Below are 144179 nucleotides of genomic sequence, written 5' to 3'. Positions count from 1 at the left end.
CTAATGAGCTGCTTTTCTATTTATAGCGTCTTCACCTTAAAAGTTATCCCTCAAATATCAGCAATTATTTCTAAAATGGAAAAGGATAGCTACTTCTGCACAAAACAAAACAAAAACTACACTGGCCCCAAAAAACATTGACAATAGTAATATTCACCATATGAAAACAATTAGTGCAAATGAGAAGTTTATCTAATGCCTGGCATAGTAGCACATATCTGTAATCCCAGCATTCTGGAGGCTGAGGTAGGAGGATCCCAAGTTCAAGGCCATCCTAGACTCCCTAGTCACTTGTAGTCAGAGTTTGCAATGGAATACATTTAATACAGGACCCATAATTTACAGATTTACTTTATAATATTCACACAAAAAGTAAAATGCAGAGAAGTGCAAAAGATCTGTCCACATGCTAGAGACCTGAAGAATCCACCCAAAGGCCTGGATCCCACAGCAATGTCCTGCACAATCCAGCTGAATGCCTAGAGCCCAAGGCAATGTCTCTTGCAGGTCCGTATGAAGGATCTGCCCCTGGAAGGCCCAAGGGCCAGTGGTGGAGGCCAGAAAGTCTGTTCCCATGGGGTGAAGGGTCTGTGGCACCAGGCTGAGGGATCTGCATGGAGCAGGAAGCAATGCTGGAGGCTAAGATCAGAGCTCCCCCGATGAGAACAGCAGTCATTCCCAGCAACAGAAAGGACTCACATCAGGAAAACCAGCAGGCAAGCTTCTAGAAAATCAACAGCATACAATCTTCCCCTCCAGTTCTCCTTTTATGCCGTTGGCAACAATCCTCACGTGGGCCTTCCACACCCAGAGCCACTCTGACTCGGTTCAGCTGAGTGTTCCAAGCTGACCATTCGTTAGTCCACCGAAGTGAGTTCAAGGCCACCCCGAGGTACATAGCGAGACCCTGTCTCAAAAAAACCCAAAACCCCCACGGCCTGAGCTCCCACGGCCTGCGTGGCTGAAGGGTTCATGGAGTAAAAAACCATGGTGAAAGATTTAAAAAGTCAAACAGAGGACAGTAACGTTTATAAAGCTGAAGCCAGGTGGAGTCCCTTTGTTCTGATGAGACAAAAGGCTCAGCACCTTTATTTATAGTGTAGATAAGGAAAGTGAAAGGGGAGGCCTGATTGGAACAGGAAGCTCAGCCCTCGTCTGCTGGAGACAGTGCTTGAAGCTTCTCTGGCAGACGGGTGGGAAGGAAGACAGACCTCTCTAGGCCAGTCCTTGCTCCACCAGGGCCTCTTGTTACCTGTTCTCCTCCCGTGGGGCCCTGCCTGGTCCGCAGGAGGAAGCATGTGGGCCATGTGGGCCCTGCCTCATCCGCAGGAGGAGGCAAGTTAGGTCTGGCTATAGTGATCTACAGGAAATCGCTCCCAGCACAAAACAAACAAACAAAAACAAACCCAAAAGAAGCTTATCTGTTGTTAATAGTTGCCCCACTCTTCTCAGCTGAAGACCTTAGTTAAAGAAACAGTAACCGAGTAGAAATAAAAATGAAAATGTAGATGAAATCCAATTTTAAAGCATTCTGACTTAATGGTTGCAGCGAGAAAGATTTGGGCTACGAGCCCAAGGATCCTTGGTATCAGTTTCCAGTCTCCGATTCAGCTTTGTATCCTCGAGACTCAGTTTTGCCAGGATGCTTATAAGAAATCACAAGGAAACTAATGAATACATCAAAATCGTCATGTATTCAATTTTTAACTTAAATCTGCATCAGTGCATGTGTTACAGATGAATACATGTACAGATGTGCATGCCTGGATGTGCTGACTTATCATATACTGGGACCTCAGGAGGAGAGGGCTGAGGTAATGACATTCTTGCATGTTATCACTAGGGTGCCAGGGGACCCCGCTGTTCTGTTTATAGAAAAATTCATGCATCTGATACAGGGGAAATAGACGTAATTCAAAAACCTACTAGTTGTTCAATGCACTGAGTTCGTGTTTCCCAAAATCAAAGAATGAATTCTGAGTAACAGCGGAGGGTAAGAATAGGGAATTTTGAGGGAGAGAGAGCTCCTGAGACAGGAGGGGACCCAGATTCCACTTACAGGGGAGGTTTTATAGAGCAAAGTCAAGGAGTGGGTACAAAACTATAATCAACTAATAGGATTACAGGATTATAGTTGCTTAGGTAATATTGATCCAATGGGGAACCAAGTCATGTAGCAAGTGTACGTGGATGACATCATTAGCCTTGATCCATAATCCATAGTTTTAGTCTTTTCTTTGTCTTAGTAGTTTTAGTCTTAGTCTAGTGGGTAGGAAAAGATGGCCCGCCATTAATGAGATAATGGTTATTCGTGGATTTTAAAAGGGTGGAACTCAAACTCTTGTTTATCCCTCACAGGTGTGTGGGTCTTTCATCTTTATCTTGAGGCCTGACGTGCAATGGATGCGCCTCCAGCCACAGCTGTGATGTGTTCTCATCCTTTGCACTGACTCTGAGCCCCCAGCCCTGTCTGCCTGCTTACATTATTTCTACCTAACGTAGCTGTCTATATCACATCCATCCATTCCATGTCTTCACCACACCCACTCCCATCCCCTACACCCACAGACAATTTAGCATAGTTAATATGTTCCTTCTTGTTTGAATGTGCTATGGAAACGGCAGTACCTTATGTACTTGTATTTGTGTGTATATGAACAGCATTGCATCATACATCACTGAGTACCACGTTTTAAAGATCTACTCTTGCTTTCCGGGGTGCATTTCACTCCTTGCCTCCAGCCTGGCCACCCAAGGTGCTTCTAACTCCCAGCGCCATAAACACTGCTTCAGTGAGCTCCCTCTTGTGTGATCTCCAAGACCAATCTAATGCATGCAAACTTGTATCTCATTATGCTTTTGAAATATTGTTTAAAAACTCAGTCTTTGCCTCTAAGTTACACATAAACTAGTCTATATTTTTATCTAACTGTATAGCATTACAATTCACAAGTAGGTCTTCAAATGATCTGGTTTCCATAGGTGATGTTGGATATAGGTTATGCTTTATTTTCTTCTATATAACAAGCCAACTTTCCCAATATCTCCTAAATAATCTGTTCCTTCCTCTCTCTCTGTTCAGGTGGAATCTGCACCCTCAGAGAAACAAGAACTTGTGCAGACTCACCTGGTGCCAGAGACTACTGTGAGATGTGTCAAAGCCTGGGTGTCTGAGGGTGTCAGAGGGCACTTGAGGACACAACTCTGTCATTTAGTGCAGGTGCACAACAGACTTTGTTACAAAAATAATGAATCTGCATGGAGGACCACGCAGGTACCACAGGGCTATGGAAGGCTGAGTGGCTGTTTTGTCTAACTGTGTCTCAGAAAAGCTGATAAGGACACACACCTCTTGAGCTCTCATGCTCTGATGCAGGAAATTAAAGTTGGTTCCTGCTGTGGACTGTCTGCTGCATGCTCATTCTTTTCAGTGGGAACCTCTCCTGACCAGGCCTCCCTTCAGCCCACCAGTCCTGATACCTAGGAATCCCTGCTACCTTTCTAGTATCTCTTTACCTGGCAAGTCAAATGAAGAGTCAGAGATTTCCTTAATAAGTATGAAGTCAAGATAAATCTTTTTTGAATTTATTTTCTAACTTTTATTTATTTTATTATTTTATTTATTATTTATTTTTTTAACTTTTATTTTCTAACTTGAAGTCATTGTTTAAAAATCACTACATCTGTTTAGCTAAATGGTAAAAATGAAGACCAGCCCATGAAAGCAAAATATATTAGAGAGGATTGTAGGATGAAAGTGAGACTGAAGAAGGAAAGCACTTTTTTTTTTTTTGGTACCAGGGATTGAACTCAGGTCCTTGTGCTTGGGCAGCAGCCATCAAAACCACTGAGCTAAAAAAAACCCAAAAAAACCCAAAAACACTGAGCTAAATCCCCGGCCCAAGGAAAGCACTTTAAATCTTGCTTTCAGGGTGACTCTACAATAGAGTGACTGGCTGGGCCCCTGGTAAACCTGTATACTGAATCATCAAAATTTATTTTGTTTTTCTTTAAAACAGAATCTCACTATGTAGTCCAGGCTGGCCTTGAACTCATGGTGATCCTCCTGCCTCAGCCTCCTGAGTGCTGGGATTACAGGTATGTGCCAACACCCAGTTTGAGCTGTCAAAACTTTAAACTAGGGGCTAGTGATTTAGCTCAGTGCTGCCACCGCCTGCTTGGCAAGTGCAAGGACCGGAGTTCAATCCCCGGTACCGAAAAACAAAAACGAAAAAAACTTTGAGCTAAATAGCTTGATTTAGCACAATAAAGCACTGTGTTAAATATAAACTATTATATATCCATGTCTCATAAAATATAAGGCCATATAGCCATTAATGTATTTGTGGTAATCTACAATTTAAACACACTTGTCACAATAAATGTTCGGTACAATACTAAGCGCCAGTGAGGAAGCAGAATACTCCAATGACCCCTCTCACCCGGCCCTGGTAAGGCACACTGCTTGCTCACCCTGATGGAGTGAAGGGCAGGGTGACGCCTGGCTCCAGACTCATCTGGACCAGGCAGTGAGGGTTGGCATGGCCTGACCGGAAGGAGGCGCTCTGGAGACTCGGCAGCACAGAGCTGCCTCTGTGGACTTTGAGAGAAAGGGAAACACTTGCAAGAAACGGTTGTTCTGCCAACCAGGGTACCAGGGACAGCGAGGTTCCCCAGCCTGTGTGTCGGGCCGCCGCACACAGACTCAGGACCTGGACAATGGTCCCAAAAGTGGCTCTAGGGTACTCAGCACACATGACGAGAGAGCTCGTCAGTCACATGGCCCAGGCAGGTCTGCGTCTTCCACGGTGCCAGAATTGTGGAATGACAATAAATCTTGAGCCACGCCGATTTCTTCAGCTTTGTCAGGCCGACTACTCCAAGTTCACTTGGGAGCTAGTGAGCTGGGCTGGCACGGGTTCTTTTTTTTTGTTTTTTGTTTTGGTTTTTTTTGGTACTGGGGATCGAACTCGGGACCTTGTGCTTGCAAGGCAGGCGGGGAACCGCTGAGCTAAATCCCAGCAAGCACGGGTTCTTTTATTCCAAGCTTAATTACTCAATCACACATCACACTTCACACCGCAATGCATGGGTTACAGAAAGGGTCCTCACTGGCTGCAGGACTGGAAGAGGAAGAGCTGAAAACCAAGGTGCAGCATCTACAGCGATGGGGGAGTCGGCACAGGTGGGCGGGGGTGAGATCTCAGGCCACACAAGGCTTCTCCCGGAGTCCCGGGCCTGCTGAGGGTGCAGAGTTAGTTCAAAGCTGGGGTCCAGATGGCAGGCAGTTCAAGTGGGCTGCATCAAGGAGGGAGACAGAGCTGAGCAGAAGCTGAGGACAGAGCCGGAGTTTGTGGCCCATCGACTTCGTGATGTGTTCACCAGGGGGCCTGGTGAGAGGCCAATCAGGGTGGGGCTGCTGCACCCCAGTGTTGGGCACCCCTCCTTTAATAAGGTCCAGGTGCAGGGTGGCACTGTCTGTCCCATAAGCTCCTGGGCTTGCTTTTCCCTGATACAACTTAGCTATATCATATGTCCATGTGCCCCTGATTTAATCTGATTCATTTACAGGTGGCAATTGTTATTAGCAAGATTAATTTATTTATTAGTTTACACTTTAAGATTGTGCTATGAAGCAGGGAGTTTGTTGTTGTTGTTTTTTCCCCCAGCATGTTTGGTGTGGCCAGCATCTGGTGGTTATCTCTTTATATAGGCTAGTCACCAAGTCATTCTGCCTCAGCGTTTGCACTCAAAATGCAGCAAACCGCTGCTTCGTAAAATGGAGTCACTCGGGGTAAATCACAGGCTGGAAGCATCTATTCCTGCTGTTCTGTACAACATGGGATAACTCACAGCTGGCACAGCCTGATGTACAATACACACCATGGTTAATTAATGAGGAATGGGCATGTGTAGTAGGAGCCAGAACTCCAAAATAGGGCCCAGCAAAGGCAAAGCAAAGTCTCACTCCTTGGACCTCTGGCATAATTAAGCTGAAAACTTCAAACTCAGGACTAAGATGTCTGAGCAGAAATGGGACCTAGGCTCAGGAACAGGGGCTGTGACTAGGCCAGGCCACCTCATGGGCCCAGGAAGCTGCAACTCCCCAGGAGAGCACTGACCACATCCCAGGTCTGTGTCAGAGAGGAAGTGTGGACATCTCAGGAGCCGTGGTGCACACCCACACATGCGTGCGCACACACACACACACACATGCGTGCATGAGTACCTGCTCCTTGCAAGCCTTTATACACAAGTGTGACTGGGTATCCCAGGCAGTGTTAAGTGCGTTTGATTCCAGCCCTGGGTAGGTCAGGGAACTGGAGTGAACATAGGCTCTGAATGTAATTAACAATCCAAAATCCCAATGGCAAGCACGATAGTTATTTCTTACTCATATTACAGACGAATATGAACCAGCTGGATTGGCTGGGGAGGAAGTGAGTAGAAACCTCTACTCCACGCAGTCATTTGTGGACCTGAGAGTCAATATCTTCCCTCTGGTGGCTCCAGGATCTTTTTAAAATTTGTTTTATTGTTATTTTGCAGTACATAATAATTACCTTCCTTGTGTGCAGTTGGTGCATGCACAAAACACATCTGGATTGTTTTCATCCCCTTCTCCATTTTTTGGCCCCCTTCCCTTTTGTAAAAGACTCATCTCTCTATTTCCTACTATCTTTTATTTTGCGCTTCTTTTTTAATATTTTGGGTTTCTCATATAAGAGAAACTGTGTAGTATTTAAGCTGCATGTCTGATTTATAGTAATGCCTCAGTTCATGAATGCTTCTGTTCATGAACAATGCGGTTGGTAAGCAGTAGCATTCAGCAACATTTTGCTTTTGTTCACGAACTCCACATAGGGTGACAAGCAGGACCGCAGCCATCTTCCCTGCACAAATATGAACGAGGCTATAGTCCCCAGAATCATGGGGCGAATAAAGTTCATGAACAGAGGTACCACTGTACTTCACTTAACATTATGGTGTCAAAGTGCATCCATTTTCCTACAGAGGACACAAGTTTATCCTTCTTTATAGCAGAGTGGTACTCCATTGTGTGTAAACACCACATTTTCTTTATCCGTTCATCCATAGGCTGCTTCCAAGATTTAGCTCTCTATTATGAGTTCTGCTGTTAGAAAATGGGTATGCATAGAGCACTGTAATATGATGTCTTTAACTCTTTCCAAGAAGATACTAGAAAGGGATTAACTGAGTGAATAAAACAGAATTTCTATTTTTAGCTTTTGAGGATCCAGGATCTTCTCAGGCCTTGGAGTCCTGCTGCTCACTCTGCATCTAGTTGAAGGAATAAAGAGAGAGTGAGGGAAGATCCCAGTGACAGTGTTTTGTGAGCTAGACCTAGAGATAGGCACCTCGCTTCTGCTTGCTTTCTATTGGCAAGTGTATCACTCACTTTCCTGTCACTCAGACAAAATACCTGACATCCTCAGCTTAAAGGAGGAGAGGTTTATTTTGGCTCATGGTTTCAGAGGGTTCAGTCCATGGTCACCTGGCTCCAAGGCAGGAATGTCGTGGGGGAAGGGCCTGGCAAGGGAAAGCTGCTCACCTCATGGCGGCCAGGAAACAGAGAGTGAACAGGAACAAGAGTCAGGGATATGCTGTCTATAAGGACACCCCCAGACTCCACCTTCACCACCAGGCCCCACTCCTAACAGTGCCTTCAGCAATGGAATCATGGATGAATCCACTGATGGGTACAGTGCCCCCATGATCCAGTCACCTTCCAAAAGGGCCACCTCCAAACCCATGAGACTTTGGGGGACTTTTATGTCTAAACCATAAGAGAGAGCAACCAGTGAATGTTTTGCACAAGTATCCTAAAGAAGAGGATACTCATACAAATGTAGATGAAATAGGCAGCCATTCTGCCAGGAGAAAAAAAAGCAGAGGTAGTAGGAGAATATTATCTTTCTTTCTTCTTTTTTTTTTGGTATGGGGGATCAAACTTGGGACCTTCCACTTGCAAGGCAGGTGGCAGAACCACTGAGCTAAATCCCCAGCCCAGTAGGAGAATAAAATGAGGTTTACAGGCACCAGGTGAAAAGACTTTCCCTTGTTAAAAGTTAATTTACTTATGGGGAAAGATAAACTGTAATCCCATATTTATTTATTGATTGATTTACTGCTTCATTCATTTAATAATAAAAAGTTTATTTAGAATTGGCTGTATTGAGTGTATCATGAATTTGATTTTAACAAGTCATGATGCTGTGATTTATGATAAGATACACGTATATTTGCGATTCATCCTTGTTTTTCGGGCATAAGGCCTTAACAGCCCTGGGGTCTGCAGAGTGGGAAGTGTCTTGTATGCTAAGGACAGGACTGGTGGCTGAGGCCCTCTAGGTAGCTTTTGGGTGATGCTTGTTACTGGAAAGACCAAAGCATGAATAGAGGGTTTGGACTTTGAGCCCTACCTCCCAGCCTCCGAGAAGGGAGTGGGGCTGAAGGTTGGTTTAATCAATTGTGTCTATGTAATAAAGCTTCTATTTTTTTTTTTTTTTTTTTTTGGTACTGGGGATCTAACTTGGGTCCTTGTGCTTTTGAGAAAGGCAGCGTAGCCACTGAGCTAAATCCCTGGCCTTCCTTCTTCTTTTTTTTTTTTTTTTAATACCTAGGACCTTTGCACTGAGCTACAACACCAGACCTTTGTATTTTTTTTTTATTTTGAGGCAGATCTCGCTAAGTTGCCCAGGCTGGGCTTGAACTTGTGATCTTCCTGCATCAGCCTCCCAGAGGCCTGGGATTACAGGCATGCACCACCATGCCAGGTTCATTTTCACTTTTTTTTGGTACTGGGGATCAAACTTGGGACCCTGCGCTTTTGAGGCAGGCAGTGGAACCACTGAGCTAAATCCCCAGGCCCTCATTTCCACTTTTGAAATCCTGTGGAGTCTAGAGCCTGAGTCAGTAGACTGGGTCTTGTGACTGTTCCAGACAGGCAGGCAGTGGTTTTGTTCCACATCACACTCAGGGACCCAGGAGGCCCCTCAAGTTGGAGCAGGAAGAGAAGAAGGTCTAGAGAACCAGCTCTGTTATTTTTCTCTGCCTACACTTGGAAGCAACACATCAATTCCCTCACAGCTGCTGACCGGAGCCAGAACATGCCCAGCCCACTGGAGGTCTGGCGGCTCATGGGAGAAATCGGGGCACGTGCATGTTGCTGTCTGCTCATCAGACAGTACTTCGTTGACTTTTAATAATGAAGGTGGAGAACAGCAAAGAGAAAAACTCAGAATCTGGCCTGAACCTGGGTGACTGCCTCGACTTTCATTTGCCTCAGTTACTTCTTGTTGGGGGATTTTGGGAGGGAGTAGAACATGAGATCAACCTGAAATGGGCCAAACCCTTTGGCATTTGTTCTTTTGGTTTTGTTTTGTACTCAGGACCTCGAGCTTGCCAGGTAGGTGCTGTGCTGCTAAGCTGCAATCCTGGCCTTGGCATTTGGATTAGATAAAAATGTACTGAATTATAAGTTCAGAGTGTATTATGCAATTTCACTGCAAGTTTTTCCTATGACTGTGTGATAAGTTTTAAAATGAAAACAAAAATGACTTTTTATTTTGTGTGTCTATAAATCTTTCAATACACTGTTTAAGGGTAAGCAGTTGGAAAAGTGCAAGCAGCAACAGCTCCTTCATAATAAGGTGAAGCAGTGTTAGCAGCGCTTGGTGTTAGTAGCTCCAGTCAGCCTGGGGTCCTTTTGCTCAGTCTGAGATAGAAATCAAGAGGAGGTGCGCAATTCCATCCTGGTCCGAGCCTAGGGAAGACAGTGCAAGGGTAAGGGGCCCTGAACCTGCTCGCCAAGGGATGGAGGAGTGGAGCAAAGGCCCACAGGCAACTGACTCTGCAGGCTGTTGTGCACGACGCAGGTCTTGTGCACACACACCCTTCGCTCTAGGCTCTGGGACAGTGCATGGCACAGGGGTCTGCTCCTGGCTGCTGGGTCTGTTTGCACTCCGCTCTTGGAGATGTGCACTGTGGCACCCCAGGAGGGTCACATAGAGGTCAGAGCTGGGCATTCCGTGGATGCAGAGGCTCAGGAAAGCTCCTTCGCAAGGCTTGAAGGAAGCAGGTGGCATAAGTAGGGCTCTCTTAAGATCCATATCTTTCAAAAACCTGTTTCTCAGCAAAGATGGAAAGGATGGTTGGGAAATTAAGAGTTTTCTTATTCTATCTCAGTAATATATTATGAAAAAATATTCCAAAACTGTGTATATGACAGTGCTAGAAGGGTGAAGAAATTAGGAGGAGGCTGGGTGATTAATAAACAGATTATCTGCCATTAAAATCTCCTCTTACCAGTTTTGTGATTAATTCCTTGGGCATTTTTAGATGCATCTACAGTACTTTCTTTATTCCAAACATGGATCAAAATTTGCCTCTTAATCTTATTTTGAAAACAGGCCAGGCATGGTGGCACAGGCCTATAATTTCAGCTCTCAGGAGGCTGAGGCAAGAGTATCCCTGTGAGTTTGAGGCCAGCCTGGGCTACACAGTGAGTTCAACCAGCCTGAACTACAGAGAGAGACTGTCAAAAACAAAAAGAAGGAAAGACAACAGTAGAACAGTCCCTTGGCTCTCACCACTGCCAGCCAGTGAGTTTAGAATTTGATAATCTCATTTAATCCTAATTCCAGTGCAGCTTTGGCCCTGCTAAATTCCCATTTTACAGATAAGAAAAGGGAATTACTGCAAATTAGATAGTCTAGCTGGGATTTGAAGCCAGGCTGACATCTTATTTTCATAATCCTCTCCTGAAAGAAGCATTCTTGCTGCAGGCCCTTGGGGATTCCCCTTTTAAATCCCCCAACCACCAAAGGGAGCTAGGATGGGGCTCTCCTAACAAGCTGTGACAGGAAATCAGCGTGACAGGTCTTTCTGCTTCCTGTTACCAACTTTCCAAGAGGTGGCTCCATCTGTACTTCCACTAACAAAAAAAAAGTGTACTTGGAAGACACTGTGCCAATCACAGACAAAACAATCTCCGTTTCTTTTTAATAACATAATTGTCCCATTAGGCCTGATGTTTACAGTAAGAAGTTCAATTTGGTTGTCCTGTCAGTTTTTTTTTTCTTGAGAGATCCAGTTGTGTAATTCCAAATGACCTAACCACACAACTGATGCATTCAGTGCGACATTCAGACTGAGCATTATCAGATGGAAACATTCATTACAAATACTTACTTCTAACATGATAGGCAGAGACTTTCAGAAGATTTTAATTGTTTTGTTTTTGAGGGGTTTTTTTTTGCACTGGAAATAGATTTATAGTTTTTGCATCTTTTTTTTCTCATTGAAACTTAAAAATGTACAGGGACAGGAGAAGACAGACCGACAGGCACCCAGACAGCAAGCTGTGTGTGTGGACGACTCTACCTGAGCAGTGCTGGCAGGCAGGTGTGCAGGCAGTCAGGGGCCGGGTCTGGATGCCTGGCGTCACCTGTTTGGAGGACAAGAAGATTAAGCACACGCTCTCCCGTGGCAGCTGGAGGTTTCCGATCTCCAGCACCCAGGAGCAAGCTGTAGCTATCAGGGCCTCTTGCTTTCCCTTCTATTTAGCTGTTCTGGGCTGAGGTGGGACAATCTTGGGAACAGAGCCTTACGCTGTGGGGTCCATGCCAGCTCCCAGCAGTTGTGTGAGTTGGACTGCTGGACCCCCTGGAGAGACTCCCACACAACGGGAGCCGGAAGTGTTGAGAGAGGTGTGAGCATAAGGACAAGGCATTTTCCCTGTGTATGTTCTGTGCTTTTCTCCCTACGCCTCCCTTTCTCTTCCTACGCCAGCCCTGTCTTGCACAGTAAGGAAAACTGCAGGTGTGTGTGCACAGCCCACCTTGTACACCCATGCTCTGTTCACTAAACCCCACTCTGGCCAAAATGTCCCCTTTTTGCCAAGCGTGGTGGCACACATCTGTAATCCCAGCACTCGGCAGGCTGAGGCAGGAAGATTGCTGCCAGTTTGAGGCCAGCCTGGGCTACCAGCGAGATTCTGACTCAAAAACCCATAACCAACAAACAACCCCCTCCCCAGGTCCCTTTGTAACTGCCCTCCAGGTGGAAGCGTGGGCCAGAAAGCCTGGCTGGTTTTGGGGAGGCGGGAGCTCAACAGAGTCTGGGGCAGGGTCCAGAGCAGCTGTGGGCTGTCTGGGGTGGTTACAACATCTGGGGTCCCGGGTAAGGGGGGCGCCATCTAGAGCAAGGTCTGTAACCTTTTGTTTTTTCTTGGGTTTCCACAAGACAAGAGGAATTGTCTTGGGCCACAAAGTACATCATAGAGTTCATAAGTAACAAAATATAAGTAACAAAACTTCCTTAATTTTTAATGTTTTAACTTATTCAATTATTCCACAAGCTAACACAAGCCCAAGTTTAATAATAACTAAGAGAATGTACATAAATAGCTATAAATGCCTTTCTTCGCAGGCACACACATGCGTGGGCAGGTTGAGATACTATTATCAATAGTGATATGGGGGAATAGATGTAATTCCCCAACCTAGTAGATGTCAGATATACTGAGTTCGTGTTCCCCGTGGAAGAATGAATTCTAAGGAACAATGGAGCTTAAGAGTAGGAAAATTTACTGTGGCATAGGAATGTGGAAAAAGAGTAGCTCCAGAGAGACAGGAGGGGTACTGAATGGGTTGCCAAGGAGCCCACTTCTCAAGGAAGTTTTATAGAGCAAAGTCACGAGGGGTGGGTACAGCGTGGGTAAAAACTATAATCAACCAATAAGATTACAACTATAGTCGCTTAGGTAATACTGATCCAATAGTAACAAGCGTATATGGATGAGGTCATCAACCTTGGTGGATAATCTGTGGCCTCAGTCTTAGTGGGTGGAGGAGTTTGGCCCGCACCGATGAGATAATGGTCTATCTATAGGAGAAACCCCACAAGGGAGGCACCAATAATCTCCAGCTTTTGTTCACCCCTTGGGGAAGTATGCAGATCTGGCCACTGTGCCTTTAGTCTTCAGATGTGCTCTCCTCCTCTGGATTGAGCAGCCCTGTCTGACTGCCTACAGTATTTCTACCTGACTTAGCTGCCTACATCATTAGCGCTGTATTTCACTCCCAAGTCGCACAAGCCCGCGTGACATGTGACCACATGGGTTTTCAGTTTGCCTGTGCGTAGCTGGAACAGGACAGGAGGTGGAGTCAGCACAGCCCACACCCACCTACCCAGTCGGCCCAAGGTCCGTACACCCGAGTCCCGAGAAGTACAGCTAGAGACCACACAGCAGTTCCACAAGGTTGCTGTCCAGGGCCTCAGAGTCTGGGGGCTGCAGGCTGGACATGTCTGGTCTAGAAGAATGGGGTGTGGGCTTTGGGTGCAGCCTCTTCTTCCCATAAAGAGAAGGAGCAGAGCAGGGTGGGAGCCATCTCCCACGTCCACAGGTGGCCTGGCCTCATGGGAGGCGACTCCTCTCCTCCTCAGCTGAACTTGGAGCCTAGCAGTCTCATGGCCGATCCCACTGCTTCCTGGTAGGGGGCACGCTGGCGGTCAACCAGTGCCCGGGACCTGCTGCTCTGTGGGACCAGGGCACTGTTCCTATTTCTCTTGAGATGTGGGGAGATGCTCCCCAAATAGCCTCTTCCCCAATACTAGTCCCTACTTCTCCAAAGGCTGGCGTCTCTCATCACCTGGGCCAACCCAGCAGCATCACCTCGAGACCACAGGGAAGGCTGGTGCCGGTGTCAGGCTGGCCACACCCTCTACCAGGCAACTCTTAATTCCACCCCACAACATTAAAGCTACTAACCATTCCCCGGGGCACAGCTGGCTGCTTTTCCTGGATGGGTGAGGCAAAGACACCTCCAGCAACCTGAGCCAGACATCGATCGGCATCTCAGGTGGTTGTCCTGCCAGGTGTCTGCACACTGTCGCATCATTTCTTTCCAGCAGTTGGACTGGAGAAAAGAAACTGAAGCTCAGGAAGATCAAGCAACTGCTTAAGGCCATAAACGAAGGGGCAAGTCAGGAACTCATTCCCAGAGCTGTCTCATTCCAAGCAAGGCCTCTGCTTTTTCCATGTCTTACACTAGCACACGGCACCTCTGAGCTTGAAAGAAGCTGAAAACGTTGGGGACAGCTGGCCAATGTGTATTATCTTGTATAGCTGTGCCATCCTTGGTGTCTTTGAGATTCCAGGGTGCAAGGGCCACAGCAAGAGAGGAACTGCAGCTGATAACAGCAGTATTTGTACCGCGTGGTCCTGTTTGCATGGTCACCATCAATCAGCACACGCACGTCATTTGCTTGACTTGCAGACCGCACGCGGGGCAGTCCTGCAGGTGAACCCCCTCACTGTTTACTATTGCTTTCATTCCAAAAGGCCATAGAGGTGCTCATCAAAAAAGCCAGCAACTGCCAAAAAGAGAATTAGGTTAGATAATGTCACCTGGAAATAAATTAGAATTTGTTGTGAAATGTTTGGGCAGTTCTCATTTGCTGTCCCTGTTTGTTTCCTTATTTCTGTTATCCTGCTGGAGACAGAACAAGGGGCAGAGAGATTCCCTCGGCCTGATTTGCTTGATGGTGTATGTCACTCATAGTGAGTTTTAGGACTGTACACCTGTCTTGTAGCTCAGAGGTGGAGGGCCTGGGTTCCACCCTCCGTACACACACACACACACACACACACACACACACACACACACACGGTGAATGATGTGTTGCTTCCTGGTGAGGTGGTATGTGATTGTAATTCCAGCATTCCGGAGGCTGAGGCAGGAGAATTGCCATGAGTTTGAGGCCAGTCTGGGCTACATAGAAAGATCTTGTCTCAAAAAAATAAATACATTAAATTAAATAGAAAAACTGAGGTAGGATAGAGGAAATAAAAACCAGCCAGAAAGGACACAAGGAAATCAAGATTTTAAAAATTGTACTTTGGCCAGGGATGGTGGCACATGCCTATAATCTCTGCTCTCAGCAGGCTGAGGCAGGAGGATTGCCATGAGTTTGAGACCAGCCTGGGCTGCATAGTGAGTTCAAGGCCAGTCTGAAGTATACAGTGAAACCCTGTTTCAAAAAAAAAAAAGTACTTTTAAGAAGCAATGAAGCTTCAAGACACAAGCCCAGTTTATTTTTTCTCTTTCTCTTCTCCCAGAGCCTAGTAAAGCTGGGCAGTGCCCTTTAACCCAGATGGGTTTGCCCACCTGCTCCTCAGCACCGCGAACGGCCTACCTGTTGGCTTCCCCATCTGGACGACCGCTGTCTCAGCTCTGGTGAGCCATGCTCTCCCGCTCACTGGACAAGACTAAGATTAGATCCGAGAGAGCCTGGGCTACAGAGCCCTCTGCCCGCGTGCAGTCACCCAGCAGCTGAGCACTGGACACAGTCGTTCTTCCTCATCTAAAACTTCAGTGTTCAGATTTCATTCCGCTTTGGCACTTCGTGATAAGCATGTGGTTTTGGTTTGGCCACTTGTCCCTAAAGGTTCTCCATCCCTGCTTTAGAGCATTAAGTTCCACAGATTTCTACCTGAAAACCCTTGAGAGGTTCCAGTTCCCAGCTGGAGCTGTCTCCTTGCTCTCAGGGGGTCCTGCTTCTCTCTGAAAACCCTGCTCTGCCTCTTCCTTGCATGCTCTGAAAAGTCTTTTTCTGTGAGGAGAGTCAACTAACCCACAGACTTATTCTACAAAAAGAGTGGGTTAAGTTCCTTATTTCAGCCTTGGGGACCCTCATACCCAACCTAGTGACAAAAGTAAAAAAAAAAGAATTTTTTTAAGACTGTGTCTCACTGGGCTTGAATTCATTCACTATGCAGCCTAGGCTGGCTTCGAATTTGTGGGGATCCCCCTGCCTCAGCCTCCCCAGTGCAGGGATCACAGGCGTTCGGCACCACGCTTCATATACATACTGCAAAATTGTTGAGCCCTGCAACACAAAATATATTTTCCCATTTTTTAATGCTAGAACAAGGACACTACTAAATCTAGATCTTAGTTGTCCCCCATGTGCTTTACGGAGACAATGGGCCAAGCAGGACAGGGCAAGGGAAGAGGCCAGAAAGGCTGCAGCTTCAGGTGAAGGACAGCCCTGCTGCAGGTGCTTGGACCCAGCCCTGAGAGGAGCAGAGCTTGCGATTCCCACTCTGCAGTAGCTCAGGGCGGGCCGGTTCTGGGTTTCTGGGAAACCAGCAAAGCAGCTTCGTTGGAAGCAAAACAAACAGAAGATGGACCCCAGTGAGGTAAGATAGGAAAAATAAAGACAGAGAGAAAGGAGGCAAGGAAACGCATAATAAAAATTGTACTTTTTAAGTAGACAGAACTTCAGAACACAATCAAGTTTACCCGAGGTGGCCCATCACTGTACTCACTAGGTGTGTGCTTGTTTCTTTTCTCCTGACCCCACCCTGCCCAAAGCCTTGGAAGAGACTATAAGTCCATGAATTAACTTAGTGATAGAGTCAAAAAAGGTTTGCAGCCAAAACATCCTAGATCTCTCATCTTCTAAAAATACAATGGACTGGGCCTGTGCCTTTCTCCTATAAAATGAGCCTTTGTTGGCTGGGCATAGTGGCGCACACCCATGGTCCCAGTGCTCAGGAGCCTGAGGCAGGAGGAGCCCTGGGAGTTCGAGGCCAGCCTGGGCTACACAGTGAGACCCTGTCTCAAAAACAAAACAAAAAACAAAACTTGCAGGCAGCTGATCACTAAACAGGCCACAGCCACTGGCTGGGAAGACAAACCACTCATCAGACTCAGATCAAGCTTCCACCTTGCCAAGCTTACGCCATGGCTGCGTAGATGCAGTTCACAGGCGTGAAACAAGTCTGCTCAACTGCTAGCAGATGCTCTGTGATTAAAGCCTGTTGCCTGCTGAGGGGAGAAACAGACACCCTCTGGATACGCTTTCTCAGATTCTTATGCTTGGAGAAAATAAGGACAGATGAAGCCACGTACGTACACAGCAAATCCAAGAGCCATCTTCTCCATGCCAGCTGATAAGGGTGCAGGGCCGGGGACAGTGTGATAAGCACCATGCAGGCCAGTGTGGATGCTGCAGTAGCTCCCGGTCAACAGTGCAGTCACCGTGTCTCAGAGGGTCGAAGTGCATGAAGTGGAAGATGTGCCACTGTTACTTCACATCAAGAAAGTAAAAAATTATACCAGTTAAAACTGCAATCCCATCCGTTGTAAGACTAATTTTTTTTTGAGGCAGAGTCTCACTATGTAGCCCAGGCTGGTCTTGAATTCACGGTGATCCTTCTACCTCAGCCTCCTGAGAAAGACATTAATTTAATTTTATTTATTTTTTCTTTTTTTTTTTTAATTTTGTTTTGTTTTTAGTTCTTTTATGGTACATTTTAGGTATACAATATGTTTACATTTATCATTGGGTGTTTGTACCTAAACATGACGTATCTCGGTTCTTATTTTCTCCCCATTCCCTGTGCGCCCTTTACCCCCTCCGCCCTTCCCTATTTACATAGACTTTGTTTCCATTTTTTTCTTTTCTCATAGTTTTTCCTTTCCCTCCTTCCCTTTCCCCTTCCCCTCCCTTCACCCCTTCGTCTTTGGACCTTTTCCTATTTCAAATTATCAATTATTCATTTTAATCATTTTAACCCTTGTTTACACTATCAGTTTCTCACACTAGAGAAACTTCGGTATTTACACATGTGTGTCCTATTTATTTCACTTAAGAGTATGGCCTCGATATGCATCCATTTAGCTATAAATGACTCTAGGTTTTCATTCTTTATGGCTGAGTAGTACTCCATTTTATATTAAAAAAACCACATTTTCTTCATCCAGTCTCCAGTTCATGGGCACTTGGGCTGCTTCCAAGCTTTAGCTATTACAAACTGTGCCGCAATGAACGTGGGTGCACATATATCACTGTGGTACGATTCTTTTAATTCTTTGGGGAAGATACCAAGCAGGGGAATAGCAGAGAATAGGGTCAAATGGGACCTCTAGTCCTAGTTTTTTGAGGTATATGTCCAAAACTACTATACAGATTCAATGCAATGCCAATTGAAATTCCAACAATATACTTCACAGAACTAGAGAAAACAATCCAAAAATTCATTTGGAACCATAAGAGACCTAGAATAGCTAAAGCAATTCTAAGCAACAGAGACATGGCTGGTGGTATCACAATCCCCAACTTGAAACTATACTACAAAGCTACTGTGATAAAATCAGCATGGTACTGGCAAAGGAACAGACCTGAGGACCAGTGGAATAGATTAGAAGATCCAGAAACAACTCCAGATATGCTGAGCCACCTCATCTTTGACAAAGAAGCCAACCACCATCATTGGAGGAAAGATAGTCTACTTAATAAATGGTATTGGAAAAACTGGATTTCAACCTGCCAAAGATTAAAAGTAGACCCATACCTATCACCATGCACTAAACAAAGATCAAAGTGGATTAAAGATATAAATATTAAGACAGAAACACTAAACTTGCTAGAAGATAAGTTAGGTAGAACTCTTGAAGACATTGGCATAGGAAAAGACTTTATGAACAAATCCTCAGTAGCACGGGAACTAGCACAAGGAATCAACAACTGGGATCTCATCTTATTAAAAAGCTTCTGCACTGCAAGAGAAACCACCAACAGAGCTAACAGACAACCTACAATATGGGAAAAAACTTTTAGCAGCTGTACCTCAGACAAAGGACTACTATCTAGAATATATAAAGAATTGAAAAAAATCAGACCCCCCCAAATTCAAAGACCCAATTCAAAAATGGGCATCTGAAATGAACAGACATTTCTCAGACAAAGAAGTAAAAGCAGCAAGCAAATATATGAAAAAATGTTCAACATCAGTCGTCATTTGAGAGATGCAGATGCAAACAACTCTGAGATTCCACCTCACCCCAGAAAGAATGGCTGCTATCGTGAAATCAACCAATAACAAATGCTGGCGGGGGTGTGGGGAGACAGAAACCCTTCTCCATTGCTGGTGGGAGTGCAGACTGGTGCAACCACTGTGGAAGTCAGTATGGAGATACCTCAAAGACATTAATTTTAAAAAGATATCAATAATACATTTTACTTTAGAATTGATAAAATAGGCTAGAGGAAACTTCTTCTGCGTTTATTGTTTTTCAGTGTATGCTTGTGATACATAGTACAGATATTCCTTGTTTAATGACCTACTTGTTTAATGACCTTTGGACTTACGACTTGTCTTTTTTGGTGCAGTCCTGTACATCTTGTTTATAGAGCCTCAATGTCTTTTTTTGTACAGTACACCTTATTCATACAGCGCCATAATTTTTGCTGATTGCACTGTACAGTGAGTCCTGAAGTTTTATGTTCTGTTATACACTACAGTGCTGCATGTAAGACTTGTGCACATAAAAGTAAAGTCACCAAGTCAGTTTCCTTTGCCCTTTTCTTTGTTCTGAATGTCATAAGGTACGTACTGTGTACACTTCCTCGTTTAGCGACTGATTCACTTAATGACCTGGACCCAGAAGCGGGACGGCCTGTGATTATATTTCTCTTGGGGAACTGGTGCACGCAAGCGCACACACACACACACACACACACACACACACACACACACACGTTAGTCATTCTCTTACTTCTCCATCCACTCCTCTCCTCGCGTCTCCCCAGCCCCAGAGGTTTTGGAGGAAGATGGAAGTGTACCCAGGATTCCTTTCCTACAGTTCTGTGTTGTCAGTGTGTGCGCTTCCCAAGAGAAGAGGAAAAGTGACGAATAACAAGGAGGACTTCGGGTTCTCTCTCTTACTATACTGCGTTTTTGGGGGGTTTTTTTGGTACCAGCGATCGAACTCAGGACCTTGGGCTTTCAAGGCAGGCACAGGAGTCACTGAGCTAAATCCCCGGCCCTCTCTCTTACTAGTTTAATCATGTGCTGCTTCCTCCAGGCACATCTGTTTTGTGGTGCTCATCTGTTATGCCAACTCTCTGGGAAGCTGAGGCAGGAGGATTGAAAGTTTGAGGCCAACCTGGTCAACTCAGCAACTTAGCAAGAACTTGTCTCGATATAAAAATTTAAAGGGCTAAGGATGTAGCTCAGTGAGAAGATCCTGGATTCAAATCCCAGCACCCCACCACACACAGAGAAAAAACAAAACAAACCAGTTCAATCAGGTAATGAGGCCAATAAGAGTATTTGAAATAGTGGCTAATATTTATCAGATGCTCAGTATGGATATGGCCCTGGGCTAACTCTTCGTAGCCAGTACTGCTTTAATTCTTTCTGACCCCACTGAGAAAAGGTTGCTTGTTTGTTTTGAGGTGTTGGGGATGTAACCCAGGCCCTTGCACACATTAGGTGTGCTCTCTTCCACTGAGCTACCCCCCCAGCAATGGTTTTAACACTCCCATGTTCCTGATGATTAAATTGAGATTTAAAGATTGTGAGCAAGGTGCTGAAGTCACACACCTGCTAAGAATTGGGGTTGACATGGGACAGCAGGTGCATGCATCTCTCAAGGTTGTTTTTGGCCACCATGCTAATAAGAAATATGCTAAGACCCAATTTCCTGCAAAGGATTAAAATAATTAAGACATTTCATTCCAGTCAGCATTTATCAGTAACGTTTCTTCTGAGGGAGATTTCAGAAAGCAAAATATGGTTATGCAGGCTAAAGAGAAGACTGAGTGACCTGTTGTAAACTATGACGATATTCCTGAAGTGACTATGGCATAACTAGTCTTTGCAAATTATACTGCTGGATAATGGATTTTAAATTGCATGTTTAAGTAGACTAAGAATGCTATAGTTAGTGGGTTATATTTAAGACACCACAGAATAGATAAGGTGCACAATTAAAGAGTGTGTTTCTTCCAAACCCTTAATTTGTGTTAGAATATTCAATTACCAACCTCGATGTGCAGGCATGAATTTTGATTCAGTAGCAATGAAGTCTGGCCTGGAAGTTTGCAGACTCTGAATTATTTATCAGAAGGTATTACTTAGCTCTCCTTTGACACAACTGTTTATGTTGGCAGACAATTGGGGGTTATCTGAATTTAGAAGAGTTTGGTTAATCCTTGATTAGCCCTGGGTAATGAGTAGGATTCTAAGATAAAGATGTCAGGTGGTCAAGGTCTTAGTCTGATCACCCTGTAAGCTGCACAACCCAGTCTCAAGTGTTTTCTGAGTCATTTGTAGGAAAATGGATGCACTTTGAGACCATACTGTTAAGTGAAGTAAATCAGGTGCACAAACTTCAATATTGCATGGTTTCTCTTACTGAGAAACCCAAACTATAAATACATTAAAGAGCAAAATAAAAGATAGATGATAGGAAACAGGGAGCTATATCTTTTGCAAAAGGAAAGGAACCAAGACATGGAAGGAGAGGGTGTTGAAGGCAGACTGAAAAAGGTTTACGATGTGTTATGTACACACACCAACTCCCCACGAGGAATGTAATCACTGGTGTGCTGCACACATGGACCACCATAATTAAAAAAAAATTCACTCTTAAAAGATACTGCAGACCCAAGCTGGGGCTGTAGCTCTATGGTAGACAGCCTGCCTGGCATGTATAAGACCCTCTGTTCAGTCCCCAGTGCCACAATAATAAATAAATAAATAAAAATATTGAGGCTTGCAAATAACGTTTGCTTATGCAGATTGTAATTATCATTATTTACATTTTAGGAATTAAAATGCAGGCTGGGCGTGGTGGCTCACACCTGTGATCCCAGCGCTCTCGGAGGCCGATGCAGGATCACAAAATTGAGCTCAGCCTGGACAATTTAGCAAGAACTTGTTCCAAACTAAAAATAAAAAGGGACTGAGGATGTAGCTCAGTGGGAAGGTCCTGGGTTCAACTCCAAGTACTAGGGGAAAAGAAAGTTTGTTTCAAGAAAAGTTTGTGGGTTTTTTTTGTGAAATATACGTAGCATATCTTTTTATCATTTTAACCATTTTAGAGTGTATTGCTCAGTCGTGTTAAGTACACCACACCATTGTTGACCCTTACAACACTCCATCTCTAGATTTGTTTTCTTATTTTGAAGCAGGGTCTCCCTGCTGGGCTTACAAGCAAGCACTGCCATTCCCTGCTTCCCTTTCAGTTCCTCAGGACCTTGTTAGCAATTCCCTAACTCTCTCTAGCTCCTGACTAGATTCTTGCATTCTAATTTAGTTTGTTTCCTAAACTCCCTTTTACACATTTCATTGTATTGTTTTATCCTCTTTTAATAATTTTTTAAATAAATTGTTACTTTAACATGCTAACGCAAAGAGCTTGTGGATATTTCTATTTGTTGTTTTTCTTTTTTTTTTTTAAGAGCTGTAATAAACAAATTTCTTTTATAAACAAAATTTTAACTGAAAAGCCACAGTAGATGGAAAAGAAGAAAGGATATTACTTGGTAAAATCCAGTGACATCTACAATAGTTTTACAGCACATTTAAGCATTCTAGGGTTTTATATCTTCACCTGCCTTCCATTTCTCAGTTGCTCCTTATAAAATTGACTATTGTGAATATAGGTTTAACCTCAAGTATAGTCCTGAATTTGAGTTCCAGAAAAAGCACAACACTCCAAATTTCTTTCAATATTATAGCCTTAATTTTTTAAAAAGGTTTGTTTAGAAGACAATGCCCAACTAAATGGGAGAAAATGTAATTATATATATGTAATTACATGTAATTTAATATACTATTATATAATTATATAATTACATAATTACTATTATGTAATTATATATACTATTCACTGTATGGAAGTGTTTTTTTGTATGATATCTAGAATGCACTTGCTCCATCCATCCCCTCAATATACAATGATTTATACCAACACTACCAAAAGTAAGAGGACTACACAAGGGGCACACAATTACAATTCTGCTAGTCTTAAAGGCAGTAAAGAGAAAATATATCAGATAGTACATGCACATCTTACATAATTTCCATGGAATTTCCAATGGCTTCTATGCAATGTGCCTCTTTTCCATAACTGTATTACCAACTACCAAGAAAGGAAAGAAGAGTTTAAAAGTAATGGTACTGAATTGAATTGTTTGAAGCCCGTGCCCCACAAATGGGGAGAAGTGCATTTAGTTCAGCAGCAGTAGAGCACAGCGTGAAGATAATGTGCTTAGACACACATATTCCAGACTGAAAGATGTGCAAGTCAAGTCAAGATATAAAACCAGAGTACACGGCTAAGTAATCTTGAAATGTACATATATTGCAGTTTTCAAAGAAAGACATTCATTTCATTATACAAGGATAGGGAGGAAAAATCCTTAAAGTTACCTATTGTAGTTTATGATATAATAAATACATATATATAGCATTGTATATACATATACAGAATGTGTTTATGTATAATTTGCCAAATTTGTTAGTTTTTGTGGATTTGCAACTTTCAGAAATGAAAAAAAAATCCTTTTTACTACAAATTTCTATTCTCCCAAACTTAAGAAAACATATTTATACTAGGAAAGGTTTCAATACCCTATCCCTATCCAAAGACTTACCTCAGATTTTGCTCCACAACTTATCAGAGATGTAAAATTAAAGAAATTTTAGAGTTTTCACTATATATTGACATTTTGCCAGTTGTTTCAATAAGAAAATATCTTATATTTAAATCAGCAGATGCAAATTCTTTGACAGAGGATATATACTCTAGTTGTGACTAATTAAAACAGAGCAAATCAAAACAAAAAAAAAATCCAGTGATTTACTCTGACTGTAAACAACATATAAAATTTAAATCTCAAATTTCAAAATAAGTTAAAGAAACATTCTACCTTCAATTGGTAAGGGGAAAATGTTTATGAAAAGTTGCAACAAATTCATTTGCCATTATTTTTTCCAAGAGAAGTGTATATCTAACTATATGACCTCTGTCCTGTAAATTTAATAAATTCATAATTTGTTGGCAATTTTTTAAGCAAACTGGCCTATCAGATTACACAACAGAAAAACATCCATCAAATTCAACAAAGAAAACTTATGTAAGCCTTTTTTACAGAAATTCTAAAAATCTAAATGGCTATGATTCCTCTATTAGCAGAAACACATAATGCAGTCTTTGTAAATCTGCCATATATATCAATATCTACATAAATAGATACAGATACAGATGTGAAACATGAACAGCAGTCTGATCCTGAACAGTGTGTAGGATAAGCAGGTCTGTATCAGACCATGGCATGATACGGACCCTGCATCTTTAAGAACTGAATGATAAAAGAAGGTCCCCCAGCGACAGTCTGAGGAGGTAGGTGACTGAGTGGACACTTCTCAGTACTCACAATTGAAAGCTTGCTGCAGAGATCTAGCTGAAAGGGAAGGCAGTGCAGGTTGGGCTTGTCATTCAAATACAGTTCTAGATTCTCCAGTGTACCAGTGTCCTCAGGAGATAAGCCAGCAGATTTTCTCTGAGCCCCAGGTGTGTGAGATTGGTGAGGTGACCAATGCCTCTGGGAAGCATGGTCAACTGGTTATTTGTCAAGACTAATTTCTGCAAATCCTTACGATAAGCAATTTCATTTGGCAAGGATTCCAATTTGTTCTCCTCTAGATCCAACTCTCTTAATTCCCTAAGGTTCCCAAGACCATGGGGAAGTTTCTTTAGACGATTGTTTGATAATATTAGAACCTCAAGGGAAACTAGACCAGATACATCCTCAGGGATCTTTGTGAGCTGATTAGTAGCTGAATTCAATTCCACCATACTGCTCCAAGTTCCAAAATCCAAAGGAAGTGATGTTAACTGATTGTCCTTCGTAATCAGCTTACTTAATACTTTTGCTCTGGAGAAAATTCCAATGGGATTTTATTGATTCGATTGTGTTCTATGTTGAGGGAATAGATGGTAGAAAACTGAGATGGACCACTGACTGGATATAACTGGAAGCAATTTCTAGCTAAGGTCAAATTATTCAGTTTTACAAGACTGGGTAAAAGACTCTGGTAAAGTAGAAATGTTATTGTTTTTTAAATTTAATTCTTCAAGTGCACTGCATTTTGCTAATGATCTGGGTATTGCTGACAGTCTATTATATCTCAGTCCAAGACGACTTAAACTGGACAAGTTTCCTATGGTATCAGGGAGGTCCAGCAGTTCACTGTGCTGCAGGTCCAGGTTGGTAATCTGTGTGCAGTTGCCAGTCTCCTTTGGGAGGTGTTCAAGTTGATTGTGAGCTACAGCCAGTGTAATGAGGTTACATAACTCACCAATTTTAGCAGTTGTTGTTTGATTTTGTTCTCTTGAATGCTAAGCATGCTGAGTTTTGACTTTTTTGATGTCCTTTTCCACAGTAGTTACACGATTAAAGTGAAGGTAGAGAGTGGTGAGAGAATCTAGCCCATATACCACTGAAGGAATTTCTCTCAGTTTATTATGCCGTAAATCAAGCATCTGAAGCTTCCTCAAGTTATCAAGAGAGTCAGGCAAACTGGTAAGTGAATTTTCACTTAGAGCCAGTGTCCTGAGATTTACTAAACAGCCCACCTCTGCTGGGAGGGAATGTAATTTGTTACTGTACAAATAAAGTTTTGTTAACTGAGTCAACTCTTTGATCGATGATGGCAATATGTGTATAGATCTCTTGGATAAGTCCAAACACATTGAATTTTTTTCCCGGCATTTGCTGAGCTCCTTAGTTCTATATTACTGTATTTTTTCTTATTTCCAGGTTTGATTGTGTTGTCAACTGAATAAGCAACCCCTGGGTGGGCAGGACTGGAATCCTTCTTTCCATCTGTGGCATCTCTCCCTTTGGTTTTAGGTTCTTTTTCTTTGCTTTCTTTTCCAAAACCTCCAGAGGCTTTTGCCTCCTTTTCTCTTTCCTTGGCTGATAGTACTTTGAGATCGTTCTCTTTGGAGTCTTTTTCTTTTCCTAAACTAGTACTCACAGTGATTCAAAAGTGCCTAAAAAAAACTACATGAAGTCCCTTTATTTTGTTTGCCAGCAATCCAAATTCAAAGATGAAGAGACAATGATCCTGCACAATCAAAAACGTGTTGACTTGAAGACGCAATCAGCACAGAGTAACATCCATCTGTTATATGTTGCATCTAAAAGCACTATGCCCATTTCTGATAACTCATTCCAAGTGGTAAAAGGGTGCTGGTCAATCAATGATTCATTAGAATTCCTAGGTGGACAACAGTTTAGGGCTCTAAAACTCCCTCTCCTTTGCAGAAGTTGCATTTGGCACTGCAGAGGGGTGAGAATAGTCTCCGCGGCCCGCCCCAGGTGGAGCCTGTTGCCTACTGGAGCTGCAGTGTGAGGTGAGTGTCCCTAGGGCGCCACGTGGTGGGCTCTATTCGTTGTTTTTCTATGCTTCTTTCCTGACTGCTAGATTTATTTGCTAAATTTACTTCATAGTTGCTATATGGTTCCTTTTTTTTTTTTTTATCTTGTGGTATTAGGGATTGAATTCAGGGCCTTCACACTGAGATTTATCCCCAATCCTTTATTTTTTATTTTGAAACAGAGTCTTGCTATGTTGCTAAGTGGCCCAGGCTGGACTAGAACTTGCAGTCCTCCTGCCTCACCCAGGGTGTTGGGATTCCAGGTGTGCAGCACCACCCTCGGCTTGCTATGTGCTTCCTTTATCTTGTTCATGCTTATACTTTTCATGCACTTTCTTTTCATTTTGTACATGTATTACATGGGCAACGGGGCCAGGAACACAGCTCAGGGGTTGAGCGCTTACCCAGCATGATCAAGGCTCTGTCCCCAACACTGCAAAACAAACAAAAACTAAGGGCAATCTGGGAGGCTGAGGCAAGAAGACCACAAAATGAAGCCAAAGCTCGGCAACTTAGTGACTTGCTCTATCTCAAAATCAAACATTAAAAAGGCTGGTGGTGTAGCTCAGTGCCAGTCCCAATCCCCAAGAAACTTTCAAACAAACAAGCAAAAAGGGCATTGACAACTGTTCTCCAGATGTGTTTTATTCTGATGGAGTTATGGATGTAACTGCTCACGTGACAAGTGTTTGTCTCTTTCTATAGCCCCACTTTGAGGACTAATAAAGGAACAGATTTATTCCAGGTTGTGAAATGAGAAACAAATGAATCATGTGTTCTTATTATAGAATCTCAGTAATTGTTCCATAATGAACTATCTCTTTGCTGGACTGTGGCCGTTCTTAATTTTAGAAGTCTTCCTGCAAATGCGAATCATGCCAGACCGAAGATGGTCACGTTTTTATCAAAAGACTCAACAATTCAGGGCAACTTTATTGTGTATAACTAACATTCATTATGAAACTTTTTATTTTATATTTTTTAATTTAAATTTAAATTTTTTTTAGTTTTTTGAGACAGAGTCTTGCTATGTAATTCAGGCTGGCCTTGAATTCATTATCTATCCCAGGCTGGCCTTGAACTCATGGGCAATCCTCCTGGCTCAGCCTCCTGAGTGCTGGGATTACAGGCATGTGACACCACACCCTGCTTATTTTATTTTTTAAATTGCAAAAAATCATATATCCTCCAGATTATAGGGAAAATAAATATACCACTTGATCTTGCTATCCTTACTGCTACTAAGAAGACCTGGGTGGTGGACCTAGGGTCCTGGGAGAGATCCACAATGTAGTTTGTCTGTGTGAAAGTTCTGCCCAACCGAGACCCCTAAAATTACACAGTGAATATTGAAAATAATAAGATCACTTTGAGATGGAATAGAAACAGTTTGGCAGAAGCAGGAGCAGTAGGAGCAGAGTTAAAGAGCACCCAAGTCTCCTTAAGGACCAGGGCTGGAGCTGGGATTGAGAGCTTGATTGCCGACAACACAATTTACTGTTTTGGGCGCTACAGGTTTCCAGTTCTGGAGCTGTGTGTTACTCTCCTTAAGCCATGTTATTATCTCCCAATAAACTGCCATTAGCAATGGTAGCTTGAAAGAGTCCAGTTTACAAAGCCGTTGAGCTTGTTTCTGTTTTGCACTAGTATGGATGAATAAATTCATGCTCATAGCTTCAGTCTTCTATTGAACTATTTCCATAGCATAGATTCCTGGAAGTCATCTTCATAGCTTCAGGAAATAAGCATTTCTCATCAAGTATGTTGCCATATTACTTTCTAAAAGGGCTGTAACAATTTATCAGCAAGATTTTTTTTTTTTGGATTGAGCTTGGGTCCTTGGCACTTGTGACGCAGGCGGCAGAACCACTGAGCTAAATCCCCGGCCCTATCAGCAAGATTTCTAAATTTCACTTTTTGTTAGCCTACGTTTGTGGTCCATAGTGGTCACATGCATCAGGAGAGTTGCTGCATGCACATGACGCATCTTCATTCTTTTTACTCCCCTCCTCCTTTCATCTCCTGGTATCAGCAAGATTTGAGTACAGTTACTGTAATCTTATGTGTTTATTTTCCCCCTAATTTTATCAGTATTCAACTGTATCCTGAAAGCTTTCTTAGCCTGTATTTTTTGATTCAGATATTTTCGAGACAATCTTGATCTTCATGTAAACCCCAAAGTCCTCATGAGTGGAGTCGCAGACGCAACTCCACAGCAGTAAGTCTGGAGTCGGCAATGTGGGAATCTTGGATTGCATTTCTCCTGTTAGTGCCTGAAACAAAGACCTGGTTATGCATGAACCACGGTGTGAGGCGAGCCAGCTTCTGCCTGCCTAGACACGACTTCGCGGCGCTTCGTTGGAAGACCACAACATACTGCGCTGATATCAACCTGCGGATTGGCTTTGACTTTTTCCTTTCTGTCCTAACAGGAGTCCTCAGTATGAAATGATCGCAGAGATTTGGTCCTCAGACCCATTTTCCACTTGAGCCCATCTAAAAAACACCAACCTAAGGGCTGGGGATTTAGCTTAGAGGTTCTGCTGCCTGCCCTGCAAATGCAAGAACCTGAGTTCAATCCCCGGAACCAACAAACAAACAAACAAAACACCAACCTAATGCTTTTGGGTGCTTCCACCATGGTGCAACTGTGGCTTTAGGCAAGTGCCTGGATTTCACTGTAACCTGAAGTTACCTGCTCTGAATGAGGGGAATGCTTCACCTTTCGGTTCTAATGGCCAAGACCCTTCCCCAGTAGGGAAAGACAGACAGACAGGAAACATAGTTTACGTTTCTCTTGGATCCTTTCTCTGGTTTCATAGGGTTATCTGTACAGAAGCAGAAAAAGGTCATGTGGAAGGATCCCATTAAGTGGTGAAAGAGTAGAGTCCTTTTCTGCCCCACTCCACATGGAAATCCTGGACTAAAGGATAATAATGAGGATGATAATGATTTAAGGAATATATACCCAAAGTCAAAAGCAAGGGGGAAACGTTCTAAAGAAACCTACGGTTATAGGCACGGTGGTGAGCTCCTGGAATCCCAACTCCTCAAGAGGCTGAGGCAGATCACAAGTTCAAGGCCAGCCTGAGCAATTTAGTGAGACCCTGTCTCAACATAAACTGAAGAGGGCTGGGGCACTGCTCAGTGGTGAGCACTTGTCTAGCATGTGAGGCTGGGGAACAAGAAACCTACAGTCATAAAAAGGAGTCGAAGCACCGGGGATTTAGCTCAGTGGCACCGTGCCTGCCTTGCAAGTGCAAGGTCCTGAGTTCAATCCCTGGTACCAGAAAAAAAAATCCGCCAGTAGAATGATATCCAAAACCTGATTAGCTATCATTAAGGACAAAGGCCTTTTCATAGTTACAAATACTGAGAGTTTATTATCTATAGATAACTGAAAGAATACCGAAGAACTACTTCAGTATGAAAGAAAATGAATCCAGAGGAATGAACACAGAAATGTTGTACTTGGGGGGAAATCATACCTGAAATTTAAAAGAACAGAAATTTTTATTTTGTCTTGGGAAATAACGTTTCTACTCAATATTAACTATGACACGAGAGACAAATTATTGTCTCTGAAACTGTTCCCATTAGACACTGAGGTTATCACTGTCATAAAGTGTATGGAAACCATCAGGCTGTCTTAATGGAACGCCCAAACTTGTATCACAAGAATCGTAAACTTTTCAAAATGAAAATTACACATTCACATGTCATAATTAAGCCTATATTTAGGGGTTGAGTAAAAAAGAAGGCTCAGCTTTTCATTTATAATTGACCGTTTGAAATTCCAGTAAGTGTTAATGTTTTGAGGGAGACAGAATTCCCAGTACTACTCGAGAATAAATGACTTCAATCTCTAAACATCCTAAACTTAGACTGAGGTGAGCTGTTCGATTACCTTTGACTTTTCGTAACCTTTCAGCTTCTTTCTTGAATTAAAGGGTTGGAAAAAGATTACAATACTTATTACTGCAAACCAGTATTTCTGCAGTTATAACAGGCAGCACTGCACATCTGAGGCTGACCTCAACCTTTAAACACCTTATCATTTGATATATCATTTTCAACATGTCATTTTCTGCTTATCTCTGCCAGTAGTGTTTTTCTTTGTGTGAAGTCAGGTGAGTTATTTAGGTTAAAACAATCGCTCAGATGAATTTTAGCCCCTTCATATTAAATCCTGAGTACTTATTCGAATAATCTAGTACATTTTAGTTAATTTAAGAAGCTTTCCAACCCGTTTGCTGCTGTGTTTTTAGCCAGGAGATTTGGCAGGATGTTAATGAGGATTTGTGAGGCGGGGTCCCCACCCTGGTGAATCAGGAGACTCGGGAACCTAATTGGGCCAGTTCCCAGGTCCCCACAGACAGATCTGGGCGGATAGCCAAGGAGATCACATTTTACGGTGATATGTGTGTCATCAAAGCAGCACCGAGGGCCTCTGCAGTTAGTGCCAGTCCTTTACTGTCCACAGCAAGGTTGTTCGCTAGTGTGAATTAGTTCAGCAGACTTAGGCTGCAAATTGGAGTCAGCCTGTTACTCAGCAGGCTGTGTTCTGCCTTTCTCACCATCTGCTAGTGTGTCCTTTTGATATAGGGGGAAGAGGTGCGGGTCCCAAACCTATTAGATATCTGAAATGTGAGTTCATGTTCTCTAAAATCGAAGAATGAATTCTAGGAACAATGGAGGTTAAGAGTAGGAAAAATTTATTGGGAGGGAGAAAGCTTCTGCCTAAGACAGAGAGAGGCGGACCAGAAAGTGGTTGCCCACCCACCCCACTTTTCAAGGATGTTTTATACAGCAAAGCCATGTGCTGAGGCGGGTACAAAGTGGGACAAAACTATAAGACCCAATGGAAATTTACAAGGTGGGCATGAGGTGGGGCAAAACCACGATCAACCAATAAGATTTCAAGTACAGTCACCCCAGTAATATTGATTAAATGGGGGTAAAATGGGGGAGCAAGTCACGTAGCAAGCGTACAAGGATTTTCAGGGATATTTCCTGGAAAGGCTGGGTTAAGACCTTGGACCCCCACCCAGGTGATTGATACCTGTTTAGAATCTCAGTCATTGCTATTCAATCTACATGAGTATGCTAATTTCTCTCCTTTTACAATGCTGGCCTTCAGTGAATGTGTCTTCACTGTCCTCCATGTTGGCTCCTCATGGAATGGCCCTGTCTAACTGCCTATAAGATATCTAATTGGGCGGGGGATTTAGCTCAGTGGTGCCACCGCCTGCCTCACAAGCGCAAGGCCCTGAGTTCAATCCCCAGTACCAAAAAAAAAAAAAGATATCTAATTAACTTACCTAACTACAATACTTTGGGATACAGACTTTAACACTGCCTACCCAAGAACAATTAGAAAGACAACATTGGTGCGAAATATCATAGGATCCAGGCTAAATGAGTCTTCCTATTGTCATCTTTTTTGGCTAAAGTCTGCATTTTTGACATTATAAACTGCTTTTCCTATGACTTCTATGATATAACATCATCCCGGTTTTCTCTTTTTCAATTATTAAACGAACAAAAAACCAAGGAAGACATTTGTGTGGTCTACTAGTGGGGAAGGACTTCTCAAATCAGATGCACCAAATGCGAGCCCTGAGGTGAAAATGAGGGCCGTGCGCGGGTGCTTCGATACCCAGCTCCAGAGAGGCCCTTTACAGACCGGCTCCATCGGGTGTGTACAGCCAGACCGAGGCCCTGGGTGTCACCTTATAAGCAGCTTTCAATCCCATCATCATTTGCATTCCACGTGTCTTCTAAACTGTTATTGTGGAGCCTTTGTGAAAAGCCTTGCTGAAATGAAGATTTACTACGTCCATCTTCGATATTCCCTTGACCAACTTACTGATCTAGTTATCCTACCAAACAGAAACCGGGTTACAGTTTGTCCGAGTTTGTTCTTAGTGAATTCACGTCAGCTACATGATCACTCCATGTTCTTTTGTTGTTGTTTTGGGAGTTTTTTGTTTGTATTTTGAGACAGGGTTTCACTTTGTAGTCCAGCTTCCCCAGTAATGGGGAGACTTGTACCACCATGCCTGGCTTCACTACATGGCTTTTAAATGTTTGCCAACTGTTTAATAATCCATTCTAGACTTTTCCTGATAATAAGTCTCAAGCTTTACAGTTTGCAATTCCTTCTTCTTTTTAACAGTATGTCAACAAGCCTTTCATTTTATACTTCAAATTCTCTAATAAAAACTAATGATTACCATGAAAGCTTTACTTTTTATTTTTAGAATGCTTTAGCCCTTGTGATTTCCAGACGGTGTACTTCTTTCTGAAAGTCTGAACCTTTGATCATCCCAGGCTCCAGCTATTGCTTACCTTCCCTGACCATTCTCAGGGTTGGTATAGACTTCGAGCTTCTCTTGGAAGCTGGTCTTGGGTCCAGGCACTGAAATAACTCTGAGGCAACATTCTCTCTGACACTTTACTAACTTTAGGCTGTCGTCCCCTCTGCTGTTTTCCCTCAATTTCGCACTCTAAAATTATGAAAATAAAATATGCTCATCATAAAATGATTCAAACATTACAGAAACCTACAAAAGCCCCCCTTCCCAGCCAATCCTAATGAATGCCCACTGTGAACAGATTGGACTATGTCCTCTGGACATTTCTCATGCACTAATAGATATTCTTACATAGTTTATATCGAGGCCCCAGCCCTTATATTGTGCTGTGACTTGATTTTTTCACCTAACAATCTCTGATTAACATTGTTGCTCGAGTGTCACACACACAGCACAATCTGTTTTCAGTAGGTATGTGGTTTTGCTTTGTATACACTGCAAAACAATCCACCGGCATAGCTTTACAGCTGTCTTCTTTTTTGCTTAAAAAAAGAAACTTTTATTGGAGATAATTGTGGACTTATTTGCAATTGTAAGAAATTGAGCCCATCACTGTGTACTTTACTCAGTTTCCCTCCATGGTAACACCTTGCAAACTGTAGCGTCCTGTGAGAGCCAGGACATAGATGTTGGTACAGTCAAGGTACGCAAGTCCTACCACCACCCATGTCTGTCTTCCTGGCCCTTCCTTTCTACACCTGCCCTCTCTAGAGACCAAAGGGGAAACTGCAGGTAACAGCTGACTGTCTGGGGGGAGACATGGAAAGGGCTCTGCTCTGTCTCAGAGTCATGCTGCCATCTTGACATGGTAGTGCATGCTTTATGACCGCCTTTACCTTTCATTTCATCTTCACACACACTGACTACATAGGTAGGCTAGACAAACAACCACTGCTATTTCTCACATTCAGAGACCTTGTGTGACCTGCCTCATACCTCAAGACTAGAGATGGGATGAGACTGAAACATGTGTCTCCTCTGAAGCCCACTGCTTATTACACCATGTACATTGCACATGGTAGGAAAATTGGGCCAACTGAAAAAACCATGGTGAGCATAGAGTGAGCAGTGCTAGCTCCCGGGGGTTTTCATATGGTGAGACAGAGAGAATGAACGTTCTCTGCGTGATTCTGGAAGCATCGGGATTTCTGCTGATGCAGTGGAGACAGCTGAGATATGACACACACTTCCATCCCTAAATGGAAGTCTGGCTCATAGCCCTGCTTGTGTGATGGGATCACTTGGAGTGCTTTAAAAAAATAATCACCCCAGGGCCTCAAATGGCAGGTAGTCTGAGTCAGTTGTCTAGGACTGGAAAGCATCTCAGATCATTCAGTTTTTTGAGACAAGGTCTCACTATGCAGTTCAGGCTGGCCTTGAACTCACTATATAGTCCAGGCTGGCCTGGAACTCATGGCAATCCTCCTGCCTCAGCCTCCCGAGTGCTGGGATTACAGGTGTCCTCCACCACAGCTGGCTCAGACGATTCTAACATGAAATCAGCATGAAGAACCATAGAGTGGGAAGGTAACCTGGGCTGTGAGTGAAGTTAAGCGTTGCCCAGTTTCCAGGAAGGAACAATCCCCCCTTCCCGAACATCTGCTCATCAGAAAGGTTTCTGATTCCTCAATCACCAAACATACCTCCACCTGGCACAGAACCACGGTTCAGATTTCTGTCCATCAGCTGTCCTGGCAGGTAACGGACCGTTCAGCAATCAGCAAACAAGGGAGAAGCAGGAAACAAAAAATCCTCTGTTTGGAAACAGGGAGCAAAATTAAAAGGAAGTATGATAGAGTAGAGCCTCAGAATTTGCTCCTAAGGGAAATTCCTCGAAGAAGTGCGACTGGATCCTTGGAGGAGACAACAGCCGCTGGTCTCTGGGAGAATCTGGGCCACTGCCAAGCAGTCTTTCCAGGGAAGGGCACTTGTCACCCCAGGGCCTCCAGATTCCTGTCAGCCCCAGGTGGCCTCCAGGGATGAAGTAGTGCCACACACAGCCTGGCTCTGCTTCCAGCGCTGGAGCAGGGACCCAGCTCCAACACAGTACTCCGAGCTTCAGAAGCACTTTCAGGAAACTCACATCCACTTAGAGGACATCTGTCTTTTGACAAGGAGCCAACTCTTGGAGGGCACCACAGAGTGGGCTGAAGAAACCATCTTTAAAGAAGGTTTTGCATTCTTTTCACCTAAACTGGGAATCACTGAGCAATTCTCAGACCCTATTCACTCTAGGTGAAAGGTCATTTACAAGTAAATAACCTAGAATTTAAAATATAACCTAGCAATTTAAAAAAATGTTTCATTATATTTGTTTTTTTAAAGATGGAGTCTCTCCATTCATGCAGCTCCTTCTCTTCTTCCTTCCACTCCTCCTCTTCCCCTCCAGCTCTACCACTGAGCTACATCTCCAGCCCTTTTTTATTTATTTTTGAGACAGGGTCTTGCTATGTAGCCCAGGTTGGCCTTGGACTCACAGCAATCCTCCTGCCTCACCTCCTGAGTCCATACCTGTGGGATCACAGATATGTGCCACCACACCTGGCCTCCAGCCCTTTTTTATTTTGAGACAGTCTCTCTAAGTTGCCTAGGCTGGCCTTGAGCTTGCAATCCTCCTGCTTCAGCTTCCTGAGTAGCTGGGATTACTGACATATGCCATCACAACCAGTTCAATTTTATTCTTCTTAATGATTATTTTGGTAATTCTGGGTCCTTTACATTCCCGTATGCATTTTTAGGAATCTAAGCTGAAAGAACAACAGCAACCAGCTTAGATTTTGACAGGGATTGTGTTGAGTCTGTAGATGAGTTTCAGGAGTATTGCTTACTCTTAACAATATTAAAGTTCTTTTAATGATTTTTTTTGAGATAGGGTCTCAATATATAGTTGAGACCGGCTTTGAATTTACTAGGTAGTTCAGGTTGGCCTTGCACTCACAGCAATGCTCCCGCCTCAGCCTCCCAGTGCTGGGATTACAGGTGTGCACCATCACGCCCAGCTCATCCATGCTTTCTGATTTATGCAACATAAAAGCCGGTGGGAGGGTGGTGAAGGCTGGGTTGGTGGTGGGAGTAGGTTTTTAGCCTCCTGGATGCACGTGAGCATGAGGGAGATGAGGCTACAAAGTGAGAGTTCAGGTTCTCTCCCAGAACAAAAGGGTCGACTTTGGAAAGTGGCTCCCTGGCTTGACTCGGGGCTTGGAACTCAAGGGAAACGGTTCTGGTGACCTCTCAGCATCTGTCTTTGGGTTGTATTTCCCTCTGACTCATGGTGTGAGGGCCCTCACTCGGTGCCCTGTTTCCTTGGACCTGTTTCTTTCAGATGGATCCTGCCTGGCTGCCTGTGACCCGAGTGTCCCCTTGGTCCAGAGAACCCAGACAACCTTGCCTTGCAAGTGGTGGTGCCCGTGAGAGCTCTGACTCGCCTCTCTTCCGGCCCAAGGTCTTGGCAGATCTCAGGTTCCTGCATTCAGACTCCAGCAGCTACAGCACCACATCTGGCTGAGATTCCTGGGATGCTTAGGTCTTCCCAGGCCCCAAGGCTGTTTCACTGGCAGGTCCCCTGAGGCAGGCCTAACATCTTCCATAGCTTGGCTGTCCCTGTTCAGGCACCTTGTGATGGTCTATCTGACTGCAGGGACCCAGCGCCTGTGGGACAGCACCTCTTGGGCTGGGAATGGGACTCAGGGCTTCCAGAATACATGTGGTCTTGGTTGAGTCAGAAAAAATGGCTTTAGTCTTCAAGATACCTTACTGCCATCTGCTGGAAAGTTGTCACAGCGCTACATAAATCTCTACTAACTGCAGTGATAGGGCCCCCTGGATGTGTGCGGTGTACCCTAGCCCAACCCCGAAGAGCACTTCCCAGAAGAAAGGTCTTAACACCCTCTGCTTCTATGAATTCCTTTCAACAACTCATTTTCTGAAAAGTCTTCTCATCTACAGAATATGTGCAGATAAGAGTTGATCTTTTTGTAAGTCTTGTCAGAATGCATCTCTCCCCTCCCCTGCAATGTGGGAGTATTGATCGCAAAAAACAAGTTCAACCTTCCTTGTCCAAAGATGCTACAAGTGAATTCTACCACATATTCAAGGAAGAAATTATGTCAGTTATCTAGAATCTATTACAGAGAATAGAGACACGAGGAATACTTCCTAATTTATTTGCAGGCTAATATTGCAAGAAAAGAAAAGTACAGACTGATATATATCTCTCAGGAGCTTAGATGCTAAAGTCCTCTATAAAATATTAACAAGCTTGGCTTGGAATTGGTGGGTGGCTGGAGCCAGGAGGTGGAATCTATTCTCTTTGGTATTTTTACAGTTTTTTTCCCTCAGTGTTTTCCAATTTCACTATGGAATGTCTAGAAGTATTTGCAGTTGTTGTTTAAGTGTGTTAATGCTTGGACAGTGTTGTACTGGTAAATATTTAACAACTGGAGTGAGAGTGGGACAATTTATAGTGAGTTTACCAATGTTTGTGATATAAACATTCCCACTATGGCCTACTTCAAAGATGTCACAAAAGTGACATCTTTGGATACAAACTTTGGAACAGATGCTATATAGCATGCTGCTGGATTTCAGCCACAGACATACAATAGACATAACTTCGAGGACACAGGTAATAGTAAAATAACTAGGAAATAATAAGCTTTAAATATTACTTCTTTGTATGATAATTATTTAATTGCCAGCTTATGCAATTTAATTTTAATAATGGCTAGCACTTAGCTTGCAAATTTTCTGAAAATGTAATAATCATCTCTGAGGAGAGATGATTCACACTTCTTGTTTTTTTTTTTTTTTTTGGTACCAGGGATCAAACCTGGGACCTTGCACTTGCAAGGCAGGCGGCAGAACCACTGAGCTAAATCCCTGGCCTGTGATGAGCTTACTTTTTAGGATATCCATTTGGATTTCCTTTATGTTTCAACTGTAATGTATTTTTTTTAGTTTTAGAATTTTTACTTGAGATTTGAAAGAGCTATCTTTTTAAAAAAATGATCCTATTCTCACTTTATGTTATCTGTCACTTCATTTTTAAACATTTGAAATTTTTTTCTGCCTATTTTTAAAACTTCTTTCTGTCTGTCTGTCTGTCTTTCTTTCTCTCTTTCTTTCTGTAGTTCAGGCTGGGTCTGAACTCACTATGTAGCCCAGGCTGGCTTTGAACTCCAGGCAATCCTCCTACCTCAGCCCTCCAAGTGCTGAGATTACAGGTGTGAGCCACCACGCCTGGCTAAAATTTCTACTTTTTGAAGTATAATCTGTTTATGATTATTTCAGTGAAGTTCCTCACAGGAAATAGATGATGTACTCATCCTAGGATAGTTCCAAGAAGTTTATTTACAAAGGGATGAGTTACGGAATTGTGGGCAAGGAATGGGTAAGCCACCCAGGATGATGCAATAACCTGTGAGCAATGGCAGCAGAGCCATCGCTTGGGCCTGCAGAGGTGAGAACAGGGAGATCTTTCTAGGCTTTGGAAGGAGCTCAGTAAGACAAGATGACCTTGAGCAGTTCAATGACCTGTTGAGAGATGCCACTGCCAAAAGCTGAGAGTGAGCCAACGGGGGAATAAAAACTTGGCTCCAACTCTGCAATCCAGGGCTTCCTGTTGGCTAAAGGAAGCAGAAGCAGGGAACATGAGAACCTGTGGTGCAGCGCACATGGGTCTGCCTTAGGCAACACGGGCCAGGTGGAAGAGGTTGGAGGGCGGTGTTGGGGGAAGCAGAAGGGAGGCCATGCACTTCCTCACACAGAGGCATTCCTTGGTGTGATTGCCAGGTTCTGGCTGTAAGTTCATCCTCGTAGAGTTTGTTTTACGTGGGAGTTCCTTGTAGGCTCCTCTGGGTTGAGAAGGACTCGACCAGAAGTTTTGTTTCCCTGTTCCTATAAGAAACACTGGATTTGGCCCTCTTTTCGGGTGAGATTCCTACACCTTACAAGTGATGTGAATCCAGTCCTGATGTTCATCTGATTCCTGGCTTCTTTCCCCACAGAGGACCACAGTCCTGGCTTCTTGGCTTACTTCAAGCGTAGCCTTTTGTGGCTCCTGGCCTTATGGGGAGGAGGGAGCTCTCTCCTTTTTGAAAAAATGAGATGTCATTTTAAAATATCTATTAAATTTTTAATTTTTATTTTTTTGTACCAGGGATTGAACTTGGGTCCTTGCGCTTGCGCAGCCGGCAGCGAAACCACTGAGCTAAATCCCTGGCCTAAATTTTTTATTTTTGAAAAATTGTGTTGAGACACAAAAAACATTTGCTATCTTCTCCATTTTAAGGGAACATTCAAGTGGCGTTAAGCACGGTTGCATTACAGTGTTACCAACCTCACTATCCAGCCCGAGAACTTTTCATCTTCCCAAATGGAAATTCGGTACCCATTAAATGTATTCCTCCCTCCTCCCGGCCCTGACAATCACCCTTCTACTGTTTGCCTTTATGAATTTGACTACAGTGAGTGCTACCTCATAGAAGTGGAATCATGCACTTTTCTGTCTTTTTGTGACTAGCTGCTTTCACTTAGCAACATCCTCAAGGTTCATCCTTATTACCACATGTGCAGCATTTCCTTCCATTTTAAGGCTATTATCCCTTGTAAGTATATACCACATCTTACTCATTGGTCCATCCATCCACAAACACTTGGTTCTATGCTTCAGGATTGGGCTATTGCAATATTTGCTTTTGGCTATTGCTGCTGGGCACATGGGTGTACAATCAGCTCCTCATCCTCTGTGGATTAAGACTTAGTGTCCTTTCCTCATGTATATATTTCAACTGTATCTGTTAGCATCAGAGGCCTATTGCCAATTCCCAGGCCTCCCTGAGTGCTTTACAGCCTGCCGTTACCACTCAGGGCTCCCAGGTGTAGAAGTACAGGTTATGTCCTACACATGGGCACCCAGAAAGGTGGCACAAGGGGGTGAAGTCAAGTTGCGCTCCACTCACCAAGCCCTGTGCCTATGAGGCTGAATCTGCTCAGAGGTTGCTCCCTTTTCTGGTTCAAGGTAAGGCCACCTGATGAGTTGGTTGCCTTGCTGCTTACTCTCTTGCCTCTCAGCAGGGCTTTTCATTTCTGCTCCAATTTTGGCATCTAGGAATGTCCTTGTCTTGCTTCTGAACTCATCCATGTACTTAATTTTTTGTTTTAGTTTTAGATGCTTAGGATAAGGCTGTCTTAGTCCAGGCACTGTAACAAATACATCATAGCCTGGGTGGCTCAAACAACAGACATTTGTTTCACATGGCTCTGGAAGCTGGAAGTCCAAGGTCTAGTGTCGGCAGACCCAGTCTGGTGAGGGCTCACTTCCTGGTTTGCAGACAGCAGAGAGACGAGGAAAACAAACTCTGTAGTGTCTCATTTAATGAGGGCAACAGTCCCATGCCTGAGGACTCCACCCTTCTACCTCCCACAGATCCCACTTCCAAACAGCTTCACCTTAGCAACTAGGCTTAAATATTCAGCCCATAACAGGAAGAAAGATCTTTCACTGGCTAGAAGTCATGACCCTTATTCTTACTTTAAAACATTGCAGATGTAGCCAGGTGTGGTGGTGCACACCTGTCATCCCAGCAATAGGGAGCTGAGGCAGTAGGAGGGGTAGTCTGAGGCCACCCTGGGCTACGTATTGAGTTCAAGGTCCGCCTGGATTCATAGCGAGACCCTGTCTCAAAACAAACAAACAAACAAACAAACAAACATCTTTTGTATTTTTTCTTCCAAATTAGATGGAGGGTTTAGTTAGAATAAAAGAAACAGGAGATGGGGGCAATGATAACAAAAGAAATGTTAAATTGTGAATTTATTAAGTTGAGAGCAAAGAAACAAACATCAAATAATAAAGTATGCATGTCATGCTAGGACCATCTTCATGCTAAAGGGAACTACTGAAAAGAGAAAGCTTAGCTGCCTATTTTGAAAAATCAAGACAAAAAGAGAAATGTGATGAGTTGTATTTAGGCTGTATCATTTGGTAGCTCACATTACATAAAATGTATCTAATATTCTAAAACCCCACACAAACATAAAAGACACAGCCTCTTTGCCTCATAAGACAGAGAGCAGAGTGTCCCAGTTATTCCAATCGAGCACGTGTAAGTGCCGACTGGCTCTCCTGCATTTGCAGCCCGTCTCCAGAACCAGACACCTCTGATTTAGACCAGGAACCTGCCCCTGCCTTCCCCTGTTAAAGCATCAGCCCGGCAACCAGGGAAGATCCTCTTGCTCAGTTTCACCGGCTCCACTTGAAGTGGAATTTGAAGGGTTTTCCTTTTAAGGTGAAGGGTTTTAGTTCTCCACTGTCCTTTCCCTTACACAATGACTGGGAGAAGTTAACATGAATGTTGTGCCACTTGTTTGGAATGTGAACGTAGAAGCCATAGCCTAGCATTAGTATTCTGAACCTAAACATGAGGTCAGACTTCAGAAATCACCCTAGTTTGGGGGTCCATGGTGGTAGCCTAGGATATTTTTGTTCGTTTTCACTTTCTATTGGGCAAAGAACATGAGCAGAGGACCTGTGGCTGAGATCTGCCTGGGAGCCTGATAGCAGGTGTGCTGGCTCCAACCACTTGCAGGAGCAAGTCTAGTCTCCCCTCCTAACAAAAGACGGGCTCTTTTATACTGACGCTCTGCTCAGTCTTTAGAACACTCAGTTTTCCAGCAAGTGTCTGATGTGAGAGCAGCCAAAGCAGGAGTGAAATGAACAGGAGTGTTTCAAATCCACACTCTATGGGAAGACCCATCCCTGTGCTCACAGTGGAGTAATGGAGGGTGGGCTTTCCTGGGATGAGAGGGATGTGATCAGAAAGAGAAGGAGGAAAAAGAATGGAATATGAAATTAGAAATAGTATTTCTGGACCGTGAAAACCAGTAGTCCACCCTTTCTAGGATTCTGTTCCCTGGGGGGCTGAGGGTGCAGAATATTAACTCCCAATCTCAGCCCACTGTCTTGGTGGCTACCCTTCATCTAGTTCTGAGGCGGTCTCATGTGGGCAGGAGACAGGAGGTCTGCTGCTCCTTTATCCAGGTGGAAGGAAAGACATCTTCTGTGCAAGTGCGTGTGCCAGAAGATGGAGAAGTGGTGGATGTTCCACGAAACAGGTCTGTAAATAGGTGCATGTAGGCCCCTCCCCATGACAAGGTAGATTAGGTGTTAGTGATTACCCTCCTCGAGAAAATCCCACTAGAGAGAAAGACTACTCTTTGGTGTGACTGCTTATCCATCTGGGCCACACTGTGTCCTCTGTGGATCCCAGCAGAAGCCTGGGTGGTGGTTCCTCCTCCAGTTCCTTCTTCCGATCCCCACACTTGGTGTCTAGGAAAGCCCCCTCCCCATTTTAGAGCTTATGCAGAATCATTTGATCTTGCGGGGTGGAAAGCATGCAGATGTGAGTGTGTGTTGCTCCAAACTCATCATCCACACATTCTCATATGCAGAGTGCTGACATTATAAGCCACTCTCTTTTTCTTTACTCTACTGGTCCTAGTGTAATCGTACCTGCCACACAGGCATAACAATGGGTATTTGTTCCTCTCAGTACTTGGTTGCAGGAATAACATCCTCTCATTAAACTCTTCCCAGAGGCCTGCATCACTTCATAACCTCAGTTTACCACCTTGTCCACCTGCAATGCTGCCCGAGATCTCCTCCCTGCAATGCATCATATTTTCCTGTGCTTGCCTTGCTCTTTTCTGCACAAACTCTCTTTCATGGGCTTTTAGGACTTTCTGGCATTGAGCTGCCCTCTCCCCTCCTTTCCCGACTGGGTCTAGAGGCTTTTGCGGGGGGGGTCTTCCCTGCCTCCTCTACTCTTTCTCCTGCTTCCCTGTCACTGGCATCTCATTCCCCAGTCCCAGAGGACCCTCTAGGAAACGAATTTAGCAGGAAGCCGGTCTCTTCAGATGGGTATTCATTTCCTCTTGGGCCGTATTTTTAGCTTTTGTGCAGTCTCTGAGAACTTGGCTACAGAAACATCGCCAGGAAGAAGCAGAACACGGGAGCAGAGAGGGAAAGGTGAGGAAATGAAGAGAGAAGGAAGGGGCTGCGCAAGGGCAACCCCAAACTCGCCAAGGGGGATTCTGGAGTCACCCTAAATAACCCCTCTTCCGATCTTTTACTGTGCAGAGTCCTCCTCACGTGCGTCACTTGCGGCACAGGCGAGCCTCTTCTGGTTCTTCAGATGAGAAAACCAGGATATAAATTAAGAATAACATACCTGTGATGATGCAGCTGTGAAGGCCGAGCTGGATCTGAGGCTGCTGACTTTGCTCTCCCTTTCCTCCTGCCATTCCATACGCCAGGAAAGGTGAAGCCGTTGGCTGAGCATAGGAGAATTCAGGTCCTCTTCCAAAAGGCTATGCTTTTCACAAATTAAAACAAAAGTTAAGACTTAAGCACTTGGTTATCATGATTCATTTTTGTGTGTGTAGTAGCAAACTGTTTTTGACAGTACTGAGGATTGACCCAGGGGCTTCCCACTGAGCTACATCCCCAGTCCTTTCATTAAGTTTTTATTCTGAGACAGGGTCTCACTAAGTTGCTGACTTTCCTAGGCTGGGCTTGAACTTGCAAACCTCCTACCTTAGCCTCCCAGAGGGCTGAGATTATAGGTGTTCACCACCATGTCCAGCCAGTGAATAATTTTTAAATTAGACTTGTTTTTGTACAGAGAAAGAATGAGTTATTTTCCAAATTGGAACTGTCCCTTAGGAGCCAATAATAGAATGAGTAGAAGTGTGGAAGAGTAAATCTGCTTAAAGTGAAATACAACTTCTGAAAATTCAGAGCATTAGGGGTAATTTCCGAATGGACAGAAGCTCTGCTCCAGAGCAGTTTCTCTGCATCTGGAGCAGAGGTGGAGATGGACACAGAGGCCACTAAGGCTCCGTCCACAAGGCAGAAGTGGGCACTTCTCATTAGAGGGCCATTATCCCTCTCTGTAATCTCAGAATCTTGTGGACTTTCCTTTGTCCTTTCTGTGCTTTGGAAAAAGTTCTTCAACCTTAAATCAAGGAGCTCTTCCAACTTGAAGAACTCTGGAAGACACTGCTGTGTCACTGCCTTTGGAAAGTGAGTCCTAATAGCTGGGAGATGGTTCTCAGGCAGGCGAAAGAGCAGCACAACAAGCCCACAAACAGCCACTGTCAGCTGATTGTGGCCACTCCAGCCTTGGAGCAGAAGGCTGCCTGCTAGGAATCTGAAGCCGTGCAGTCAGGTGGCCTCTGTTTGCCAGGGCCCTGCCTGACTTAGGAGTCAGGTTGCTCCTCCCCCTGCCCCAACTGCCCTGCAATAACCTGCTCTGTGCAGAAAATTCCAACGAAGTTTGGGGTGCCTGAGGTCATAGAGCTCTTTGTAAATTAAGGAGAAAAGTCAAGTTCAGCAGCCTAACCCTATCTCTAAGCCAAATCTGGGTAATGTGAAAGGCCTTCCAAACAACACTGCTTAACCCTTTCTGGGCCAGAATCCTGTGAGTCTGGGAGTCAGGCTGGGAGGGTGTCGCCCGCGGCCCCCTAGAGGCCCAGCAGGTAGCAGCTTCGGCTTCCTGGGTTTACTACGGGAAGGTGAAGGGGACAGGTGGGAGTAGGAAGGGGAAATGAAAGACAGTAAAGAAATGCCCCACTTTGCCTTTAAAAAAAGGAGAAAGAATGGCAATATCAGGGTGGGCTAGGGAACTTCTCTGGCCCCACTGGAACCCAGAGTCCTTCGGCCCTGACGCCTCCAGTCAGTCCTGGCTACACAGCCCCTCTGCTTCTCTCCTTCAGGAGCATTTCCTGGAAGAACCCTAAATGTACTTAAAGGCAGCGCTGCCTAATTTAGGCTGAGAAGTGTTGAGAGACAAGGTGCACCCAGACTCACATCGGCTGCACCCTTGGGAGATGGTGCCAGCATCACCTATGCTCCTACTCTGGTTGTCACTTAGCTGAAAGACCTTGTGTTTATGGGCAACCAGAGAGGATCAAGATAGCTCTGTCCCAGGCTCGCTCCCTGGCAGCAGTGTCCCTCTGTTTTGCATTACTGTGCCTCTTCTGTTTGAAACGTCAAAAGTGAACCAAGCCCGGCTCAGCTGGGGACGCTGGTGTGCTTTTCTGCCGGGCTGCAGCTCACACTGCTTGCCAGGCCAGCCTGGAGGAGGCACAGTGTGCGAACTGCTGAGGTCTTGGCTGCTGTTAGCCCCGTCCAGCTGCCTCCGATGGCTGCCCAAGGTGTGCAGGTGCCCAGGTGCGTGTCCCAGGGGCAGGGCGGGGCCACGCAGGCCTGCATCTGTTGGGGCTGCCCACTGAGTGCCTCCCTCCTGCGCTGTCCACCAGAGGAAGAGGCCACGGCAGGGCTAAGGAAAACAGTGGTATTGGGCACATTGATAATAGCCCTCCTTTACCCAGGAGCTGTCAGGTGTCACGTGGTTTAGGTGCATTAGCTATTCCCGTGACTGCATTCCAAGGTGAGTTTCATTATCCCTATTTTATAGATGAGAAAACTAAGTTTTCAATTATGGAATGTGTTGAATCCTCACTGCTAACAGAAGGTGGAGCCCGCGTTCAGATCTGTGTGCCTGAGTTCGAATCCTGTGTTCCTTTCATATTACCACTGCCTGTTCATTTTTGTCCAAAGGAGAGAATTGTTCTCAAGCTTTCCCAGGATGCTGTGAGCTAGCCAAATCTTTTCTTTCTTCTTTCAAGTGTCCCAATGTTTGTAAATATATGCAGTTATATGAAACCAGGGAATGAACACGATCTGGTAACTTAAAGTTTGTACTGATTTCCATTTCCTCTTGGCTATTTAACAGGCGTCTCAGAATTAGCACATATGAAACCAAATTCTTGGGGGTCCCTCTGTCCTACCACAGCTCACATAGTCTTCCTCATTGCAACTCCGTTCTCCTAGGTGCTCCAGTAAACAATTTGATGTCTTATTTAATCCTTTTTCTGTCATAAAACATCAGCAAACACTGAAGGGTCTACCTTTAAAGTATATTTCAATCTATCTCTTATTGCTGCTACTACCCGGATGCAAGTGTTCCTTTCTGTTGGCTTGGATGATTGTAATAACTCATTTCCTGCCTCTATCTACATCCTCCTATGAGATGTTATCCAATATTACAAACCAGAGTAAGCCTTGAAGGCAGAAGTCAGGTCATAGCATATCATTTGTCTGCTCAGTATGCTGATCAGCTTCTCATATTACTAAAATGAAATGCAAAGTCCTTATAATGGTTTATAAGGCTGTACCTCTTTCAGAGCCTCCCTCCCTTTGTGAATGATTTCCTAATTCTCTCCACTACCCTCAATGACTCTGGCCACACACATCTCCTTGCTTTCCGTAAACATATGATGGCCATTTCTACCTCAGGACTTTGTACTTGTCCACTCTGCCAGGAGACCTATTCCAGACACCTGGCCTCCTCCCTCTTTTCTGAGATTTCTGCTCAAATGTCACTTTATCAGTGAGGCCATCTTTTTAGTAACTGTGGTAGCTAGTGTCCAAAAATGGTCCCATAATGAGCCATACCCTCTAGTATTCACAGCCTTCTGTGGTCCTCTGTCCCGTGATCTAGGGGACCCTATGGTTCATTTTGACCAATAGAATGTGGCGGGGGTGACACCTGCATGACTTCTAAGGTTAGGTCATAAGAAGGTTTGCAGTTTTTGCCTGGATTCTTGGAACACTTGTTTCAGGGGGAGGCACAGCGTGTAAGCAGCCTAACCACCCAACCCTGTCATATTGTGAGGAAGCCTAGGGTAGCCACAGGGATAGGTCATTTGGAGGCAGAGTGACACCTGGCTGGACCCCAGATGTTCCAGCCTTCTCAGCCGAGGGGTCAGCCATGTGAATTATGATGACATTTTAAATGCCAAATGTACTCAGTTCTCTACCTAACTCCAGCCTTCCCCCAAGCGAGAAGCACCAAGTCAACCTACAAAATAATAACAAATTTTGTTGTAAGTTACCAATAGGGTAATTTGCTGTGCAGCACTGACTGTCTGGAATGGAAATCAGTATGACGCTTTATACCTTCCTTACCTTATTTTATTTTCCTTCATTGCTCTTATCACTACCCAGCTTGCTGTGTGCAGACCTATTTGTTATTATCTCCCCATCTCCACTGGAATATAAACTCTGGGAAGGCAGAGGCCTTGTCTTCTTCAGGACTCTATTCCTAGTGCCTGAAACAGTAGAAGCCTTAAGAGGCCCTTAATAAATATTTGTTGAATTAATGCAAGTTCTCCTTTTTCTAAGCATAACAAATCCATAAAAAAAAATGACTGCAGTTATTTTCAATAGCTCCTGCCTTTGAACTTTGCTCTGATGGACACATTGTCTGGAGCAATCTAAAATGCTTCAATCTTTGCCTTCCCGTGGAAGCAAACTTTCCAAGGGGAAGAAAGTAAGGTTCCATTCGGTTCCGTTCTTGTATTATGCTCTAACCCTGGAGGGAGGGACCAGGAGTGTCCTTGCCTCCTCTCCCTGGAAGATCCTTATGTTGGAATCCTAACCTCTCTATGTGATGGTGTTAGGAGGGGGGGCCTTTGGAGGGGACTGGGTCATGGGAGGGAACCTTCATGAATGGGATTATTCCCTTATAAAAGAGCTCTCAGCAAGTTCTCTAGCCCTCTTTCTGCCGTGTTAGGACACAGTGAGAGGATGGCTGTCTGAACTAGGAAGCAGGCTCCTACCACACGTGGACTCTTCCACCACTTTGATATTGGACTTTCCAGCCAACACAAGTATTAGAAATAAATGTTTGGGGCCGGGGATTTAGCTCAGTGGTTCTGGCACCTGCCTCCCAAGCACAAGGTCCCGAGTTCGATCCCCGGTACCAAAAAAAAAAAGAAGTAAATGTTTGTTGTTTAATCCACCCAGCCTACAGTATGCTGATATAGCAGCCTGAACTAAGATGACAAGGAGACGAGTCAGACAGATTCTATGAGAACTTCCGTTAAATGTGACCAAATGGAGGCACCTAGGAGAATCAAGTCAAACTCCCATGAGGGGTTCTTGTCAGTCCTGTACTGCACCAGTCACCTCTCCCTTCACTCATTTCTGGAAGGATAATTGCGGAATGCCTGCGTACTCTTGCATACTAAAATATGGATTCCCTACATTCACAGTTATTAGTCAGAATGAAGGAAATGAATTCTATTGAAAGCCATTGAAATGGAATGCTTAAAGTGATTTAAAACTTTGGAAATAAGATTTTTTGGGGGGTGTAAATACAGTTCAAGATCTCACCCCGAACATTTCTGTCAGCGTAGAGATGTTCTGTTCTAGCCACTGGCCTTGTTTACCTCTTGTTTTTGGCACTTAAAGAGAAAAGAGGCAGATGCTCCTGGAGTCTTTGAAGAAGTAAGTGTGAGCAGGGCCAAGGGCCTAGCCTTGGGCTGGAGTGTCCTGTGCCAAGTGACCACAAAGTCTGAACATCTACCCATCTCCTGAGCCTTCGCCTGAGGTTTCCGTTTGGGCAGAAGGTGCATTTTCTCCAGGCATAGCGACATGGCACCCAGTCCCTTTAGACTTGGATGGAGAGAAGAGAGACACTGCCTTGCTGCGAAGGCTCAGAGGCTCGTAGTGACTGCGCTGCCAACGAGGACACCGAGCAGGTTTGCCATGAAGATCTCGCATTTAGGTTTCCTCAATGTGCTCTTTGTGACCCGGGGAGCTGCCAGTCTCAATTTGGAAAAGGTCACTCTTTGGTCATTTCCCCAGAAAAGGGAGACTACAAAAAATAGCCAAAGTTTTACTTTTCTCTAGACTGAAAAGCTCTCTGGCTTTGCAAAAACAGCTTTTTAAGATTCTTTTACTCCCCTGCCTACCTCCCTGTGGTTCCTTTAATCTTAGAGTGAAGTCTAAGTATCCCGTTGAAACAACCCCATTTACAAAATTAGAGAACTGAGATTTAGAGAGGCTTAAAATCAGCCAGGACATGAGACAAATCTTCAGATGCAAAGTCCATGCATCCTCCACCATAGAACACTGTACAATTATGTGACCCTAAGACTTTGAGAGACATTCGGGACTAAGGTCACAAGATTGCACATGCTCCTACCTGCCTTCTGGAAGAGAAATTAGCCTCCAGTCCCCATGCAACTATAGCTGAAAACAATAAATATTGTTCTAGTTTGCTTCTACAAATTCTGAATTCTAATTCACAGGAACCTACAAGCGAGTTTAGACATCACTTAGTCCAAATCTAATATAGGCTATATGGAAAAATTCAAAATAGCCTTATTTAAAACAACCAGTATAAGTGTCTTTGGATACAATTTTTACAGACACATTAGTGATAAATGACTCTGTGAAAACAATAATATTACAATTAGATATCTTGAAAGCCACACAGATCCTTTTTATGTTCATAGCAAAATTACAGGTTTGACATATACAGCAGAATGAAGGTGAAAAGGTTATTTTAGGAAGACTGAAAGTACAGTGATGGTTTTGGCTTTCATACAAGATTCTTCCCAGCAGCTAGATTTAGGGTTTAGATTATGTGACTAGACTATTTTATAAAAACAGAAGTTTTTGCCAGGCACTGACATGCAAAATATAAACAAAAATCTTTTTCCTTCAGGGACCAATCAGTCCAGTTATAGTTGGAAGTTCAGGAATTCATCTGCACATACATGGTAATTAAATCCAGCTTCTAACAAACTTAAAGTTAAATTTTAATGGCTTTTTATGGCAGGGTAATAAATGGCATGCAAATGAGTTAAGGATGGAGAACTTGGTTTATACAAAATGTCAAAAAAGTACTGATTGATACGTGGTGAAGAAGAGACTGTGGGTATCTGTGGGTACCTGTGTCCTAGATGTAACTCAGCCACAATTGGTTCTTGGACAAATTATTAAGTTTCTTGGTGCCTCAGCTTTCTTTTTGGTAAGATACGATAGTTGTGCTTGTTTTGTAGCTAGTATCCCTGTAGTACTGATGTCTCCAAAGCTCTTTCCTACATATGATCTAATTTAATCCTTGTACTTTTTTTTTTGAGACAGGGTCTTGCTATGCAGTTCCGGCTGACCTTGAACTCACTATGTAGCAAAGGCTGGCCTTGAACTTGCAGCTATCCTCCTGCCTCAGCCTCCTGAGTGGTGGAATTACAGGCCTGTGCCACCATGCCTGGGAATCCTTGTACTTCTATGAAATAAAAAACGACAATGTTACTCTCATTATATAGTGGGAGAAACTGAGGCTCAGAGAGGCTAAAATATATGGCCAAAGTCATAGAGAGAGCTAAGGGTCAGACACAACTCTGTAAGTAGTTCCCATGCCTACTGCCTCTAAAAGTCTGACGTAAGTAGGCTGTGTTTAGTCATTGCTCCGTTAGCACCAGCTTTTTAACGCCCCCAGGAACAGCTTGCTCTCTATCGTGCAGGACTGAATGCTCCTTTGGTTCAGGGTAGGAGGCTCCAATTAATTACTAAGTTAATAGTCAACTTTACAGCCAAGCTAATAGCAGAGCCACATCACACCGGCTCTGTCTCGTCAAAGCAGCCACTTTTAAGGCTTTGTGCTGATTCATGTCCCTGATATTTATTAGATGGTCTGGGCCCCCATGAAAGTGCATTCTTCTGTTGCTGTGTCACTGACAGTGGGAAGAGTCACAATAGCAGCCAGAACACTTACAAGTAAGCAGTGTAAAATGTACTTAACAAGTTTAAGACATGATGCTATTGTGTGTCTTCACACTGTTCCTCAGATCTAACTCCAAACAGCTGGTGATTCCTAACAAGCCACTATTTTGGCAGTTCCTGATTTCCATCCAAAGTCATATCCATTTACATTTGCATGGCATACTTTTACATTTTCAAAGTGCCTTCGTGTTTATTATTTAATTTTATCCATATATAATGCTAACAGGTGGTCGAAATTGTTCTCTGTGGTCTCCCGAACAGCTATTTATTTATTCTCTGCTTTTCTGTTTTTAGTCCCACAAGGGCATTATGAGCACTAAAGAATGAACATAACGGGCGTCATAGAGCCACCATGAAGATAACAGGAAGAAGAACAGTGAAGTGTGGTAATCCGCCTAAAGGCAATGGGGCTGGAAGCCAAGAGTAGTAATGATAACAGAAAAGAGTGAGGTGTGTTTGAAAAGTCATAAATCAACCTCAAGATAAAACCTAAGGTCAGTCAGCAAATGGGCAATTCCAAAGGATAAGAGAAAGTGATAGGAACTGGTATGGATATCTTTGTGGCAGAAATGTCAGTAACATTTAAGGATTCAGAGAGAGGTCTAAATAAACTTTACCAAAATCTATGGATATTCAAAGTCAGAGAAGTGGAGGGAGGTTAATTCTGAGGTGTTGTGGTTTAATCAAATCCTTTTTTATAATAAAGTTTTAAAGATTATTTTAAAATGTTAGTGTTTCTTTTTAAAAAGAAGAAATATATGTTCACATACACTTAGGAAGAATATCTGGACGCATATACACCAACGTCACTATGGTAGGCACAGTTGTCAAGGTCAGAATTCATATTTGTATGGACCTTGATCTGATTTGATGTTGAAGTTTCTAAATGTTCTTGAAATATGTATAACAGTATTTTCCTTCATAAAACAGTAAGTTCAGTGTCCTTTAAAACAGGAGAGCTACCCCAACTTGAAACTATACTACAAAGCTACTGTGATAAAAACAGCATGGTACTGGCAAAGAAACAGACCTGAGGATCAGTGGAATAGATTAGAAGATGCAGAAACAACTACAGACACACTCAGCCACCTCATCTTTGACAAAGGAGCCAACAACCCTCATTGGAGGAAAGATAGCCTATTTAATAAATGGTGTTGGAAAAACTGGATTTCAACTTGCCAAAGATTAAAACTAGACCCATACAGGGCTGGGGATTTAGCTCAGTGGTTTCGCCACCTGCTGAGCAAGCACAAGGACCCAAGTTCGATCCCCGGTACCAAAAACAAAAAAAAACACCAAACAAACAAAAAACTAGACCCATACCTATCACCATGCACTAAACTAAGATCAAAGTGGATTAAAGATTTAAATATTAAGACAGAAACACTAAACTTGCTGGAAGATAAGTTAGGTAGAACTCTTGAAGATATTGGCATAGGAAAAGACTTTATGAACAAATCCTCAGTAGCACGGGAGCTAGCACAAAGAATCAACAACTGGGATCTCATCTTATTAAAAAGCTTCTGCACTGCAAGAGAAATCACCAACAGAGCTAAGAGACAACCTACAATGTGGGAAAAATCTTTTAGCAGCTGTACCTCAGACAAAAGACTACTATCTAGAATATATAAAGAACTGAAAAAAAATCAGACCTCCCAAATTCAAAGACCCAATTAAAAAATGGGCATCTGAAATGAACAGACATTTCTCAGACAAAGAAGTAAAAGCAGCAAATAAACATATGAAAAAATGTTCAACATCACTGGTCATTCGAGAGATGCAAACAACAATGAGATTCCACCTCACCCCAGAAAGAATGGCTGCTATCAGGAAATCAACCAATAACAAATGCTGGCGGGGGTGTGGAGAGAAAGGAACCCTTCTCCATTGTTGGTGGGAGTGCAGACTGGTGCAACCACTGTGGAAATCAATATGGAGATACATCAAAGAATTAGGACTAGAGGTCCCATTTGACCCAGCTATTCCCCTGCTGGGGATCTTCCCAAAAGAATGAAAAGACTCATACCACAGCGATATATGTGCACCCATGTTTAAAGCAGCACCGTTTGCAATAGCTAAAGCTTGGAAACAACCCAAGTGCCCATCAACTGGAAACTGGATACAGAAGATGTAGTTTTTTTATAAAATGGAGTACTACTCAGCCATAAAGAACGAGAAGCTAGAGACATTTATAGCTAAATGGATACATATTTAGGCCACACTCTTAAGTGAAATACATAGGACACACATGTGTAAATACCGAATAGTTTCTCTAGTGTGAGAAACTGAAAGTGTAAATAAGGATTAAAAAGAGTAAAACAAATAATTGATAATTTGAAATAGAAAGGAAAGGTCCAAAGGGGTAGGGGAAGTGGGAGGGGAAGGGGAAAGGAAAGAAGGGAAAGGAAAAATTATGAGAAAAGAAAAAAATGGAATGAAATCTATGTAAATAGGGAAGGGTGGAGGGGGTGAAGGGCACACAGGGAATGGGGAAAAAATAAGAACCAAGATACATCACATACAGGTACAAGCACCCAGTGACAAATGTAAATGTACTGTATACCTAAAATGTACCAATAAAAGAATTTAAGCAAAAAACAAAACAAAACAAAATAGGAAAGCTACTACCTTCCTGTAAATTTCCTTTACTTTTTTTTTTTTTTTTAATGTAGTTCAGGCTGGCCTCAAATTTGTGGCGATCCTCCAGTGCCACCGTGTCCAGCTAAGTTTACTTTTTTTTTTTTTGGTATCGGGGATCGAACTTGGGTCCTTGAGCTTGCCAGGCAGGTGCCGGAACCACTGAGCTAAATCCCTGGCCTAAGTTTACATTTTAAGTCAACGTGCTTCAATCATGGGCCCATCAAAAAATTGGTTTGTGATAGATGAGGGAGAAGGAAGAGAAGAATGAGATGAAAAAGTCACAAGATGGAAAATAAAATATGATGGTCATTATTTTAACTGATCCAGGAATAGAGTACGCATCATCTTTAACCTGAGTCCCAGTGCATTTACCAAGCCCAGGAACACTCAGAGCAAATGGAGAGTGAGGTTAATTCTGAGGTGTCATGGTTTAATCACTAGCCTTTTTTTTTAAAGTCTAATACTCAGGGCCTCCTTACTATTTGATATCTGGAAAGGCTCCCAGGAAAAATCCAAAGATCAGCCCCCTTAGGGAGACCCTGGCTTTGGGACTGAGTTGTTTGTTTTCCTCTCCCTCCACTCCAGATGCAGCCACACAGCCACCTAGTGACCGGGCGGGGAACTGCAGCGGCTGGGGCCCAAGCCTGACCGCTCCCTTGTCGAGCAGACCTGGAAGGAGAGGAGGCCACCTGAGGACTCACTTTGCAGGGGTGTCTCCTCGTGCAAGCACCTCTCACACAGAGCCGTAAATGCTCACCTTGCCTTACAGGGTTATGGAGGAGATGAGATGAAATCACATAAACTGGAACGCACCGATTTTTAAAAAATTACTGTGACTTTTGTTAGTCAAGCCCTTAGAACAGGTCGCTGAAGAGCCTTGTTAGGTGAAAATCTATCATAAATCAGAGAAGTTAAGATAGGCAAAACTGGGAAAATCAATAGTCCAATATCTTTACTTCAAAACTGAGGAAACTAGCCGGGCGGGGCGGGGCGGGGCGGGGCGGGGCGGGGGGGTGGTGGTGTCCACATCCGCAGTCCCAGCACTCTCGGAGACTGAGGCAAGAGGATGGCAGATATGAGCCCAGGCTGCACTTTTTCTGTATGTGTACTTTGCTCTATTTTATGAGACGGACAAACTGAAGGGGGATTATTCCAGGAGACATGGAGGGCCGGCGACGCTGGCAGTGGAGGAATTCACCAGGCAAGGACAGCATGGAGACGAGTGTGGACCAGGTCAGGTGTTGTCCAGAGGCAGCAGGTGAGTTCCAGGAGAGGCCCGCGCCGTCAGGGTGAGAGATCCGGTCTGCATGAGGGTCTGAGGATGCGGACGGGGGGCCGGGCAGCGACGTGAGTACCTCAGGAATGTCCTTCCCGTAGAAGCGAGCCGGGTGGGTCTTCTAGGAGCACCTGTGTGGTGTCTAGGACGATGCGTTCTCAGGTGCAGCTGGACAGGAGCACTTCCTGTGGCCTCTCGGAAGGCCTTCAGAGTCAGAGGAGAGAGAAGACCAGGCCGGGTGTGGGGAGGGACGGGAGGGGCTTACGCCCGAGGCTTGCTTTCATCTCAGCACTTGGTCCGAGTCGCCGTATTATCTTCTGACCACTCAGTCCACCAGGCCGAGCGAGAGCTTTCCAAGGGAGAGCTCTGCTGCTAAGGGTTCTAACCCTCTTGTTTTGAATGAGTGACCACTATAGGAGCCACCATGGTCGTTAAGGGATTTTAAATCTTCATAGGAGGGAAGGCTGAAAGAGTCCACAAAGGTTAGAGTGGTTTTTAGTCTTCAAATATCCGGAGGAGGGTACGAAGTGGGTTTTACTGGTCCTACCTGGTGAGACAGTGTGGAGGTGTTCAGGGAGTGGGACTCAGAGAAAGACAGAAGTTTTTCATATTTCAGTTATTGGATAAGAATAAGATCCCAAAGTCACACAGCAAGGTGGAATGAGCACTGCCTTCAGGACGCACTGAAACTGGGCATGAACCCTGTCTCTGTCCCTTGCTTGGGTTAGTTGTGTCCTTCTACCGAGGCTCAGTTTCTGCATCTGCAAAATGGGACTCCCATGCTAACTACCTTGTGGGATTGCTTTTAGGATCAGGGATAAGGGTTTCAACATGCCAAGCCCACTGAAGGTGCCCAATACATGGCAGAGATTATTTTCCGTAGAAAATGAAATACTGTAAAAGATGGATCTATCTCAGTGAGAGAGCATCCCTCTTAATCCCCCAAATCCATGATTGTTAGTATTTTCCTTCTTGGAGTCACACAGCTGGTAAGTGGCAAGGCCTTCTGCCCTGAAATGCCTTTCGGAAGAGGGCTGCCAGCATCAAGCTTTTGCCTGTCCCAGCTAAGTAGATAATCCCCCAAGAACAGTCAGGCCTGAGGGACAGGACCCTGCCCCCATAAATTCAGAGTGGGTTCTGAAAAAGCCCAAAGAGGGAAAACCTGGGAAGGCTGTTCCTGGGATGGGGTGTAACAGACAGGTTACAGCCTGAGGATGCCAGGTTTCCAAGTGTAGTGGGCAGAGAAAGTGTTTTAAAGAAGTGCATCAGAGGACAAGCCAGATGGTAAGCTGCCTCACCATTTCTTAGGGGCTAGCTCATACTGGCTAAGTTAATAAACTGTTAGGTGGAGACAAGAGATGCTACTGTGAAAACTGAATGCAAAGAAAGGGACTCGGTCCACAAAGGGGAGAAAAACTTGGGTCAATGTTCCCACATCCCTTTCTTCCCCTGGTTCCAGACTCCACATTTCCAAAGGACAGGACCTGCTGGGGCAGGGTCCTCACTTTCTCCTCCAGGCACTGTCCCAACCTCTGTGGGCTACAAGGTGTACAATGAATGCTTAAATTTTTAAAAATGTAAATTACAGTAAAAGAGATCGTCATGAATCTACTCAAAATAATCCCATTTGCTTTGAACACTCTTATCCCATCGTTTTTGCCACTTTTTCTTTTCTTTTTTTAGTTTTTTGAGACAAGGTCTTGCTATTAGTTCAGGCTAGCCTTGAATCCACTATGTTGCTCAGGCTGCCCTCAAACTCATGGAGATCCTCCTGCCTCAGCTTCCTGAGTGCTGGGATCACAGGCATGTGCCACCAAGCCCAGCTTTTGCCATTTTCTCTTTTTTTTATTCTTTAATGCAAACAATATTTAATTTTGAAAGGCGGGGTCCTTGTTCCAAGCAACATGGTCAGGAGTGTTCTTATTTCATGAGGTAAGGCCTTTCGTTTTACTGATGCCTTTTTAGACAGCACCATGAGAAGCCTGTATGAAAAGTATTATCAAAACATTTCAAAGTTGAGGTTAAAGTTCAAATATAGGTTGCCTTTCCAAAGATATCACAAAGAACAGCGTATTTTATAACCTGAAAGTACCTGGCCATTTACAAATGTCCTTGCATCTTTGACATATATCATGAATGTTAACATAGTTTAACTTGTTGTTACAGTATTCTGCAGTATGTAAGACACAGGTTTCACCTTGGGTAGAGACTGACTTGTTCTTCATATAAATTCCATGAAATGGAGTACACTGAGATTTGGTTAATTTACCACAGATTTACATTTGTAAGTTCTTTGCAATAGTAATTCTTTGGTGAATCCTGAGGACACAACTTTTAAGAATGAGTTTTTTGTTTGAGATAGGGTCACTTCAGACTGGCCTTTAACTATGTAGCCCAGGCCAGCCTTGAACTTGTGGCTATCTTCCTGACTTAGCTTCCAAAGTGCTGGGGTTAGAGGAATGCACCACCATGCCTGGTAAAAATGAACTTCCTAAGCTCACTGCATTTGTCTAGTTTCACTCCAGAACAAATCCTTTTATAAGAACAAAATTAACACTTGACAAAAACTCAGAATATTCATTACATATGTAAGGTTGCTCTCCAGTTCAACTTTCTATTCCAGTTTTGAAGCTTGGAAAAAAAGCCTTAGCATGCCCATTAACTTTGCTTGGCTTCCGCAAAGAGAAGTTTGATGTCTAGTGAATTTTCAGGCTTGCAAGTCTCTGTTGTGCGTGCGTTATGTTTTTTATAACTGTTGCTCTTTGGTCTGGATTGGGATCTTGATTATTGCTTGACTTCATTGGAAGGTTTTGTCACCCTTCCTACATCTTATCAGTCATATACAAATTCTCCTGTGTTATGCATGGTGTGAATCTGCACATTCATCTCATTTCTATGGTTTTTCTCCAGTATGGGTTATCTAATATGTGCTGAAGTGTGAGCACTGAAGATAGGATTTGCCAAACTACTTATATTTATCTAAGGGTCTCTTGAGGATATATTTTGATGTGTTCTGAGTCCTGAGTGCATATTAAAAAATTTGCGACCCTCACTTCATTTGTGAGGCTTTTTTGCAGTTTGAATTTTTTAGTGAATACTAATGTCATATTTTCCCCTTCAGGCATTGTATTGGCAAGGTTTCTCTCCACTGTGCATTAGCTTATGGTTATTTGTGGTTAAATGATAACTCAAGGCTTCTCTCATTTATTCTACATGAAAATTATCTTCCCAGTTGGAATTGTCCAATGTTTTGTATGGCTTGAACACTGCATGAAGGCTTCTGCCTCATTCATCAGCTTTCTCTCCAGGATGAAATCTCCAAGGAATTCCAAGTTAGGAATTATCACGAAGCCCTTGCCATATTTTTTTTCTAGTATGTATTACATGCTTAGTTAGGCTTACATGCTAAAGCGTGTATACTCATTGAATCTGTAAGATTTCTCACCTCTGTGAGTTCTCTGGTGCATAAAGTGTTAAGGCACATTCATTATATTACTATGGTTTCTCTCAAGTATGAAATCTCAGATGATGTACTAGGAATGAGTTTAGACTGAACACTTTGCCACATTCATTATATGTGTAAGGTTTCTCTCCAGCGTGAATGCTACTATGATGTGCAAGGCGGGGATTGCGACTGAACACCTCATTGCATTTGTTAAGGTTTCTCTACAGTGTGAATTATCAGATGTTTTGCAAGGTATGAATTACAACTGAATACTTTATGACATTTATCATATTTGTAAAGTTTCTCTCCAGTGTGGATTGTTTGATGCTTTGCTAGAAATGACCTACGACTGAACACTTTACCACATTCACTGCATTTGTAAGGTTTCTCTTCAGTATGGATTCTCTGATGATTTGCTAGGTATGACTTGTGCCTGAAGACTTTGCCACATTCACTACATTTATAAGGTTTTTCTCTAGCATGAATTATCAGATGTTGTACAAGGTAGCAATTGTGAGACTTTAAAGACCTTACCACATTCATTACATTGAAAATATTTCTCTCCAAGATGGATTCTCTGATGATTTGCTAGGTTTGACTTTTGACTGAAGACCTTGCCAACATTCACTACATTTGTAAGCTTTCTCCCCGGAATGGATTCTCTGATGATTTTCTAGGTATGACTTGAGACTGAATATCTTGCCACATTCATTACATTTGTAAGGTTTCTCACCAGTATGAATAATCTGATGACGAGTAAAGTTTGATTTCTGATTGAAGACCTTGTCACATTCATTACATTTGAAAGGTTTCTCTCCAGTATGTATTCTTTGATGGTTTGTTAAGTATGACTTTTTACTGAAGACTTTTCCACATTCATTACATTTGTATAGTTTCTCTCCAGTATGCATTCCCTGATGACTTCTAAGGTTTGATTTCTTATTGAAGACCTTGCCACCTGTAACACATGGAAACCGTTTCTCTCGAGAACGGATTGTCTGATGCATAGTAAAGCATGTGTCAAGTCTAACCTGTCTGCTGTGACACTTAGTCATTTGTCTGGATTTCTTTAAAGCACAATTCTTGAATGTCGTGGATTTTATATCTTTCCAACACTGCTGTCTGGAACATTTCTCCAGTATGACTCTTCCTTTTTGGTGGAAATTCTTGATGGCACATTTAGGAGAGGAATCTGTGTTCACACTTTTGACACTTCCCTCCCATTTGAGTTCCTGGATACTTTCATGTGGTCATGCACACTCCAGGGTTCTCCTCCTTGCTCCAACATGAAGAAAACACTCAGGTCGAAAGGAGATTCCCAGGGAGACCAGGTTCCTGTAGTTCTCCAACATCATGTCGCTGTATAAAGTCCTCTGAGCAGGGGCCAGGTAGTCTCACTCCTCCTGGAAGAATTCTATGGCCACATCCCCAAATGTCAACAGATCCTGAATAACAGCCACTTTCAACTTGTTTTCTTTCCTCTTCCTCCTCTTCCAGGCTTCTTCCAGCATGGCGCTGTGACCTCTATTCCACGGGATGCACTTCCGGATCTGCCACTTTCTGAAGTGGGACTGGTAGTGTCATCTTTTTTGGGGGGGACCTTGTGCTTGCGAGGCAGGCGGTGGCACCACTGAGCTAAATCCCCGGCCCCTGGTAGTGTCTTTAGTTGCACTATCATGACTGCTTCGATGTCCTGAAACAATTTAAAATGTTTCCTTTTTCTAGTCATTTTGACTATAGGGAATAGCCAGAAGTTGCATGGTGCCATATCTGGTGAATAAAGTGGACAAGGACACACTGTCATGTTTTTCTGAGTCTGCCTTTCCATTGGATGTCACTCAGCAGCAGCAGCATTCACTGTAATTTTGATCACACCTTGCAAACACTCATGAAAGAGGACTTCCTGAACTGCTTCAGAAAGCGGCGAGTGCTGGGCATGGTAGTATATGCCTGTGATCCCAGCACTTGGGAGGCTGGGGCAGGAAGATTGCCGAAAGTTTGAGGCCAGCCTGGGCTACATAGTGAGTTCAAAGCCAGCCAGAACTGAACCCAATTGTGACCCTGTCTCAAAAAAAAAACAAAGAGAGAGAGAGAAGTGGTGAGAAGGATGGGATAAATGGGTTCCAAGTGAGGGGGAGGATTTTGAGAGGAATTAATGGCAATGTGTCTTTTACTATAATAAAAAATTTAAAATTAAACATTCACCATATTTTTAAATTACCCCTTGTATTTCTGCCCTGAAAACAAGGAGAGTCTTTTGACCAGAAACCAGAGGAAACAAACACCCAGAACACTCTCTCTGTGTCTTGGGCATTGTGCCTTCAAGTCAGTCCAATCCTTTGAACTTGTTTATCCTCTAAGCTGCTAGAAGTTTTGTTGTGGCCCATACAACTTCTATACTGGATGAAAATTGAGTATGAATTTAGTTCACTATAGGTTTGGGCTTAATCAAAGGAAAGAAAACAATAGTAGCTTCCTTTTGTAAGTAGCAACTTATTTTAGCAGTTTTCCTCTTCTAACTGAAGGCCTTGGCAGAAACTGACAGCCCAAGCCCACACGAAACCTCAGGTTTTAGTCATCTGTCTCCTAAGGATGTTACATCATTTTTCAGTTCACCAAATGGGCATCTCCTCACACACATACCCCTTGGGAGCTTCTGCCTCAAGGATGTGGGAAGTTTGCAGCCCATGATGATGTCCAACTAGACCACTTTGTTTGGGTTTCCCATTGATGAGGGATGTTTCTCTCCTCCTCGGTCGGTGGGCTGTCTCTCTCCCAGCAGAACACAGAACAGTCACTTGTCTTACTTTTGAGATCCAAAGAACTCCTTGGTACAACCTCAGAATGCTGCAGGAAATCATGGCAAACTCACAGTGGATAATTTGGGGAAAGTATAATAAAGAAGACTATTTACAGAGCTAAGATAAACAGAGTTTTGGAGCGGCCACAGGGGATTGGGCACCATGCTGGGTTAGTCCCAGGAGGAAAGAAAATGCAGTATTTCCGTGGGGTTGTGGCCCAGATGTTAGTGTGCACGAGACTCACCAGGACTCCTCACTCCCCCCCTTCCCCCAGCCCCTGCCTCAGAAGGTTGGGCAGCACTGGGGAATTGTATTTCCCAGCTTCCCTGGGCGACCAAGCTGCTGGTGCGGGAGCCAGTTTGACACAGGCTGTGGACCCACAGAGACAGGCGCCCCAGCACGGCGGGCTCTGGGGACCTATCAGCCTGGTCTCCTCCACTCTATTCCACCCTTCGCTCTGCACTGATTAAACTCACCGGACTGGAAGGAAAGGGACTAGTGAAGGCCCAGGCTAATCATCCGCATGGAGAGTAGAGAGGAACTGCAAGAGGAAAATACCTCCACCCCACAGTGTCTTCAGATAGCAGTTTCCACTGGGTGTAGTAGTACATACCTGTGATCCCAGCACTCTGGGAGGCTGAGGCAAGAGAACCAAAAGTCCAGCCTAGGTATTTCAGGAATTTAGCCAGACCCTGTCTCAAAATTTTAAAAATAAGTTTAAGGGCTGGGGATGTAGCTCATTGTGAAGATCAAGGGTTGAATTTCCAGTACTAAATTCAAACCAAACCCAACCAAAACAAAAACTACCTTCTCCTCACCATTTTTCACATTCTCTCCTATTTCTACTGCTCTAATGTTCAGTGTATAAATCATTCATATTGTGATTCTCACAGTACTCAAAGGGTAGATAGAAATAGTGTTATTTACGAATAAGGAAACCAAGTCTCAAAATGGTAAACGTCACTAGACAGGGTCTTAGAAGTTCCCAAAGCTGAGATAAGGAACTTAACCCACCCAGCACATAGAATAGGTTCACAGTTTCTCTGACTCTCATGGAGAAAGAATTTCCAGGATTGGTCAGGAAGGGCCATGGGAAGGGTTTACTAGGCAGAAATTAGAAGGTTTGGACTCAAAGAAATAAGATCACGTGTGTGTGTGTGTGTGTGTGTGTGTGTGTGTGAGAGAGAGAGAGAGAGAGAGAGAGAGAGAGAGAGAGAGAGAGAGAGAGGGAGAGAAGGAGAGAGAGGGAGAGGGGCTTATTTTCAGGAGCTGGGCTCATTCACGCTTCACTTGAGGCATGAAAACCCCTGGAAAAAGTGGCCCTGGCCCACTACAGGGATGGGCCGGTTCTGTTTATTTAAGATAGGTAATTTAAACATTCTTTTGATTCCCTCAACCTGTCCCTTTACCTTAGGATCAGGTTCTTTCCTTTACTTTGACAATTAAGCCAATGTGTGGACTTTAGTGTTCATGGGGAGTTGGGGTCCGACAGTCTGGAAGGGGAGGAGCCCAAATTGAACCAAGGGATGCGGGTATGGACGCCTTGGGTGACTTCAGCTGCGTCTCAGAAGTTGCAGTCTTCTTAAAAGTACAGTTTGTAGTTTTTTTCCTTTTCTCTGTTTACTTTTCTTTTTCCTATTCCATCTCAGTAAAGGCTGAGCTTCTTTTAAGAGCTGGGACTTTAACACCCTTCTGGGCTCTTCCTCCTCCTTCACCCTCCAGGCACTATAGTGTTCTCTTCTGGACAGGTGGCTCCCTTTCTCGCCAGATAAGCTAAACCTTCACCTGGGGCATTCAATGATTTAACCTCCTAGGAGGACTATTTCCTTGTATTCTCACAGGTTTTCAAACTCTTTTGATTCACAGCTACTTTGAGTTTTGATTTGGGGGCTTTGAAGAGACCAAGAAATAAAGCCCTTGACTCTTCTTTTAAATTCTTGAACCTCTTGAACCTGTTACCCAATTCTGGAGTTTAGTAGATTCTTTCCAGGTCCTTGGTGTCCCGAACAATGAGTTGGGCAAGACACATGAAAAAGGTAATGAGGTTTTACATTTACTAAAGGTAGGAAAGAAGTAGATTCTGCAGATGAGAGCTGGCCAGTGAGGTTAATGGCAGAAGTCTTTTGTACCCTTCATTCTTCAGGCCGCATCAGATCTAGGCCACCCTACCCAAAACTTGCTTGATTTTGTGGTGGAAGAACTGGAGATAGCCTTTCTGATTGGTCCCAGGTGCAGGGCCTGGGAACTATGCTCTGCATATGGGCTCAGATCTCTGTGATTGACGTTACACACACTTGGTCAGCCAGTTGGGCACACCCTAATCTCCTGCCTAGAGCCAGGTGTGGTAGCATGTGCCTGCAATCCCAGCACTTGGGGGAGGTGAGGGAGAAGGATCACTGTAAATTTGAGGCCCACCTGGGCTACGCAGCGAGACCTTGTATAAATAAATGAATGAATGAATGGCAATTCAGAACCTACCAGGAAATTAACATAAAAAACAGGTGACAGGAGACCACGGGCAGAGGCTCACTGCCAGACCTCCCAAGTGGACACAGGCCTCTGTGGAGCAGGGGTGGGCACTCTGGAGGTAGGGTGGGTGCAGGATGAGAGGATGAGGGTGCGCAGGACCTTGCAGGGATGCTTATGGCTGTGCTGATTTGTCTTCTGCCACTCTACTTAAGAATAGCTTGACCTTGCAAAACTGCAGCTGTAAAGTCATGCTGTTTCCTCCTCGCCAAGCACTGCAACTTCTAAAAGAAAGAAAAAAACAAAAAAGCAAAACAACACTTGAAGTGGCTGAGATATTAACTCCCAGAGTCAGCTACCCAGGAGAAGGGAACTACAGGGAAACATCGGTTCCCAGACCTTCTGATCAGTAATCTTCAGTGTTTCAGAACCCAGAATACCTGGTGGGCTTCCAGTAAGATCACAGAATGGGCCAAAGCTTTGCTAGTCCCGCTGTTTAAGTAAGAGAAGAGTGACTAACTTGCATGGAGATAATGGGGTTATACAAAGCAGAATAGCACCAAGAGGAACAGCCCTGGAGGGTGCACAACCTGGCACAGCCTCCCTGCCCAGTCCCGCACTCCCTCCTAAGAAAATCCCTGCCCAGTACCTACATTTTGTGAATTGGCCAGTTGGATGGGAGTTGGGCCATTTGCCTGATTGGTTAGCTTATGTTGCTAAAACCTGATTTGCTTTCCACTTGCCCTCCCTTCCTGAATGCTGGCTGGCCTGTGGGCAGGCAGAACAGACCGAGAATTGGTGACAACTAATCTCTCCTGGTGTGTGTGGGGGGACCAAGTCGAGGAAGTACCGGTGAAGCCTAAATGTTCTCTTCACAAACCTTGTGAAGTGGTAGTTTCTATTTTATGGACCTGACAGAGGGAGAGAATGGTTTTCTCCAACACGTGCTCTGGGCAATATGTAAGAACTACTGATACCATTCGTGCTGATGTATGATACAGGCTCTGCAGTTTCTGAAGACTTGATGATTCTCAGTAGTAGCCTCAGGGTGGTGGGTAGGTAGGTAGACATTAGCGGGCCTGAGGCACAAGGGAGGGGGGGTCTCAAACAGTGTGCTCTGCCCTTTATAGTTAACAGACAAAAACTTCAATGCAGAGTCCATTCATAACCATTTGTTTGGTCTCAGACTAAAGCCACTGCACAGAGCACAGTGACAGATTAAGGTCACACGTTGTGCACATTCCTTCCAATACCTGGCCCCCTGGCCGGCTATTTCCAAAGCAAGGCAGGCAGCCTTCCTGGGCACCATGACCTATATCCAATGACAGCAGAAAGGGGAGCATTCTTTAAAGACCCTCCCTCCCTGGGCTGAGACCTGATGTAGATTCTTCTATGATTAAGGCCCTGGAGAGAACACTGACCCCCATAAAAGAACAAAGAAGACACTTCTGAGATAATGAGACTCCAAAGTAACTCCTGAGGGAAATGTCAAATAAAACAATGTCTGTCATCATAGTTCCCCAAACTCAAGGAATAACTCTTAATGTATACAGAAACCTGTCCAAACTCACACTTGGCCCAGATTATCTTTGTGACACTGCCTACCTTCTATGTCCATTTTACAATAAAGTCTACCTATACTTCACCTATGTGTCTTGGCTGAAATCTTTCATCAAGGACATAAAGGAACTGAGGACCAAGGAGTGAGGGGCCAATTTCCCAGTGATATTATCACCTTTATGGAATGTTCTGTGTGTGTGTGTGTGTGTGTGTGTGTGTGTGTTACCAAGGACTGAACTCAGGTCCTTTGCACATCTATTTTTACTTTTGAGACAAAGTTTTGCTAAATCAAAAGGCTGCCCAGGCTGGGCTCAAATTTGTGATCCTCTTGTCTCAGCCTCCCAGAGTAGTGGGATTACAGACATGACCACCACTCCTGGATTGGAACATTATTATTATTATTATTATTTATTTTTTGGTACCGGGGATCGAACTTGGGACCTTGTGCTTGCGAGGCAGGCGCCAGAACCACTGAGCTAAATCCCTGGCCCTATTATTATTATTTTTTTAAACTTAATTCATTTCTGATCTCTTCCTACAGTGCTGTGGATCAGGGCCTAATCAAATGCTAAGTACTTCCTTTTCTTCTGGAAGATCCTCCTTATTCTCTCTAGAGTTTATCTCCTTTTCTTATCCTGACCTGGTAGACTATGGGGAAAAGTCATCACAAAGATTTCCTGGGAACTGGAGTTTTAAAATGAGTGCATGTGGGAAAATTCTGTCCAAGTATGGAGGGGGGTTTGTGTTTGCCTCTACTTATTTATTAAGCTCCTTAGGGAAAAGAAATCTTAAAAGCAGCTCAACCAGACTATGTAAATACATGGTACAGAATGGAGTTTTGTTTCACAGGCTGTGGCTTGAAATAGGTTAGACAGAAGCCAGGTTGGAGGACTTTGGGAGGAGCAAGGATTTGCCTTGCAAAGGTGTGTGTTGGGTAGGAACTGACCCAGAACTTGACCCATGGACCTCTTCCAGCTGAAGTTTTGACCAGGCTGATCCAAGGCTGGGAGTGGGGATGGGAAAACATTGCAGATGCACTCTGTCAGCTAGAGGTCAGGGCAGAGGGGAGAAAACCCAGAAAAAGGGCTGTGTGAAATGTGAATCCGAATCACCACAAGAGAGGAAGAAAATAGCATGTGTCATCCTGAAAAAAGCTCTTCTAGGGTGTTTCTTTTGGCTGCCTCTCCTCTGGAGAGTCTCCCTTGGCTCTCGCTGCTACAGTTTCAGACTTAAAAGGAAGCCACCTTCAAGTAAATTCCCTCCTTCTCTCAAGAAAGAAAATAAAAGGAAACAAAGTAGTGTCCTGGTTTGCGAACATGGGTCAGACTTAGAGTGAATTCCCAGCCAGGAGCTGGGAATGTCTCCAGTCACCTCTTGGTCTTGGTCCTCTGGTGCCCTCTTGGGCACAAGAGTGGAACTATGTTTTCTAAAGTTGGTAAATTAGCCCTCAGTTGTGTGGCCCTGTAATCCCAGCCCTGGGAGGGTGAGGCAGGAGGATCCTTGAGAATTCAAGGTGAGACTGGAATGCATAGTGAGTTCAAGGCCCACTTGAACTACAGCAAGGCTATCTAAAAAAAAAACAACCCCAAAATAAATAAGTAAATACAGTAAAGCTGCCTAAATCTCCACCACTACCATTCCCTGACCACTCCCCCCCCCCCCGCCCGCCCCCGGAGTCTCATTCTCCAGTGGGAAGGCTTCTGGAACAACTTCTTGCTATTCTTAGTTTTTCCCTCTGGCCAGCACCTACAGATCCTCCTCAATGTATTAATTTTTTTTCTAAACAAATTATATTTCTGCTTGCATTTCTGGTCACTAAGCCCCGGGGGGAGGGGGGTGTGTGTGTAAACAATCAGCATGAACATGCACTGCTGAAATTAATTTTTAGTTTTATGGAAATATAAAATACATTAATATTCCATAGAACTTCACCTGTCGCAAGTGAAAGATTTTGAGTAGTTTATAGCATTGCACAATCATTGTCACATTAAAATTTTAGAATAGACAGTTTCCTCCTGAGTATCTGCAGTCAGTCTTTATTTTCAGTTCTAGTGTCAGCAACTACTGATCTGCTTTCGACTCTACTGATTTGCTTTTCTGGTAATTTCATACAAATGAAATCGTATGTTGCCTATTGTGACTAATTTGGTTTAGTCTATAGTCTTCAAAGTTCAACTGTTATTTATATTATGTATCAGTGCTTCATTCCTTTTGAGAGCCGAATGACAACAGCCACATTTTATTTATCCATTCATTAGTTGATGGGTGTTTTAGGTTGTTTCCAGCTTTTGACTATTGTGAATAATGCTGCTATGAACATTTGTATACAGCGTGAAGAATAAGTTCAGTTTTTCTTTTTTTTGTCTATCAAAATCCAGTTGTTGAAAAGATTGTCTTTTCTATAAAGAAGTGTTTTGGCTACTGCATAAAAGTTCAACTGGCCATACACTAAGAGTTTATTTCTGGACTCCCAATTCTGTTCCATGTGTAAGTCTATCTTCAAGCCAATACTGCACTGTCTTGGTTACTGTAGGTTTGTAGAAATTCTTGTCGAGTTACCGCATCTTTGGAAAATCACACTGCCATGATTTCTTTTACCAATTTTTCATTCAGAAAGCATTCATTCAGCGACGTCCAAGGCTTTATTGGTCTTCTAGATATTGTATGCCCTTCTCTAGACAATGTGCTGCAATAATGTACTATGCAGTAAGGTGATTCAGTAGGTTTTTCATTTCTACTTTGGAAAGTGATAACAAGAAAGTTTGAGGTTTTACAAAACTCATCATGTCTGTGTTTAAAATATTAAATTCCCTTTCCTTTAAAAATGTGGCTGCTCTCGGGCAGGGGATGTAGCTCTGTGGTTCCGCCATCTGCCTCGAAAGCACAAGGTTCCGAGATAGATCCCCAGTACCAAAAAAAAAAAAAAAAAAATCTGGCTGGTCTCAAAATGATGCCTCAACTTAAGTAGCACCATAACAGTACAGTATTTGAAAAAATTCTGTTGAATAAGATATAATAGGGCAAATGATCAACATCTCCAAAGCCAGGGAAAGAAAGCAGCCTTTATCATACTTCCCTTAGAAACAGTTTTACTAGATCTTCCCCTTCCCGCGTCAGTCAATTCCCTGATCCTGATGTTATTAGCATCATTTTTTCTAGAGTCTTTCCATGTGGGAAGGCTAGAAAGCAAATCTTCAAACTTCCCCTAAAAAGTCATAATCAATTTTGGGGTAATAATCTTATTTTGGGGTAAAATATTAAATTCTAAAAGAATATCAGTTTTAGATAAGAGTTTAGTATTTGGAAAAGTTTTTAATAAATTAAAAAGCATTCTTGGGCTGGGGATGTAGCTCTGTGGTACAGCAGTTGCCTAACATGCTCAAGGCCCTGGGTTCAATCCCCAATATAAGATATAAGTAAATTCCAGAAAGCACAAAAAATACTCAAACATCTTTTGTCAGCTGAGAGAGCAGCCATATTGAAATGGCACTTGAAGGGCACGCGGACCAAGGAAGAGAGCAGCACTCAGAGAATTGAAGGGAAAGATTATCGCTAGTGGGCCTAGTGGAAGTCACCTTCCAGAGTCTGAGCCCCATTTCTAAGTTTGTTCTCATATATATCCGTTCTTTAGCCAGAGTGGGGGAGCAAGCAGAATGTTAAAGTAGAACTCAGCAAAGGGTAGGGACGTGGAGGTAATGTTGCTTTTTAAACTTTTTTTTTTCTTTACAGTTTATCTTTAAGACATAGGGAGATAGGGAGGTACAGGTAGGTGTTGTTTCAGCATGACCTTCCTGGGTTTAGCAGGAGGGGCAAGCTCCGAGAGACTGGGCAGCCTTGAGGCGGTCAGTCTCTGTCCAGCTTTGAGACCGTTGGTCTCTGCTGTCTTTTGTTCCTTTCCATTTCAATATCTCATCTAACTTCTCGAAAACTCCTAAAGTCCTTTGTACACTCAAGAGAACGAGAGTGAAAATGGAAAATATTGTTTTTTTCCAGGCCAAGGTCTGAATCAGGGCCTTTACATCCCTAGCTCCCCATTTTTTATTTTGAGACGGGTCTTGCTAAATCGCTAAGTTGTCCACCCTGGTCTGAAACTTTTGATCCTCCTGCCTAAGACTCCCACATTGCTGGGATTACAGGAGTGACTCGGCAGAGAACACCAAAGTACAATTCTTCAGTTTTGTCGTCAGGTGGCCTGGAAGGGGCTCCGGGCCTCTGAAGTCGCCGACCCACATTCTGAGAGCCCCCGAACTGGATTCTGTTGTAGGGAGGAGCGGTAAAACCTACGGCTAGAGGTCACTATCTCCGTAGTGGCCGCGGAAAGGAACGAGTGTTGTGACAGGCGACAGGTGTCTGTCAGACCCGAAAGGAGCTGGGAGGCCTCGCAGGCGTCCTCCACAGCGAGGCTGGGAGAACGAGGCCCACGGGCTCAGGACTCATCCTCGCGCGGGGTCCGACTGCCACCAAACCGCAGGGCCGAGCCTCGAAGGCCCCTAAACCCCACACGCGGCCGCCATTGCTTCCGCGGACTCGGCGGCCCGGGACGGCGCCGTGCTCGCGCATGCGTGCGTACAGGAACATTGCGGGTTCAAAACGCGCGAGCGCCTACGGAGGCCGTGAGGGCGTCGGCGGCGGGGCGTGCTACGGGGCGGCTCGGGTGTGCGGGCGGCGGCGATGAGCGACATCGTGGAGAGGACGCTGACGGCGCTGCCGGGACTCTTCCTCCAGAGCCAGCCGGGCGGCGGGCCCGCGGCGGCCAAGACGCCCTTCTCCTCGCGCCTGGGCGGCCTGGTCCGCGGCGTCACCGCCCTCAGCTCCAAGCACGTAGGTGCGGGGCGGGGAGGCCGGGGCCGCGCGGGGAGGCCTTCCCTTCCGTGTGACTGGAAGCGACCTTTTCCTGCCTGGACAGACCCAGGGAGGCTGCAGCAGGTTCCTTTCCCCTTGACCCTCCGTGTTTCCCAGCGCTCAAGTGGACAAGCATATTTCATACTTGCTGTGAGCTTACAGGAGGTGTCAAGTGTGTGTAAATACTCAATTCGTGGGTAGTGGCAGGCATTGCTCACCTGCAGTTTCTTCCCCGTTCAGTTCTTCCCTCTGGGTCCCTCCATCAGCTGGACGCACACATCTAGATAGATCCTACCAAGCCAGCCTGCTGTGCGCACCTCAGGGGAGTCAGAGGTTCTTAGGCTAAGGGGTGGGCAGAGAAAAAGAAACTTAAATTCTCCCAGAGTGTAAAATTTGCTGAGTAAGTCTCTGCCTGAGATGGACTTTGAAAATGAGCTGTTCTGGGAGAAGTTGTTTTCCACCGACTTTTGGGAATTGCACGGTTTGTATAAGATGCTGTTTCAAAGCCTCAAGGAATTTATATCTTAAAAACACATAGTGTGTCATAATTTGTTCAACAGATATTTATGGAGCAAGGTTATGTGTTAGACACTGAGGAAGGCATATTCTCTTCTCCCAAAGAACAGCATCCGTTTGAGGCTTAAGTATAAGCATGACTACAAGGCAATAGAAGTGTCAGGAGAAAAGAAAAACAGTATGATAAAGGGTTAGAATGTTTTTGTAAGCTGATGTCAGATGATGCTATTCTGGAGAGGGTTGGCCTGCTACACATTGCAGAATCATTATTTGTGAAAGTTCATATTGCTCATGGTTTTGTCCTTAGCTCATTTTTATGAAATAGCGAATGACTTTTTTTTTTGGCTCAGTGTGGAGGTGAATACCTGTAATTCAAGCTACTTGGGAGACTGAGGCAGGAGAATCCAGAATTCCAGGCCAGCTTGGGCAATTTAGGAAGACCTTGTTTGAAGAAATAAAATAAAATGAGAAGCAAAAGCTGATGATGTATTTCCACGGTAGAGGCCCTGGGTTCAATTTCTAGTGCCAAAAAAAATACATTTTTAGTCTTTACATTGTAGTGTATCCAAATGTGGCACTACTTCACTAGTAGTTCTTAACCATCTCATGAAAACCTGTTATCTTAGTCACTTTCCTGGTTGCTGAGACCCAATACCTGACACCCACAATTTCAAGGAGGAGAAGTTTATTCAGGCTCACATTTTTAGTTCATAGTTGGCCTGCTCCAAGACAAGAAGGGCATAGAGAAGGGGTCTAGTGACCCACCTCTCCTGGCCGAACCCCGTCTCCTGTAGAGCCCCATGATCCAGTCACCTCCCAAACACATGCGTCTTTGGGGACATTTAATTTAATTTATTTATTATTATTACAGAATTATTATTATTATTTTTTGAGACAAGGTCTTGCTATGTAGTCCAGGCTGGCTTTGAACTCATGGCAGTCCTGTCTTCGCCTCCCAAGTGGTGGGATTACATGTGTGTGGCACCATGCCCAGCTGGGGACATTTTAGATGTAAACCATAATATCTGCTAATTCAGTGTGTATTTAAAGGGAGCAATAAAATGGGGCCAATTTTTAAGTGTTTAAGGAGATGAAATATAATGGAAAGGCTGGAAATGTCTACATCGGGGTGTGTATGAGAGAGAAAGAGTGTGGTGGGGCATGCTTGTAGTTCCAGCTACTTGAGAGGCTGAGGCAGGAGGATTGCAAATTCAAGGCCTCTCTGGGCTGTGTAGTGATTTAAAGCCAGCCTGGAATATGTACCAAAACTCTGTCTCAAACAAAAACAAAGAAAGGAAAGAAACTGTTCATTTGTGTCTTCTTACTCTATTTTTCAATTCCATGAAGACTTCATATTTCTAAGAGGAAGACATGAGATTTATCTTGGGCCCGGACACGGAGAATCTCTTTCTACTTTCCGCTTTTAATTTTTTAGATGCATTTTTCTGGTGAATAGTTTTTCAAGGGGCCAGTATCTGAGTGAAGAAAAGAGGAGTGGTGGATTAGCCTCGAAATACTCTCTCTAGGGGTGATTCTGATGGTTGGCGAGATGCAGATCTTCAGCACATTATATTTATCTCAAAATAATGTTCCTTTTTAATTGAAAGTAGTATTTTATTTTTCTCCTTTAAATACTGTTACAGTTTAAAAAGACAGTTATTCAAGCATTTAAATACATTCACCTTTTCAGGAAGAAGAGAAATTAATCCAGCAGGAACTGAGTAGTTTGAAGGCAACCGTTTCTGCTCCTACTACGACACTGGTAAGTTTGCAGTTGGTGCCAACACATGTGCATGTGAAGTCTGGCCCACCGTGACCAACAGTGGCAGCTAACTGATAGTTTCTCAGGTGTCTCAAAGTCAAAGTTGGCTGTAGGTGGTAGCAGACATTACCTTAGATTTTATCGTTGGGTGCTTCAGTGGACTGAGATGACGCTGACTGTGTAAAGTCAGGACAAAGGTGACGGTAATCACACATATGTGACTGTACACCCCTGGGACTCCAGTACACATCTTGTTTTAGTGTTGTATACTCTGAAAGGTTTGTATGTGTCATTTAGCGTAATATTTTCTTTCTGAAATTGATACACATTTTTTGTGGGGAGGCTGGGGGAAGTGGAGATCAAACTCAGGGCTTCATGAATGCTAAACTCACACTGTGCCACTGAGCTACACCCCCTGACTCTGAATTGTTGATCTTTAATTTTAGTGGTATACCTTTTGGAGTATAGGTTGGCTGGCAGGTAGAATAATTTTTTTCTTGCTGTGAAACTGAGTGTACTGCACAGCAGTTAAATCAAGGCCAGTTACCTGTTTTTGAACTGGATAAAATTTAATTTTTTTTTTGGTACCGGGGATTGAACTTGGGACCTTGCACTTGGAAGGCAGGTGCTGGAACCACTGAGCTAAATCCCCGACCCCAAAATTTGATTTTTTAAACAGCATTCATTCACCAACTACTAATGAATAGCCACTATTTGGAGGCTATAGTTGAATTAAAGAGTGGAATTAAGACCTGGGTTTTTGTGGTTGCTATTTTTTTACTTTTAATGATTGCACATTTTTATTGGGTACAATGTGATAATTCAGTACATCTAAACAATGTATAATACCTTTTTTTTCCTTGGTGGTACTGGGGGTTGGATCCAGAGAGCTCTGGATTACATCCCCAGCCCTTTTTATTTTATTTAAGACAAGGTCTTGCTGAATTGCCCAGGCTGGTCTTGAGCTTTGATACTCTTGCCTCAACCTCTCGAGTTGCTTGGATTACAGTGCTGTACCACACCTGGCTTCCTTTTTTTTAAATGAGGTTTTTCCCAACCAGCATTTAATAAGCTTCATTTTAGTGAGTATGTTTTGTGTCACTGTGGGGATGTTTTCCCTCCCCCTAATAAAAATGCCAAGGTGATCATTTTGCATGAGTACATGATCAGGAACATGAATAATATTTGTAAAGTCTGAGAGAATGTATATATTTTCTTTTATGGTCATCATAATATGTGGACCAATAAAACTCAAGATATCAATCTGATATCTCTGTGTAGGTTAGTATGTGTATGTTAGTGTGTATAGTTGTAGATATCTGTATAAAATTTTTTCTTTTCTTTTTTTGGTACGGGGAATTGAACTCAGGTCCCTGAGCTTGCAAGGCAGGCATGGTGCCATTGAGCTAAATCCCCGGCCCGGGTATCTGTATGAAATTTTTGTACTTCATGTATTTGATAGAAATGTTAAAAATAAATGGTTTCATTCATTTATTCATGTTTTGAGGTGCCAAGTCTGGACTCTTGTGACCACCCGCCCCTGACTTAGCCTGTCAGAATGATGGAATTAGAAGTGTGCACTGTTGCACTCAGCAAATAGTTTCTTTTTGTTAGATTTCCATTTTGTGTATTTGATATCACTAGGTATACTCTTTCTTTTCCTTTCGTCCAGTGTTGGGACTAGGGCCTTCTGCACGCTTTCAGTAGCAAATACTATGCTACTGAACTACACCTCAGCCCTACAGTTTTTCTTGCAACAAGGCATAAATCTGGCATTGAATATAACTAAGATTAATAGGTAGAAGTTAGGGAACCAGGGCTTGGAAGAATGATTATATAATAATCATGGCCCTCCATCTCTGGGCATCCCTCTTAGAGTTGTCTAAGGTGACTTTTATTCTTTTATTTTTTTTATACCGGGGAGCGAACTCAGGTTCTTGCACTTGTGCAGCAGGCGGCGAAACCACTGAGCTAAATCCCTGGCCCTCTAAGGTGACTTTGAATGGTATGAAAACTGTTAGAAAAATTGTAAGGAGAATTACTACGTTCAGGAATGCAGTTTTTTTTCTCTAAAAATAAGAGAATAATAATGTATGTAGTAATTTTACTTAAAGCTCATAATGACTTGGAGAACTCTTGAGATAATGTTTTAAATCCAGATTGAAACTTAATGGCTTAAATTAACACTTAGCTTTCTAATTAACACGGAAGCCTTTGAAGAGGGACATAGTCTTTCTTGGTGTTTAGTAATCTTTTTTTGTGGTGCTAGGAATTGAACTCAGGGCCTTGCACAAAGCTAAGCAAGTACTCTGAAGCTCAATCTCCCCAGCTCCTGTATTTAGTAATCTTAATTAATGTGTTAATTAACTTTTATTGCTTTAAGCACAGGTGACCTCAATTGAGTCTCATTCTACACTTTCCTATGGTGTCTTTTTAAGCTCTGTGTTTACACACGTGTGCACATACACACGTGCAGTGCAGTGCTAACTATCCTTGCTTTTGAATACTTAATTTTACTATTACTATTAAATTTTAAAATGCTTATACACTGTAAATATTTTTTGACTTAATAATTCTGTAATATGCTAATTAATTTTTAGATTTTTTTTTTCCCTATTCTTAATTGGCCCAGACCTGCTCTGCAGAGCATGTTTCTTTTTGTGTCTTTTTTTTTCCCCATATATGTAGACCCTATGCTCACATTTTCACTGGCTTCTTGGAAAACAAAGAATGTGTCATAACAGAGAAGCAGTCAGATTTTTGTGGAGACTAGGAGTGCATTCTAGGCACCAGTGTCAAAGGCCCAGATTCTGAATCAAGTGAGTCTTTTTCAGGTGAAAGCACAAGGGATTATTTATGATTAAGGTCTGTCATAAGTTATCAAATAAATGCAAAATAAAAATAAGACATTTTCCACTGATAACATTGGTAATATATATTAATTATAATTAAAATTTTTTTTGTATATCCTTTTATTGATACATTTTAGGTGTACAATATAATGACATTCATCATTGGAAATATGCACCTTTACATAATCTCTCTTGGTTCTTATTTTTTCCCCTTTCCCCTGCCCTCCCTATTTACAAAGACTTTGTTTCTTTTTTTTCATTTTCTCATATTAATTCCATTCCCTTCTTAATTTTAGATACTATTTTGAAGCATTTTTATTTCTGACTAAAATTTGCTACAAATTCTGAGAATGCAAATGTTGTACTGATAAAACAAATTTATGTAATTAAAAAAAATTTTAGCTTGTCTTGCAAATATGAAAAGACCCCACTAAGAAATTAAATATCACTGGAGTAACTATACTTTTAATGAAATCATGCCCCTGAGTCCATGATAATTGTGAGTTACTTAAAGAGCTTAGGCTGGGAGTATAGCTCAGTGGTAGAGTGCTTGCCTAGCATTTGTAAGGCCCTAGATTCAACCCCCAATGTTGCAAAAACAAGGGAAAAGAAGAGAAAGAAAGTAAAGTTGTGCACAATTTTACTGTGACTAGTGAAGGCTAACTAGCCCCACCCCGAGTTCATTAAATAAGAAGTACTTATAAAGCAGACTGTTATATATATGTGGAATAATATTTATGAAGAAAGTCTAGGTGCCATATTATTTATTTTTGTTTGTTTGAGATGGGGTCTTGCTGTGTTGTTCAGGCTTGTATGATGATCCTCCTGTCTCAGTCTGCCAAGTGCTGGGCTACAGGTGCAGGTCTAGCTTGCAATTTGATTTTAAATGTGAAAAATATTTTTATTACAGAAATTGTTGCCAACTTGTGAGAATTTTGTGGGTATTTTCATTTGACAAAGTATATTTCACTTGTATATAATTTTATTTAATTAATTAATTTTTTTGTACTGGGGATCCAACTCAGGACCATGCACTTGCAAGGTGGGCACTGAGCTAAATCCTCGGCCCACTTGTATATAATTTTAGATGCCACTGTGGATGAAATTTTGTATGAGGACCACATGTATCACATTGTAACCAATTTTATACTGTGGGCATATAGAATTAGAAATAGGTACAATTGATTTATTTTCACTATCACCAAAATATTTGAAATAATCTTACCAAAATTAATACTATTGGTAATTAAGATTGGAAGCAACTTCTACTTAGTCTGATATTGAGTGACTAATTTATAATATGTATTTTTCTCTTCAGTGCCAGAATTATCTGTTAAATTGCAACACGTACTAAAAAAAAAAAATTGGAGAATTTTATTTGTTTATATAGTGGCTGGGTATTTTGTTTTCCAGAAAATGATGAAGGAATGTATGGTGAGACTTATGTACTGTGAAATGCTTGGATATGATGCTTCCTTTGGCTATATACATGCAATCAAGCTAGCCCAACAAGGAAACCTCTTAGAAAAAAGAGTAGGTATGTACTGGATGTGTTTATGTGTTTAAGATTTTCATATTTTAATATTGTCATTGAAGTTCCAGTTGCTGTATAAATTGAATGATGGTTCTGGGCATGGTTGTGCACACTTGTAATCCCAGCACTTGGGAGGCTGAGGCAGTAGGATCGCTGTGAGTTCAAGGCCAGCCTGAACTACATAGCGAGACCTTATCTCAAAAAACCAAAGGAAAAAAGAAGATGAATGATGGCAAATATAGAGAATATTTTTAGAACTCTGCATTATAATTTCCAAACCTTTAGAAGGTCACACTTCAGAAATCCAAAGACTATAAATGAAACTACTTTTCCTGATTTATATAACATTTTTGAGTTGTAGAGATGAAAAATCGCCTGCTCTTGTAAAGGTATTTAGATGATTACATGTATTTGTCAAAACTCATGGAGCTATATGCTTAAAATTAGTGAATTTTCTTGTATGTAAATTATACCTTAATAAACCCGATTTTAAGAAGTTCAGCTTTTTCCATCAGCTTAATGGCCAGAAATGTTTCTTTATAAGATAAAAAACTAAAATTGATTAGAGTAATTTAAAATATCCTGTTCTTGATTTCACAAATGTTAGCTATGAGGATCAGCAGTATCTTTTTAAAATTTCTATCTCTGTGGTGATCCTATAGGCTATTAGGAAAAAATTCTCTCCAGGCCTTAAGTCTTCTGTTTTGCCAAGGTTCAGCTTTGTACCGAATCCGAGAGGGAAGCACTTTGGAGTGGTGCGGGGATGCGGCGTGCTCTGGGTGCCAAGGTGTTGACAAGGACTGGTGCTCTCTGTGTTGGAGAGCAGGGCAGGGAGGAGGGCGTCTTGGTAAAGCACACAGCGTCCCACTCGGCGGCCTCACTCCTCCAAAATGTCTTTGATCTTCTAGATTTCTGTTCTCCAGGGAGAGTGTCCTCTGGCACCCTGCTTCCCCTCCATGTTCCATGTCAAATTTTAGCTCTTCTCAGGTCACTCAGATGACTTCCACATCTTAGTTTCTGGACTAATTCTAACATCCCAAAGGCAGGATTTTTTTTTTGAGGTATTAAAGTTGTCTTTATTAATAATTTACTTTTTAAAAATTTGGACTTCTCACAAAAATGTGGAATTTTTCTACAAGTGCTTTATTTTATACAGACTTAAAAAAGCCCTTCCTGTCATATTCACTGTTTTTGAGGCCAACCTATAGCTTGGAGTTCATCTCAGGAAGGGTTTTCATGTGTCTGAAGTCTTTCTAATCATGCTGTTCTGAAAGGTTGTGTATGGAGTATTTTTCTGTTATTTTCTTTCCTAAGAAGGAAAAGCTCAAAAGGAGCTTTCAGCCAGTGTTGAGAATTTTGGGAAAAGCGAAGGCTAATTTCTCTATCTCTTGCACAAATGATATCATACTATATAGCTTCCATAGTTGTTTTGATGTCTTCATAACTTTATGTAGTTGTATAATTTTTGTTGGGTGGATGTACCATAATTTTTTTCATCTAGATCCCCTTATTGGTGGACATATGGGTGGTGTTTGATTTTTTTGCTTTTACGAATACTGTGGTAACATTCTACATGTATTTTCTCATAGTTATGGGAGGTCATCTTAATGAGTTCTCAGAGCCATTTTTATGGACATTTATGATCTTGTCAACTAGAGTGCATGTATCTGTAGGCATTAGATAATCTTGATGTGCTCTCTCAAGTGGAAGTCACTTTTTAAGGTAGTATTTAAACCTTTAATCTTTCTATTCTCTGTGTTGTTGCCTCCTCTCTCTCCTGGGGTTTCTAAGGCCAGCGTGGAACTTCTTCTGGTGGAAAATGCCATCTGGGTTTTTGTGTGAATATTGTTGGATAAGTACCTTTTAGTACCCGTTAAGTCAGGTGTGATGTTAAGGGATTTATTTTGTGAGACAGTATTTATCTTCATTTAAAAAACGAGAAAATGGGGCAACTTCTTTCTTGAACAGAAGCTATCTTTCCCTCAGTATTCCTACTCTTAACCTCATTGTTCCTAGAATTCATTGTTCAGTTTTAGAGAACACAAAGTCAGTGGATCAGACATCTAACAGACTATCTGTTTAGCTTTCCAAGTGCTGCCACAAAAACGATAGCTGAATCAGTTGTTGAAACAGCACACACGATAAATCCGTAGAAGGAAAAATAGAAGACATCATTGATAAGACAATTACAGGAGACTTTCAGAAGGAGCAGAAAAAATTTGTTGAGGAACAGCATACAAAGAATCTGAAGCAGCCATGCCCTCGTGGGTTGACAGTCTGGATGAAGAAACCATTCAGCAACAGATCCTGGCCTCATCAGCTGACAACAGGAATTTCCTTTTTGACCCTCCAGCTGGAGAGCTGTTTCATTTTGACTTTGATCAGATGTACCCTGTTGCCTTGGTCGTGCTGCGAGAGGGCGAGCTGCTGAGCCAGATGCACTTTGCTCTGGTTCCCAACTCGTGAAGAAGGAGGTGTTCTGGAGGAACTATGAATGCATGACCTTCATTGAGTGGTTGGCCCAGCTTACGGCCCTGGCCTGCAGCAGCAGGTCTCAGGCAAGGAGAAAGCAGCCCCATGGATGCCGACTCGCTGCTGATAGTCAGTGCGGCCCAAAACGCCAGCTGTCGTAATCAAATCTCAGTTTAAAACTCAAGTGGATGAGGAAGAAATTTCCACAAGCCCAGGCATTTCTGAGTTTGGCAGTGATGCCTTCAACGGCTGTAACTTGAATCAAGGAAGACTTAAGGAAAGAAATGGAGCAACTTGTGGTTAACAAAAAGGGAGAAGAGACAGCTGTGTGAGAAGAGGATTGTGCCAATTGGGAAAAAGAACTGCAACAGGAGCTTCAGAGGTATGAGGTGGTCACAATTGGAGAAGCAGGATGAGCACTGGATGTGGAAATAGAAAAAATGCTTTGGGGAGAAAACTAGCTGACTTCTGCAGCAAATGAATAACCCTTGCTGTCCTGCAGACTGGCATGAAATTCTTGATGTTGACTCTCATTGAATCAGAAGGCACAAAAATTCTTTTTTTCAAGCCAAAACTTGCCTCTTCTTTAAAAAAAGTATATAGAGCAGTTATTCTAATAATCACGAAAGGGATGTTTTATGTAACATTTCCTTAATATAAATCCCATTAGAGTTGTTCTTTTCAGCAGTAGAAACACAGGTTCTTTGCCACAGAAGCACAGGTACAATTTTTAGAGTTCTGTTTTCCACAAGATCAAAAATATCATTTGTTCTTTGGTTACTGTTCTGTAAACATTTGTGTTCCTCACTACATTGCTGTTGGTACATGGATGTTACAGTTCTTACTGGATAGATTACTATAAAATGGCCAAGTCATACCAAAGGATTTAAGAGGAGCCACTTTCAGAACTGTTTTCTTGCTAGTTTTTTTTCTAAAGTTCCATCTGAAAACCAAAAGGTAAGATAATGAAGTTGATTGGAGATGCCTGTAATCCCAGCACTAAGGAGGCTGAGACAGGAGAATTGCATTGAGTTCGAGGCCAGCCTGAACTACATAGTGAAACCTTGTCTCAAAAAATCAAAAAAATAAAGTTAATAAGATTGCCACAGTGAGCACAGCTTGCCAGAGGGTGATTCCATGAGGAGCTGGGTGTCACCCTGCACTAGAGCGCTTGCCTGGTGTGCATGAGGCCCTAGGTGCGAGTCACAGAAAAAAGGAAAGATTAGTATGCACAGATATTTGTAAAAACTATTTTTCCCCAGGGTCTTGTGCCTTTCATTCACTCTTTTGTTGCTTTACTTGTTCTTTCTTTTTAAACTAGACCACAAATGTGGCATGATGGTTTTTGTAGCAAGCAGAGTCTTCTGTCCTTTTCTATTAATGACCTTCAGAACCCTGTGGACCCTAAACCGTTCTTGTTTTCATGTTCACCGTATATCAGGGTTTGTCTTAATTAAACACCCAATCTTTGTAAAAATAAAAAAAAAATGAGAAAACAGAGGCTCAGAAAGGTCAAGTCACTTGTCCAAGGTCATAGAGTTGGTGAATGTTAGAACCAAATGTGAACCCAGATTTCTGTGAGTCAAAGCCTATATATATTCTTGTCCTATACCTCACTCCTAGTCATGCCAGATGTATGCTCTAGTCATTGTTTACTCTTTGTTGCCCTGAAAAGCTTTTCCTTTTTTGAGTTACAGATTATCTTTCTCCTTCATTCTTTGGTTGTCAACACAGGTGGGTATTGTTTGTAACAGGCAGAATTCCGGTTTCCTTGAGATGGTCTTTGGTTTAGTTGGTGGATGTTGCTGTTGGTGACCGGGTTTGGGTGATGCCGTAGCTGAACACGTGAGTTCTGGGCCATCAGTAAGACTTCGTCTCTGCTCCAAGTGCTTTTTGGGGTTTTTCTCATCTCTCTTGGGCCTGGTCAGGTTTTATGTGTGCGTGTGCACATGTGTGTGTGTGTGTGTGTGTGTGTGTGTGTGTGTGTGTGTGTGTAGTGCTGGGGATTAGACTCGGGCCTCATGCCGTGGTCACATGTCCTCCCACCTGACTGTGGGAGCCATAGCTCTGCTCCCCTGCAGGAGTGAAGACGTTGCAGTCAGCTGTGCTGCTGCTCCTTATCCTGAGAACAGGGCGTTTGTGACTGCTTTCTCGGGTTGCACAACAGATACAGGTGGTACAGATCCAGGGCGGTGATGAGCACGGTTACCATTAGAATGTAAGGATGTAAGGACACGTCCGAGAGACTTGGGAGGAGTGAACAACGGTGAGGTGAGAGTGAGGCCTCGGGCTGCGGGTGCCTGACCAATCCAGGAGGTTGCTCCTTTTCTGCCCTCATCATTATGCATATTGGTGGAATAATAATACCTACCTCCTAGAGCTGCTCTGGGGGTTAAATGAGGTAAGGCCTGGAACGTCCTTGACCCATGGTAACTGGCTAATAAATATTCTTGTCAGTCTCAGAGGCCACAAGAGAATGGCCTGAAGTGTGTCGATTGTATGTCCATGGCATTTGTCATGGCATCAATATATTTCATCCTAAAATGTGCTTTTTCAGGTTATATTATTCAAATAGAAATGCTTATTTAAGGCCATGAGTCCATTCAGTGTGGTAGATAGTTTTTCTCTGCTCAACAGCTGTTATTCTTTCAATAGTGTGTCTTCAAATTGAGAAATACGGAACTGTATGTGGCTTAATGTATCATTTACATCATGTAGACTGTTACTAGGCAGCTCACACCATAATACAACAACCAGTATTGACTTAACTGTAATAACTATGCGAGTTTGTGAAGACGTACTGTTTATAAAATAGAGAACATTTTGATTGATGATGTGGAGATTTGCACAGGAAATAGAAGGCACATCCTAATGTCTTTATAGGGCTTTAACTTGGTATCTATACATCATGTGAAATATGTATTTTTTTTTTTTTTTAGACAGGGTCCTACTCTGTAGTCCAGGCTGGTCTTGAACTCACTGTGTAGTCCAGGCAGGCCTCAAACTTGCAGTGATCCTCCTGGCTCAGCCTCCTGAGTGCTGGGATTACAGGCGTCCACTGCCACATCCAGCCCTGAAATGCATAATTCTGAAAAATTTCAAAATGAAGAACACCTGAAATCTTCCTTAGCAGTTTTTTAACCTCATATTTTGCAATTTGTTTTTATGTTTACCTGAAACTGATATATTTTGACACTTAAGACTTTTGGAACATATTTCATTTAACTTCTTGGGAAAAGTTTATTTTCAGTAGGTAGTAATGAGACTTTCCCCCTTAATTTTCATAGGTTATCTGGCTGTGTCTTTGTTTCTCCATGAAAGTCATGAACTGTTGCTTCTCCTGGTGAATACAGTGGTAAAGGTACGATGTTGTATGTTGTTTAACCTGAAATCCCGCATGACTCCTGTGGGCAACTGATGTTTCTCTTTGATCATAATGAGTTAGATGACTGTGGAAGTAGGTGGGTTTACCAAATAGGTCTAGGAAGCTCTTGTAGACCAGTGTTGTAAAAGGGGGCTAAGTAATAGAACTTACAGAGTTGTGAGGGTGGTATGAGGCACTGTGATGAGCAGCTGCTGCTGCTGCCCATGCTCCTGCTCCTGTTGATGGTATTATCATTTCATTAAAAACCCAAGTTGGAATTACAACCCAGATTGCCAGCCTCTTAAGTACACTTTCCACGCTGCTGTCTTTGTCTCTCCGATCTATCTCAAGAGACAGAGTTATAAACTGAATAGCTGACATCTTTAAAATACAAAAAGTCATTATAAATGGATATAGGATATGATCGAGTAATTCAATTGTAATAAAAATAATTTAATCTGCACTCTCAAAATTTTGTCCTACTAAACTTGTAATAGAATTAAAAATGAAGTGCAATTGAATTGTTGAGCTTTTTCATGTTTATCTTGTAGGTTACGTACATACCTGAGAGTCTATGTGTGTAGTATTTTCTGAATTTTAAGTTGGATACTGTATTAAAGTTACTAATGGTTTAAATTTTTTTCAAACTTTAAAAATATTCTGAAGTACTATTAGAATGATTTATAAACTATATGTATATATGAGTCCATATAAACATACGCAGTCTGTTGTATGACTTCTGTAATTATTTTTAAATTTCCACTCATTGTTAAGAAAAATTCATAAGGGCCTGGGATTTAGCTCAGTGGTTCCGCTGCCTGCCTCGCAAGTGCAAGGACCTGTGTTCGATCCCCAGTACCAAAAAAGAAAAATTCATAAAATTGTTTTTTTTGATACAGGGTCTTGCTCTGTAATTCAGGCTGGCCTTGAACTCATTGTGTAGCCCAGGCTGGCCTTGTACTTCTGGCAGTCCTCCTAGCTCAGCCTCTTGAGTGCTGGGATTACAGGCATGGGTCACCATACCAGGTTATAAAATTGGTTTTTCATTGGTTTGGAAATTTCTCTTTTTTTGTTTGTTGGTTTGTTTTTTTTGTGAGATAAGGTCTCACTATGTAGTTTAAGCTGGCCTTGAACTCACTGTGCAGCCCAGGCTGGACTGAAATGCATGGCAATCTTTTGCCTCAGCCTCCTGAGTGCTTGAATTAAAGGCATGCACCACCATGCCCCCTTGGTTTGGAAAATTTAAAGTATATAATAAAGAGATTACTTTGGCTAGTTTCAAAATGAAAGTTTCCTTTGGTATCAGTTGATTTTTGGCCATATTTATCTGTTGACTTTATTAAGGGAAATGAGAGGAAGGGGATGTTCCTATAAAGTGTGACATAAGTCTGTACAAATTAATTACAGAATTGGAACAGAATTACTAAGTATGTAGGACCATTGCAATGTCGAGTTTGCCATCCCTAGTTTCAGAATTTACACTGAATGTCTTCTTTGCTTAATAATTATGCCAGGATCTGCAGAGCACCAACCTGGTAGAAGTTTGTATGGCACTTACTATCGTCAGCCAGATTTTCCCTCGAGAAATGATCCCAGCTGTTCTTCCACTGATAGAAGATAAACTCCAACATTCTAAGTAAGTAAACTCTTTCAGCATAGGTATCTGCACCATATATTTCAAAACAGAGACAGACTAGAAAATTTCTAGACTTTTACCTTAGTGCTACCAGAATTGAGAATACTCTTTGCCTACCAGGTATAACACAGGAATCCCCAGTAGAAGTGTTCTTATTTTTATGAGGGTTTAGAAAATGTCAGGCAGCTTTTTAGTTAAACTGAGAGACAGTGAGGCTCAGGGTCCGGAATCTGTGGCTTTTCTTCCAATTTTACCACTAATGAGCAGTGGTTCTGTTTTTCTTTCGACTGTGGTGGGGTTGGTTGGAGCTCGTTGGTTCTCCCAAAATTGTTTTGAGAGTAAAGTAAAATAATAGAAAACATGTAAAGGTATTGTAATTGCTGTGAATGTGAAGCTTCCATGTAAAAGGAAGATGCTTTTTGTATAATAAACACAATGTTCAAATTCTAATTCACAGCAGAGTACATCCAAATAAACATTAACTTTTAGTATTTTGCTAATCTGCCCTTATAAGATTACTAACACTCCACTGATGTTCAACTTAATACACACTTTCACCACACTTGTAATTTATATTAACAAAGCTCTTTTTAGTAAAAAGTTTGTAGTCATTTTCCTTTATGATTACATACAGTATGTTAGTTACACATACATTCCCTTTTTTTTTTTTTTTTGGTACCAGGCATTGAACTTGGGACCCTGTGCTTGTGAGACAGGCAGTGGAACCACTGAGCTAAATCCCTGGCCACATACATTCTTGATAAAGAGTTTGTTACTCACACAACATTTCTGTATTTCATATGCTCCATGAAGTCAGTATTGTTTTTTTGAAGTCAGTATTTTTAATGTTATAGATTGTAAAATGTTGTCTTATAACTTGCATTCTTTTAGAAATTTTGGACCTTGAATCCCATAGCTAAAATGATACTATTTACTAAGAATGACAGAATAACTTGTAGGTTTTCCAGACATTTCATAATGTTTTATATGTCAGATCTTTTCAGAACAGAGGATGATTATAGGCAATTAATTATTGGAAATAGTAACTTTTCATGGGTATTTATAGGTTGACCTCATTATAGCAGCAGCATATTTTCATGTCATTTCTCCTTCCCACCACTCTTTGGTAGTGACCATACTTACCAACCATTTGTATGAAATCATTCTGAGAATTAAAAGGCCTCTTTTCAGTTTTTTTCCTTATGGCTTCCCATCCAGTGTAATTTAAATCCTGGCTAGAGTTAGGCTTTTTGAAACTGTACTTCTGTAGTGGCCACGTGCAGCTTCTGCTGGGTCAGCCGGTGGGGACCACAGAGGTGTGAAACCAGGCTTGGACGTGGCTTTTTAGCCTTGGCTGTTGCAGCTTCTCAGTCCTGGAGCCCAGATCTACATCTCTTGATGTCTTGTGTTCGTCCCCCCACTTAGGGCCAGGCCTAGAAGTTCTTGGGCTAAGTTTGTCTTCATTTCTTTATGATCTCTCCACTTTCTCCCAAAGTTAATACTGGTTAACGCCCAAAGACAATACATTGGTAGGTAGTTTGCATTTATCAAGATGTTAATACTAATGGCAAGTCTGTTGCTAATCTGCTGTTATTTTCATGTGAAAAGAATTTTCCATCATGGCATAGTTTGCTTAGAAGTAGTGAGTTGTCTTATTAATGGAATTTAGTAGAAGCTAGGTAACCATTTGTTTGAATTTTATAAAAGCTATTCTTTGTTGTTGTTCTTCTTCTTTGTTTTTTTTTTTCTTTAAAAAGCTATTCGTTAGTAGAACATCAAGTATTGCATTGAAGACCTCAGTTTTTCTTTCTTTTTTTTTTTGGTACTGGGGATTGAACTCGGGTCCTTGTGCTTATGCAGCAGGCAGCAAAACCACTGAGCTAAATCCCCAGCCCTCTCAGTTTTTAGATTGTATGATTTTGAGTAAATGAAATATATATTAAGGAATCCTAAAGTAAATACTTCACTTTTGCATTGTTTTCCTGTTGTTTTGAACATTGCCAGACTGGTCTTCAAATATGTACAGGTATGTAGAAATATGTACAGATGTGTACAGATATGTAGAAATAGGCATGAGAGGGAATACAAGAAATATAGTTCATTGAAAACTCTGTCAAGAATATAGAGGGCCGGGGATTTAGCTCAGTGGTTCTGCCGCCTGCCTCACAAGAGCAAGGTCCTAAATTCAATCTCCAGTACTAATTCCAGCTGCAACTACTCAGGAGGCTGAGGCAGGAGAATTGTGAGTTAGAGGTCAGCCTGGGCAATGTAGTGAGACTCTGTCTAAAAAAATTATTTTACAAAAGGGAGGACTGGGAGGTTAGCCATTAGACTGTTTGTCTAGCATGTGGAATGCTCTGACTTTGTACCCAATGCTGAAAAGAAAAACAAAAGTAAGATAGTATCCCTTTGTTTTTGCTTCATATACTTTGAGGTTTTAAAAACAGACTAGGCAAGGGGAGGCATAACTTCTTTTTATTCTATGTGTCTCTTCATCTCCAGAGTATTTAGAGGATGCTTTCCTATCATACAAAAAAGATTTTAATACTAATAAAGAGACTGTTTAATATTCCTAGCTGAGATTGCCTGTTACTGCTTTAAACTTACTTTTGATGCTTTCCCAGTTTCTAGTGATGAAATTTTAAAAAATTAAATTAAGAAACTAAGAAATTTGTTTATCTTGTTTTAACTGCTTTCAAAAGTAATACATGTACGGGCCGGGGATTTAGCTCAGTGGTACCGCCGCCTGCCTCACAAGCGCAAGGTCCCGAGTTCACTCCCCTGTACCAAAAAAAAAAAAAGTAATACATGCATGTTATTAAAAAGTTCCATAACTAGAGAATTTGTAACATGGGCAGTTAAAGTTTCTTGAGATCTTACCTTCTAGAGATAACTACTTTTTATAGTTTAGTATATTAGAATAAAGAAATTCATATTAAATATATCATTCTCTTTCTTTTTTTTGTACTGGGATTGAACTCAGGACCTTGAGCTTGCAATGCAGGTGCGGTGCCACTGAGCTAAATCCCTGGCCCTTTATTTCTTTTTAGATTAAGGTTATAGCTGACCTTTTTAAATCATCTGGCTTGTAATCTTCAAACCTAATGTCTAGAGATTCAGATTTCATTTTTTGACCTTAGGGAGATTATACGAAGAAAAGCTGTCCTGGCACTGTACAAATTCCATCTCATTGCTCCTAACCAAGTACAGCATATCCACATTAAGTTTCGGAAAGCGCTTTGTGACAGAGATGTGGGGGTTATGGCTGCTTCTTTGCACATATACCTTAGGATGATTAAGGTAAGGTGGAAATTGCAGCAGATACTTCTCTGAATACCATTAGAGAAATACAATTATAGAATTAAATTTCACTAAATGCTTAATTAACATTTGATGCTATTATTGATTTTCTAATAGTAATTTTTGTTAAGTTCTTGATTTCATGAGCTACATGCATGTTACAGAATTAGACTTTTTTTTCTTTTTTGGTACCAGGGATCGAACTCGGGTCCTTGGGCTTGCGCAGCAGGCAGCGAAACCACTGAGCTGAATCCCCGGCCCTAGAATAAGACTTTTAAAAATGGCTATTTTTTCATGTGTCCAAAGAAATATAGAAAAGGGTAGCTCTGGAAGGAGATTTAAGTTGGCAGATTTGTGCTTGTTCAAGCAGTGATTCTCTTACATAGCCTCATGGTTTGAATAATAACTGGTAGAAATGGGGGGAATCACACCAGGTGTAGACTGCAGTGCTGACTCTGTCTGTCCGTACTGTGGCAGATGAGGAAAAAGGGTCAGATGGTATGGTAAAAATTTCCTCTAAATGGTGATGGTGGCTTTATTCTAATTTATTTTCAGTGTATTGTGTGAAACCTTTTCAAAAGTATGTTTTTGTGAGTAATTTCATGAACACTGTAACAAAATGAAATACGCTGTTGAACTCTTACGCTTACGGAACCAAAGCTTGTCTTCTCTTTTAGCCAGTATGTTCCAAAATAGTATGGTATATAAAATCTTATTTTCCTCTAACATTTACTAAAATTTGAGAGGCAGACGCTGGAACCACTGAGCTAAATCCCTGGCCCCAATTTACTAAAATTTGAAAGTGCTGTTTTTTCTCTTCTAAAAATTTGCCCTTGATACATAATAAAAATTACAATGAAGACTCTTAACATCCATTTAGGGAGGATATATTTAATTTTCCCAGTCCAGGAGATTAGTCAGATAGATAATCAAGGCACTCTCATTCAAAAATAGAGATGTATGTACATACTGTGTGAGTAATTAATTCTTGACTGACAGCTCACTGATTTGGGGGCTTTGAACATTTACACAGTCTCGGCTGTGCCCCTCACCTGAGAATGAGTTTAACTCCTGCTGTACACAGGGTACAAAGATTGTGAGCAAGCCTTGATTTTCATCCAAAGGAGTGGTATTACTGGCCCCTTTCAGTATGCCAGTGCTTTTTAGTTTTTGCTTAAATGCCAATATTGGCTATTAAGGGTTCCAAGATGTAATTATAAGAACTTTTGAAATGTGATTAAACTAGGAAAAAGTAGGGAGTAGGAGGCGTTTCTGGAGATGAATCAGCTTTTGGATTGGGCAGCCAGAGGAGTTTCATCATGGAAGAAATGATACATACTAAACACTGTTTCGTTAAATGTGAATATAAACTTCAAAGTGAGCATGTTTTAAGTTACTAGGTTCTATGTGGCATTTCAGCTAGGCGTGTTTAATATTTGAGAAAACATTCACAGAAAGTTGCTTTTTTTTTTTTTTTTTTTTTTGGATGTAGGAGAATTCCTCTGGATATAAAGACCTGACTGGGAGTTTTGTAACAATCTTAAAGCAAGTAGTTGGAGGAAAGCTCCCAGTAGATTTCAATTATCACAGCGTGCCAGCACCATGGTTACAAATTCAGCTCTTAAGAATACTAGGACTTCTAGGAAAAGACGACCAAAGGTAAACTATTCTAAGTAAGTCACCTAAAGCGCATATGGTAGCCTTAGGCTTTAGTCACCAAGAGGTTCATGATAAACCAGATCCTACTGGGCTTTATGCTAAGTAGACCTGTGTGAGAAGTATGTAATTTCTTAGGTTGCTGGGGATCATCCTGGCTCTGCCTATCCAGGCAATCCTCACCGTGACGCTTTCTTCATGTCCTCTAGAAGTTGGGACACTTTCTGCAGAGGGCCAGCGAGTGACTGCCTGAGGCTTTGTGGGCCACTCGTTGTCTGGTGTAGCCCTCAGCTCTGCCCTTGCAGTTGAAAGCGGCTGTGGAGAGTACGTAAATTAATGAGCATGGCTGTGTTCCAGAAACTTTATGGACACGAGAACTTGAATTTCATAGTCTCCACGTGTCCTAAAATGGTGTCCTTTTGATTTTTTTCTAATCATTAAAAAATGTCAGAATGCCTCTTAGCCTGCACTCTCCAAAAGCAAGGGCCTGGCCAGGTGGCTGCCAGCTCTCCCTGGTTGCTTGTGAATTCACTTTTGAATCCGTTTACCTTGGATCACTCTTAGTCCATGACTTGTGTTAGACTTTTTTTTTTTTTTTTTTTTTGGTACTGGGGATCGAACTCTGGTCCTTGCGCTTGCTCAGCAGGCAGCGAAACCACTGAGCTAAATCCCCGGCCATATTAGACTTTTTAGGATATCTTCCCAACCATATGTATTTTTGGTAACTGTAAATTTTGCCATACCTTTTCAAACTTATAAACTTTTGTGGTCCCTAGAACAATACCAGGAAGGTCCCTTACACCCTGCTCCTTGACCGTCAGTTATTTGCACTCATTTCATCATTCTCTCTTCCTATGTGCATGTACACATACCTCTGTTTTTCCTGAACTGTATGTGAGCAAGATCGATTACATTTTAACTCCTTTGAGAACAAGGGCCCTGGCTGGATCTCCTGATGTGTTTCTGTCTCAGGAAACCATTTTCATCAGTTGTGTGAGCTGAATGGACATGGCTTCCTCTCAGGCAGCAGAGCATGTGCATATTCTGGTCTGCTAGCCTCACCTTGCAGCGGGCTGTCCTCCTGCTGTTCCCTAGAAAGGCTTCCTGTGAGCACCTGGTCAGTGCTAACTGGACCTTGTCGCTTCATGGTACTGTGTTAGGTGATTTGCTTTTGTGTTTTCAATGTTTACAAAGCTCAACCCCTGATGGAAACCTAGAGTGAAAGGAGAGGATGGAGCAGAAACATGTTAGACATGTTTGGTTTCAGTATGTTTTATTTTATGGATCTCCAGCGAGTCCTAATGTGGAACTGTAGTTGAAGGTCATTAGAATTCTGTTTTACAACCACTAATTTCATATTAGTATGCGTTATACCTTCTTTGTTTAAAAAAGACTTAATGGGGCCGGGGATTTAGCTCAGTGGTTCTGCCGCCTGCCTTGCAAGTGCAAGGTCCCAAGTTCGATCCCTGGTACCAAAAAAAAAAACCCAAAAAAGACATAATGCCATAAGTTGAATTTGCTCACTAAATTCAGGAAGCTTTCTCTTCCCTTCTTCCTGGGATTTGGAGAATGTAGACAGAGATGCATGAGGAGAGCTCCCCTTCGGAGTGCTGAGTGGTAACTAGGCCCCGTCGAATGAGCGAAGGCTGGAACCCTGTGAATGTCACAGGCCACCAGGGTGCTTTCTCCTTTGCTGCCCCAAGTCTAATGAGATTTTATGTTAACAGGAATTTTAGAATTCTTAAGGCATGATTAGCTCAGTGTGGCAAAGTAAAAATTGCATTTTATAACATATTTAAAGCATTTATTTGAAAGACACAATTCCCAGAAAAGCCTTTTCTACCCTTGCTTATTTTCTTGTGTTTTATAGCATTACACTTTTTAGGTTATTAGCATTTGACTCAGTCATGTCCACAAATGCTTCCGCATTTCATGTGGTTAATTATGACTCTTAGGCCAGACAGCGGCTTTTGAAATTGAGAAACTACAGTATAATCTCGGTTTAGCATTACCAAATTTTGGGGGAAGGATTGGTAATGTCTGCTCTTGTGGAAGAAATGCTTACACGATAAAATGAGAGATTTTAGAATACAGTTGTGGATTCTTATTTTTGGATTTTATACATCAGCCAAGACAATGCAAGTAAATACACTTAAGATTAATTTTTTTAGCTCTATATTGGGAAAAAGAAGAGAAATTTTTCAGAAAGAGATGTAATGTTCCTGCTATCTAATTTATACAGCCCCAGATTATTTTGGAATTTTTATTTTACAGCCTGGTTTTTCTCTAAGACCACTGTGTGTAACCTGTGTTGCTGTTTCCCATTAGAGCTTTTTGAATTTGTAAGACATATAGAAATCTGAGAAGCAGTATTTTTCACATTGACCTCTTGGAGAAGACTTAGAGGCTTGGAAAGTGCGAGTGCGAGAGCTCCATGAACATTGCATTGTTTTTTAAACACTCTCAGCCCAGTTACCATACCTACGGTAATTAGGGACATAAAGACATATAACTGGTAGAAATCTGTGAATTTCACACATACATACTTATGTATGTGTGTTTGTATACTTTTTTTATTTGGTTGGGAGTGAGGATTGAACCCTTTGCACTAAGCCATATTGCCATTCCTTTTTAAATTAACTTTTGAGACATGATCTTGCTGAGTTACTAAACTACTCAGATGGGGCTCAAACTTGGCAATCCTCTTTTCTCAGCATCCTTAAGTGCTGGACGTACCACCACACCTGGCTTATTTCTTTATTTTTATAAATAAAAGTTAAGTTTCTTACTGAAGAACTGCGTTGCTATATAGGGAAAAACTAGTATTTGAATATCTTTAAAACAACAAATTGATTAAAAACAATATGCTGTTTAGAGTAATTTGGATATGTGAAGTATTACTGTAATAACAGGTAGAACTATTTCATTGCAAAGAAAATGTAAAAGATAGTGTATTCAATCAAATAACAACCTGGTTTGTAAACAAGGACCAGGTAAGAGTTGCTTGACATTTGTGTGTCTTCTCATGGACTAACCAGTCAACTTTGATGGACAGGAAGTTCAACTCTTGAAAAGAGCAAATGAAATCTTTTAGAAGTGAGATTTGTATAACTTCATAAATTGAATTTCTTTCACTTCTCTTCTGTAGATCCTCAGTTTTAAAGAGAGAGAGAAGTTTGAAAAACTGTGTAATAAGGGTTAAAATACTATAATTCCACTGCAAATAAAATATCTTTTAAACAGGACAAGTGAATTAATGTATGATGTTCTTGATGAATCCTTACGAAGAGCTGAGTTAAATCACAATGTCACTTATGGTAGGTAACATGTATGTGCTACTCCAATGGCTAATGCTGTTTTTGGTATTGAAGCTAAACCTGTGTTAGAATACTGTAAATTCCAATAGAATTTTATGGATAATTTTAAGATGATTCTTTGAGATAATATAAGCACTGAATAATAGTAGTAATTTGAAAGTGTGGAGTTTTCTAAATGACCTAAATTCATTTTTATAATTGTTGCTTTATTGAAAACATTTATCAAGTATCTAATTGACTGTGAAGATTCCTCAGTAAGTTTGTTTCACATTTTGTAAAGTTTCTATTTGAAAACAGTTTTTAAAATCAGTCAACTACTTGTCAAGTGATTATTAAGTTTCGGTTATTTGTCAGGCCCTGCACCAGGTGCTTGGAATGCAGCTGTGAATAAAACAGTGCTATCATTGGGTTTACAGAGTGGCGGCATTGTGAATGTTACCCAAGAATTATAGGGCACTGTGGGAGGAGGTGGCAGCTAGTTCTAGGTGAGGGGAGAAGAAGGGAGGCTTTCTTCGAAAGCAGTATGATAGAAGACATCTTGTGGGCCGAGGACATAGCTCAGCAGAGCCACATCCACCTGGCAAGTGCAAGGTCCTCAGTTCGATTCCTGGTACAAGAAGAAGATGTCTTGTTACCTGGCTGGGTTTAAGGGTCTCTGGGGCTGAGAAAAGGACCCTAACCACCCTGTAGAGTAAGCTTGCAGGCTTGCTGACTACCACTTCAGAAAAAGAATTCCCAGGAGAGCTGGGATGCCCATCCTCAGGAGGCAAGTACCCCAAGTCCTTGTTCCCGGCACTGTGCTGGGGGTGGGAGGCCCTCGAGGAGCTGCCCCCTTCAGTGTCAGTGTTGGGCGGCCAGGTGAGAAGCCTGATGTCTCGTGCACGGGCAGGAGTGAGCAGGGCGGTCTCTGCTGAGAGAAGCAGCACTGATCAGGAGGACAGTGTCAGCGGAGCCCGCCCTCCCACCACATGACCCAGACTCTCCACCCTCAGTGTCAGAGGGGCAGAGTGAGAACCCCGCTTCCAACGCCCTGGGGCAGGGATTGACTTCAGTCCAGTCTGAAGAGGGGGTCTGAAGAACCTCATCTGAAAATAATCAAAAGCCAGATGTCAGTGATAAAACTAAAGTCAAGAATGTTAGAGGATTACTATTTTTTAATCAAGTGATTTTTATTTAGTACTTGGATTAGGACCTGGGTTGCTACTGAACAGGGAAGAGAGTTCCGTGTTGTGTTTCTGAGTTCAGAAATACTCAGAGGCACTGATATTTTAACCACTGCAAAGAAGGGCAGCAGAATGGCTGCTCTTTCAATTATGTACTTCCACTCAGATCTTTATAGAGCTGGAGGATAGAGAGACTTAACTCTAGGTGGGAAAATAATTTTAAAGTCCATTACATTTTCAACTAAATTTTGCCTAGGGAGACAAATAATTACTATTTCTGAACTAGTAATTTTTCCTAAATCAGCATCACAGAAATAATGTGAGTATAAAAGTATAGATTAAATTATTTTGTTTTTTGAGACAGGGTCTTGCTATATAGTTCAAGCTGGCCTTGAACTCACTATGCAGCCCAGGCTGGCTTTGAACTCAGCAGTCCTCCTGCCTCAGCCTCTTGAGTGCTGGGATTCCAGCCATGTGCCACCACACCTGGCAAAAGTATAGATTTTAGGTGGGTAATGACAATTTTTTCTTAGTAAAGTAAGTTTGATATCAGGAGAACTGTAAATGTCAGGAGACTGCAAATAAAAATGTCAGTAATGGTGGAAAATAGAACATTATCACTTTTAATCTTATTTAGGACTGTTAGGACTTGGGGAACTTTTTTCAAATAGTAGGCCAGGTCAGTAAACATTTTAGGTTTTCCAGATTACATAGGTTTCTGTTGCATATTCTTCTTTGTTTCCTTTTTTTACAGTCTTTTAAAAATATAAAAACCATTTTAGTTCATATGCTTACAAAAACAGACTGAAGGCTGGACTTGGTAGTTTGCTCATTCCTGCCGTAGGTAGTTACTGGTAATGGGTTGGCCAAGGAGTTGGTTTAGTTTGTGAAATTAGAAAGTCACCTTTTTTCACAGCCCAGAGTGTAGACATTTTATAGCTTATCATTTGAATTCACAAAGTTATCTTTAGGTTCCATCTACAGTAATTAAAGTCAGCTTCCTCTTAAAGAGTAGCTGGGATCCTGATTTATTTTTCTTCTCTTATGGAAGAGGATATATAGTTTTTTTTCTGCAAAATTGTATATTACTTGATAGGCAACACAGTGTAAAATGTAGCCTAATTGAATATTCAGGATAGATCTTGCACATAAAGAAAGGTCTGGCTACTATGTTTTAAGATTTTGGAGATTGAGAAGGAGTGATTTTTTTCGACACTTGACCTTCTTCACCTTGTAGTAGAAGTCTAAGTCTTCAGTGTGTCTCACTTCTGATGCTGCAGTTCCCTAGGACTTGATGTCTCGGCGATTCTTCACTAAGGCAAAGCTCCCATTCCTCAACTCATGCTCTTTAAAAGAACTTGAAAAGGGCCGGGGATTTAGCTCAGTGGTTCCGCCACCTGCCTCGCAAGCGCAAGGACCGGAGCTCAATCCCCAGTACTAAACAAACCAAAAAGAATTTGAAAAAATGTTAGTGTCCACTTTTATCACCATAGTTACCAGACTCTTGACTGTATCTGAAAGTAAAACTTGAACACTATCAAAATGTACAGTAGACTCTTTTATACATTTGAGATTCGTTTTAAGTAACTAGCTTGAAGACTTTTGAATAGTGACCCTCTTCTTGAAATAATTGTAGAGCATCCTAAAATGATCACATTGAAGTAAACTACGTACATAATTTCTGTGTCTAAGTGGTAGAAATGACTTGAGAATAAACTATTTTAAAGCATCAGAGGAGTGCTGGGAAGTCCTGCTGCTCATCAGAATGTGAGCTCCTCAAGGGTAGGGTTTTGTCAGTTTTGCTCACTGCTCTACCCATTGTTCTAATGCCATGTGTGCCACATAAGAGATGTTCAGTAGAGTATTTGGTACACAGATTGAACGTACCATTCTTACATATTAGCAGTGCCATTTCCTTTATATCTGGGGTAACTTACTCCTAATACCTGTACAAGGCTAGAAAGAGTAGAGGTTTTTTTCTTTGAAAATTTTCTGTAAATAAGATTTTTGACTAAAACTGATCTTCCAATTAATTTGCTTTAAGTTCTCCGTGAATATATTTTTATTGTGCCATTTTTCTGTTTTTTTCTAGCTATTCTATTTGAATGTGTGCATACAGTTTATTCTATTTATCCCAAGTCAGAATTACTTGAGAAGGCTGCCAAATGCATTGGAAAATTTGTTCTGTCACCTAAAATAAATCTGAAATATTTAGGTAAGGTGATGGGTCCTTTTGATGGAAGTTGTAGAGAGCTGTTGAAATTTGCTGAGCACTTGCTTCAAATCATTTCCCATAATGTGATCTTTGTTTCTAGGACTGAAAGCTCTTACCTGTGTTGTCCAACAGGACCCCAGTCTGGCTCTTCAGCACCAGATGACAATAATTGAGTGCTTAGACCATCCCGATCCCATTATTAAAAGAGAGGTAAACTGGTATTTTGAATGGTGTGTGTGAAATGTTAAAATCTGTAAACTTTTTGTTGGTATTTTGGAGAGAGATTATAGGTGGCCTGTGTGTGTGTATTTAATTTTGCATATGATTATTTCTAGTAAGTTTAAGTAACTTTTCTGAAAAGTACTTCCAGTGTTCACAGGAATGTCTTTAAATTACAGTTAGAGAGGTTGCATCCAGTTATTTGTATGAGTCCATTAATTTTTTTTAGCCTGAACATTCTATCAATGGGAATCTCATATTTAGACTTTCAAATTCATCTCCTCCCTCCTTTCTTTTTCTTTTTCTTTTCCGTTTTCTGTTTCTGTTTCTTTCTCTTCCTTTCTCTTTCTCTCTCTCCCCTTCTTTCCTCCTTCTTTTTCTTCTTTCTGGCAGGATCTTCCTGTGTACCTCAGGCTGGCCTTGAACTCTAGAGATCCTTCTGCCTCAGCCTCCTAAGTACTGGTATTACAGGCATGAGTCACCATGCCCAGCTACAATTTACTTTTTGGCAACATTACTTTCCTTTGGCTCTTTTTAGTTACAATTTCCATTTCTTTTTTTTTTTTTTTTTTTTGGTACTGGAATCAAACTCAGGCAGGCCCTTGCAGTTAAGAGGCAGGCAGTGGCGCCACTGAGCTAAATCCCCAGTTTGCATTTCTTGATCCCTTGTTAACTGACTGCCCAGTAGCTCTACATACAAATAGAATAATCAATTGTATTATAAACAAATATGTTATTGTAGTTTTTGGTGTTATCATTCATAGTTTCATAATACTGTTTTTATTTCTCTTCCTCAAATAGACTCTGGAACTTCTTTACAGAATTACAAATTCACAGAATGTCACAGTTATTGTCCAGAAAATGCTTGAATATTTACATCAGAGCAAAGAAGAATATATCATTGTCAACTTAGTTGGCAAAATAGCTGAGCTGGCTGAGAAATATCCTTTGCTTGGTACATGCGTCACGAAACACCCTCGATTAGCTGGTGACTAAAATGATTGGTGTAGGTGTTACAGGTGCATTCAGAGACCCAGCAGTAACTTGCATTCTTGAGTTTTAAGCCTTTAATTGTCCAGTATAGGAATTTGTGTAGACTTCCTGGGGGATGGCTTTGTTCCTGTGTGTGTGCGTGTGTGTGTGTTCAGAGGTCAACAGGAAAACAGTGGAAACCTCTCCCCAGTTCCTCTTCCTTTCTGTGTTGGGGGTGGCGAGTGGTGGGGCTTGAACCTCGGACCTCACGCACACACGTGCTAGGCACACTGCCACCAGGCCATACTCCACTCTGCAGTTCCTCTTCGCCTGCTCAAGTTTCTTTTCTGAGTAGAAGTTCTTGTGGGGAAAGGAAGGAGTGGATGGAGGAAGGGGCCTAAAATGCATCCTTTGAGACGTTGTTTGTCCTAGTGGTTGCCACTGTCAAGCAGTTGCGGAGTCATTTTGCAATTTACTTTTCTTCACCCTTATTTTCTTTTAAAGAGACTGAGTCACTTACAGCTTTCAAGGGTATTACATTATTTTAAAGATGTCTGTCATTTAATTCTACAAAAGAGTGAGTGGGTAATGTTATTCACAGAATCTTGGGAGTTGCTGAAGTGTGGTTTTGCCCAAGACAGTGCTGTAGTTCTGGCCCAGAAGAATTATGAGTCTTTGAGCTGCTATGGAGCATGGTAGAAGTTAATTGCTTGTTCAGATGGTCACACTACAGCCTTTCCCCTTCCTGAAGTCCATAGCATTTTCCCATTATTTATTTATTCCCTAGATAGCTGGCTCATTTCTTTCAATTATTTTGCATTTATGAATAGGATGCTTACTATGGGTAAGCCTGGTGCTAGAGAAAGTGATATAAACTCAGTTTATAAAACAAACTTTCATTGAACATCCATTTTACATAAAACTGGAATATAGAACATTGGATAACAGAGGTTAAAGATAACAGTGCTACACCAGAATGGATTGTGGTTGTTTTTAAAAGGTAGCTGCAGAAAGGATGATTTTAATAAGTGGGATTTGGAAGTGTGCTTGTTCTTAACACCGTGGACACATATGCTCCAGATAATGTGTGGTTTATTCAGACAATGAATGCTGTGTTTTCAGTAGGGGGAGATGTAATGCACCCTGATATCCCCAGTAACTTCCTGAGACTGCTAGCAGAAGGTTGGTAAAGATTTTTAAGTTAAGTGTTGTTTATTACAGAGCCCTTAGGGAATTTAGTGGAAATTAAAATGGTGTATCAATTGATTTGTAGGTTTTGATGATGAGATGGAAGAGCAGCAGTTAAGACTCTATGCAGTTCAGTCTTATCTCAGTTTATTAGATATGGAAAATGTATTTTATCCACAGAAATTTCTTCAAGTTATGAGTTGGGTGAGTAAAGTACATCATATCATACAGCTTTATAACTACTTTAAAAAAAACCAAATATTACCATACCTCTTCCAAAAATCATTCAATTCTACTCAGCTAATTCTTTGAGCTGTCAGTTTGATGTCCCTGTGGTTACCCTTGTTGCTTGATTGTTTGTCCTTTCTCTCTCCAGCTCACTCAAGTGGGTGTTTATCAGGGTCTCTATTTATGTTTGCATTGTTTATCGTGTTTTTTATGTGAGTCTGTGTTTGAATATGTGAGTGTTTCCATATCTGTACTGTGTTAATTTTCTTTTGCTGCCTAACAGTGCTACCACAAACCTAGTGGCAAGTCAGGACTCCGGGCCTGGCTTAGCTGGCTTCTCCTGCTTCAGTTTCCCAGGGTTGCAGTTAGGGTGTCAGTGGGGGCTGTTGTCTTCTCTGGAGCTTCCCTGGTGAAGAACCGCTTCCAGGCTGGGCCACAGGTCACAGGTCACTGTGCACAGCTCCAGTTATCATACTGCTTAAGGATTGGTGTTACTTAGTCCTGTTGACTTCTCTCCCATTCTTTTACTAGCTATAAGTTTTCCTTTGCCTCTCTCTTTTCTTGCTGGTGCCAGTATTATACCAAAGACATGAAGATAGTCCATATATGTCATTTAGAAAAGGTTTACACCCCATAATTATCGCTCTGTAAATGATTCTTAGGCCAGTAGAATTGTGTGTCACCTATGTAAGGGAGACATGAGGAAAAGGGTGTGTAATGCAGATCAGTGTTTCTCATGGTCTGTTCTGTGGACCACCTGCATCAGAACCACTGGTGCTTGCTCAAAATGTGCATCCTCAGTCCCCATCGAAGCTACCCTAACAGGATATCTGAGGAAAGAGACTGGAAATCTCTCTGTAGGGTTTTTTCCCTTTATTTCTGGTAATCTGGTGATTAAACCCAGGGTTCTCACACCCTGAGTCCTGGCCCGTTTGAAACAGGAACTTGCTGAGTCACTGAGTTACCCAGGCGGGGCTTGAACTTGTGATCTTCTTGCCTCAGCCTCCAGAATTGCAGAATTGCTGGCATTATAAGTGTGCATCACCAGGCCTGGGTAGAAATCTGTTTTATGAAATACCACAGGTTATTCTTATGCATCCAAGCATGTGAGAACTGCTTGTTTAAACTCTTGCTGGAAACTAATAACAGAATGTAAAAGTGCTTGTAAACCAACAATTCACTATAAAAGTTCCAAAGATCTGGGTGTGGTGCACTCAGGAGGCTGAGGCGGGAGGATCGCCATGAGTTTGAGGCCAGCGTGGGCTACATAGTGAGTTCAAGTCCAGCCTGAACTACATAGCAAGACCCTATCTCAAAAAAAGAAGGAAAAAAAAAAAAAGAGAAAGTTCAAAAGAAAACTAACTTCTAATGGTATTTTTACTTTATGTGTTGTTAATGACAAATATGTGGAAAATCTTTTTATATTGATTTCCAGTTCTTTTGTATTGAACATATAATTCTTGGTATTATTTTGAACCTAAAATCTAGAATTTTTTCTTTAATAATTTCTGCACTATGAGTATGTTTAGTCTAGATTAATTTCACTCTAACAGTAACACTTGGGTTTCTGAGTATAGTTTACTTGTGTAATTATGTAATACTTTTTTTTTGTTTTATTCCTAGGTGTTAGGAGAGTATTCTTACCTCTTAGATACAGAAAAGCCAGAGGACGTTATAAAGAGGCTCTATAAGTTACTTATGAGTGACTCCATTTCTTCAGAAACGAAAGCCTGGTTGATTGCTGCAGTGACCAAGTTGACAGCTCAAGCACAGGCTTCTGATACAGTGGAGAGAGTAATCCAGGAGTTTACCGTATCCTTGGATACCTGCATAAGACAGCACACATTTGAATTAAAGCATTTGCGTGAGAATGTAGAAGTTATGAAGAGCTTGCTTCCAGTCAATAAGAGCTGCGAAGACATGGTGGTAAGATATCTGTGTTGCATTGTTCTCAAAGTTGTCTTGTCTAAACATAGGGAGTTATTCTTTCATTTGTGGTATATGAGGAATATATCAAAATATAGTTTGTGTGGCGCTTAAGGAGAACGTTAACAGTTGTTTTTCTCATATTAGTAGGAAAGAGAATTTGAGAGCTTCCATTCAGTACTGATTCCAGATTGTCAGGAGCAGAAGAAATCTCTTCTGGGGAACTGCAGTCAAGATATTTATATCTTGTAGTGATCTCTTTTAATGATTTAGGGATTATTAAATAATTATTTTAATAATTTATTATCTCACAATATTTAGGAATTTGTCACCTTTGAAATCCTGTCAGTCATAATCTATTTCCTTTTTCTCCTTCCTTGCTTTTCTTTCAATATTGGGGATTGAACCCAGAGTCTTTGCACTGAGCTACATTCTTAGCCCCTTTTTAATTTTTCTTTTTTTGGTACCGGGGATCAAACTCAGGACCTTGCGCTTTCAAGGCAGGCGGTGGAATCACTGAGCTAAATCCCCGGTCCCCCTTCTTAATTTTTTATTTTGAGCTGATCTCTAAATTCCCAGACTGCTCGAATTTATGACCCTTCATCTCAGCCCCCCAGAGTGCTGTGATTACAGGTGTGAGCCACCACATCCTGCTCGCACTTTTACTTTCTTTGAGAATATTTAAAAAGCGGTCCTCCACATTGTGTCCTTCGGCTGTCTAAATTCATTACTGCTTGAATCTGATCACTCACCTTTGGTTCTCCTGTGTACTTTAAGCAACCATTGGTATAAATTAGAAAACTTCCAAAGGGAAAACAAATTTGTTCAAATTTTTATGTGTTAGATCTATTACATTTGGGAAAGACAAGAGGATGGATGATATCCCCACTAATGTTTACTCAGGTTTTCGTGTCTTGTGTTTGTTTTGAACACTTGTTCTTTATTTCCTGTAGCAGCTCTCGGGGGTGGAGGCCTTGCTTTAGCATTCAGTGGGCCTTCTAGATGTGCTCGTCAGAATAGTGACATGCTGTGCATGTGCTACTCCGGGCTGTTCATAGCAGCTTCTGCACTTCCCTTCCCCAGTAAAAATAATCACGATGATGACGTAACCTCATCTCCTCAGAATTGCGTTGAAGCTGACCCCTTCCAAATTCGGAGTGTGAGGTGCCGCTCTGTTTTTGAGAATTACTTGTTGCTGTAAACCATCTGAGCTGCTCCTGCTTCTGGCCAAAGTGGGAGAAGCGAGGCTCTGGTTACTGAGCTCATCTCTGCTCTCTCCCTTTGAATACATTGTGTTTATCTCCCCACCCTTTCTCCTTTTTCCTTCACTCTTTGTTTCTCTTTATCACTTCTTTATCTTTTCACTTAGAAAATTACCTCTTACACCTTTTTACTCTTGCAGAAATTAATTTTCCATCAATTTGTGAAAAAGCATTTTTAGATGGAAAGGAGTAGGATAATTAAGGTACTACAGGAAACCAAATAAAGGCTTCTCAAAGATGCCCAGTTCTTAATCCCTGGAGACTACACACATGTCACCTTAAGTGTTAAAATGTTGTAGATGGGATAATGTTAAATGTTTTGTGGCCGGGAGGTTATTCCAGGCTGTCTAGACAGTTGTGATGTGATCACTAAGATTGGAGAGAAGAATCAAAATGACCACAAGAACAAAGGTGGGCCACAAGCCTCCCTGTGCAATGGGGCCACAAGCCAAGCAACAGGCGAGCTCTGGAAACCGAAGGGCACAGGAGTGGGTTCTCCCCTGAGCACAGAAGGCACCAGCCCTTCGCTCAGGAGCAGAAAACCAGTCCAGTCACCCTAGTTCACAGTGTGTGTGCCTGCTCTCCTGAGAGGTTGACCACTGCTGTGATGCCCCAGCAATGTTAGGTGTCACAGGTACATTCTGCTGTGCAGAATGTGTACCTTACAGGGTCTTAGCTTAGTGATCTGAGTATCAGTGTTACAGAAAGCTAGAGAGTTGGGTAGCATTTTTTAGAATTGGGGCTTCTGTTTTTACCTTAGAATTTTGTTTAAGGGTGTATGGGCTGAAATTATTTATGTGAATATAGTCTGCTGCTTAGAGTGAACTTTTGAATTCCTAATTTTCACCTAATTTTAATATAGGTAGATGCTTCCTTATCTTTTCTGGATGGTTATGTGGCTGAAGGACTCAGCCAGGGGGCAGCACCTTATAAACCTCACCACCAACGCCAGGAGGAAAAGCTTTCTCAGGAAAAAGGTATTTTTTAAGGGTCTATAATAAGCTAGATTATGAGGGCATAATTTTTATGCAATTGATAGTGCAGTCACGTAAGTAAATGACTAAGTACATTTATATTTTATTAGCCCACTTTAAAACTGCTTGTGATTTGCTTACCCTGACTAGGTTTTCAGATACTCAGAAATAAAATAGTTAGCTTTGAAGTCTTCCGAAGCCAAGGTCTGCACATAAATAAATGCTTGAGATCTGAGCACCCTCCTGGAGCTTTGACAGAACTGGAAGGGAAAGTGATGCTGGTTCTTGGGGGAGGGGGCGGCACACAGAAGTGTGAGCTCACCAGTAGAAGTTTCCAGGAAAAAACTGATTACTGTGGACTAGTGAGTTACATTTTCATTCTGAGCAATCTTACATGTAAGTGTATGAGGGAACTTCCAACAAAATACTGGTGAGTGAGGTTAGGAAAAGCTAAGAAAGGAAAGAATAACTTTACACCTGTAAGGGAAAAACTTCTGTCATGGTTTTGGTAAAGATGCAATCATTAAGTTATTTGGATGGTGCGTAGGAGAAATGTGCATATGAATGAAGGGAAAGCAGTGAATATTATGTTTTGGAGTTCAGAATGTCAGTACTGAAATTTAGATACTGAAAGATCTTTTTAAAATTTATTCATCATTCAATGATTTTTTTGGGTAGATATTATTTTCTAGGTTATGCTAGGGTTATTTAGTTATGAGTATAATTAAATAGTTGATTCTAAAATGAGACCAAGAAGATAAACCCTATTAATAGACTTCATATTATCTTTTTGCAGAAGTATTTGCTCTTTTAGACTTCTACATTAAAAAAATTATTTTAAATTTTATTTTGGTAAGAATACAACATGAGATCCACCCTACCACATTTTTAAGTGTATAGTACATTATTGTTGCTTTATGGGTATGATGTTATACAGCCTTTTTAGTCAGCTTTCCAGTCACTGGAACAAAATATCCAACACCCACAACTTAAAGGAAGAGAGATTTAATTTGACTCATGGTTTGGGGTTTTCAGTCCATGCATGGCTGACTCCAAGGAAGAACCAGGATGATGGAAGGGCCTGGTGGGGGAGAGCTCCTTGCTTCATGGCAGCCAAGAAGCAGAGTGGAAATGGAGGAGGTGGGGAGGGGGAGGCACCATCCATAGGCACCCCAATGACATCTCCTCCAACCTGGCCCCACATGGGTCACTCCGCTGATGAGCATAGCACCCCCAAGACCCAGTCCCCTTCCAGAAGCCCCATTCTGAACAGAGACTTTTGGGGTACATTCTAGATCCAAACCATAATGGTTTCCCACATTTCCACTCTTCAGATTTGTGGATTTGACCATCTTAGATACTCTTTCTTTTTTTGGTACCGGGGATCGAACTCAGGACTTAGCGCTGTACCTAGATAGGCTTTTAAGTGGAATCATTCCATATATGTCTTTGTGTGACTGGCTTATTTCACTTAGCATAATAGCCTCAGGTTTCATCCATGTCATCACATATTGCAGAATTTCTCTCCTTTTCAGGCTGAACAGTATTTCTTTATATGTAAACACCACATTTTCTTTCCCATTCCTTGGTTGATGGATACTTTGTGTTCATATCTGGGCTGCTGGCCATTGTGAATAGTGCTGCAATGAACATGGAAATGCTGATACCTCTGTAGCACCTGCTTTCAGTGCTTTTGGATAAATATCTGGAAGTAGGATTGCTGGGTCATATAATAGTTCTGTTTTTAGTTTTTCTAAAGAATCTGCATACTGTTTTGCATAGTGACTGCTCCATTTTGCATTACTGCAAAAATAAAAGAGTAAAACACAATAATTAAATAATTTAAATAACTTAAACACTTAAAATTAAATAATGGGTCCCCGTCCTCCGGTGCCGCCCGGACTCGGCTCCTGGCTGCTCCGACTCGTGTGTGCCAGGGTTCCCAGAAAGGTTCTGCTCACACCACGCGCTGAGGGCCACCCAGGTGCCCACTGCGCTGAAGAGGCGGCAGGGCGGAGGCTCGGGGGTCCACCTGCCACCCCGGGTCTGGAGAATAGTGACTGTGGCACAGGCAGGTGTGCTGACCTGGGCACCGTGTCTCCTCTGTGGCTTTCACACTGAGCTGCTGCGGGGGCTGAGAGTGGGACAGGAAGAGGGACTGCTGGGAAGGACCCCCGGGAGCTCTTAGGCCAGGGAGGAAAGGGTCCCTGAAACATCCCTGTCAGTGGCCTGGTTCTGGCCCTGGAGGAGTGTGTCCAGCCACCTGGGGCAGAGTCTCTCTCTCCTGAATGTGTCCCTGGGGAGGGAGATCCAGGCAAGGAGAACTAGAGACAAAAAAAAAAAAAAAAGTGCCAGGAAGACAGACGGGCATTCGAGAGACAGAAAATGGAACAGAAAGCTGCGGAGCTGCTTGGCAGATGTGAGCACCTGCAACTGATAGTGGGGGCGAAGTCTGGGAAGATGGGCTGAGGGGGCCCTGCCTGGTGTTCAGGCCCCATTGTGGAGAAGGAGGTTAGTCTAGGGTGAGCGGAAGAAGAGCTGAAGAAGGATGAACGAGAGGAGGGTAGTGGCAGATGTAATTAATTACTGCATATTAAAATGTTTGTTTACAGAGAAAAAAAATTAAATAATGGCCAGGAATGGTCAGAGAAGTACAGCCAAATGAGTCAAGGTATAAAAGAATTGCAAAGTAAATTAAAGGAGTGTCCGTATAAGCCAGGCCCCTGGAATAATGAGGGTACAGATGGCTTAGTGTTGGTTGCTTGTGCTCGCGACCCCAAATATGTATTGTACTTCGGTAACTCCAGCCTCGGGGTGGGCTCACCTCGCCCCCAGTCTAGCTCAGGCATTCTCTTCTGCCAGAGCTGCCCTGGCCCCATTCTTCGTCTGGCTCACTTCTGTGTATGCAACGGCCTTTCTTCTCATCCTCTTCCCGCAGTCCATTCTTCTCCTGCTCCCTCACATGCACACTGAGTTAACTCCTCACAATCTTTAGTCCTTTTAGTCATTCATCATTGCATGGATCGCAGAGGCAATTTTCACTAAAAAGTGAAAGTTACATGATTTGGATTTAATTCTCAACCTGAGTTTTTCCAGGCCTTCCTTAGATGACTATCTTTAATTCTTTTGTCCCATTATGGAAATTTTATCTCTGCTCTCTAGATTCTTTCCATATGTAGTTTTTTTCTTTCCACGTTCAGATTCTCTACCTCTAATTTTGAATTTTTCTGCTCTTTGGTCTTTGCTCAAACATTCCTTGAGCAAGGCACTGTTGCTGAAGTGTTAAAGCAGAGGCTGCATGGCTATCACAAAGGTTATTAAAAAGAGGCCAATGAAAAGCATAGGAGAGAATATTCCTGCTGAGAAAGACCTTAGAGAGGTTTAGACAGGTAGTTCCCAAATATGATTATGAATCAGAATCATGAAGAATTTTTTTTAATAAGGCAGATTTTTGAAACCTATTCATAATACCTTCTTTACCGAATCTTTGAAAGCGTGGGTCTACGTATAAAATATTCTTGGAAGAGTCTGTCAAGTCCGATCGATCCTGTTTATCAGGTCAGCAGCTGGAAACTTGCTTTGGTCCTAACTCTTCACTTTGTGGATGAAGGAATTAAATTCTTGTTTTTAGACCTAATTAACATCAGACTTACATTGGGAATTCAGTTCTCCTGATACTTAGCTCCCATTTTTCCTCCTGAACATTGCTTTCCCTTCTGCAGCATTGACTTAGGTACAGGCAGTTCCTCAGTGGGCTTTGACGAGGCACTATTTCCTCTGGAGGAGGCCATGTTGACCCCACCGTTGGGAGGACAGCTCTGGAGCTAGCACCTGGGTTGCTCTGGTGCTGTCCTTTCCTGTGTTTGTCATCCGGGGTGGCTCATGGCAAACTCTGCCACAGTCTCCGCATTTATAAAATGTGGATACTAATTTCAGAGATTGACATATTTTCCAAGACACTTTTTATGATTTAAGAAGGCTCTTTTTATTATTATCTAGAGTCCCAAAAGATAAATTTGCCAGTTGGGATTAGGTTTAGCTAATAGAATGTTAAAAAGAATAACCAGCAAGGGGCTGGGGATTTAGCTCAGTGGTTCTGTTGCCTGCCTTGCAAGCACAAGGTCCTGAGTTCGATCTCCGGTACCAAAAAAACAAAACTAGAATAACCACCATGAGGCCTTATATGCATAGAGAGTTTTTGCCCTCTTCCCTTGAAGAGATAGAGCAGTAGGAAGCCCAGGGCTGGTGATGAAGACAAACCCGGACTCCACCTCTCTCGCTGTTCAGGTGTCTTTGCTCTTTCATTCCTAGTCCCAGATGTCTGCTGTTCCTTCCCAGCTTGCCCTGTAGCCAGCAGGAAAGGTAGATGTGGAGAAGAGGTTGTGTTCCCTTGGGAGGCCTCCTCCTAAAGTTGCACACAAAATGTGTGCAGAACTTCACTGGCCAGAACTCCAGTTACCTGGCAAAGAAGTCTGGAAGTGTCTCCTTTCTGGCTGGCCATGTTCCTAGCCAAGAAGTGAAGGTTCTGCCAAGCCTCTTGGTGCACAGTTGTAATCCCAGCACTCTGGGAGGCTGAGGCAGGAGGATTGCAAGTTTGGGACCAGTCCAGGCAACTTCACAACCTAGCAAGACCGTGGGTAAAAATAAAAAATGAAAAGGACCGGGGATGTAGCTCAATGTGAAGGCCCTAGGTTCAATCCTCAGTACCTTAAAAGAACAATAAAGATGAAGGTTCTGTTACTTAGAAAATGAGAATGGATTTTGGCATCTGCTCTGCCATAATAACTGTGCATTTTCATGGCTCTGATTGAATTCATTTAGATCATACAGGTTTAAAAGAATCAGAACTCGAGTAAACCTTGTTTTTTGGTGGAACTGGGGATTGAACTCAGGCCCTTGCACTTGCTAGACCTTGTTTTTTTTTTGGTACTGGGGATCGAACTCGGGTCCTTGCGCTTGTGCAGCAGGCAGCAAAACCACTGAGCTAAATCCCCGGCCCCTAGACCTTGTTTTTTGCCAGGAAGGGAGATTTCACATTGAAGGCTCCGTCAGATTGTCTGGTGCAAGAATATGCCTAAGAATTATCTTGTTAAGCAAAACATAGCTATCCTTTCATTTATGTATATATAACTCATTAGCATATTTTTGTGTGCGTGCAGCTACTTTTCAGTAGACCTAGTGTATCAGTTATCTTTTTCACTTAAATTCTTTTAAGCTTCTAAGGGAAATAAAGAGATAGGAATGAAGGACATTTTGTCTCTGTCACCTAACATACGAAGATATTATATGTATTCAGTAAAGGGTAGCTGTGTTATTATGTAGAGATTATTGCCATAAATATTGTAATAAGTTTTATTACCAAAGCCCCTTACAGTTTAAGGATTGTGAGTGAATTCCAGTCTTCAGTTACTTTAGTAGTGAATGGACTGGTAAGTTTTGCGTTTTTGCTTTGTTTTAAATACGAACCTCTGTTATTGTTTTAAAATTCTAGTTCTCAACTTTGAGCCATATGGACTCTCCTTCTCTTCATCTGGTTTCACTGGACGACAGTCTCCTGCTGGCATTTCTCTTGGTTCAGATATATCTGGAAATAGTGCGGAGGCTGGGCTGAAAGAGTAAGTTCCTTTCTTACTGAATTGATAACATGGGAGTGTTTGAATGTAGCATTCTATCGCTTTCATCCCTGTGGAGTTCAGTTAGCAGCTGAATTTGCTGTTGGAGGTGGGGCCACGTTGGGTGGGGATCTGGGGTGTGACTTAGAAGAGTGTTCTTACCCAGCTTCTCCGTTTTTCCTCTCACTCCCTGCTTTCTTGCTGCCATGGCTACACTTTCCTCTACCATGCCCTTCCACTGTGCCGCTTCTGCCCTGGAGTCAGCCCACAGTGGACTGAACCCACTGGAAACTGTGAGCCAAGCAAAGCTCTCCTCCTTTAAGTCATGGGTATTGGTATTTTGTCCTAGCAGTGGCACAGATGACTGATACACATCTTCATTCATTTCCAAACTCCTTTTGCAACCAGTGCCAAAGACTTCTGAGTCACATGCTCAGGAGTAGTCTCAGGAATCACCCCACTTCTCTGGTCTTCCTTTGCTCCATTGGTCAGCTTTCCCATTGCTGGGACAGATGCCTGATCCCAGCACCTTACAGGAGGACAGCTGCATTTTTTCCCTTGCTTTCAGGAGTGTCAGCCCTTGGTTGGTAGCTCTGAGCAGAAAGGGCGTGGTGGAAGGGCCCGGGCTGAGGAAAGCCTGGCAGCTCACAGCAGTCAGGAAACAGAGGTCAGGGGTGGAGCCAGAGAGGAAGGGCCAGGGATCAGGTGGAGTCCCCAGGATCACGCCCTCATGACTCACCAGAACGCAGATGTGTGCTTTGCTAACCCCAGGCATCTCCCAAGCCAGTCAGGTTGACAGTCAAGGCGAACCTCACGAGTAATCATTATAATATCATTATTATTATTCAGTCTGCATTTACTAAATGAAGTTAGTGATTATTCTGAATTGTTATGGTCAATATACTACGATAATAAAGTAATGAAAAGGGCTTGTTCCTTGTAAATAAGCTCCATTTAAAGGTTCAAGATGTTTTATGTCACAGCATAAATGTGATAAAACCTCAAAGGTGACAACTTTGAAGGATGACATTTAAGTTTTAAGTTTTCATATTCATTAAGAAGTCAGTCACCTTATTTTCATGATTATATTTGTCTAATGAGATGGTTATAAGAAATACTTATCAGAAGAATGACACAGATTATGAGAATGTAAAATGGTAACTTATTAAATGCCCTGTGTTAAAATTCTCCTTCTCAACCTGTCTTTCCCTGCTCTATTTGCGTCCTTATTTTCTTTGCCAGACATTTAATTTCTGTGCTCCCAGCATGGGAGCAGATGTGGTTTGTGAGTTTATGATAGTGAAGATGACAGCAATAAGTGTTCCAAACAGGGAATAGAGGAGCAGGGGAAGGAGAGACAGGAACCTTCCAAACCTAGGGAAGAGCTTACACAATATTTACACAAATAATTTAGAAGTTTTTATTAGTCCATGTTGCAGTACGTCATCATCATGTTCATATGAAGCCTTGGTACATGTGCATAACACATCTCCATTCTCTGTCCATCCCCTTCTCTCCCCACCCCATCCCTTGGTCCCCATCCCACTTGTTCACCTGTATAGCAGGTGAGAGCACCTGCCTTTAGACATGAGCTGCATCTGGGGATGGGATGGGGCCTTGCAAATCCTCTCTGACATGTCCTGTCCTTGGAGAACTGGCACTGGGCCCACCTGCTAGGAAATGGAGTGATATATACTGTTTTATTGTGAAGTGGAACTTGAGGGATGAACTTAGAATTTCAGAGGACCACATTTCACATGTTACTTCAGATTAGGAGCCTGTGTGGTAATTAGCAGGTGAATCCACTTTTGAGGGGAGTCTGGCAAGAGGAGGGTAGATTGGTAGCAAGCCCAACTTTGAATGTCTTTCTTATAGAAGGCTTTTACTAAATGGCACCCACCTCAGGTGGGAATTGCTAGAACTGAGCTGAAGAACATCCCTAGTCTGTCCAAGGTACTTGTTCAGAATTTATGTCTGTGTTTGAGTGGTCTGTTAGAAACAGTACAAAAGGACTGTACAAACCATGTAATTTATAGCAGTCTTGCCAGAATCCAGGCAAATACGACTCATATTTTTAAAATGTTTGTTTACAAATTGTCATATCATTCAGAGGCATACTTTGGGGACCGGGGATTTAGCTCAGTGGTTTCGCCGCCTGCTGCACAAGCGCAAGGACCTGAGTTTGATCCCCGGTACCAAAAAAAAAAAAAAGAAAAAAAGAAATCATACCAACAGAGGCATACTTTGGGTTTGAAATGGCCTTATGCTGTTCTTCAGGTATTTCCTCACTTTTAGGGAATTTATTTTGATAAAAAGTGTATGCAGTGAAATCATAGGGAGAAATCTTTAAAACAGCTCAAGCTCCTTTTGACCTCCTCTCCTGTTTGCCTGCTGATGGTGGTGTTCAGTGTGCAGAATGGGAAGGCCAGGGCGAGTGCTTGGGACCAGCTTAGCTGGGGAAGAGGGGATGCAGCAGGGTGGGCAGAGGGAGAGGAGGCCGGCAGTGTGGCCGGCAGCCTCTGCTGACCTGGGGAGTTGTCTCGAGTTGGACCAGTCTCTCAGTCACTGGATTGTGGCTTCCCTGAGGGGCTCCGGCCTGGTCTTGGCAAGGCAGCCCCCCTGCAGCCCAAAGCTGCTGGGTATCCTCCCCCAGGGTCCACACCTGCCCTCCCCTCTGATGCTGGTGCCCATCCACTTAGCGGTAAGGCCTGGGGACTTGCTCTTGCTCTTCTTTTAACGAATGAATGATTTTGGTTAAAGGAGCACAGAGGTACCGTCACCCAGCTGTAGGGACTCTCCAGCTTTGAATGCTCAGCTCCTGCCAGGGTTCCTGTGAACACTTTTGGATCTGCTTAAGAGGTTCATTACATAATTGTATTTTTAAAAAAAAACATTTTAGAACACTTTTTTGGCACCTGAAAGAAAGGGGGAAATGAAGATACTTAAAAATGATTACTTCTCTGTAAAAACTGAGAGGAGGAATGAACCAGTTCCCTGCAGGACCTCCTTTATTAACATTCACATTTTCTATCAGCCACTTACTGCTTAATAGCACTAATTCTTTTCTCAGTCTGAAGTATAACTACATGTTTGCTTGACCTCATACAAGAAAATCAAATTGATCATGATTTCAGCAAGTTAGATGGGAGTAATAATAAGTACAAATATTTTTGAATTTACTCTGTTTAGCAGGGTGAGATAGACGTGTGTGTGTGTGTGTGTGTGTGTGTGTGTGTGTTTTAGTTACTGGGAATTGAACCCAGAGCCTTGCACGTACTAGGCAAAGGCTGTACCACTGAGTTACATCTCCAGCCCTTCTTATTTTGAGACAGGGTCTTGCTAAATTGCTCAGGGTAGTCGGAAACTTGTGATCCTCCTGCCTCAGCCTTTGAAGTAGCTGGGATTATAGGCATATGTGTCATCATGCCCAGCTTGTGGTATAAATTTAAAAAGTGCTATTTTCAACTTTGACAGGAATGCTTAAATGAGCCAGTTGCAAAGGGCACAGTTTTACACATTTGTCTTTTGGTAGTGCTTCTTCCATGCTCCCCAGTCTGATTGAGATATGATTGGCAAATAAAACTTACATGCATTTATGGTATACAACACGATGCTTCGATATGTATTTACATGGTGAAATGATTACCACAATTGATCTAAGCATAGTTTTTTCTATGAAGACAGTGAGACTATCTTGGGCTGTTTCATCCTGTGTTTGTGACTGAATTAGTCCCTCCATGGTCACAACTGTTAACTTTCAAGATAACATTAGGTGAGTCCGTATTCTGGATTTGGTCCTGGAGTTTTTGCCTAGGTGCCTTGTCTTGGCTCTGGGGCAGGGCACCTGGCTCTTAATCAGTGCTTTAGCTCTTTTCAGCTTAGTTTCAGAACAATTCCTAAGCCTCCTGCTTTTTCCTAAAGTCTTTTCCTGTCCTTCCTTCTTTTCTCTCTCCCCCCTTTTCCCTCTTCTCTTTCCTCTACCCTCCTTCACTTCTTCCCTCTCTCCCTCCCCCAGTCATATTAGTAAAGAGAATAACAAGGTTCATGTAGGTATATTGTATCTGCATGTAACGTGTTTTGATTATTTTTACCTCCTTTATCCCCTCTCTCTTTCCTCCCTCATCCTCCAGTCTCCTGCCCCATCTCTAAGTCTACCTTTTAATTTGCTGTCATTTCTCCTTTATTTGTTTATTTATTTATTTAGATTGCTCATATAAAACATGCAGTACTTAGCTTTTTGAGACTGGATTATTTCATGTAACACGATGGTTCCTGTTCCATCTCCACCAAAATCTTTTTTCTTTTCCAGACCAAACCTCATTTCATGTTTATTAAAGTACATTTATAATAGTTGAAAATGTAGTGTTCACATTAAGAAAACTTTTTAGATTAAATGTAAATTTACATAGTGTATTTGAATGATTTCTTTTGCTTTCCACAGGATTAGAGTGAATTTATGTTTATAAATTATTATTTAGTGAACTTAGGGTTTTTGTTTCTTTTGTTTTACAATACTGGGAATTGAACCCCAGGGCCTTTGCACAATCCATCCCCAGGCCTTTAAATTTTAAAAAAAGTTTTGAATCATGATCCCACTGTGTTGCTAAGTTGCCCAGGCTGGGCTTGAATTTGCAGTCCTCCTGCCTCAGCTTCCCAGAGTACTGGGATTACAGGCATGCATCACCATGCCCAGCTATGAATTTAGGTTTAATTCCTTTATGTTGCTAAGAACTCGAGTCATTTCTGATCTTTATCAGAATTAAAGATCAGGTATATTTTTTTAATCAATGGAGGAAAACACTGATTTATAGTACATTTTTGTGTAACTTTTCCAAGCAATTAAGTAAAAATGAAATGATCTTTAAATTTAGGTTATGAGACCTTAAAGTCTTGGTTAGAGGGTGGGCTGAGTTTGACTAACTGAGATAAAGTCTAATGATCTAGGTTTACTTCTGTATGACATAGAAAATGAGACTGGCAATAATGTGTTTTTGAAAGAGGACCTCAACAAAGAAACTGTTTAAATTGGTATAATCTCTTCATCCATCTCCTTAGGACAAATAGCTTGAAGCTGGAAGGTGTGAAGAAGCTGTGGGGGAAAGAGGGCTATCTGCCCCAGAAGGAGAGTGCAGCCGGGGATGGAGCAGAAGCTCCGCCCCTTCCTCCAGAGGTCTCCCCTTCGGAGAACATAGACCAGGCTGCAGCAAAAAGGACTCAAGCTCAGGTCCTCGCCCCATCTAAAGAAGAGAAGGAGAAGCAGCTGTTAGCATCGTCGTTGTTTGTTGGGCTGGGATCAGAAAGTACCGTCAGTTTGGTAAGGGACTGGTCTGTTCTCCTGAGAACCTGTGTCCCTGTTTGTGTGGAACACCAGATCTTCTTCAAAAGCCTTCAGGCTGCCCTCTGCATACCCAGCAGAAAGTGGCTTCGTGTCCCTGCCTCAGAGCCACCTTGACACCCGTTTATGTCCCCAGAGGAGAAAATTGGTTCACCTTGAATCAGTTCTTCTCCAGCCTAGTCAGCTAGGGCAAGGTCACAGATACAACCAGCGTCCTCACGCTCTGCATGCAACAGCTGACAGAAGTCTCAGCATTTAGTCAGCAGAGTTGGTGTCTGGGAGGAGTACATCTTAAATGGCTTTTTAAATCGTGAAAAATAGGGATCAATCTGTTTATGTCTAAGGAGGATGGTTATGTAAATTTTCATTATTCAGAAGCTGAAAATGACCACTATTCTGTCATAAAATTTCACCATCATTTTAAAGACATTTTATCTGGCTATGCAGCATTGTCCTATTTGTTTTCTGTAAGTGTTTTAACAAAGGCATCACTGCAGTGCCTTTGGCCCGTGCAGCTTCTGATTGACAGTGTAGCAGAAATCATTAAACTTGAAGACAAAGTGATAGAAACTTTCCAAAATGAAAGAGAGAGAGAAAACAGAAAGGACAGAACAGCTGTGGCCTGAAGGACAGTGCCACACAGTCTCCTACCTGTCTGAGCCTGTAACTGCTGGAAATGGAGTCCTTTGTCCACCTGCCCCTGGGCCCTCCCCCATTTTTGCCTTCTGCCCTCATAGCGTGTTGGTCCTTGCTGGCTGACTTCTGAATTGGGAGGTAGGAGAGCAAGAAGGTGCTGGGGCGGAGAGGGCTGGAGAAACTTGGACAGGGAGCTGCAGTTCTGGACAACAGAGGCACGTGAAGGAGGCCGTGGAGGGGCGCCTCAGAATGGGGCGGCTGCTAGACTGACTCAGGTAGGCTGGGGCCCTTGGCCCGACTCCTCAGTCCATGCTGGACGGGTCCTCAGGATGATGTGATGGAGGCACGCTTGCCTTTCTGTGTCCTGTGTCTGTAGAAAACATCTCAAGTTGGTTAAGAATTCTTTCCCACTGACTGTTGCACACAGCCTCTGTATTTGATTCTTGAGGTGAAACCAGACTTTCTTCCTGGCTTATTAATGTGTAGACCACGGCATCACAGTGGTCTTAGATGAACTGAAACAAGAGATTGATCATCTCTGTATTTAAGGATAACTTAAACTACTCTGGAAAATGTTTTTTAAAACTATTTCTCACTTTTTAATTTGTCCAATTCTGTATGTTAGTATTCTGAAATATAGCAAGTTTTATAATTGTTCAAGACTGACTTTTTGACCTTTTTCTGACTTTATATGGTTTTAATGAGAAATAAGATGTAGCTAATAGTTCAAAGTGAATGTAGTGATAAAAATTTTAGGCCTTAACATTTTATTCATCTCCAATTCTGTGTTAATCTTGTTTGATAGATGGGATTTAGCAAGTTAGTAAATTGCTCATTTGAAATTATAGAAGAATGTTTAAAACTTGTGACCAGTAACATAATTTCTTTTTATATTATCATGTTTTATTTTTATAGCTAGGAAAACCAGACGTCATCTCTCACAAGTTCAGAAGAAAATCAAAAGTCAAGGCGGCCAAAAGTGGAGAAGCAGCCAGTACCCATAATCTGACTTGTTCTTCTCTTAATTCTCTGTCACATGTGGCCTATGAAGAAAATGATTACTTGACTGCTTTGCAGGATGGAGAAGACACAGAATCAAAGGACCTCCCCCTTGGCCCAGAACTTTCGGATTCAGAGTCTCTCTCAGAACTGCCTTTGGCTGAGAAAGTCTCCGATTGCAGCCTGTCTGCACTTTCTTTGTTTGCTGATAGCGACATGGAAATTTTTCAGCCCCCTTCATCTGCTGCAGCTTCATTGACCAGGGACATCGCCTCAGCCTCTTGTTTCTTGGAAGAAACTGCTGGGGACATGTGTTCAGGTCGCATGGAGGTCTGTAGTGACGAAACTGTGTCTGTGTCTTCCTACAAACTCTGGAAAGACGATTGTTTGCTGATGGTCTGGTCAGTCACTAGTAAGAGTGGTTCCCAGTTGAAAGGTGCTGACTTAGACATTTTTCCTGCACAAAATTTCAAGGTAAGACAATGAATGGTTTGTCATTTCTGCTTTTATGTGGACAGTGGTACTAAGGGTTTCTGCTATTGGCTCTTCCAATCATCTGACCTCTTTAAATAAAAACAAGTAGGAGTTGTGACAAATTTTTGTTATTTTTTAAGTACAGAACATTATTTAAATGAGACCAGCAGGCATAATAACGACTGTCCCAGGGGAGGTCGAGAGATGTAAAGTGTGTGTCAGTGGAGCACAGTACAGGAGCTGGCTCTCGGCTCTCACTGCTTGGCTGCGAATCTTGCTTCTGTAGCTTATTAGCAGTGCTCCATGGTGAAGATATTTAACTGCATCGTGCCTCAGTTTCCTCCTGTTTAAGTGACAACATTAATAGCGTGTGCCTGTTGCTGTGAGGCTTACCCGAGTTAATATCTAGGAGACGCTTCTAGCAATAAATGGTATGATAAATGTTATTTTTTTCTATTTTTAGTGTATTTTGAGTTCTCTCTTCCTGCACTCTTTAAATGTCTCGTTTACCTTTATCATAACCACTGAAACTAAATTCTCAGATTGTTTAACAGAACCAGTTGGAACATCAAGGAGTAAGACTCCTGACGGATAAATGTGCACACCGCCTGCTGCCTTTCTCTCCCACTGCCTTCTTCCTCTGTGCTGAGTGCTCAGATCAGTTGTTTCCTCCCCACCTGAAGGGACTGAAGTGCCATTCCTGAGGAGTGTCTGCCCACATTGCTACCTGCATGTCCTTGGTCCAGTTATTTGACCAGTGCATCTGTCTTCCATGAAGCTGACCCTGTTTGCTCTGGGAACTTAAAAAATGAAGACAGACCCAACCCAGTTGTCTGACCTCTACCACTAGCGCTTGAGTGAGGGCAGACAGTGAGGGTGCAAGACACTTGTGTTACTACTGTTCCTTAAACTCTGCTGGCTTCAGAAATCTGGTGCAGGGGCTGAGGGTACAGCTCAGTGGCTGAACGCTTGCTTAGTGTGCATGGTGCCCTGAGTTCCATCTCCAGCACCATACGTGCACACACCAGGGCTTGGTGCTAGCCAAGATCCAGAGCCACCAGACGAGAATTTAACAGTCTTAGAAAGAAACAACAAACTTGTACATAGGTTTTAACCATAATGTCATTTGGTACATAGTTTTGGCCTGTATCTTTTTTATTATCTGTGCTAGTGAATTTTGTCAGTCATCTTCGTAATGTCCTTTATTAACTTCTCACATTAGTATGATTTTGTACCACTTCATTAAATAGAAAATTGGTATTCATGTAATAGAGTGTATTGTTCCTTCCTTCAGTATTTTTATAACTTTTATTTCCAGATCAGTGAGCAACGTGGATGCTGTTTGCCTGTAATGGAAGCAGGAAGCACCAAAAATTTTCAGTATAGCCTGCAGATGGAAAAGCCTTTTACAGAAGAGAATCTCTCTGGTTTTGTCAATTATCAAATGGTGGATACTCATTCTGTTCAGCTGGAATTTTCTGTAAACTTATCACTATTAGATTTCATTAGGTAAATACTTTTGGAGTATTAATTTAGTCATTTTTTAGTGGATATTATTAGACTTTTTTCAAGACAGAGGCACTATGCTAGGTGGTAAGGTGTATGAGTTAATGAGACAGTCTGCCTTCAGAGAGCTTCCAGTCTAGGGAGGAGCCCTTGAACAATCACATTAAATACACACACAGTTAGGAATTGTGTGTGACAGAAAATAAGTGGTACAGGGAGATACTGCATTATAAGGCCTGATTGGGTTCAGATTGATTGGTGATCTGGAGAAATTTCTGAAGGTAATACTTCATATTTGAAGAATTGAGATAACTCCAAAGATTCTGCATGTCTTTTTAAGCTTTTAAAGTTTCATTTGATTGATTTTTTTCATAAAATCTATTAAACATTAGCGATCTATAAGAAAATTTCTTAAAAGTTATTAAATTTTATTAAATGTACAGTAAGTATTTAGCATTATATTAGATGCTGTGCAATGTTACCAAATAATTGCAAACAATTTCTTGTTTTCATTTAGTTTTATAAATATATCATATGGTATTTGAGCAGTTTTTAAAATGAAGGCTGGCTGAACCAAGAAAGCAAATACCTGTGAATATTTGTAGTCTTTTTAACTAGGGCCACTACTTATGTTACACTACTGTAATTTTTACCCAGTCTTTAAAGTCTTTTGGTAAAAACATCTCTGACAGCCTGTTAACAGGATTTGTGCCTATTGCCTTCTATAAATCTAACCTTAAATTTTGCATCCTATGACTGAAGGTCTGTCTCACGATGAGCATTAGTTATCCGAGGAAACACAGTATGTGTAACACGGACAGTTGTTTTGTGCATAATAATAAAATTCTCTGTATCTTTAAAAATAGTTTTTGAGTATAAAATAAGTGTATAGTTGTTATAAAAATTCAAGGAGCCAGGGATTTAGCTCAGCGGTTCCGGCGCCTGCCTCACAAGTGAAAGGTCCGGAGTTCGATCCCCAGTACCAAAAAAAAAAAAAAATTCAAATACTGTGGAAAAGTGGAAGTATAATATCAAGGTTTCCTGTAATCCTACCCCTAGAGATACCCAGTGTTAGCTATTTGACCTTTAGTCTCATAACTATTTTTAAAATATTGTATATTTGATAAAATTGTCTCAGTTTAATTTATTTAAGGTGCCAGGTCTTTGTATTTATAATCTTTTACATGACTCTAATAGAATATCTCATTATCCCCACATCCGAAGTATACATGAAAGAAAAGTTTTGTATTAATTACATTTGAATGATTCATGAAATTACTTGGTAACATCTTACTGGAATGACTAACATCCAAAAGCAAGAACCTAGTGATTTATTGAGAAGTCGTAGCAATTTAATAATACCACCTGCTTTCATTATTTTCATCAGGTTGGAATATGACAGTATTCGAATCACATTTGATTAAAAATGATAAACTTTGTGTTACCCATATTTATAGCAGTTACATGTTATTTCCATGAGTCATTAGAAATCTGTTTAGAGTCACTTCATACTTATGGATATAAATCTAATTTTAAAAATTATTCTCAGGCCATTAAAGATCTCAACTGAAGACTTTGGTAAACTGTGGTTATCCTTTGCGAATGATGTGAAGCAAAATATAAAAATATCAGAACCTCAAGCTGCTCTGCCTTCTGCCCTAAAAATGCTGCAGCAGAAACTGAGGCTTCATGTTGTTGACATTCAAGGTTGGTGGAGTTCTGGAGAAGCATCCTGTGTCCTAGATGCTGCTCCTGGGCACTTCCTGTCAGTCAGAACACAGATCAGGCCTCATGAGCTTCCATCGAGCGCTGCTTCCTGTGACGAATGTCTCTCCGATGAGTGTGTATTTCAGACCATATTAAGTAGTTTTTAAATTGAGAAATACATATAGCATAGAATATATCATTGTGACTATTTTTAAACAGAGTTTAATGACATTAAGTACATTCACATTGTGCTACTGTCACCACCATCCATTTCCAGAACTTTTCCCTCTTCCCTGACTCAAACTCTTCACCTATTAAAAACTAACTCCCCTGGGCTGGGGATTTAGCTCAGTGGCACCAAGCCCACCTTGCAAGCATAAGGTCCTGAGTTCAATCCCCGGTACTGGGAAAAACAAAACAAAAAAAACTTAACTCCCCTTTCCCCTTCCTCCTCCTTCCCTCGCAACTGTTTCTTGTCTCTATGAACTTGTCACTGTGGGTACCTTACATAAGTGGAATCACACAGTATTTGTCCTTTCAAGTCCAGCTTATTTCACTTAGCATGATGTCTCAAGGCTATTACAGTAAGTGCCAGAATTTCTTTTCTTCTTCAGCTTGAATATTCCACTGTATGAATGACCACCTTTTGATCCTTCATTCATCTGTCATGGACACTTGGGTTTTTTCCACTTTTAGCTATGGTGAATAATGCTGCTGTGAACACGGACATAGCATATCCATTTTCACCCTGCTTTCATTTCTTTTGGTTATATACCCAAGTGGACTTGTTGGATCATATGTTAAGTCCATATTTAATTTTTTGAGAAACCACCATATCGTTTTCATAGCAACTACATTTTACATTGCCATGAGCAATACACAAGGGTTCCAGTTTCTCCACATCTTCATCAGCGTTTTTGGTAATAGCCTTACTAATGGGTGTGAAGAATGTCTCACTATAGGTTTGGTTTGCATTTCCCTAGTGATAGTGATGTTGAGCAGCTGTTCTTGTGCTTATTGGCCATTTGTGTATCTTCCTGGAGAAATGTCTGTTCAAGTCCTTCCATATTAAAGCTTTCATTTTTGTTTTACTATAGGAAATGAAGGGCTGTTGGCCTGTCGGCTGCTCCCATCCACCTCCAGCCTACTGCATTGCCGAGTTCATGCTGATGGATTAGCACTGTGGTTCAGGTCCTCCTGCCCTGCTCTTCCAGACTATTTATCGTATCAGTGTCAAAAGGTGATGATGGTAGGGCCGGGGATTTAGCTCAGTGGTGCCACTGCCTGCCTCGAAAGTGCAAGGTCCCGAGTTCAATCCCTGGTACCAAAAAAAAAAAAATGGTGTTGGAGGGATCCTAGCAGAGCCTGCTGAACTCTTATCAAGATAAATGGTTTACACAGATAAACTTAATTACCAAAGTTAAAGAACTCATGGTACTTCTCATGAAAATGGGAATTATTACAAATTGTGATTTATGTGTTTTCTTATAGATTCTTGGTCAAGAATGATCCCCAAGAAAATTTATCCTTACACTTTTACTCAGGATTGTACAGTATGTTTGGGTCCAGAAAAGTGACCTAAGCTAATGTTATAAAATGTTAATGATTTATATATCCCTTAGTATAGAAGTACTGAAAATAATTTATTTTGTTATAAATAATTTTATAGCAAGTTTACTCTAATACTAGCTAATTTTTAATAAAGACAAGACTCAGTTCTCTGTATTAATGGAGTGGAGACATGAAATTGATAATCCCAAACCTAACTAATACTTGGCTTTGGCATGCAGTGTGTTGTGGTAGGTAAATCAGTACTTTCAATTATGTTTTGCTTGGGTGACTGTTGACCTAGGTTGGCATAGCTCATGCTCGTAGTTGTAGGACATCCACAAGCATGTTGGATACTGGGGAGAGATTCAACCTGTGGTATATTTTTTACTGTAGACAGTTTATCATACATAATTCCAGATAATTTGGCTATAAAATTTGTTTTCCGTTTTAAAACTTAAAGTAAATCACCATATTCCTATTTAAAACTAGAGCATTTGCAGCATATTTCTGTGTAGAAACAGAACCTGTGAGAAAGCACACAGAAAAAGGCTTTCGGTGTGACTGGTATCTTAAATCAGTGGTCGTTTGGGAGATTAAAATTTGTGACTAGCTTATAAATATTAAGATTATCTTCCTTGGTCTTTGAATCTACTCTCATTCAGCGGATCCAGCTGAAGCAATGACCAGCTGAGTATGCCACGTTCACATTACAGCTCTGGCTGTGTGGCCTCTGTCAGGATTATCGTCAGTAATAAGAGGTTATGCCTAATCTGAGTGATGGACCAAAATCTGAAGAATGTACCTTAACTAAAGTAGTATTTTATAAAACCTTATGGTGCTGCAGAAAATAGTCCCTTAATTCATGCATTCTGACACATCAGCGTGGAGACAGTTCAGGTAACAGTCTGAAGTCACTGTGCTCGGCGCTGGTGGGTCAGTGCCGCTTCCTTCTCACCTGGCCAGCGTTCTGCTTCTCAGTCATCTCATCACTCACGCCTGGTACAGGCGCCACAAGGACCTGGGGTGGGAGAGTTCAGTAGTCAGTAGTGTGCACAACGCAAATAAAAGCACTGTTTTGGATTAATTTTTAAGTTAATCATTTTTAAAATGTAACGTTTTGTTAATTTCATTCCTAAAAACATGAGTGAAACCCTGCTGAAAGTGATGGGTGACTGGATCTCCATGTGACTTCCAGAAGGTTAGGCTCAGGCTGAACCCCAGGCTGTGGCAGTGGAGGACTCTGCTGACGCAGAGGGCTGCTGGCCACACAGCTGGCTTTTCAGCCGCCTCCACTCCTGCCTGTCCCCAGGGTCCCCTCACCTGCTGCTGCTCTGACAGTGGAGAGGACAGGCTCTCAATCTGCAGCAGGCACAGTGCCCGGTGCTTCTGTGTATGCAGGGTCACTGAGGCAGGGTCAGGTTAGCATGATGGGGTCAGATGTTCGCAGTGTGTGGCAGCTGCCTGGAGGGGTCACGGCGTGTTTGCGAGTGGCAGCAGTAGCTGTCGTGAGACGTGCCTGGCGCACACAGCTGTCTAGTGGCAGGAGATGTGCATTGGTATCAGGTCCAGGGCTGGGGGCACAATTTTGGGTCAGCCGCCAAGAACATGACATCGTTTTTGTTCTTTCTGAACCCACTAATCAAAAGTAGGGTAACAGGTTTCTGTTGAAATGTGTAATAGAATATGTGCAATTTTTATATTTTTATGATTTTAAAAATAGTTACTAGAGGGCCGGGGATTTAGCTCAGTGGTTCCGCCGCCTTCCTCGAAAGCGCAAGGTCCTGAGTTCCATCCCTGGTACCAAAAAAAGAAAGAATAGATACAAAGAACTGTAGATCAGTATATAGTCTACCTAGACTCATTGAATGTTTTAAGTTCTAAATCAGGCCCGTCAGCCTTTTCTGCATCTTAGGGGGTGGTCCTCAGGTAGGGAGGCTGAGCTCCGTGGCCAGACTCCTTATCTTTCCTCTTAGCCATCGTTCAGTCAGGGAAGGGCAGCACCTGGCCACAGAGCTCTGAGAGGAAGCTCAGCTAGGTGAGTTTTGTGCCTGGCATCTTTGCTGAGAGTGGAGACCTGGAGGAATAAGAGGCCACAGGAAAGGGGAGGAGCTCAGGCCCCACCAGAGTAGTCCCTGGGGAGGTGGGAGACAGGCCTGGGGGTTGGAGGGGCCATGGTGTCCCGCAGAGAAGCTGCATGGCAAAGCTGAGCCCTTGGGCAGTGCGCATGTGCCGGGCAGGAGTGTCCTTTAACAGTGTTAGGCCATCAGCTGCCAGAACAGTCATGGTAAAAGTGCAGTGTTTCATTTTTCCTTTATTTTTATTTCATATCAGTAATATTTCTCAAATACTGAAGTCTTTGTCTTTTTTTATGGACAAACGTCATATTTGTCTCAAGATTGTGAGCCACTGAAAGTGCACTGAATTTATACACGTGTCTTAAGGTATTCTGCTGTGTTAAAATGTTAGGAGAAAAAAATGTAACTGAGTAACACTTTAACAGGCATTTATTACCTTATTTCGGAGTTGAATTCTGTAATTTGAATGTGTTAAACATGTAATAAATACAGTGATCTGTACTTTTCTCTGGTTTATATGCTCTTTATTAATTAAATAGCTGAATAATTACCAACCAGTAATTCGGTAAGCATTAGCCAAAAAGAGCAGAAACAGTCAGAATTGGAGAAAAGAATAATTTATGGAATAGCGAACCAAAGATTTTGATCTATGGTTAAAAGTAAAGATACCGGGCAGGGAATTTAGCTCAGTGGTTCTGCTGCCTGCCTCACAAGCTCAAGGTCCTGAGTTTGATCCCTGGTACCAAAAAAAAAGATACTGCTATTTTTGGTCTGCCTTTTCTTCTTTGGATAGAGTCTTGCTGTATAATCTTGAACTCTGGATCCTCTTGCCTCAGCCTCAAGTCACTGGAATTATAGGACGCACCACCATGCCCAGCTAGGATACTAATTCCCTGTGGTAGTCAGAACTTTGTAGCCTTCAGTTGGTGTCTGAAGATTAGTGACCAGAGCAGTCAAAAAAGACTTGTATTCCTATAATGCCTCTCTGTGCATACCTTGAGATGCAAGAACTGCAGTAAATCGGATAGAAACTTAGTGACCAAAGAATCAGAGTGTCCAGGCCAACTCTTCATTGTGCATCTTACAACACAAAGCTAGGTCAGAAACAGTTTAAATCCCACTGATTTATGGCTTTTATTGGCTGCAATCTATAGCAGGAAAACAGTTCCTAGACTTTGGCACATTTTCTGAAAGAAAATAGTCTAAGTCATCATACCTAGTGTGGTAAATGGAAAGAAAGGGGCCTTTGGAGGGTGGGGTGACCACAGCCTAATAGGGCCAGGGCTAATAATTGTCCCATATTATTTGTTAGCATGTCTCCATAAAGAGAAACTAAGAGCTGTTTATGGTTAGTGTGTTAGTTACTTTTCTCTCGTTGCTGAGGCAAAACACCCGACACCAAAAGTTGGAAGGGAAGGGGTTTCTTTGGCTCACAGTTTGTAGAGGTTTCAGTCCGTAATCAGCTGGATACCAGGCAGGAATGACAAACAGGCATTGCAGAGGAGAAACAACATGGTACGCACAAGGGAGCAGCTGGCAACAAGCGAGTTAACAGCTTCTCCCTGCCCCTTTTATTTTATCTTGTTTAGACTACTTAGGGCCAGTAGCACTCACCCTTAATCCTAATGCCCTTGAGCCTATTGCATCATCAGTCAACTCCAGCTTCACACACTCTAGATCAAGCTTATGACCACATGAGGCTTTGGAGGGACATCTAGACCCAAACCATAACAGTTAGGAACCATGTGTGAGACTCTGTGGGTAGAGTTTTTTTTTTCACAGACTTTAATTTTTAAGACTTTTAAAAAGAGGGCAAAGGATGTAGCTCAGTGGTGCCGCCACCTGCCTTGCAAGTGCAAGGTCCCAAGTTTGATCCCCAGTACCAAAAAAAAAAAAGAAAAGACTTTTAAAAAGTGAAATTTAGGGCTGGGGATTTAGCTCAGTGATTCCACTGCCTGCCTCGCAAGCACAAGGACCCGAGTTTGATTCCCAGTACCCCCCCCAAAAAGTGAAATTTAATGTTTATAGCAAAATTGATAGGAAGGTATAGAGATTTCTCATGACCCTCTCACCTCCCTCCATTCTCAGCATCTGCCATCAGTTGTTCCTGGTGATAACCCTGCAGTGCCACATTGTCATTACCCAAGGTCGATAGTTCACATGAGGGTTCACTCTTGCTATCCTTTGAGTCTTAACAAATGTACAAGGATATCCATTTGTTGTAGTTAGAGTTTGTAAGGGAATAGATTTAATACAGGACATATAATTTATAGTATTATTTTTTAATGTTCAAAAAGCCAAATGCAGAATAGTGGAAGAGGTCTGTCCACTCACTGGAGACCCAAGAATCCAGCTAAGGGCCTGGATCCCATGGCAGTGTCCCACACAAGCTCAGCTGAAGGCCTGAAGCCCAAGGCAGAGTCCTTCACAAGTCCATAAGGAGCCCCAGAGCCCATGGCAATGTCTCATGTTTGTCCATATCGAGGATCTGCCCCAGGAAGGCCCAAAGGCCAATGGTGGAAGCCAGAAAGTATGCGCCTGCATGGTGAAGGGTCTGTGCCATCAGGCTGAGGGATCTGCATGGAGCAGGAAGCAGTGCTCATGGTGAAAACCCCTGATAAGAACATCAGCTATCCCCAGCGACAGCGAGGACCCGAGCTCCTCTGATGATAACAGTTGAGTTCGCATCAGGAAAACCAGTTGCAGCAAGCTTCTCAGGAAAATCAACAGTGTACAATCTTCCCTCCCATTCTTTTATGCTGTTGGCAGCAGTTCTCAGGTGGGCCTTCCACACCCAGAACCATGCTGACTCAGTTCAGCCAGGTGTTCCAAGTTGACCAATACACCATCCTTCCCTATAGTATTATGAAGAATATTTTTCCCTTCCTTAAAAATCCTCCATGCACAGGCTGGGGATTTAGCTCAGTGGTGCCTCCACCTGCCTCGCAAGCACAAGGTCCTGAGTTCTATACCTGGTACCAAAAAAAAAAAAAAATCCTCCATCCTCTGCCCATGAATCTCCTCCTCCACTACAGATTTTTTACTGTTTGCATAGTTTTGCTGTTTCCACAATAGCATATAATTGGAATTACATACTATGTAGCCTTTTCAGATTGTCTTTCACTAGCATGCATTTAAGTTCCATGTTTTTTCATGGCTCAACAGTTCTTTTTAATACTGAAATTTCCATTGAATTGGAGTACTACAACCTTTTAAATTCATTCATCTGTAAAGAACATTTTTGGTTGCTTCTAAATTTTGAATAAAGCTGCTATAGAAATTGGTGTATAGGTTTTTAAGTGGACATATGAATTTCTTGGGGAAATACTAAGGAGCATGATTGCTGGATAGTATGATAAGAAATATGTTTAGTTTTGTAAGATGTTGCCAGACTCTCCCAAAGTGACTATACCATTTTGCATTCCCACCACAGCAACAAGAGGGACTGTTATTTCATGTTCTTGCCACCATTTGGTGGTGTCAGTGCTCTGGGATTTGGCCATTCTAATAAATGTTTAGTGATAGATCATCTTATTTTACATTTCCCTTATGACATATGATGTCACATACCTTTTTAATGCTTATTTGTGATCTGTTTTTCATGACATCTGTGAAAGTCCTTAGTCCATGTTAAACCAGTTGTTTCCTTATTGTTGAATTTGAGTCCTTTGTATATTTGGGTAATGGTCTTTGATCAGATATGTCTTTTGCAGATATTTTTTCCCAATTATAGTTTATCTTTTTATCCTCTTGATAGTGTCTTTTATAGGACAGGATTACTTAATTTTGGTGAAACCTAGCTTATTGTTTCTTTGATGGGTATTACCTTGTTATATCTAGAAAGTCATCACCAGATCAAGAGTATATAGACATTCTCCTATGTTATGTTGTAGGAGTTTTATAGTTCTGGATTTATGTCTGTGGCCCACTTTGAGTTCCCTTTTGTGAAGGGTATAAGATCTGTCTCTGGATGTCTAGTTGGCCCAGCACCATTTGTTGAAGGGGCTATCTTCCCCACATTGCTTTTGCTTTTTGGTTAAAATCAGTTGGCTGTATTTATCTTGCTCTGTTTCTAATTTCTATTCTGTCTCATTGTCTTGCATACCTAGACTAAAACCTACTTGATGATAGTATATAGTTATTTTCATGTATCTTGTTGGATTTGATTGGCGCATATATATATATATAATTTATATGTTGGCTAACACTTACATATATTGTTGAATTTGATTGACTATGTTCCTAAGAGTTATGGATCTTTTTTACAATGTCTTTGGTTTTGGTGTTAGATAATGCTGGCCTCATATAGTAAGTTATGAACTAGTCCCTCTACTCTTATCTGATATAATGCTCCCTATGTTTGATAGAATTCATCTGTGAACCCATCTGGTGTTTTCTGTTTTGGAAGTTCATTAATTACTAACTCAGTCTCTAATAGATATAAGCCTATTCAGATTGTTTCTATTTGTTTGAGTTTGGCAGATTGTATCTTTCAAGGAATTGGTTCATTTCATCTAGGCATCAAGTTGTTCATTGTATTCCTTTATGATACTTTTAATGTATATGGGATTTCTAGTGATGGTCTTCCTTCATTTCTGATATCTGAGTAATTTGTGTCTTCTTTTTCTTAATCATGTGGGTTTCCTTGTTTTTTGTGGTTGTTGATTTTTTTTGTTTGTTTTTTTTGAGACACAGTTGAGCTGTATTGTTCAAGCTGGGCTTGAACTCACTATGTAACCTGGGCTGGCCTCCAATGCATGGCGATCCTGAGGTGTCAGCCTCCCAAGTGCCGGGATAACAGGTGTGTGCCATGACACCTAGCTCATGCAGATTTTTACGTCCTTTTCTCCTACTCAGTAGGCATTCACATTATTGAATGAATGACGAGCAAGACCTCTCCACTCAAAATGAGTCATCGTGGACCAGATAATTAATACCCAGGGATTGCTAGTAGTAGTCCTATGGCACCCCCCCCCCATAAGGATCTGGTTTTTGATCTAAGTCAGTGGAAAGATGTTCCAGTGAAATAGCCTGTGTTGATTTGTACCATTTGGGGAAAGAAGCAAGACTGCCTGATGAGCCCCCTGCCAGCCTGAAAGCTGTCTGATAAGAACATCCACACCATTGAAGAGAGCTCTGGCAAGTCCTGTGTGGCAAGAGAGAAATTGTGACTTAAGGAGGGGGACTTCTCTGTGTTATAGTAGATGTCCATAAAGTTTTTCTGATCTGAAGCAACTTGTTCTTCGATGGAAAGTAGTGGACATTTGATCTTAGCATTTAAAGATAGGGAACCAAAAATAAATAAATAAATAAAGATAGGGAACCAATGAATATGCTAAGGCAGACTTAATGACAAAATCAGCACCACCTATTTTTTTAAAAAAGCACTATGATAATGGAAGGGAAAACTATACATTAATAAGGTCAGTAACACCAGGACAGTTAGGAAAGAGCAGGCCCTGTGGGTCTAAGCCCCAGGAAGGAGTTGCTTAATAGAAAATGTGTTTCATATTCATCACAGAGGAAACTTAAAAAAAAATGTGGTACTGAGGACTGAACCAGAGTTTACTGGCCCTTTTTACTTTTCATTATGAGACACAATCTCAGTAAGTTGCTCTGGGTAGCCTCAAACTTGTGATCCTTCTGCATCTGCCCCTTAGATTGCTGGGATTAGAGGTGTGTGCCACTTTTCATAGGATCCTAGATTGGAAGGCAACTAAACAGTGAATCTCAGAGGACCCTGACAACAAAGATTATGGTCTGGATATGGAGAAAAGATGATTCTGGGTGTGGGAAAAGTGTAGATGATGTAGAACCCCATGGGTTTTCTGGAGCACTATTAATGCTGAAAAATAGTGGGTTCTTATAAGTGGTCCTCAGCCAGAATAGCTTTCTTTCCAAGGAAGGAAATCAATTTCCTTGTTACTTTAAACTATTTTCATAAGTGGATGAGTTCTTTTGCCCCTCTAAAACAGTAAATTGCCAAGGCCACTAAAGTGGCTGACCTCAGGTTGTTTTTCCCTGAGGGTCTGCTAGGACATATGCCAGCTGGATCGAGTACAGCCCAAAGATTATTTTTCTTTCAGTGAGAGAAAATTGCTTAGAAGTCAGTTTAAGTGTACATCTCTTCAACCCATTACATTGTGTGATAAGTGGCCAGGAGCAGAGCAGGCTTATACATTCTTAGGGAAGGTATTGGATCTGAGTTAGTGCCACATAATTTAGTGAAGCTAAAGATAAAACCGGTCACCTGATCAGGCTGGTTCCTATACTGGTGATACATACCGAGGTTTAAGGATTTATTTATTTTTAAATCTTAGTTGACTGATACTGATTCATGAGGTTTAGGAGAATAACTATTGTGAGTTATGGGAAAGATGAAATGAGTTGAACCCAAATATGGACTTGTCTTCATCTACAGACATAGAATGTATGTAGCTTGGAATGAAATACTTAGGTTTAAAAAAAAAAAATTTATACTGAGTTTCTCAAACATTGCTTTGTTAAAGATTATGAGGATGTTGAATACCACTTGTGTTTCTTATGATAGCTGTTGCCATGAATAAAAGCCTGATTGGAAATCATAATAATTTCATAAACATTTTTATTACAAAAATTTTAGATGATACAATAACAAAATGAACCCTATATGCCACTCTCTAGCTTCCGTAGCTACCAACATTTTGCCATTCTTATCTGTACCTCCTTTTCCCATCTTAATCAGTTTCTTGATTGCTGAGACACAATGCCCAATACCCACAACTCAGAGGAAGAGAGGTTTATTTTGGCTCATAGTTTCAGAGGTTTCAGTCCATGGTTGACAGGGTCTAAGGCAGAAACAGCATGATGGAAGTGCATGGCATGAAGGAAGGCTGCTCACATTATGGTAGTCAGGAAGCAGAGAGAGAAGGGTGGAGCCAGGGAGGGACATAGACCTTTCCAGGCCACACACACAATGAACTGCCTCTTCCAACCAGGCCCTGCCTCCTAGCAGCAAGTCAACTCTAGCGCACCCCTGTCCCATAATTCAGACACATGAGGATTTTGTGACTGTTTTAGATCCAAACTATAACACTCACGGCCCCCTAGATTATTTGTGTAGGTTTTTATTGGTATACATTGAAATGTACAAATCTTACTGCTTGTCTTTATTAAATGGATATACCCATATAACTCACAACTGTATTGAGCTGTGAACTATTTCCACTACCCAAGGAACTTCCTCTTGTCAGTCTCTGATTATCATTACCAGCCCCAAGGCAGCTATTTTTTTCCCTGTGCATTAGTTTTGCTTGTTCTAGAACTTAATATAAATGGAATCATTCAGGTTGTAATGTTTTGGATTGAGCGCTTTTTAAAAAAATCCATCTTCTGACTGAGATTTATCCATGTTGTTGTATCTATCAGTTGTGTACAAAGATTGGGACCTAAAAGGAATGGCTTACAGAGTATATGTAGGAGCAAAGGTAGATGTGATGTTGGTGGGACAGGAGTGTTGCTGAGATATTTCTTAGCCCAAAGCACATTATATTGATGTGCACATGTGTATTTTCTCCATCCACTGATACATCTTCAGCATCAAGAACAAACTTAAAAGATGGGAACAATAAACACAATAGTTAGAGTTATTTGATTTGGGAACAGAATTAAGAGGGGGATGCAAGACTGAGAATTGATGGTCAGAAAGAATAGGGATCCACTTGAACTGAAAGATCCATTGGAATGATTGTAGTAGGCTTGACCTTCAGAATATTTGAAATTTTCATCATACATGAAGGATTATATTCAGCCTAACCAATGTAAAAAACTTGTAAACTTTAAAGACTTTCAAACTTTATCAACAGTATGCCATGGTGAGAAATAACCTTGTATACCATGACCTGGTTTATTATGTATATAGCTGAAATGAAAATTGCACAAGACATCTACTGAGTACTCAGTGTCATGCTCTTTGATATTTCTATACTGATCTAGTCTGTTAAAGAAAAAAGGAAAAAGGCAAGTTGCAAGCTATTAAATCAATTATGTGACAGTGATGGGTTGTGATTTGTAGATGGGAAAACACTGACTTTCATCTAGGATGATAATCCTCTAAGTCTTAATTTAGAAGTTCACGGAAATATCACCAAAATGGCAGAGTAGAGTTCTCTGGGCTTCACTCTCCCATGCAGAAAACCAGCTTTCTGTCCATGACAAAATTACAACTCGGAATATCCAGAACTCAAAACTGAAGTTCTGATGATCCCTTGGGTTGCAGAGCAATAAAAACATATGAGCAGATGATAAGGAAAACATATCTATGATTCTCTCCCCCCAAATCTTCAAAGGATATGACAGTAATGAGAAGTCCCTTTAAACTAACAGCTTCACCCCCTGCTCCCACTCTCTGTACCGGGGATTGAACCCAAGCAGTGCCTTTGCACTGAGCTACATCCCCAGTACTCCTCACCCTGTTTTTAGTTTTGAGATAGGGTTTTACTAAGTTGTTAAGTTGCCCAGGTTGGGCTTGAACTCATGATCCTCCTGCTACAGCATCCTAGAGTACTGGGATTATAAATATGCATCACTGTGCTTGGCCAAACTAATGGTTTCTAAACTGCAAAGAGTGAGTTTAAGCCTGGCAGCAGCTTCCCCACCACTGTAGATTCCTAAATAGGAAAAGCATTCCTACCTCAGTTCATGAGATGCACACAGGACTCTGACCACTGGGAGCTCTGTTCTGGGCAGGAGAGATACCAAATCTGAGAGGCTCTAAAAGTGACATAGCAGATATATTCCACTGGTCCTCCATGTGGGAGGCCCAGGCTGTGAATCTCACACAGTCTGGGTGTACTTGTAGAGTCTCTTTCAGGCCCATCCAAGTCAGACATCTTACCAAATTTTAAATAGCTGTGTGGTCCTCAGCAAACCTGGGCTTGGGTACCATCTAGTGCTGAAAAAGAGGCAGTGACCTCAGGTTAAAAGAATTCAATAATCAGTCTCCACTGGACACCTAGACAGATGTAACCTTAAAAAGATGGACATAAAATAAACCAGATACTAAAGACTAAAATAAATAATTCTTAAATGTGAAAACAAAGAGGTACATCCATGTGAATCTAGAGCTCACAGGGAACCATGACTTCACCACCTGGAACAAATAAAGTGCCAGTGACTCACCCACATTACATATAAAATAGAATTTTCAGACTAAAAACTTAAAATAGTTGTTTGGAAGAAATTTAGCAAACTCAAGAGAACAAAGAAAAGCAATTCAGAAATTTTCCAGAGTTGAAAACTATCATGAATGAAATGAAAGATACAGTGGAGAGCCTCAACAACAGAACTAGTCAAGCAGAAGAAACAATCAGTGAACTTGAAGACCGTCTCATTGAAAATACACATAAAGAGAGGAAAGAAAAAGTGTGAAGAGTGAAGATAGCATACAGGATACATAGGACATCAACAGAATAAATCTAAGGGTCATTGTGATTCAAGAGAAACCTGTAAATAGCAAAGTGGTAGACCAGTTAAGGAAGTAATAGCAGAAGACTTCAAACCTGGAGAAAGATCAACCCAAATATCACCACCCCATTAAGTATAGGAGTCAGAAACTAGCAAAAGAAGCAAATAAATTTCACACAGCACTAGAGTCCTGGGCCAGGAAAAAGTGGGATGATGTATTCAGAGTGCTAAAGGGGAGAAAACTCAAGAATATTGTACCCTTCAAAGCTATCATTCAGAAATGTGAAATTCTTTCTCACACACAAGCTGAGGGAATTCATCATCACAAGATCTGTCCTGCAAGAAATGCTAAAGGGAGTTCTCCAAACTGGGAGTGGGGGTGGAAGAGAGGATGCTAATGTGTAATAAGACAATATTTGAAAATGTAAGATGGATTGGTAGAAGTAAGTATGCAGATGAATTCAGAATACTCCAATCCAGTAACTGTGTTGTATAATCCAATTATATCTGTAACATAAAGACAAAAAACAAACTATTCAAAGGATTATAACAATTTATCAAGAGATAGGAAATATAAGAAGATGAAAATTGTGACATTAAAATTCAGTGTGTTTCTGGGGGAATGGAACTAATGTGTTCTATTATTTGTTCCTGTGTAGTCAAAGTTGTTATCCATTTACAGTAATATTATAACTTATTTTTTTTGTGACCATCAGGATAACCACAAAGCAAAAAGTTACAGTAGATTCACTAAAAGTACAAAGATTCAAAACCTGTGTGTGAAAAATTAAGCACAAAGGAAGGCAGCATAAAAGGAAGAAAAGAAATGATCTATGAAACATCTAGAAAAGTGACAGAATGGCAGTAGGCAAGTTGTTATTTGTCATTAATTACCTTGAATGTAAATTGATTAAATTATCCAATTAAAAGGCTTAGAGTTTCTGAATGGATAAAAATAATCAACTATATGCTCTGTACAAGAAACTCTTCACCTATAGGTTATGCATAGACTGAAAGTGAAGGGATGGAAAAAAATATTCTATGCAAATACAAACCAAAAAACAGGAGTGGTCTGGGGATTTAGCTCAGTGGTTCTGCCGCCTGCCTCACAAGTGCAGGGACCCAAGTTCAATCCCTGGTACAAAAAAACAAACAAAACAAAACAAAAAACCCAGCAGGAGTAGCTATACTTATATCAAATAAAATAGATTCTAACTCAAAACCTGTAAAAAGATGAACATTATATAATAATAAAAGGATCAATACATGAAGATGTAACTATTGATATGCTCAACATTGAACAGCAAAATATGTAAAGCACATATTAATAGATCCAAAGGAGGAGACAGGTGGCAAAACAATAGTAGAGAATGTCAACACCCCTGCTATTAAAGTAATGGACAGGTTATCTATACAGAAACTTAACAAAAAACTTCTGAGTTAAGTGGTATTCTAGACAAAATAGATCTGACAAGACATTTACAGGATGTTCCATCTGAAAGCTGAAAAATACATGTTCTTCTCAACAGCACGGGGAACATACTCCAGGATAGGCCATATGTTGGTCTGCAAAACAAGACTTAACAAATTAAAAATTGGAATCAAACCAAGTAACTTTTCTGACCATAACAGAATAAAGCTAGAACTCAACAACAGGAGGAATGGTAGGAACCACGCAAATACATGGAAATGAAACAAATACAACAAGATGACCCATATGTCAGTGAAGATAATAAAAAGGAAATTTAAAGATTTCTTGAGACAAATGAAAATAGAAACACAATAAATAAAAACCTATGGGACACAGCAAAGCAGCCCTACAAAAAAAGTCGATAGCAATAAACACCTGCATAAAAAAAGCAAAAAGGTCTCAAACATTGCACCTCAAGGAACTATGATGACAAGAACAAATTAAATCCAAAACTAGAAGGAAATGATAAAGATCAGAGGAGAAGTAAATCAAGTAGAGACTAAAAAAAGATACAAAAGATTAACAAAACACTTGATTTTAGAAAAGATAAAATTGACAAATCCTTAGCTAGACTAAGAAAAAGAATCAGATGAAAAGAAAAATATTACAACTGACTACAGAAATACAAAGATCATAAACTATTACAAACAACTGTGTGCCAATAAATTGGAAAGCCTAGAGTAAATGGATAAGTTCCTGAACACATACAACCTACTAAAGTTGAACCATGAAGAAACAAAACCAGAACAGACCAATAATAACAAAATTGAGTCAGTAATAAAGAGTCTCCCATCAAAGAAAGCCTTAGACTCAATGGCTTCACTGCTGAATTCTACCAAACATGTAAAGAACTGATACCAATTATTTCTAAACTATTCCCCCCAAATTGAAAGGGGAATTCTTTCAAACTCATTCTATGCGTCTAGTATCACAACAATTCCAAAACTAGACAAGGACATAATAGAAAACTATAGGTCAATATCCCTGATGAACACAGATGCAAAAATTCTCACTGAGACTAGCAAACTGAATTCAATAGCATATTAAAAAGATCATTGTGGGTATGGGGATTTAGCTCAGTGGCACCATGCCTGCCTCGCAAGTGCAAGGTCTTGAGTTCAATCCTAGGTACCAAAAAAAAAAAAATCATTGGCATGGGTACGTAACTCAGTTGCTTAGCATACATGAAGCCCTAGCACCACCAAAAAAAAAAGAACTTTTATCTAGATCAAGTGGAGTTCATCCCAAGGATCCCAGGGTGGCTCAACATTCACAATCAGTGTGGTATATCAATATTATCAAGAACAAAAACCATATGGTAATTTTCAAAGACACAAAAAGATTTGATAAAATTCAGCATCCCTTCATGATAAAATCAACAATTAGGTATAGGAGGAAAAACTCAAACCCTGTTCTAAGACCTGGAATGAGACAAGGATGCCCACTTTTAGTACATCTATTTTATTCAGCATAGTACTGGAAGACCCAGCCAGAACAATTAGGTTACAAAAAAAAAAAAAAAAAAGGGCTCCCAAATTGTCCCTGTTGGCAGATGACACAAATAAGACTCCATCAAAAACTGTTAAATTTAATAAATTCAGCAAAGTTACAGCATACAAAATCAACAAACATCAGTACTATTGGGGCCGGGGAGTTAGCTCAGTGGTTCTGCCACCTTCCTTGCAAGCGGAAGGTCCTGTGTTTGATTCCCGGTACCAAAAAAAAAAAATCTGTACTATTTCTATACATCGATAATGAATGATCTGGAAAAGAAATGAAGAAGGCATTCCCAGTTCCAATGGCTGTGAGGGAAAGGAGGGAAAGAAAGAAACCTAGTAAATAAAAAGGACTGGGGATGTCAGTCAGTCTGAAGTCCCTGTACCACAAAAGGAAGAGCCCTTTCATGTGATTTCTAAGTGCTGGGTCAAGAAAGGTGAGTGGAGAAGAAGAATCCTCAAGACTTCCCATCAGAATGCAACGCCTGAAGACTCACAGCAACAGGTGCTGCTGGACGGGCCAGGAGGACCCGGGGCAGAGGCCTGGGCAGCTGGAGGCTAAGGATTCTGTGGTGGGCTGGTGTGAGCAGAACTCAGAATGGAGTGATATTGAGGATGCTCTCTGAGGGAGAATCCTGTGCACTCAGGGCTGCTGGTTGTCTGTTTCTGTAGTAGGGTTTGGGGGTAGGGAAAGTGAGGTAGGATTGCTGTGTGTTAAATAACGTTTCCTTCCATGGACGTTGAACTCCTAAATGTTGAGAACTGTTGTTCAGTCCCTGGGCCACCCAACAGTCTCCTTTTTAGATAGTTGTTCAAATGAAGTGATTCTCAACTAACTTATTTCTTGGTTTAAGAATTATTCTTACTTGTCTGAGTTTCTCTTGTGAAATTGGCCGCAAGACTCAGGGTAGGCATGACCTTTATCCCTGGAAGACCAGGAATGTCAGAGGCTGTCTCTTGCCCCTGTTTGGTTCTGACTGATGCTGCCATCTAGCTCATCTCCTTGGTTCTCCTGGTTTCAGGCTTCAGATTCTTTCCTGCTGCAGCACTGTAGGATCCCACTGCTAGTGAGGCTGAGTTGACCCTCGGAATGAATCCAACTTAGCTTCATTTCACACCACAATCTTCTCCATAAGTTTTACATTTACTCCATACCTCTAGTGAAATCCAAAAGGCTTCCAAGGAAAAGTAATTTGTCATCACAACAAGGAAATATTTATTAAGTGCAGCTGGATCAGAAGCTGTCCAAACCCTGTGGTGTGTTTAATTGCAATCTCCCCAAACTTTTGTAGTACACATACTGTGTTCCTACTTTAGTGATGAGGAAACCAGCTGAGTGAGCTTAAGCGGCTTGGCCTAAGATCATACAGATACATAGTAGTGGAGCAAGGACTCGCACCAGGATCTCGTGACCTTCTTCAAATATTCTTCCCCGTTTTGCTTATTTCATTTTTCCTTTTTGTCTTCCCCACCCCTTGGTGTTGGTGAGGAGCAGCTGGCTCTTTGGGAGCTCTGCCAATAAGAGAGTGTCACAGTGTCTGTGAGCAGATTGACAGGCTGAAGCCTGTCATAGGGAAGGATTCTTATTTTTCTATTGGAGAGACACATTTTGCTTTCTTTTCTTGGTTATATACAGATTTGAAGCCATTCTAGCTGCCAAAGTTCAGCTAGGAAAAAGAAAGTTGAGAAATGATAGTAACTTGTTTATTATTTTAGATTAATTTGATACTTGGGTCAGGAAATTAAATAATGCTGTGATTCTTTTAATTTATTTTATTGAAAGCAGGTAATTGTGAAGCCTAAGGAAAGCTATTTTCAATAAGTTAGTCACTGATGACTGATCACTGGTATATTTTGAAGTGTTAGAAAAATAATCATCACCAAAAATGAATAAGAAATCTAGCACACACTCACAGACATGCACAGTCACAATGCACCATCTATTAAAATAAACATGTTTGACATTACCACTTTATGAATGTGAAACTTTTTTTTCCCAAATCAATAAGTTATTTCAGGCACATCAATTCGAAACCCTTTGAACATAACACTTCTCAACCAAAGTGTCATGATTGGCCCCCAACAGGGCTGAGTGCGAAAAAACCAGACACCAGCTCCTGTCCAGAGCCCTGGAGTGAAGCCCGGAGCAGCAGGAAGCCTGGAGGTTTGAGGCTGGCATGAGATCAAAATGCAGCTCCACTGTGGGGTCTGGGATGGCACAGCTGTGAGGCCCAGAAGCCCAGAGACTGGAAGGGCCGCACCAGTACTCATGCCAGGCTTCCCCTGGTCTCCAGGGGCCCACACTAGACTAGGTACACAGGGGCCTGCAGGGACAGGGCACAGAGATGACAAGTGGAGGTAGCTTTCCTATGTCCCCACTCTCCTTATTTCCTTCCTTTCATCCTTTAAGCACTTTTATGGCCCTGGTCCTGGACAATGACACTTGCTCTTTGAGAGTTCCCAGGTTGGGGAATCATCTGATGACACCTTCCTGGATGGCCAGGTCCAGCTGGTGTGGGGACAAGAGTAAGCTCGGGGTTCTCACAAGGTGCTCAGAGGGGACCCTCTCCTCGGGAAGGTGTGGAAGGAGTGTTCTGGGTTCTCCATGCCTCGGTGCAGGGCATCCATCACTCTGTGCCTTTTCTTTCTGAATAGTGTGGCCGTGTATTGTATGGTGGAAGCCATGGCACTTCTGGAAGTGAAAGAGGATTTCAAATATAAATTTTATAATTTTTGCAATACTCATTTATTGAGAAAAAATTGGTTTTATTGTATTAGTGAATCAATAAAATAGGTACATAAAATGAAAAACTACTTTTACCAGATTCTTGGAAAAACACAAATCCACATACATCAAAGCATAACTTAAAATATTTAATTACCTGAGCATTTAAAAAATAACATAAGCAGAATTTTTTTCTTGGATCCTACTCCTACTTCTTAGCCACTTCTGTCCAGAAGCCATATCACAGGTGTTTTTCTGAAGAATGTGTTCTTAAAATGTATCTCAAATTTTTTCTTAAAATTTCCTGCAGTCTTCAAAGTTTGATTTTGTTGGTTGTTTTGTTTTGGTACCAGGGGTCCTTGCGCTTGAAGGGCAGGCGGCAGAACCACTGAGCTAAATCCCCGGCCCCTGATTTTGTTGTTAATGAATTTGAAATTGTTGACATTGTCTGAGGACTGCATTTTACACAGTCAGCAACACTATCTAGTTTCCGTCAACTCCCAAATAAACCTGTTCTCCTGGTACTTGCTCCAATTTTCTGCTCTTCCCAACTGATTGATATTCGTCTATGTCTAGGGATTTACCTATTCTGACCATTCCAGAGAAATGGAATCATCTTGTGTGTGAATCCTTTAGTCTACATTTACTCAGCGTAAGGTATTCAGAGTCTGTCCATGTTATATCATGGTACTTGTAGTTCTCTAGTGTATGGATAGTCCACATTTTATTTGTCCATTCTGTTGGTACACATTTGGGTTATTTCCACTTTGGGGCTGTTATGAGTAATGCTACTATAAAAATTTATGCACAAGTTTTTCCATGAATGCTCTCTATATTTTTATTCCTTCTGGCTATAGACCAAGGAGTGGACTTCCTGGATCATATGGTAGTTTCTGTTCAACTTTTTGAGGAGCTGCCACATTGTTTCCCACAGCAATTGCACCACCATTGTCAACTCCAATGTGTGAGGGTTCAAATTTCTCCATGTCCTTATCAGAACTTGTTATTGTCCATTATTCTTAGTGTATTCATTCTAGTGGAGATGGAGTAATATCTCATGGCTATTGTGATTTGCATTTCCTTCCTTTTTCACATGCTCAACATCATATCTTTGAAGAAATGTCTATAAAATCCTATGCCCATTTTAAGTTAGTTTATTTGGTTTTCTTTTAAATAGTTTATGAGTCTTTATATATTCTGGGTGCTAGACTCTTTAGACAGATGACTTGCAAATATTTCCCCCCTTCTAATGGGTTGTCTTTTCATTTTCTTAATGCTGTCCTTTGATTATGTCCAGTTTATTTTTTGTTTATGTGGTTGGTGTCATATTGAAGAAATCATTGCCAAATTTAAGGTCATACACACTTTTACGTATATTTCTTTGTAAGAGCTTTATTGTTTTATTGCTTACAGTTAGGGATTTGACCCACTTGTGTTGCTTTCTGTTTAAGTAGAAACCAGAGGTGTAGGTGTATTTTTTATCTGGTGGCTAATTCCAGCACCATTTGTTGAAAAGACTATTCCTTCCTCATTGAATGGCCTCAGTACCTTTGCCGAAAACCAATTGGCCATAAATATGTGTATTTACTATCTGGACTCTCAGTTCTTTTTCATTGGCTCATATGCCTGTCCTTGGTGCCATATGATGTTGATCATCATAGCATTGGAGTAACTTCTGAAACTGGGACATGTAGGTCCTCCAACTTTGTTCTTTTTCCGGATTGCTTTGGCTATTCTATGCCCTTGCAATTTCATATGAATTTTTGGATAAGCTTTTGTCCATTTCTGAAAAAAAAGGCAGTTGGAATTTTGATAAGGATTCCATTGAATCTCTAGGTCAGTTTAGGGACTATTGCTATTTTATGTCTTAAATCTTTTAACCCATGAATACAAGATGTTTTTGCACTTATATCTTCTTTAATGTCTTTCTACAATGCTTTGTAGTTTTCAGGGTACAAATCTTAAACTTCTTGGGTTGAATTTATTCCTAAGAATATTCTTTTTGATGCTATTGTAAATTTGATTGTTTTTGAAATTCATTTTCATATTGCTTATTGCTGGAGTGTAAAATGCAATTGGTTTTTGTATATTCATCTTGCATCCTAAAACCTTGCTGAAATAATTTATTAATTCTAATGGGGTTTTTTTAAGTAGATTTTTTTGGAATTTTCTACATATAAGATCATGTTATCCATAAATAGAGATTATTTTATTTCTTTCTTTCCAATTTGGATGTGTTTTTTTTCCTAATTGCCCTGACTAGAACTTCCACTACCATGTTGAATAGAAATAGTGGAAGTGGACAGCCTTGTTTAGTTTCTGATCTTTCTTTTTCAGCCTTTCTCCATTAAGTATTATTTTAACAGTGGGGTTTTCATGATTTCCTTTATCAAGACTGTGAGAGCTTCCTTTTACTCTTAGTCTGTGTTTATCATAAAATAGTGTTGGAGTTGGTCTGTTTTCTGTGTCTGTTGATAGCTACACTTTGATAAAAGCTTAAAAACTGATGTTTTTGACCTTTCTATTTGAGAACACCTTATTAAAGACTTACAATTGATTTTGAACAAAGTAGAGCTGAATTGAGAGATCTTATATGTAAAAGTTCAGTGCCATTTGAATTACTTAAATTGACTTTGAAAGCAATTTTTCAAAGTCTCAGACACTTTTGAGATCTAATTGATTATAGTAAAAAGTAAACTATCATACTGCAGCTTAAAAATCAACATCAGGGCTGGGGATTTAGCTTGGTGGTTCTGCCGCCTGCCTTGCAAGTGCAAGGTCCTGAGTTCGATCCTCAGTACCAAAAAAAAATCAACATCATGTCACAAAATTCTTCATAATGAAATATAAACTTTAATAAATACAACTACTTTTTTGATTGGTAGCATATCACAACTTATGATATTGAATTACAAATTGTGTGTACACACAAACCATTCCAAGTACAGTGGTAACTCAGTTCATGAAATTTATTTTCCATGATTCTGGGGAAGATCTCTGCATTCATGCTCAGGCCGGGAAGATGCCCACGGTCATGTTGGTCACCCAATGTGGGCCACCCCATGTGCTGCTTTCGTGGATGGAAACAAAATTTTGCCAATCACTTCTGTTCACCAATCAGATTGTGAACAGAAGTGTTCATGAGCCAAGGTATCACTCTACATTTTACTCAGTGGAATCTTAACTTGGTAAAAATGTTAGTTTTACTACAATGATAAACTGTACCAAATTTGTATAAATACCATCGCAAAAATAGATAATTCTCTCTTCAATGTCAAATTTTTAATTGAATTTATTTTTCTCACAGTAATGTTAAATGTTTCACTTTTGGCAGCATGAACATTTGGAAACTTAATTAGAAGAAAATAACATTGAAATTAGCTCATTTTCTATTTGAAGCCTCTGATAACACTGGTACTAAGCTGATGTCATGTAACTGGTTTATATTTATTTTATTTTCAACTTTTAATTTTTTATCATGCACATTTGTAGCACATAACAATCACATTCCTTAAGTGGAGGTGGTACATGTACATGAAACATCTTAATTCTTTCTTTAACCCTCTACCCTCCCCTTCCATCTCCTTCCCACCACCTCTTGGTCTCTTCACCATGTGCAAAAGATCTACCTCCCCGTCTCCTATCATCTGTCTTTGATTTTTCTCTTTAATTTATTTTTACATTGGTTATAAGAGAAATCACGTGATATTTAATCTCATGTGTCTGATTTATTTCACTTAATATTATGGATTCAAGATGCATCTATTTTCCTACAAATCACTCAGATTTATCCTTGATGGCAGAGTAGTACTCTGAATCAATACTACATTTCCTTTGTCCATCTGTTGATGGAACATATAGGCTACTTTCAAGATTTAGCTATTATGAATCATGCTGCTATAAACATAGGTATGCATGTGTTGCTATAATATGATGTCTTTAACTCTTTCAGGAAGATACCCAGAAGAGAAATAGCTTGTGTCAGGTAAAAGGGCCGAAGACCAAAACCAGACCAGGCCACAACAAGCCTTTATTAGGGGAATAGATCTGCCAGGGTGTCTCTGAACAAAGGAGAGACAAAAGCAATATGGCCGGGGCAGGGAGAGTCTTTTATAGAGACTGGGGTGGGGTTTGTAGGGGCTGAGGTGGGGTTGAGTGAGGTAGTGACTAGGGAATGGAGGAGCCGGTGATGTCACTAATGGTAGGAGGTGAGTGAGTATTAGGTTACTTTCTAGGTGGGATCAGGGGCATACTGGGAAGAAGGGTTTATTCTTTGGTGGGAGCAACCGTCTTGGCGTGATGTCACACAGGAGAGGGGGCAAGGCACGATAGGAAGAGGGCAGCTACTATACATAATAGCTGCTGAGGTGGTGGGAGACCTATCAGCTTGGTCAAATGGAATTTTTAGTTTTAGTTTTCTGAGAAATCTTCATACTAATTTCCGTAGTGGTTGTACTAGTTTACATTCCCACCAACAATTTAGAAGGGGTCCTTTTCCGTGCAGCCTCACCAGCATTTGTTATTATTTCACTTCTTGACAGTGAGCTTCCAGACTGCTTTGTTTTTTCTCTCTGTTGTTGTCCATTTCTCCAACTTCTTTGTAGCTTCTAATTTTCCTGTCAGTGATCTGGACAATTTCCAGCAATCTACTTTTTTCTCTTCACCAAGATGGTATTTTCCAAGTGTCTAGATTTTGGGTCTTGGAAAGACTGGGTTTTGGTGCTGATCACTACTCCGCCGTTTTTTCCTTTCTTGTGTCATTTAAATGCTGGCAGTGTTCTGCTATTAATTTACTTTTTGCCTATGCATGAGAAAACTTGGAATTAAAATCAGAATGAAAATTTGTTTTTGCAGAGTGATATGTGATCATGCCTTCTGCAGTTGCACATGATAAATTAATTTCTTTGGGTGCAGCCTCTCTAAATAATGGCCAACTTCTGAAGCAGATGCTGCCTCTTCTCATCGTCATGCAGTCAGACTGAGGGTAGGTGGTAAATACAAACATTTGTTCAAGCCATATATCTATTATTAATTGTCTTGTGAAATGGAAATTTGGTACTTAGTTTTCATTGAACACTTTCATTTTTTTTGTTAGCTTATTTCTGCTGAAAGGATTTGCCATGCAATGTGAAAGTATTATTAGCAAACAATAAAGCAGTAGTGATAGATTAGCATTATATAGTAAATGACAAGACTGTAATATCAAGAACTTTCAGAAAACTTTCCTTATGTGTTCTGCCTTTTTTTGTCCTCATATTTCATCCACACCAACTCCAACAACTCCTGGCCCTTCCAGTCAGTGGTCCGGGTGCACTGTGTTTGGAAAGCCCTTGGCATTGACCTTGACACCACAGACTGGTAAGGATGACAAATACTTGTCTCACAATGGCCCATGGCTTGGAATTAGCTGGACCCGTCAATGGTGCACTTGATTTTATTGGTGAAAACCTTCTTCGAAGGAGATGTGTTAATTATATTATTTCAGGAAAAGAGACATGAGTTATAGATGATCATCTTTCAAATGTGTTAAAATAAGAAATCTGTCCATGCACACAAGCCTCACATACGTCATATGCTGAAGCTATAGGGGGAGAAGGGCAAAGTGGAAGTCTACCAAACACCCAAGATTATTTTAATGACATTTTAATAATGGTGTTTCATCATGAGATAGACATTTCAGGATATGATATGAACAAGATGGACGCAACAGGAAATCAAGTGTATTTTGGGATGGTCCTTGGTAAATGAAGGTGTACAGTGTCTCTACCTCTATTGGTCTTAGAGCGACTTTGAGTTTGGAGAGGTGAAAGTGGAGGGTTGATGGCATTCATTTCTCTCCTTCATGTTCATTTAAAGATCTGAAAAAGACTCAACCATTTCTTTGATGTCTAATGGGATCCAGACTGGGTTATTTAATCCTTCTAGCATTCTATTGAGAAATCTTTACCCTTAACTTACAATCCTGAATAGGAGTTACAAAGAAATGGAGGTAGGATCATGCCTAAAATCAAATCTTGATTTAATCTGGACAGCCCAAGCTTCTGACAGCTAGTGATCTTGTCCTGACAGCCCAGGGCTTGGCAGCAGCTTCCCCTATTGCTAATGTCTGTGTCCTCTTAGGTTCTCAGCATTTTCATCAACTTGGTAATTAATTCCCTGTATTAAATTCTCTGTTGGGAATTTTTGGAGTGATTTCTATTTTCCTGATTGAAACTTGATTGATTCTGATCTCCCCTGTTTCCTGTTTGTCATAATCCTTGGGTGTTTAATGCTGCCCACCTGACCCCATGAGAGGATTTATTTTGTGGGATTGAGCCATCCCTCCCTGAGTTTTCTGCTTTTTACACACCTCATCTTCCAACTCCTATTAAAACTTGCCACAGCTGTGTTCCATATCATTGTTTTCCAAGAAAACAGCTAGCTGTTTGACACCCAGTTGTCCTGTCAAGTTGTTAGGGCGTGGAAGTGAATGGCTTTGTATCCTTTTCAGGAATATTTAAACTCTGCACAGAAAGGTGTGGCCATGTGATGTTTTACTCAAAAGGCGTCCTAGTATTAGCATTTCAGCTTTTTCCTGGGAACTCCTAAAGCTTCACTAAGCATGGAGAATTTCCTTTTTCTCAAACCGACCAGAATTTGGGAAGCTGAACATGAAGTAAAATGGGTCCAGAGATGCCACAGATTGGCAGATGGCAGAGGGTGTTTTGGGCACTTGTTTTTCTGAAGTGGGCTTCCAAGCAAGCCCTGCTGACTTACAGCAGGGAGTCCTTGCGTCAGAGTCCTGTTCCCTAGAGGTATAATGCAAGATGGAGGAGGAGTCTGGGCTTCGTGGCCTAGAGAGGGCATGGAGAGGCAGGTGGAGAAGTGACAAGGCAGGGAGTTGAGTTTTGAGCTCTAAAGCAATCAGGCTACAGGGAGAGCTGAAATGAAAATAGAGCAAGGAGAAGGATAAAGAAGCAGAAGCAAATCTCCAGCTTTCATCAAAGCTACCATCTGAGACTCACAGAAACCATTCTTCACCTGAGCAGGTGCCAGTGACCATGACCTAACCCCATAGACTGGCCACTTCCCCAGAGGACAGCCAGTGTCAAGCTGAGTGACCCTCAGTGCGAGATTCTTCCAAAGCCATAAAAGTAGCCATTACCTAAAATAGGCACCGACCGTCTTTCATTTATGATTTGTCGTAACTACTAGTAACAGCAGCATTATCTTGATATGAGAAGCTGGCTTCATAGACCTTTGGAAAGTTACAACACCATAAATTTCCACAA

The 144179-nt window shown here is 41.8% G+C and overlaps 1 protein-coding gene, 2 long non-coding RNA genes and 2 pseudogenes across 12 annotated transcripts; 3 read left to right on the top strand and 2 right to left on the bottom strand.

Annotated features, from left to right (window-relative positions):
• Positions 1-24150: 24150 nt before the first annotated feature.
• LOC101703768 (leucine-rich repeat protein SHOC-2 pseudogene) lies at positions 24151-33667 on the bottom strand (annotated as a pseudogene).
• Positions 33668-36956: 3289 nt separating this feature from the next.
• On the top strand, positions 36957-43315 carry LOC147830544 (uncharacterized). 2 transcript variants are annotated; one of them, XR_015438898.1, is made up of 3 exons: positions 36957-37274; positions 42601-42677; positions 42789-43315. It is a non-coding gene; the product is annotated as an uncharacterized LOC147830544 (long non-coding RNA). The 2 variants fall into 2 exon arrangements; XR_015438899.1 differs by lacking the exon at positions 36957-37274 and adding an exon at positions 39692-41764.
• An 18290-nt stretch (positions 43316-61605) lies between these two features.
• LOC147830543 (uncharacterized) lies at positions 61606-70000 on the bottom strand. Its single transcript, XR_015438897.1, has 2 exons — positions 69540-70000; positions 61606-63203 (listed from the first exon to the last, which is right to left on the bottom strand). It is a non-coding gene; the product is annotated as an uncharacterized LOC147830543 (long non-coding RNA).
• On the top strand, positions 69075-122273 carry Ap4e1 (adaptor related protein complex 4 subunit epsilon 1). 9 transcript variants are annotated; one of them, XR_015438890.1, is made up of 12 exons: positions 69079-69300; positions 71528-71599; positions 75865-75988; positions 81745-81818; positions 83336-83457; positions 86598-86757; positions 88250-88416; positions 91657-91730; positions 94986-95108; positions 95209-95318; positions 96129-97481; positions 97573-97691. XR_015438890.1 is itself a non-coding variant. In XM_087180695.1 (10 exons), exons 1-10 carry the CDS (start codon positions 97403-97405, stop codon positions 119411-119413), a joined length of 2076 nt encoding a protein of 691 aa, XP_087036821.1. In that variant the 5' UTR covers positions 96319-97402; the 3' UTR covers positions 119414-122273. The 9 variants fall into 9 exon arrangements, 5 of the variants coding, with proteins under 5 accessions (XP_021116881.1, XP_021116877.1, XP_087036839.1 ...); XR_015438893.1 differs by lacking the exons at positions 86598-86757; positions 88250-88416 and having other exon boundaries at positions 69077-69300; XM_087180695.1 differs by lacking the exons at positions 69079-69300; positions 71528-71599; positions 75865-75988; ... (5 more) ...; positions 94986-95108; positions 95209-95318 and adding exons at positions 99339-99641; positions 101766-101880; positions 107369-107492; ... (3 more) ...; positions 117989-118146; positions 119244-122273 and having other exon boundaries at positions 96319-97481.
• On the top strand, positions 76749-81736 carry LOC106009546 (synapse-associated protein 1 pseudogene; annotated as a pseudogene).
• Positions 122274-144179: the final 21906 nt, after the last annotated feature.

Source organism: Heterocephalus glaber, unplaced genomic scaffold (assembly GCF_053883595.1).
Source record: "Heterocephalus glaber isolate CG9 unplaced genomic scaffold, H.glaber_assembly_v1.0 deba00000122, whole genome shotgun sequence".
NCBI classification, from domain to species: domain Eukaryota; kingdom Metazoa; phylum Chordata; class Mammalia; order Rodentia; family Bathyergidae; genus Heterocephalus; species Heterocephalus glaber.
The sequence above is the reverse complement of the archived record's forward strand: the minus strand, read 5'-3'. Positions and strand labels throughout refer to the sequence as shown.

Excerpts from the sequence above, each read along its gene's own strand:
- Ap4e1 (XM_087180695.1), top strand. The coding sequence starts at position 97,403 with ATGAATGCTGTGTTTTCAGTAGGGGGAGATGTAATGCACCCTGATATC. Across the intron at positions 97,482-97,572 it reads CCTGAGACTGCTAGCAGAAG|GTTTTGATGATGAGATGGAA; the intron begins GTTGGTAAAGAT and ends ATTGATTTGTAG. Across the intron at positions 112,804-114,375 it reads CAGAAAGTACCGTCAGTTTG|CTAGGAAAACCAGACGTCAT; the intron begins GTAAGGGACTGG and ends TTATTTTTATAG.